General features: G+C 37.7%; 5 protein-coding genes across 6 annotated transcripts; 2 read left to right on the top strand and 3 right to left on the bottom strand.

Annotated features, from left to right (window-relative positions):
- Nucleotides 1–17,949: 17,949 nt before the first annotated feature.
- On the bottom strand, nt 17,950–21,188 carry atp5pd (ATP synthase peripheral stalk subunit d). Of its 2 annotated transcripts, none has more exons than XM_081384047.1 (6): nt 20,713–21,188; nt 20,002–20,132; nt 18,909–19,005; nt 18,751–18,822; nt 18,416–18,478; nt 17,950–18,250 (listed from the first exon to the last, which is right to left on the bottom strand). In XM_081384047.1, the coding sequence occupies exons 2-6, from the start codon at nt 20,121–20,123 to the stop codon at nt 18,119–18,121; spliced, it is 486 nt and encodes a 161-aa protein (XP_081240173.1). In that variant the 5' UTR covers nt 20,124–20,132; nt 20,713–21,188; the 3' UTR covers nt 17,950–18,118. The 2 variants fall into 2 exon arrangements, with proteins under 2 accessions (XP_081240173.1, XP_081240172.1); XM_081384046.1 differs by having other exon boundaries at nt 20,709–20,766.
- A 6,246-nt stretch (nt 21,189–27,434) lies between these two features.
- On the top strand, nt 27,435–35,497 carry slc16a5b (solute carrier family 16 member 5b). Its single transcript, XM_081384114.1, has 4 exons — nt 27,435–27,850; nt 32,107–32,250; nt 32,351–33,214; nt 35,010–35,497. Exons 1-4 carry the CDS (start codon nt 27,457–27,459, stop codon nt 35,261–35,263), a joined length of 1,656 nt encoding a protein of 551 aa, XP_081240240.1. The 5' UTR covers nt 27,435–27,456; the 3' UTR covers nt 35,264–35,497.
- A 5,008-nt stretch (nt 35,498–40,505) lies between these two features.
- ndel1b (nudE neurodevelopment protein 1-like 1b) lies at nt 40,506–56,536 on the bottom strand. The gene is made up of 9 exons (XM_081354879.1): nt 56,379–56,536; nt 50,146–50,240; nt 47,622–47,775; nt 44,638–44,786; nt 44,309–44,445; nt 43,217–43,390; nt 42,852–42,943; nt 42,586–42,728; nt 40,506–41,805 (listed from the first exon to the last, which is right to left on the bottom strand). The coding sequence occupies exons 2-9, from the start codon at nt 50,229–50,231 to the stop codon at nt 41,715–41,717; spliced, it is 1,026 nt and encodes a 341-aa protein (XP_081211005.1). The 5' UTR covers nt 50,232–50,240; nt 56,379–56,536; the 3' UTR covers nt 40,506–41,714.
- A 2,797-nt stretch (nt 56,537–59,333) lies between these two features.
- Nucleotides 59,334–59,939, top strand: LOC308691724 (RING finger protein 222; the record flags this gene model as incomplete). Its single annotated transcript, XM_081367251.1, has 1 exon — nt 59,334–59,939. One exon carries the CDS (start codon nt 59,334–59,336, stop codon nt 59,937–59,939), a length of 606 nt encoding a protein of 201 aa, XP_081223377.1.
- A 7,738-nt stretch (nt 59,940–67,677) lies between these two features.
- On the bottom strand, nt 67,678–128,321 carry arhgap44a (Rho GTPase activating protein 44a; the record flags this gene model as incomplete). The annotated part of the gene is made up of 22 exons (XM_081364900.1): nt 67,678–67,835; nt 70,893–71,270; nt 72,180–72,325; nt 75,497–76,009; nt 80,504–80,692; nt 83,249–83,266; nt 88,894–89,077; nt 89,171–89,262; nt 90,022–90,135; nt 90,916–90,996; nt 91,546–91,627; nt 92,018–92,129; nt 93,526–93,653; nt 93,803–93,884; nt 93,986–94,054; nt 94,852–94,969; nt 95,062–95,138; nt 95,503–95,614; nt 100,240–100,316; nt 100,409–100,528; nt 100,684–100,723; nt 128,269–128,321. The coding sequence occupies 22 exons, from the start codon at nt 128,319–128,321 to the stop codon at nt 67,678–67,680; spliced, it is 2,943 nt and encodes a 980-aa protein (XP_081221026.1).
- Nucleotides 128,322–144,179: the final 15,858 nt, after the last annotated feature.

Below are 144,179 nucleotides of genomic sequence, written 5' to 3'. Positions count from 1 at the left end.
TCGCGTTCCCAAAGAAACTTTGCATTACTTCGCAAAACTTTAGTATTACCTGAGAAACTTTGCATTACTTCGCAAAACTTTAGTATTACCCAAAAATCTTTGCAATCCCTCGCAAAACCTTCGCGTTCCCAAAGAAACTTTGCATTACTTCGCAAAACTTTAGTATTACCTGAGAAACTTTGTTCCCTCGCAAAACTTTAGCGTTCCCAAAGAAACTTTGCGTTCCCTCGCAAAACTTTAGTATTACCCTAAAATCTTTGCAATCCCTCGCAAAACCTTCGCGTTCCCAAAGAAACTTTGCATTACTTCGCAAAACTTTAGTATTACCTGAGAAACTTTGTTCCCTCGCAAAACTTTAGCGTTCCCAAAGAAACTTTGCGTTCCCTCGCAAAACTTTAGTATTACCCAAAAAACTTTGCAATCCCTCGCAAAACCTTCGCGTTCCCTAAGAAACTTTGCATTACTTCGCAAAACTTTAGTATTACCTGAGAAACTTTGCAATCCCTTGCAAAACCTTCGCGTTCCCAAAGAAACTTTGCATTACTTCGCAAAACTTTAGTATTACCTGAGAAACTTTGTGTTCCCTCGCAAAATTTTTGCATTCCCAAAGAAACTTTGCATTACTTCGCAAAACTTTAGTATTACCTGAGAAACTTTGTGTTCCCTCGCAAAACTTTAGCGTTCCCAAAGAAACTTTGCATTACTTCGCAAAACTTTAGTATTACCTGAGAAACTTTAGTATTACCCGAGAAACTTTGCGTTCCCTCGCAAAACTTTAGTGTTACCCGAGAAATTTTGCGAAACCATCGGTCATTTTCTAAAAAAAACCCAAAACATTTATATACTTTTTAACCACAATTGCTTGTCTCGCACTAGCTCTGTGATGCGCCACGCATTACGTAATCACTTTAAAAGGTCACGCGTCAAAGCGTCACGCAGTACTGTCCTCACATAGGTGGAAGTACAGACCTAGTGTTTACAAAGCGAACGTGTAAAGACAGTCAAACACCCTTTACAAAACACATAAATAAATTAAAGGTAAAACAACGATGTCGGACGATTTTGAAGTTGGAGGAGAAAACAAGATGGAGTTTTTCGCCCTACCCTACCTTTTCCACCTGACTTTTCCCACGTGATTACGTAATGTGTGAAGTCGTGGACCTGCAAGACGATAATTTGTGGTTAAAAAGTATATTCTTAATGACCAATTAGATACGTTTCACAAGATAAGACACTTATTCCTCGGCTGGGATCGTGTAGAGCCCTTTGCAGCGGCACTGAAACTGCAATTTGGACGTTCAACCCGTTGGTTCCCATTGAAGTCCACTATATGGAGAAAAATCCTGAAATGTTTTCCTCAGAAACCTTAATTTCATTTCGACTGAAGAAAGAAAGACATGAACATCTTGGATGACATAGGCGTGAGTAAATTATCAGGACATTTTTATTCTGAAGTGAACTACTCCTTTAAGTGCTAAAATGTTGGGTTAAAAAGTGAAATAGTTTGATGTGTGCAGTTTTCTATCCTGTGTTGATGTATTTCCTATTGAATCAGGAAATTTGGTCTGAAGTCTGAACATATTGTAGGATATCTGCCAATTGTTTGTTTTTTTGTCAGTGTTTAGTAGGACCATAGCATATAGACAAGCTCAGGCTAATCACAAAAAAAGTCACAAAATTCTTAGCTTAACTGCTTTGAAACTTTTACAGCATAATAAACCATCCACAGGCTTATCAGTTCACATCTGACATTCGCTCCAGGACGTCTGCCAATGCTGTTTTCATTGGGGATATTTCTGATCTGTAGACTCAAATGATAAGTTTATGAGTATGATAAATCAAACCGAATCTAAGTAAGATATGACAATATAATCATGTCACACTGGATTTACAACCTTCCCCTTCTGCCATTCACTTGCACCCGATCTTAGTGTGTGCTGAGCGTCTGTCACCTCACATGAATGAAGAGAGCCATATACGTGGGATCTGTAAGCAAACACACAGGGTATAGGGCCCTTGAGAACAGCCCTCTCAGCACCCCCAAAAGAAGTTGTGTCTAGATGAGAGAAGAGGAAGATGTTGGACAAACACACTACCAAAGGCAACTCTGTTTACTCTTCACCCTCCCCCAGACGCCATTTGCTAAAAGCTGGCAGTGCCATTTCAGTGGCCCCATGGCAACAGGAGAGAATATGTCACTGGGGTAAGTACTTTCTCATGATGTCATGAATTCATTATCTTGGCACAATGAAATACTGCATTGTCTGGTGCTCTGATAAGCCTACTAGCAGTGAGGGGTGTATTTATGATAACTTCGAATTATGATTCTTTATAGCAAGATAAATGTGTCAGTACATGAAATAATATTGTACAATGTTTTGTACATTTTGAATTTTTCTTCAGAACATCCAAGCATTATTATTATTATTAATTCACATTATTATTGAGCATCAAACCAGGACACATTGGGAGGAGGGTTTTTTTTTTTTTTTTTTTTTTTTTCACACACTCTTATATAGTAGTTATTAGAGTAGTTCTATAAAATGTAATCTATTATATCAATATTAGAGAAAATGTCTTAGTTGATGAATATCATATAGGCTGTTGCCATATCTTGTATATCATGTGTTCAACCTTCTTCCTGGACAACTGCCTCCTGATTTATTCAGTTTCCCACACATCTTGAACAGAATAAAATGCAAACAAAGTAATAAAAACAACCACACATAGTGTTGGTTTAACTTAAAATAGTAAGTAACCTGGTTGCCTTCAAATTTTTAGTTAATTGAAATGAACAATTTCACGCGGTATAGGAATTATCGTAAATTCGAGTTTCCTAGTTAAAAATTGGACATGAACGCCCTCTTAAGTCGTATTTACCCCTGGGAAGCTCGGGGATAATTTTGATACCCAAGTTCCCAAGTTGGGCGAGCCATACACTTTAAACATGGCGGAGGGGAGAAAGATTGCAGCTGTAACTGCTATTCTTTATTCATTTTTTCCACAACCGCTACATCTTGTCTGGTTAAGTAGTGCACATATATGAGTAATCATTTGAAGCGAATTGTATGTTTTATACACAGCTCAAATATCCTGTATTTGACCAAAATTCCAGAATCGTCAGCAGGATGTCTATAGATAGCGCGGTGAATGTTTATATGGTTGTCAATGAATGGAACACTAAATATCAGTTTGGCTTTTAAGGGTAAGAATTTCCCAATAAATAGGCAAGAATAGACCTGGTGTTCTCCATGATTCCTTTTCTTTTCCGACAACTAAGCACTTGAATGTGACGAGCTCGTAATCACAACTTCAGAAGTGGGAAGTAGGAAATTTCCGATAGCCCCTTGAAGGTAGTTTTACCTACTAGGTAACTTGCTCACTTGAGAAGCTGCTTGCGCTTAGAGAATGACAGTGAGCAGGACATTTATGAGAACAGGATGGATTGAGAGGCATTCAATAGCTAGAAGGACATTGAGGAGGACACTTCTTTTTTGTTTGTTTTTTTGTCAATGAAGTCCATGAAACCAGGACTGTTACATTTGTTAGTCCCAATTACTCTAGGAAGTTTGGCCACCAAGGTGTCATTTTGTAATGCATTCATAAAAGCTCTGTTCAGCTGAATTTTAACAATAATGTTGCTGTTCAACAGAAGCGCTATTAGTTAGTGCTTTTATTAAAGGAGGGCGAGTAAACAATAACAGAATTGTCATGTTAATTTAATCAAGTGCATTGGTGTCAGTTTATGCTTGAGATTCTCCCAGATCTTAAATCTGATGAGCGTACAGACACATTAGCATTTGTAGAGAAGCTATGTCTCCATTAATTCAGAAGTAGGCATCTCTCTTCCATACTTAAATATCAGCGTCTGAGTCTGAGTGCAAAGCTGGCTGTTTGTTCAGAGTAAAGAGAGTTTGTGGTGTTGCCGCTGCTCTAACGGAGTCCCTGGCAACCAGAGTGGCCCACCCTGACCCGGACCACTTCATAGAGGATGTGAGTGGACCTGAACTAACCCAGGATAAATTCAGTCATTAGAATGAGGGCAGACGGGGTCACAGCGGTGTCACACAGACAACAGCCATTGTGAGGTGACAATGTTGGTTTGGGCTCAGCAGGAAACAGCAGGCGGACGGGCTGTGATGATGGATGGGTCTCTCCGTGGCACAATGGACGAGGAGATTGATAGATGGGAACTGCAGACGGAGGGCCACACAGAGGCGGATGTGAGCTGTTTGCTTCAGGACAAAGTGAGAGTTAAGGAAAGGTGGGGGGTTGAAAAACATCGACAGAGACATTGATCCCATTCCACAGATGTGTGACGTGATTGTGATAGAACGGGTACATTCGTTTCGAAAAGATACGCATTTGTTTTAGTGCAGATATTGTGGGTTAAGGCCTTGCTTTACAGTGATTTTCCCATGGTTAATGGGGCAGTTATTCATGAGACAAAGCAAATAGACACTAAATAAAGAAAAAAAAGGTTGCTTTATGCCAAGTAGTTTTTAATTGTAAGTAGTTTTTTGTAGGCTATAATATAATAATTACTTTATTTTACAACAGATTTGAATGTGGCTCATTCAGTCATATGTTTTAGCTAGTTCTTGTTTGGATGTTCTAATACAGTGTTTCTCTTAACGCGGTTAACTCTGTCAGTCAGACACAAAGTGCATGAGACAAACGTGTTGTCGTTGTGACGTTGTGATGATTCAGAAACTGCCGTAAAAAAACTATACAGAAAAATCACGCCACCCGGATAGAGTGAATTTGATTGTGGTTGGATGAGAAATATAAACATATACCATTCCGACACCCTATTGGCGATCCATCGTGTACATCGTCTGCCTCTAAAGTTTGACTTTTTGGCGGTTTTGAATTTGATTGTACGGGTAAAAAAAGGGTTTGGGCGGGTGGACAAAATTTGGGCTGGTTTGGGGTCAGTTCGGCGGTTTTCAAACATCTACAACATTTTAAAGTCTACTTGGTCATCATGACATTACCAGAGCCCGTCTACGGAGAGCCTGCCCACTCCCTATTAAGTCCTATTGTACCGAATTTTGGTTGTAGTTCCACCAGAGGTCCACTGGGGGCGATCGCCCATGAGTGCAAAATGAATGGGAGTCTATGGGGCTAGACGGCTAAATTTGTCTCTTTCACCCGACTGCCGTTGAGAAATCTCAGATTTTATTGTAGGTTTTGCAAGTTCAACATGGGTTATAGGTCGAAAGTTGAATGAACAAGTACTTATGTCCTTTCAATTTCTTACAGGTTGAGTTGTTGTTGCCCATAACACGCTGAAGGACTGATTACGACCAGAGATACCGCTTGATGGCATCGTGGCATCCGAAGCGGGACCAGAAACAAATAAAACAAAACCTCGTCTAGCACGTGTGTTTACCTGTGTCAGCTGTGTTGTCGATGCCTCGAGAGAAAAGAAAGTGGAGAGCGCGAAAGCACCAGAGTGACTGAAGGATTGCCATAAAGCAGTATCTCTGGTCATACGATGTGTATGACGTCACTGACACTTTAAAAGACTTTTTAAAGCAAATAAGTGACTCTAAAAAAACTAACACCCAGCAATGTGTAATTTCTTTGCATCTCCTTTCGAATACAACATTCAAATTACTAGACAAAAAATGATATCCTGAGAAAAGTGGATTTTGAGGGGTATAGCGCCATAGACTTTCATTCATGCTGCACTCGTCCTGTGAGCGCCCTCATATGGAACCAGAGTGGAACTGCAACCAGTTCAGAAGCCGGAAGTTTACTGAAAGTGTACTCGCCTTATTAGACATTCTGTGACATTACTAAACACATCAGCTGACGTTGGTGTTGACGTCACCGACGAGCACGCCCTTTTAGCCAATCAGTGATCAGTGAATATGAAAGCGGTTTAACTCATGGGTTTACTCTGTCAGACACAAAGTGCCTGAGACAAACGTGTTGTCCTTGTGATGATTCAGTATCTGCCGTCAAATGAGATTTTTTTTTTCAGGCTGCTATGAGTCATTCATTATTCTCATTTTATTTGCATAACTTGTTAATATAAACAGTCTCTCACCTCAGAAAAATGAACTTTCCAGTCCTGTCAGACATGCTCGTAGCGCGCATGAATTATTTTATCTTAAAAAAATTAGTATGAATGGGGCTAGGAAGTGACAATGTTAGTGACATTCTTAAAATGTATGTCGCGTATGCTAAGTGCAGTGCGACCGAACTTGTGTGTATGTCAGTCATTTTTGAAAGATTTTGCATGCTTCCTAAAAAAATGTTCGCGGCTTAAAATGGCAAAAATGTGGGTCACATGGCCAAACCAGTTGAGAATCACTGTACTAAGTCTGAAATGTGTAGCAAATCCTTTTTCTTGGCAACTAGAAAAAAAATCAACAACAGTGTCATATACAGGAAACCAATCTTTCACTGTCTCATCTCTCTGCCGGGAAAGACTACAAATTACTACTGTTATTCATGTGCCAGTAGCCAACTGCTAACAGGTTCATTGGCCTCTGTGCAATCACTGAATCACCTGATGGAGTTATTCAGCAACAAAAGAGCTCTGTTTGCAGAAACTCTCCAGCCTGATGCAACCTTTGGAGAAATGAGGGAGGGAGGAATAAAATAAAGCTATGATATGTGCAAGATATTTGGATATTAGAGGAACATTAATTAGCCTACATATAAATGATGTATATATATATATATATATATATATATATATATATATATATATATATATATATATATATATATATATATAAAAAACATTACTCCATATTGTGTTATAAATGTATGTATTTAAAAACAAATTGATATATAATATATGAAATGGTAACAATAAACATTATTTAACAAACATACACTGTCGTTCAAAAGTTTGGGGTTGGTACGTTTTTTTAATTATTTTTTTAAAGAACTTATGCTCACCCAGGCAACATTTATTTGATCACAAAAACAGTAATATTGTAAAATATTATTACAGTTTAAAGTAACTGTTGTCTATGTTCATATATTGTCAAATATATTTTGTGATCAAAGCTGAATTTTCAGCATTATTACTCAAGTCCTCAGTGTCACATGATCCTATTTGATGATTAAAAAGCTCAAAAGAACAGCATTTATTTGAAAGAAATCAACAAATTTCTTTACAGTTACTTTTGATCAATTTCATGCGTCTTTGCTGAATAAAGGTATTAATTTACTGACCCCAAACTTTTGAACAATAGATAACTAGAATTATTGTATGTGAATAAATAATAATTACTCATTAGCATTTATTAAATTCCTGTGCAGTTAAAATAGGATCCAAAAATGGTTTAAACTTATGATGTCTTTGCAGTGGGACGAACCCTTTGTGCACCGGGACGAATTCATTATTCCTAACCGACATGTTGATCTGAACTCAAGAATAATATATTAAAAGAAAAAAATAGTGCTGATCTTAAAATGCTTCAAACTTTTACAAATATTTTCAAAAGGTTACACTTTATTTCGATGGTCCACTTTAGACATTCTAGTAACTATAAGTAAATTTGCAACTAGATGTCAACTAACTCCCATTAGAGTATTAGTAGATTGTAGAATGTAGGTTATGGTTCAAGTTAGCAGAACAAGTTGACATGTAGTTACTTATAGTTAGTAGGATGTCTAAAGTGGACTATCAAGATGAAGTGTTACTGTTAAAAAAAGGCAAGAGCAAAGCTCAAACCAACACCTATACCACAGTACATGAGTAATATCTGCTAAAAAAAAGTGTCAGGTCTGAGATGCGTCACACTGTGAAAACAGGAACTTACCAGCAGAAGCAACAAGACATGGACACGATAAGAACGTTATCATTTCACTATCTATGGCGCGGTCTGATGGCAACCCTATAGGGATGTATGTGTGTGTGTGTGTGTGTGTGTGTGTGTGTGTGTGTGTGTGTGTGACAGCTGAATCATCAGCTGTATAAAGAATGGCTGAGCAGAGGGAAAGTACATCTTAAACAACAGTCCCACACATATGCACACACACTGTCAGCAGTGCTTGCTGCACATATGCACAATCCTGGCATTTATATTCTTCAAGTGGGTGACATCTCTGGGGTTGTACTACAGGATCAGACCCCTTGACCCGGGAGAATGAGCTCAGGCAAGGAAAACGACCAAAGGGAGCAAACAATGACGACTTGCAGGTGTTTAAATACAGCAGGTGGAAGAGTAAACATATTAAGCAGTAAATTATGAGCACAGGGTAAACAACAGGGATAGGGCCGTAATCATAAAAATGAACCATGGAAAGGTTTGAACTCATTTGGATTGGGAGGGTTTTGTGTTTCGTGTGGATCGGGTGAAAAGATTTTGCAAGATTCTTCTTGGGAATAAAATGCAACCCTTTGTGAAAAGGAGGCCTACCACCCCAATAAGCATACTTCTAAAAAGAGTACTTATTATGATAATAATAGACTTTAAAAAGAATATACTTAAGTGCTAACTTAATGTAATGTTTTCAGACAGTTAATTGCATGTTATTTACAATTAAAGCTACACTATGTAACTTTCATTTGTTCAAAATACAACAATTCAGCATCTGTCCTTCTTTCAAAGTGTGTTTTTGTCTTGCCCTGATTCTCTATGGTAAGTGTTTATATTTTAGACCGGGCGGGAAGGATTTTTTTCCGGGAAATTGTGTACATACATCACTTGCTCATGTGTGTTTCGTTATGTCAATGTTGTAGTATAGCGCTGTGCTGAAATTTATTTTCAAGCAACTACCGTGTCTATTAATGGGTACAGTAACGTCTTCAGCTAGTCAGCCTGAGATCCTTTCCAGTTGGTTAAATAATATTTTATGAGCAGTAGGAGAAGCATATTCATTCGAGTACCCTAGTGTATCTTTAAATAAATAAAAATGTTTTATCATTTAAATGTATATTATATGCTTATAGTTGTACTTTTAGAGTGCTTTTTGACCCACTTAAAGCTGCAGTCCGTAAGTTTTTTGGGTTAAAAATGATCCAAAATAAATTTCTGAGCAAGTACATAATCAGCCAGTGTTCAAAACTATCTGCTTGCCTTAGCTCGATTCAAAACGGTAAGTTTGTAATAATGTTTTTAATTCCAGTGGTACTGGTGGATTTCCGCGGGAAATTCAAGCATGTCTTTGCGTCATTACGTCACATCTGTGCACATAAAGAAGGTGTCCCGGCTAGTAGGCTATGTTGAGTGTGAGGATGCTGGAGGTGGAGATTTATAGCCTTTTCTCACAGCACTTGATTTAAACGTATCAATTTGATGGCGAAAAACGATTCACCCGTTGTAAAATGCAAAAGACTTCGGAGTGGCTACAGAAAAAAAGAGACTGCAACCGGGCCAATGCGAAAACAAGGATAAATATCGGAAGGGCATTAAATGTAGTCACGCAATGCTGATGTTGTTAACATTAACAATTTGAGAACAAAGTATAATTTGCACGGTTTGACGTGATATGATAAGCGATCGTTAGATTTAATTAGCGTGATTTACTGCAATGCTTTTTTTCTCTTAGTTGGTCAGAACAAAACTGGATGTTACTTGTTCAGACGACATTTTCCAGTGAAAATTCTAATGTTGGTCATACTTCCAAAAAGTAGAGTCTGTGATTGCGAATGACAGTATCCACACCGGCGCGGTGACTGACAGCCGCACATTCTCCTCAAAACATTGGATTCATCCGCGCTGTGCCGTGCCGAGACACAACCCACGTAAAGTTGATCATTGAAGCGAATAATTGCAATTGCAGATTTCGAACAGAGATGGCGACAAAGAGGAAAAACTGCGGACTGCAGCTTTAAATATGACTGAAGTACATCTTTATGCAATTTCATAATTACATTTATTGTCTTTGAAATATAGTTAAAGTATACTGCCAAAAGTATTGACAAGCATGTCAAGTACTTTGCATGTGCTTTAAAAACGTTTTTTTTTTTTTTTTGACCATTATAAAGTGCACTTTATAAGAGCGTACTTAAGTGTGTTTATAAACATAGCCATAAAAGTGGACCTTTTATTTCATTAATATTATATAATCTGCAGGCACAGTTTAATATTTAATATGATAATATTTGAAGTGCACTACGAGAGCACATCAATTTTTTTGTTCAATGAAATGAGTGTACTAGCCTATATTTTAGTTGGATAATGTTTTTTATTTAATATTTTGTATTTTTAGGGGATTTTATGGTACTAAATTATATTTATGCTGTAGTCATAATTCCATTTATTCACTTTTTGAGCATAGACCTGAAAATGAAATTTCTAACTTAAACTGTCATAAGTCTTGAATGCCTTAGAGCACAGACTTAAGTTTGGCCTTTTTAAAGACCACACCTGGCCGATTATTGCTGAAGTGAAAAAAGTTTTAAAACGTGAACTTGAAAAAAGTTATAAAGTGTATATAATTTATAGTTATGAAAAATACACAAAAATAATATTTTTATGAAATATATATGTTTTCCAAAACACATATTAATCTAAAACTGTGAGAAAATCAAAGCCATGAATCAAAACAAGCTATGATCCAAATTTGAGGTTGATATCTCAAAAAGTGAGCTTTCAGTAAGATTATGCTTTCAGTAAGATTATGTTTGACTGCAGTACCAAACGTTTCCACTAGATGAAATTCGTCTCCCATTCATTTCCAATGAGGTCATTTTTGACCGCGAACGATACAAGTGTGACTTTTCTCAGGACCATTTAACCTTTTCGAATCATGTTTTTTTTTTGTGTTCACACAGCAAGTGCCAAACCCTTTACCAAGGGTCGTACTATTCCGATGAAAAAAATCTGTGAAAAAAAAAAAAAAAGTAAATTCTTCCAGTCAAAAATGAATGAACAGCTCCAGAGTGTTAAGTGCACTTACATCAATACATTTAGCAATAGCAATTTAACAATAGTAATAGTAAACAGTAAATATAATTCACTTCAATACAATTCCAAAAATGTACTGAATTTGTGTTTCTCACGGATTTAAAAGGCTTATGCTTCAGTTCAAATGAGTTTTGTAGAAAGTATAAATTGTGCCTACATTTGAATTTCATTGATGCTAATGTGAATTTATTTTTGTAGTGGATAGTAAATGAAAAGTAGCCCATAAGATGCGGCAAAACTTTTGACTATTATTGTATGTCCTGAAAATCTCCCTCAGGATTGCATGTAGCCACTGTTTCTGGGTTGTAATTACTGTTTTGAATGGTCTTCTCAGATAAAGAGTCATTTGTGAGCATATTTATGTCCGTGTTGTTGAGGGTCATGCTCTGCCACGCTGAACGCTGGGATATATCAGCAGACATTCCTCTCACTGACTGACTGAATGCCTGGCTGCTCAACAGTTGTTGCTGTTAGATGCCGTGAGCTCCCAGATTGATTATGGGTGGACTTAAACTGGAAAATGTGCTGATGAAAAATTCCTTCAACCTCTGCTATCTATAACATGTATATCTGCTCAGGAATGTCGAATGCCATGAATACCCCACTTACAAACATGGTGTAAGTAAAAGGAAATGTCCTATAGCTAGGCTTACTCCAAGAGGATTTCAGTCTAATAATATTAAGTAGTTCATATATATATTATATAATATTATTGAGTTGCTCCCCTAATATACTGTATATGGGTGTTTCTGCAACTATGGGTACTTTTACAGTAGTGACATTTTAGATAATGCTAACATTTGTCATCTGATGCTTCATAAATATAAACATAGTGTCATTACACACCTTGACATAAAAAAAATGAATGAATAATATGATTTAATGTAAAATTATGAAGCATTTGTATGTCCAAACACCATTTTTTTCTCATGTCTCACACCTGGTCTCAGTGTTGAGATATCAGCCCATTCTTTTAAAACATGACATTATTTCAAATGAATTAGTTTCATATAGGCCTACATATTACTTTACACCATGTTCAAGGTCCTTTTTTTGTTTACATGATTTTTTTCATCTAAACCTGTCCCACACTTTAGAGTCCTTACCGCAACACTGAAAAAGACTCTTAATATGACATTTGTTCAAAGCCAAACAAATCTAGTTTCTATGGAAACAGAAATTAGCATTTGAGCACATGTCTGAAAGATTGGTCCATCTCCATAGGTCACTCACAAGATTATTTAAAATTTATTTAAAACATTTATTTAAAACTTGTTTTAAATAGCAATAATATTTCACAATATTACTGTTTTTACTGTATTTTTTTAATCAAATAAATTCAGCCTTGGTGAGCAGAAGAGACGTTCAGAAAAATGTAAACATTAAAACACTAAACATAAAGTCTTGCCGACCCCCAACTTTTGAACGGTAGTATATCATATGCATGGTTCTTGATTTGCTTCATCTTCTTCTTTTTTTTTTTCGTTTTTTTTTTTCTTTTCTCCATAACATGAAAATAACATTCCCGGAATCTTGCAGGCAGATATTTAGTTTTTTGAGACAACCTAATTAAAACTTTAAGACCTAAAAAACCGTTTCCAATGGTTATTTTTCAGGGATTATTATTATTATAATTACTAATTTAATTTAATATTATATTCTATATTTTATATTTTATTGACACCATTATAGAGAACTGAACTGAGCTAGACGATGATATCACTGTTTTCTCCAGAGTGGCTATATATATATATATACATATATATATATATATATATATATATATATATATATATATACTGTATGTATACATATATATATATATATATATATATACTGTATGTATATATATATATATATATATATATATATATATATATAGTGCAATCCATAAGTGAATACACCCATGCTAAAGTTGACTAAAAAGAGGAATAAAAAATCATATTTTGGAAATTGAACTTAATGCCTTAATTTAAAAAATTAGGAAAAATCCAACCTTTAAGGACACCAATTTTCTTTGTGAATGAATAATGTATCGTAAATAAATAAATGTTCTTCCTTAAAATACAGGGTGCATAAGTCTGGACACCCCTATGTTAAATTCCCATAGAGGCAGGCAGATTTTTATTTTATAAGTATTTTTTTTTAGGATACTATGCATCCTGATAAAGTTCCCTTGGCCTCTGGAATTAAAATAGCCCCACATCATCACATAGCCTTCACCATACCTATAGATTGGCATGGTTTTATTTCAGTTAGCCTAATAGCTGGTTTGATTTGCATTGAGAAATGATCTTATGGAAAGTACTCCATGCCAATCTCTAGGTATGGTGAAGGATATGTGATGATGTGGGGCTATTTTAATTCCAGAGGCCAAGGGAACTTTATCAGGATTCATAGTATCCTAAAAAAAAATAAAAAAAAAATACTTAAAAATAAAAATCTGCCTGCCTCTATGGGAATTTAACATAGGGGTGTACTCACTTATGCACCCTGTATTTTAAGGAAGAACATTTATTTATTTACGATACATTATTCATTCACAAAGAAAATTGGTGTCCATATATATATATGAACTAAATTAAAAACTTTTTTACAGTAAAAATGAACCATCACTGAACTTCCTTAAGCTGGACTATGACACTATTTTCTTCTAGATCTGCTGTACAGCAGAAACAAACTTTGTTGCATTATTTTCCTGCCATCATTGTAAAGCTGCTTTGAAACAATCTATATTGTAAAAAGCAAATAAATAAATAATAAATAAAGGTGACTATTATTATATAAAAACAATACAGGTCATGCAAGTAGTAAAATTACATAGGCCTCTATACCTCAAGGCCTCTCGTAGCTTATTAGTTTACTAATTGCTAAGGTTGTTTTTTTCCCCCTTTTGAATACATTTACATGATTTTTGAATTCCTGAACTAGTGCCAGTCAAGCCAGAGGATTTTTTTTGCATCATTCTCAGGGTTTAACCCAGGATTACTTCACAGGTCACATCTGAGGTGGTGCGATTGAATAATAATTTCGATTTGGGCTCAAGCTCATTTTTATGTTCATGGATTTAGATTTCATGATCAACTCAACCAAGGTTCCAGAAACTGTGCAGACTTTACTTTTTCATAGGAAATTCTCAAATCTGTATTCACATCCAGCCAGTTTTAAATAAAGAGATATATAGATCCACTGCACCCTCTAGTGTTTGAGCGATCCGAAGACTCTGTAAACCGGCCTCTGATGGGTTATAGCCAAGGAAATGAAAAATGTTACACAAAGAGGCATTTTTAGTGGAATCTTCATATATTTATAATCTTAAGAATTACCACAGAAGAAAGTCTCACACACAGAGAGAACATATTTTATGCCTAAAAGGACATTTCTCAAATTTCCAAGCATGACAAATGAAGGTTTATGATGTGGCCTTGAGACGGCAACCATGACTAAAGCTAAGCATCACATAAAAGACACTCACTGTGCGGCTCCATTTTCAATTCATCATTTTTTATACAGTGGTGAACATTAATCAAAGATGTCTAAACAGTTCAGCTGACGCATGAAACTAAATCATTGAGTATTCGGTGGAATAAGATTGTCTTTAATTTAGTCCTCTTTTTACTTGAGTCTTAAAAGACTGAAGGCAAACATTGGCTTGACATTTGCATAAAGCATATTTTCAGTGACAGCAGTTCACCAGCTGTGTAATGTGATGCTCATCTAGTCAGGGCAAACTTTCTATAATGGTTTACAACTTGCATCAGCAAACTATTATAGAAAGTTTATTAATCCACATTTGAGTGATTCTGAGAACATAAAGTTGATGAAAAATGAAGAAAATCAAATTGGCTCTAAACATTCATATGCAAAATTATTCAACCCCCAAAAGTCTGTTTTATTCTTCATAGCCTCCAAACGCTGCCTATAAGTGCTTAGAAGCGTTCTACTGCAAACATGGCCCATTCCTCGCTTGGAAAAGCTTCCAGGTCACTGATAATCTTTGGTTTTCACATTACCATGCTTTCTTCATATTTCCACCAAATATTTTTAATGAGATGTAAATCTGAAGACTGTACAGGCCACTCAACAACGTTCTACGACTGATCCCTAAACCAAGCTTCAGTAGATTTGGATGTATACTTTGGGATGGCAGGAAAAGTCCATTGATCATCAAGCTTCAGTCTCTTTTGCCAAAATGGCTTGATCCTTCAAAGAATTCATGATGTCCTTCATACAGTCAAGATTTCCAGTTCCTGCAACAGCAAAGCTCCCCCATAACAAGACTGGACCACCTCCATGTTTGACCATGAAGATGGTGTTCTTCTGCTCATTAGCTTTGTCTTTTTTGCAACAGACATACCACAGTTTGGTCATTTCACTCCATAAAACATTCTTCCAGAACTCCACAGGTCTTTCCAAGTGAATTTGAGCATATTCAAGTCGGCCTTTTATGTTCTTCTTGGTCAAGAGTGGCATTCGGCAAGATGTCCCAACATGAACTCTGCTTGTTTTTTCCTTCTTTCATCAGGTCATCTTGCAAGTCTTTAGCAGTAAATTGAGGGTTTTTAAATAATAATAATAATAATAATAATAATAATCTTTTATTTGTATCCCCCTGAATGATATTGTGCTTTTTCTTCAAAACCCTCAATGGTTTTCTGGTACAACACAATTTAAACTTCTGAATAAGGCTGCCAGCTGTGTCTGTTAGTGTTTTGGAAATCTTCTTGTAGCCATAGACTTTTAATGTAATAAAACAATTGGTTCTCTATAGCTTTTATGAGAGCTCTTTTGACTTGGCCATATTTGCTACTCAACTTTAGCACATGCATGGAGTAAATGTATGTATGGTTAACAGCACAAGCTAATTCAGTTTTGTTAAAGATCCAGACATGTAGATTCAACGTGTACCAGATGCGGGCCGGATTTGGGCCGACACTATGGTGCTGTCTGGGGAGTTTCCAAAGGCTTAATTGTGTTTTAACACTATTTTGTACCATACCATAAAAATAAGTGACTTAAAAACAGCAGCGTTGAATAATTATGACATAGCAAAACATATAACAAAACAAAACAAAAATCCTATAACTCAAAACATTACATTAAATATTGACAGTATCACTTTTAATTTGCCACTAAACTGTGTTGCCACTAAAATCTTTTGTTTTGCATTTTGATCCAGTTTAATGAGTGGAGATGTAAAAAGTCGTGGTTGATATCAGTTCAGATTCATTGGAAGTTCATTCAAACGGAGGGAAATGTAAAGTCAAATCTAGAGATACTCTTTGTAATAATTATAAATTATGTAAATTATAAATATAAACATATAAAATAATAAGTATAAAGATTCTTAGATATTATATATCTTATACAGAATATAAATATTTGTATTATTTATATACTGTATAAGATATATCATATTCTTTAACATTATATGAGATGCTTTTCTTGTATAATACACCTGTTGGCAAATGTAGTAGGTGATCCAAATACTTCATCCATATCCATTCATAAGTAATATGGTGGTATGCTATTTTGAACATATAAGCCAGGGCTTCATGCTTTGCTTTGGAGCAGAGCACACATCGTGATCAGTTGAAAGACAGATAAAGTGCATTATTAATAAATGGCAATTTTTAAAGGACACCTTCTATGCATCTGTATTTCTGTCCACTATATTTTGGTCTGTAAGTATATACGCTTGTTTGCAATTCGATTCTGTTGTGTGTAACAATAATACAATGTACAGTATGGGAAAAAAGTGATGTCCAGTCTAGGGAAATTGACATCTTTATTCAATCTTAGCTTTATTCAAATATTATTTAAAATTTGTTAAAGAATTTGTAAGCTTATTTCATAGTTGTTCTTGGAGTCAATTTTTTTATTTGTGATAACGAAATAAAACATGACAAATTGAGCGGACATAGTTTTTGGCCAAGCTGTCATACAAAGAAATTATGAACACATGCAAAAACAAGAGAGAATCATTGAAACATTAATAATTGATTATTTTTTGGCTTCCTATACATTTTTTTCATAGTGTTTTCATTGTATTTTGCCTTTTTTTTTGCCAAATCAGTACCTTAATCAAGTTTAGTGTTTATGTTTTGTTTTTGTTTTCCTATACATTTTTTTCATGGTGTTTTCATTTGTTTTTGCCAAATAATTTTGTCAGATAAATACCTTAATCAAGTTTAGTGTTTTGTTCTTCCCTCATTTAAAATATAATAATAATAAAAAAAAAATTGTTTACTTATATTTCGATTATTTAATCAAACTTGTAGGGTCATTAAAAACAAATATCTCCTCCGGACATCACTTTTGGCCACTACTATACTGCAAATTTCTCTAGCTAAAACTGCAGCGATAAAGTCTTCAACACAGCAACAAACATCTTTCAGTCTGTGTTGTCCATTAGAATGCGATAGGCTAGTTTACATAAATATATATAAACAAACAAAATAAATAATATATATATATATATTTTTTTTTAAATGGCTGATCGTTTCGCTAGACAAGACCCTTATTTCTCGACTGGGATCGTGCAGAGCCCTTTGAAACTGCATTGATTTGGACTTCAACAATTTGGTTACCGTTGAAGTCCATTGTGTAGAGAAAAATCCTGAAATGTTTTCCTCAAAAAGCTTAATTTCTTTTCCAGTGAAGAAAGAAAGACATGAACATCTTGGATGGCATTGGGGTGAGTAAATAATCAGTAAATTTTCATTTTGAGGTGAACTAATCCTTTCATAGAACAAACCCTGACAACTGATAAAATAATGTATAGACACTTGATAATCTTATAGGATGATTAGATAATTGCATTTAAAAGATTTTACTTTCAATAAAAAAAATTGCAATCAATTTGTATAAGGTGTTTTTATGCATGTTTGGCCTGGTGTGTTTGTTGCATTTACACTGTTCTGACCACTAGCGGTCACCGTTGAGACGGGTGTCGACACGTCACATTCGCTTCAACTGTTTCTGCGTTCAACGAAGCCTCGATCTGCCCACCCCTACTATTAGCAATACAGTAGGATACTTCTGATCCAAAATACTGTGCAAAAAGTCATTATTTAAACAATTAATTTTTATTTTCATTCACAAATAAAACAGTTATGAGTTATTTCACGATTGGAATCACTTCTACAGCAGAAGCATTACTCAGACCAGACTATACAGAGCAACCTCAGACTCGTAAAGATTCATTACTGAAGCTCTGGGGTGTTGCTAATAAATTACAGGTCGGCGATAGGCTTGTATGGCCAGTACGGATATTTTTCCTTGTCCAGCTTGGTCTCCGGGAAGGTGTTGTTGAGATCCTCTATGGTCATCTGGTCGAAAGGAATCATGTTCCTGAACTTCTCAAGCTGCCAAGGACAAACAATCAGAGAGGGAAAATCATTTAAAACGCTTCATACTTGTGAATTTGATCAAATCACAATTATTTAATGCATGAGTATTATGGAAAATCTTTGGTTTTGTAATAAGTTCAACACTGAAAATGTGACAGTGATGGTGCAGGTTGAACTTACCCCTTTCTCGTACTCGCCGATACGAGCTTTAGATGCTTCCAAGTAAGCAGCTGCAGTTTTGTTCTGAATACATCAAGAGACGCAACATAAGGATATGTGAAAAAAAATATATAAATAATGCCCTGAATTTGGCCTGGTACAGTAAAACTCCCTGCATTTTCAGAATGACACCTTGACCTGCCATTACAATTAGCTAGTTTGATTCAAAACTCTGATCTCTTCAATCTTTAATTTGCATTAGGACTTAATGTTGACTGAAGCGCTGGCCCTCCAGGAGCGGCGTTTGATCGAAAACATCTCCTGGAGAGAAGAAAAACTGAAGTATGAAGACTCACAGAATCCTGCTCCTGGGAATCAATCTTCGCAGTCTGAGTGTCCACTGGCTCAGGGACCGTCAACGCAGAGAACTGGAGACAGAGAGACGGGTAGACAGAGAACATAAGACACGCTGCAGAAGAAGAGATGGGGTCAGAGAGAAATCACTGGATCTCACCTTCTTCTCAAACTCATCCACCATGCCGGCTTTGGCCACAGCTGTTCTGTAGTAACTCCAGTCAATGGGAGCCGGTTTCTCTGGCAAGGAAGCAAGTCTGCAAGTAAACATGGTTCAGCACAAATTATAATTGACTTGACGGATACAAACATTTCTATATCTAAAAACCTTGACAGACTTAATTTTTAAATATTTTTATTTTATAAAAAGCCTCTTATGCTCACCAAGGCTGCATTTATTTACAGTACAGTAAAAAAACAGTAATATTGTGAAGTATTATTTCCATTTAAAATAACTCTTTTCTATGTGAATATATTGTAAAATGTAATTTATTCCTCTGATGCAAAGCTACATTTTCAGCATCATTACTCCAGTCTTCAGTGTCACATGATCCTTCAGAAATCATACTAATTCTTATCAAATAATTTGTGCAGACAGATACATACATACTATTTAAAAAAGTTTTATATTTAACACAAGAAATTGACACAAAACATTTATATTTAATATAAATGTTATGTTGAACTTTTTTCCATCAAAGAATCCTGAAAAAAATGCATCATGATTTCCACAAAATGCACAAAGTTTTCAACATTGATAATCAGAAATGTTCATCAAATCATCATATTAGAGTGATTTCTGAAGGATCGTGTGACACTGAAGACTGGAGTAATGATACAGCTTTGATCACAGGAATAAATTACATTTTAAAATATATTCACATAGAAAGTTAGTTTAAATGGAAGTAATACTTCACAATAGTACTGTTTTTACAACACATGTATAAGCATATTAAGACAACCTGCTTTACATTTTTTAAACAAGAACCAGAGATACTGATTCATTATCAGGAGAAACAAGAATTGCTATTTATGCATCACAGCTTTAGCGAAGTTTAGCCAGCTTGTCCATTGACCTGCACCTGACCTATGGTGTTTTGCTCAAGGGCACGATGATGACGGCTTATGGATCACCCTGTGCTGGGTTCAAAACATAAATCCAGCATACCTTTAAAACCATTAGCTTCCATCACTCCTGTATAAACTACATGCTGGAGATTGCGCAGTTCATGTGCAGTGATGTAGAGACTCACTTTGCTGTGATGGAGTCACTGCGGGTCTTCAAGCTGTTGAACATGGCTCTCTGGTTCGGTGGGACCCTCTCCGCAAAAGCCAGCCAGTCAATGGCCTTTACAGCTGCACGTCGGCCTGCCATCTTATACTCCTGTCAAAACATTTTATGAAGTTATGGTTATTAAGAATAACAAAGATCTTTCGCATGTTAAGCTAAGAGGTTCCAGCTGCAAGTCAAGCAAATTGTACAGTCAGTCGGTCAAGTCTGACTTTAAGAAAACATATCATAATAGTGAAGCCAAGCACATAATAATGATTGTTTTCCACATACAATACATATAATATATTCAAAATGTAGCCTACATATTATCAGTCACAGAATACCAACATATAGGACACTAGCCAGATGGCTCTAATGTAGCACACTAAAACACTGTTTTCGCATTTAAACAGTATTTATAACTAAACTGTCACTGTTTTATATTTTGATTACAGAAATTAGGTTTATAAGAACACCTGAAATGTAACGTTAAAGCATTCACTAATACACACAAGTCGACAAGACAAGGTCAGCGTACGAATTATAAGATAAAGACAAAAATAACCACCACAAATCCGCGACATTTCTTATAAACATGAAAGATAAAGACTAGTATTCATGGTTTAATCGAGTAAAAACAATCGGGCGCTGTATTATTTAATAAATGACTGGATTTTCGACACATACTCACTGCTCAAGGATCAAGCCGCTGCAATGACAGAAGCGTGATGGCCGCCGGAGAGCGGAAGCGCGGTTAAGAAAGCAGCGCGCGTTACTGACACCCAGCGGACTGGAGGAAAGCTGCCTCAATATTGGACTTGCATGGAGGAAAGCTGACTCAATAGTGGACTTGCATGTCGACTCAATAGTAGACTTGCGGATCCACTCAATAGTAGACTTGCATGTCGACTCAATAGTAGACTTGCTGGTCCACTTAATAGTAGACTTGCATGTCGACTCAATAGTAGACTTGCGGATCCACTCATTAGTAGACTTGCATGTCGACTCAATAGTAGACTTGCGGGTCCACTCAATAGTAGACTTGCATGTCGACTCAATAGTGGACTTGCATGTCGACTCAATAGTGGACTTGCATGTCGACTCAATAGTAGACTTGCATGTCGACTCAATAGTAGGATCAAGCCGCTGCAATGACAGAAGCGTGATGGCCGCCGGAGAGCGGAAGCGCGGTTAAGAAAGCAGCGTGCGTTACTGACACCCAGCGGACTGGAGGAAAGCTGCAGCAGACTTGCGGGTCCACTCAATAGTAGACTTGCATGTCGACTCAATAGTAGACTTGCGGGTCCACTCAATAGTAGACTTGCATGTCGACTCAATAGTAGACTTGCGGGTCCACTCAATAGTAGACTTGCATGTCGACTCAATAGTAGACTTGCGGATCCACTCAATAGTAGACTTGCATGTCGACTCAATAGTAGACTTGCTGGTCCACTCAATAGTAGACTTGCATGTCGACTCAATAGTAGACTTGCGGGTCCACTCAATAGTAGACTTGCGGATCCACTCATTAGTAGACTTGCATGTCGACTCAATAGTAGACTTGCTGGTCCACTCAATAGTAGACTTGCATGTCGACTCAATAGTAGACTTGCGGGTCCACTCAATAGTAGACTTGCGGATCCACTCATTAGTAGACTTGCATGTCGACTCAATAGTAGACTTGCATGTCGACTCAATAGTGGACTTGCATGTCGACTCAATAGTAGACTTGCGGATCCACTCAATAGTAGACTTGCATGTCGACTCAATAGTAGACTTGCTGGTCCACTTAATAGTAGACTTGCATGTCGACTCAATAGTAGACTTGCGGGTCCACTCAATAGTAGACTTGCATGTCGACTCAATAGTAGACTTGCGGATCCACTCAATAGTAGACTTGCATGTCGACTCAATAGTAGACTTGCGGGTCCACTCAATAGTAGACTTGCATGTCGACTCAATAGTGGACTTGCATGTCGACTCAATAGTAGACTTGCGGATCCACTCATTAGTAGACTTGCATGTCGACTCAATAGTAGACTTGCATGTCGACTCAATAGTGGACTTGCATGTCGACTCAATAGTAGACTTGCGGATCCACTCAATAGTAGACTTGCATGTCGACTCAATAGTAGACTTGCTGGTCCACTTAATAGTAGACTTGCATGTCGACTCAATAGTAGACTTGCGGATCCACTCATTAGTAGACTTGCATGTCGACTCAATAGTAGACTTGCGGGTCCACTCAATAGTAGACTTGCATGTCGACTCAATAGTGGACTTGCATGTCGACTCAATAGTAGACTTGCGGATCCACTCATTAGTAGACTTGCATGTCGACTCAATAGTAGACTTGCTGGTCCACTCAATAGTAGACTTGCATGTCGACTCAATAGTAGACTTGCGGATCCACTCATTAGTAGACTTGCATGTCGACTCAATAGTAGACTTGCGGGTCCACTCAATAGCAGACTTGCATGTCGACTCAATAGTGGACTTGCATGTCGACTCAATAGTAGACTTGCGGATCCACTCATTAGTAGACTTGCATGTCGACTCAATAGTAGACTTGCTGGTCCACTCAATAGTAGACTTGCATGTCGACTCAATAGTAGACTTGCGGGTCCACTCAATAGCAGACTTGCATGTCGACTCAATAGTGGACTTGCATGTCGACTCAATAGTAGACTTGCGGATCCACTCATTAGTAGACTTGCATGTCGACTCAATAATAGACTTGCTGGTCCACTCAATAGTAGACTTGCATGTCGACTCAATAGTAGACTTGCGGATCCACTCATTAGTAGACTTGCATGTCGACTCAATAGTAGACTTGCATGTCGACTCAATAGTAGACTTGCGGATCCACTCTTTAGTAGACTTGCATGTCGACTCAATAGTAGACTTGCGGGTCCACTCAATAGTAGACTTGTCAGTTAGTCGCTTTCAGCTCACCTAAAAACAGAGGATTTCAATCCTTTAGAATAGATGCATCATGGACCCCATCCTAAAATTTAAGTTGGAATTTTTTTTAAGTTTATTAATTGTAATTTTAAAAATGTTCATTTTAAGTTTAAGTTAAAATGGAAGTTATAAATTTTTTTGGGTAAAGACCAAATGTATAGGCCCTACTGTTAGACCAAAAACTACTATTATAAAGGTGTAAAATAGACTATAGTATTAGGAGAATATTTAGTTTATGTTACATTATTACATTACATTATTCTACTCACTATATAACTATGTTGTACTGTAGATGTACTATTTATTTAGAAGTATTAATTATTTATTTACAATACTTAAATCATGTTTTTAAATAAATTATTTTATTACATTTATTTGTGTATGGTTTTTATTTATTTAGTCAGTTAGTTAGTCTAAAGGCCTGTTCACACCAGGAACGATAACTATAAAGATAACTATATTAGCGTCCACACATACAGTCTATGTCCACACACCAAAGGACGATATCGTTCTGTTTATTATAAGCACGTGCTTGTCTGTCACTTTAAATGCTCGAGCTTTTTACAACAGGATGGATTCTGATTGGCTGACAATGTTTTATCGTTCATCATCAGCTGGATAAAATCGCTCTAAAAGTGATTCCAACAATATCGTTTCTCTGTGCCGTTATCATTATAGTTGTGGTGTGGACTCTGCTATTCTTTTATATTTAGAATGCTTTATTTAACTATATATTTATCTTTATAGTTATCGTCCTTGGACCTTTAGTCAATCTTTTGTATTATTAATTTTTTAATAATAATAATAATAAAAAAAAAATAAAAAAAAATTATTGTAAAGTACTGCAAAGTTAGGTTTGCAGAAGTGCGAGCACGAGCAATAAGTTGGTGTCTGCAGTTCACTTAACGGCCACCGGTGTCGCTAAACAAGCGTTTCTGAATTCTACATAGAGCTCGCTTGATCAATTTCAGCCACCCTCAAGTTCAACAGCATCCATGCTCTTGTTATTTTCATTACCATGGTAAATTTACTATTTTCATTTAATTACCATGGTCAATTGTATGGTTATGCTAAAGGTCAACGAGGTACTCCATATGAAATAGCCAACATTTCCCCAAAATACAACACAACACAACACAACATAAAAATCTATAATTAGGCTAGCTGTTACAGTAGGCCTAATTGGATAATAGATGACCCTTACATAAAATAAGCATTCAAGTTAATTTTATTAAGCATACTTAAGTAAAGTTCAAGTATATTTTAAGTATACTTTATGTAGTAAGTATACTAATTTCAATGTGCTAAAAGTATACTTTTAAGTGTACTGTTTTACTTACTGGCCCACTTTTTTAATTTATAAAAGAATAATTTAAATATAGCCTACTTTAAGTGTAAAAGTACTACACTTCGAGTATTGTTTTTACTGCAACTATACTACAATAATAGGTAGGCTATACTGATAGTTTACTAGTCAAATACTTTTAGCACATTTTTAGTTAATGAAAGTACACTTTCTGTAGCTGTAGTAGTTTTATACTGTAAGTATACTTGTTGTTAGTATTCTTTAAGTCAACAACATCATTCTCATAATGTATTATTTATGTATTATTTTAGCACTCGTACACTACTACTATGTTCCCATTTAGATATAATTTTTTTATACTTAGGCCTACCTTTAACTACTTTAACTCCTTCCCTTTTAAAAACATTTAAACAAAAAATCTAAATTTAATGTTCAGCTGCCCCATGGCACGTTATCTTGACTGAAGGGTAGCTGCAAGTTAGCATTGTTTGCCATTGAGAAAGGACGCATGTGACCGAAACGTTTGCCTTTTTTTATCAGTAGCCTATAGCTAAGCACTTGACTTTATCTCGCTTTTTGACGTCTTTCGTCTTTTGTGGAGTATGGAGACTTTTTTGAAGTGCCTATGATATCTTGACTAACATGTTTCTAAGAAGTGAATGACACAAGTTTTCTAATAAGGCAAAGCCATTTTGACCTGTGACAGTCAAAATGTCTTAGCCTAAATGTCACCAGCTGTGACTGTTTCTGTGACTTGTTGACTCTGTGGCTTATTCCACGAAACAGACCCCTTTTCCGTTTATGTCATCCAGTATGGTCAGCCATAGCCTACTATTGAAATAGCTTTGTCAATCAATACATGTAACCCACTCATCAGCAAAACCAAAACTTGTTCTTCACACAATTCACAATTAAATAATAAAATAGGCTAGTGAAATGATAGATTGGATTAAAAGAATGAACTGACAAGGTGTAAGCCTACTTATATAGGCTACAACCTATCCCTAGTGGTTAGAAGGACTACATCAAGAAAAATATTTTATGAAAGACTTCATAATGGTCTTTGGCCATACGCACTGACGTGGCCGAAATTGGCGAGAACGTAATTTTATTACGTCAGAGTAAATAGCGTGGTAAAGGGGCAGTGACGAAGTAATCATGATGGAGTTGATAAAGTACTGTCACGAGCTCTCTCTAATCCCGTCTAGCGCGCGCAGGACTCACTCAGTGCGCGCCGCCGTTCACTCGCGCGGGTCACGCTCGGGCCAGAGGGCGCGCGACTGGTCAACAGCAGCACACGCGGAGGAGGACCACTTTACGTCCAGCACAGATGTAAACGTACTAAAGGTGCACCTCTACGTACCTCTACGTACTAAAGGTGAGAAAAAAACCTATCATGTATTCAGAAGGACATAATAATACCCTGCTGGCTGCTTTATTAGAGTTGATGGTGAGGGTGACTTCATGACGGATGAAAAGAGCAGGTGTGGTGTCTTTATCTCTTTATCTCATCTTTGTTTGCGTTATTTTTTTAGAATGGGTGGTTTAAAGGTGAGGTTTTCGATCATCTAGGAAATGTATCTCGTGTTTCAGGGAGTCAAGGCAGTTTTGTGTATGATTAAATGATTAGTAGGCTACTGTGCCAAATTTAAAAAAAAAAAAAATAACCTGCTGCGCGTGCAAGTTTTAGCTTGTCAAACCGATCTCATGCAGTGAACAAAATATGAAAAGTAGAGACGCATAAAAAAATTACTTTCGTAACAGGTGCGGATTACCGGTGCTGTTCAGGAGCTGATCTCGCGTTAAAGGCTATGCGCGTGATGCTGCCGGTGAAAGTAGACTTCTTAGCCTATGTGAACAGAATAATAAATAATATAAAACTCTTTTTCGAAGTGAGGAGAATTTGAGATTAACATTGACAGTCAGAATGAAATCTATAGGCTACTACAGAAGACTAAGACTATTTAAACGTTTTGACTAATGCACCATATGTTCAAACATGCAAATGAAAAGGGCAAAAATGCAGAAACCCTCAGATATATAGACACAGTGGTATAGACATAACCAATAACAAAATAAAATATAATATATAGGCTATATATATTAGGGCTGTCAAAAGATTAATCGCGATTAATCGCATCCAAAATACAAGTTTGTGTTTAAATAATATGTGTGTACTGTGTATAATTAAATTTGTATATATAAATACACACACATGCTTGTATATATTTAAGAAAAATGTGTAATTTATATATAAAAAAATTATATTTATATATAATATAAATTATATATAAATATATACAGTATATGTATGCAAATATTTCTTAAATATATACATGCATGTGTGTGTATTCATATATACAAAATAATTATACACAGTACACACACATATATTATGTAAACACAAACTTTTATTTTGGATGTGATTAATCACGATTAATCTTTTGACAGCCCTAATATATATATATATATATATATATATATTATAGCCTATACACAGCCATGATATAATGTAATTTATTATAATACAAATATAATATTAAAATATCATGTGAATAAAAAATGCAATATTGTAAAATTAATTTAATTAAAATAATGAAAAAAATATTCTAAATGTATATGCACACAATGTTATAGATATAATCCTAACCTTAATGGCAAATGAAATACTTATATTTACACAGCCATAATATAATATAATATAATATAATATAATATAATATAATATAATATAATATAATATAATATAATATAATATAATATAATATAATGAATATAAAACGTGCCTCAAACACTGTAACTGAAAATGATTAAAATAATGAAAAATATATTTATATTATTTTTTCCACTTTTTTTATTTTGCATAGTCACAGGAGAATTTGGCTTTCAGTGTTTGACACAAATATGAATCTAAAGAATAGTAAGTTACTCAGCACTCAGTCCCACAGAACAAACAGGGTTTTGTGGCAGAATGTGACGATTTCCATGGTGGAGATTTAAAACCAGAGAAGTTTACTGCATGCAAAACAAGTGCTTATAATCAACCCCTAGTAATATAAACAAGAAAAAGACTATTTAAGGAGATGTGTTTTTTAGATAGTATTGTAAAAAGGATGATAATTAGCTTATTGTCTAATCCCATAGGCACTTGAGTGAGGAGACACAATGACGGAGGGTGCAGAGATTCATCAGACCCTGCAGCCAAACAGGGCTGATGCTGCCAGGACGTCCTCTCTGCGGGCCGTAGAAACAGATTCCGGCCCGGCAGAGACGGCCAGCTGTGAGTCAGAGGAGCCGGACCACCAGGAAGAGGACTCCTCCACTGTTCCAGAGGTGCAGCATCATTCCTCTGCGGGGCCGGAGGACAGTGGCCATGTGGCGCCCGAGGGTGGCTGGGGCTGGGTGGTCGTCGCTGCAACCGTTCTGGTCTTAGCCATGACTCTGGCTTTCCCTTCGTGCATCGGGATATTTTACACAGACTTGCAGAACGACTTCCAAGCCAGCAACACTGAGACGTCATGGGTGCCAGCTATCATGATGGCAGTGCTGCATGCAGGCGGTAGGGAGGGTTCTCTCATACTAACCGATTCATGCATTTGATCCATTAGTTCATCCGCGCTTTGTGACGCAATCCTCACGACGCTCCCGCATTCACCCTCACCACAGGGTCAGATACAGTATCTGAAAAACACTTCTATCAAGTTACTGTACCAATCAGTTGTGCAACACTGATCTATTTCATAACATGAAACATAAACAGGCACAGAGTTAAGAGGTTGACAGCGGTGGTCTGTTCACTTCCAGTGCTCTTGAACTCTGGGATTGTACTCAAGTTCTTTGGCAATCTTAAAGGGTTAGTTCACCCAAAAAAATTTATTATCCCATAATTTACTCACCCTCAAGCCATCCCAGGTGTTTGATACTTTCTTTGTTTCAGAAAAAACACAATCAGAGTTATATTAAAAAAATATCCTGGCTTTTCCAAGCTTTATAATGGGAGTGAATAGTACCTTGTTTTTTGAAGCCCAAAAAACGCACATCCATCCATCATAGGGAGTTGAATAAAGGCCTTCTAAAGCGAAGCAATGGGTTTTTGTAAGAAAAATATCCATATTTATTAGCCTGGCTAATGTCAGACCTCTTCTCATTGAGACGTGGTCTCGGAACCATATGTTCATTTTCTCGTATTTGAGGCGTGGTTTATGAATGCCCAGAGCCGTTTATTGGGCGCTACGATCAAATGCGCTGCACGTAGCTCATAGCCAATCGTTTCAATTATACCAGATGACGTATGTAGAGCGACAGAAATTCGATGAGGTAGAAGACGAAATAAACTTGCGTTCTAAACTACTTAGAACACTATCTAAGGCCGCATCGAAAGGTAACTTCGCGTCTGATGCCATGTTGGATCCATAGATATAAACAAACTGCTTCGGTGTGTCGCATAGACGTCGTCATCGTCTTGCTGCTCCCTCCCCGTTCTGTGATTGGTTCCCTTTTTGAGGGGAAAATCTGGTCCATGATGTCCAGGCTGCCTAGCAGCGTGAATAAAATCGCGCTGCGCTCAAGGCGGCGTGGGGAAACCCAGGCTACATATTTATAACTTTATAAACAATATTCACTGGCTTCCGGTAACAGCCGTACGCGAGTCTAGTTCCGGCGGAAGAGTGACCTTTGACCCGACGCATGAAGTAGGATGTAAGCGTAGCGTAATCTTAGGTGAGAGTCGACGCCTCTCGTGGTTCAAACTATTAGGGCTGGGCAACAAACTCAAGCTCATCCGACATTTCAATGTAAATATTTTTAGACTTCTAATTCATGACCGGTGTTTTGTTTTGCTCTTTCCTCTGCGCTTCCGCGTTCATCAATACATCATCCGTCGGGAACTAGACTTGCTTACTGCCAGAAGCCAGTGATTATAGATTATAAAGTTATAAATATGGATATTTTTCTTACAAAAATGCATCACTTTGCTTCAGAAGGCCTTTATGAAGCCCCTGGAGTCGTATGGATTACTTTCATAATGGATGGATGTGCTTTTTTGGGCTTCAAAATCTCAGGTACCATTCACTCCCATTATAAAGCTAGGAAGAGCCAGGATATTTTTCAACTCCAATTGTGTTTGGCTGAAAGAAGAAAGTCATATACACCTAGGATGCCTAAATTAAGAGATAATTTTCCTTTTTGGGTGAACTAACCATTTAAGTGTGATTCTTAATCGTAAGGAGTATACATGCTCAGTCAGGACGCTGCATTAGAAACAAGTGTTATATCCATTCACTGGGAAATTTATCCAGTCATTGCGGTACAACTCAAAGAATAGCTGACGTGGAGAAAAGGATTTGGGGACTGTGGCATTTTTATTCAGCTTAATGCAGCTCAGTATTCGTTTCTAGGCAGCAGCAGTTCAAAGTACACTATGCAAATATTACTATCCATTAGCATGGGTTACATAACAGTAGTAGAATATACAAACGGTGTATATGCACAATAATTTTGTGAACTGTAGTGAACATATACAAATGTTGCTTGCTGAGTGTGCAGGGAGTTGTGAACACTGCATAGGGACAGTCAGCTCTGAGTCAGGCAGATTGCTATTATATTGCCGATCTGGCTCTGGTACAGCCAATATGCCATTGTTCTTCTGTGAGAAATGTTTATTTGTCTTTGTCCAAGTTAGCGCCAAAGACAATGTTAAGGTGATCCCTATTGGTTTATTTTCACACAGTGCCGTGACACCTAAAGCATTCATTTTAGCGGTGCAAATGTTCAATCTCCCTTGGGGTTTTAAAGAGCTTGAAGTAATTTGCACTATACTAACTGCTGTGCTCAGTGGGTGCAAAGTGTCACATCAAATCAAGTTTCTCGTTTAACAAACAAAAGGAAAAGGGGCATAAGTATGATATTGTGTGACACTCATTTTTCCTCTTGATATGATACCCACTTAGGTATAACTCAATCGATAAAATAGCTTTCTAAAAGTGTGATTTTTATTATCCCAGATTAATGTGCAAAGACAGCTCTAAGTTAGGCTTATAGCCTTGTTTCATGAAAATTAAACAATTTCAGGACATTGCTCTGTTTGTTTGAGGAAATTCGGAAATTCGGACAAATTTCTAAAGATGGCTGCGCGCTTGTTTCCCTCGTGCATAAGGTCTGTAAGTTCACTTGTAGTATGGTTGCAGTACAAATGTTTACTTCAGTTACAAAAAGTATACTCACTTTTATACACTATAAGCATAATTTAGTTTCAAGTAGCATTGAAATAAAGTAGTACACTTACAGTACAAGTATATTACTAGTACATTGATATTAGTATACTTAATAAAATTATCTAGAAGTATACTTATTTTCGTACGGCAATTAAGTGCACTTTTTCAAAAGGGACCAAAATGTGAATAGTGATGTAAGTTTAATAACAGTCGAGTCCATATAGAGCTGGTAAGTCCCGCCCCTTCCGCTAATCCCACTGGACCTCTAGGTTGAAAAATCGTCAATGCAAGTGAATGGGAGAAAATAATTATTTTCTGGTCCCGTTTGAATTGTGCCATGAATGTGAACATATGTTGTCTGTGAATTTTTTATATAACTTTTCGTGTAAAGAATGCTACAATTTAGCGGGTAGAAGTTTGATACGGTTAGACTTTGTGTGAGAACACTTTGTGGACTACAACTCTTCGCTGCTTTCGACGCGTTTGTAACGTCACCACCACTCGCACACGGACACTAGCTCACGGATCCCGCTAAACATGGCTGTGTCTTTGGTGCACTTCATCGCCTTCTTTCAGGGAGAGGACAAAATCGTTGAGGTTGGCGAAAACCACGGGTAAGTCAACTTTATGGGGTGACGTCACATAGGCGACATGTAGTCTTTCTCGTTATGTCTTTTCCACAACTGCTAGCCGAAGAATCATACCATATACTGTCAAACTCGTAACATGAAAAGTTATATAAAAAATTCACAGACAACATATGTTCACATTCATGGCACAATTCAAACGGGACCAGAAAATAATTATTTTCTCCCATTCACTTGCATTGACGATTTTTCAACCTAGAGGTCCACTTGGGGTTTTACGGATGGGCGGGACTTACCAGCTCAATAATACAATATTGTGAATTACAACAGGGCCACAATTTTCTGAAAAAATTGAACAAATTTAGTAAGCGAATACTTCATTCGTGGCCATTATATGCATCATTCCCCCCTCCTGCATGTCATGAAGTGACATGACGTAAGGGCAACGGTAATCCATACTCAGAATTTGTCCTTAGTAGTGAACACACACACACTGCAAACCATGGACACACACACCACACCGGGAGCAATGGGCAGCCATTTTTGCAGTGGCGCCCGGGGATTGATTGGGGGTTTGGTGCCTTGCTCAAGGGCACTTCAGTCACTTCCTGCTGGTATAGAGAATCGAACCCATGACCTTCGGGTTACAAGTCTGACTCTCTAACCATGTGCGGGTCTCCATATAAATCGCTGATCGTGTTCAGGAGGGCAGTACAATATTACTTAATTGAAATGGCAGCCTAATTCCATAATCAAATTTAAACATTTCTGTCAAAGCCTATCAAATACAATGAATGAACTTTAATTTGCATATATATAGTGTTTTAATACCAAATGTAAATAGCCAGTGGTTTGGGTGAAAAAAAAACACACACAATTGTTTGTCATCATCTGCATATGTGTGAGCGTGAGGACATTAAACAGGACCATCTGTAAGTCAATGCAGCTATTGTGCGCACACCGTGACCAACCATGTTCATTATTGTTCATATTACAATGCCATTGTCTCTCCGTAGGCCCCTTATGTAGTGTTCTCGTGGAACGCTACGGTTGCCGTGCAACTATAATCATCGGCGGGATCCTGAGCGGACTGGGAATGGCAGCCAGCTCATTTGCACAGACAATGGTAGAGCTGTATATCACTGCTGGCATTATCACAGGTGGGTACATATTACCTTCGCAGAAACAGTGGTGTGAAAATGATTCTTGCTCAGTAGGATGAACCACATGAAATGGACTGAATTATCATCTTTCCTTCAGGAATGGGATTCTCTTTGTCTTTCCAGCCATCGATCACCATGATGGGCCACTACTTTGTGCGTCGCAGGGCTTTCGCCAACGCTCTGTCTTCCACTGGCACTGCACTCGGGCTGAGCACCCTACCATTGCTGGCCAACTATCTGCTCTGCAGCTTCGGTTGGCGGGGCAGTTTTCTGGTGCTGGGAGGGGTTCTGCTGAACTGTTGCGTTTGTGGGGCCGTGATGCGCCCCCTTGGGGCCAAACCAAAGACAGAAGCCAGAACCGGACCTACGGACAATCACCACCTCAAAACCAATTGCCTTTCCGTTCATCAGGAAAGAGAGGGTCTGAAGGGCCGCCTACGGGCCACTCTCTCCACCGTCATGCCTTTCCTGCGCAGACACATGGCTTTTGACCTGCTGTGCAGTAACCCTTACTTCTGTGCCTATGCTCTTGGGGTGTCCTGGATGATGCTGGGCTTCGTGGTGCCCCTGGTTTACCTGGTTCCCTATGCCACCGCGTACGGTATGGAACAAGACCGGGCCGCTTTACTGATGGCCATCCTCGGATTGATCAACATCACTGTTCGGCCCGCGACGGCGCTGGTTTTCGGGTTGCCTCGTTTCCGAGGAAGCCATTGCTTTGCATATCTGTTTGCCACGGCGGTGCTGATCAACGGGTTGAGCAACTGCATCTGTGGGATAGGAACGAGTTTTTCAGTACTGTTGGCGTATGTTATAGTGTTTGGGTTTTCTATGAGCCTTGTTGGCTCCTTGTTGTTCACCGTACTTATGGACACGGTCGAGATGAGCCGCTTCCCATCCGCCCTGGGCCTCATCAGCATTATGGAGAGCATCATGCTACTGCTCGGCCCACCATTAGCAGGTGATGTAATGTTTCTACAGTTTATGTCTCTGACGTTCATTTGACGTAATACATTTATTAGTGGGTGAAAGCAGAATGCCTGCTTGTATTTGTCAAGGCCAACACATATTCACCCTCATGTTGTTTTAAACTCATGTGATTTTTTTTGGAAGTACTTACACTGAAAAAAATTTGGAGTAGGATTTACTTGAAAAAAGCTAGGCAACTTTTTTCACTCAGAAAATGCTAGTAAATTTACAAAGATTTGCCAAGTAAAAACCTAAACATATTTATCAGTAGCTTATTTACAGTAACTAGTAACCTAGTTGAGTGAAAGTAACAAAGAAAATAAGTAATTTTAACTTGGCTAGTAAAAGGTTGATTAATATCGATTTAGTTGAAAATTCCTTTGCATTACAATTCACTCAATCAATAATATTGAATTATACCAGTCATTTATAGTATGTGCTTGTGAAATGATGTGAAAAATGAACCTCATTAATTATTCAAGGTTAACCCCAGTATCAGAAAAGTTGAGTAATTTGTACTTAATTTTATTGAGTTGATATTTACGCTTTCATTTCTACTTGCTTGCATTAAGTACTGATATGGAATTTACTTAGTTTTTTTAATTCTTGCCTGAACTAACTTTTTCATGTAAATTACATTGTTTTTTTCAGTAGTATTTACTTCACCAAAAAATCTTTTTTTACAGTGTACACTTTACATGGTGCTCTTTTCCGTGAAACAATTACAATGAGTTTCAAGCTCCTAAAGGAACAACAACAAATAACATAAATGTAGTTCCTCTAGTGCACTATGTAGACTCCCAACTCATGCACTATATCAAAGACTATAGATAAACCAAGACGGTTCACTCGTATTGCTACGAATGGGAGAAACTGTAACGTGCAATATGGCGGAATAAGTCCCGCCTTCTAAATAAAAGAGCCAATCGCCAATTGATAAAGTCATTGCGTCACAGTAGCTGTTGTTAAAGCTGCAGGTCCCATAGCAAGCTTTTAGGACTTTTAATGCTACTTGAGCGTAAGAAACAACCTTTATGAAACAGCTCATGTTAAATAAAATGTTATTTAAATGCGAGTTTGTCAAGCAAATTTTGCCATTTCTTCATACATGTAGATAGGAGTTGGTCTTGCACAGGGTTTCTCAAACTCGGTCCTGGAGGGCCACTGTCCTGCACAGTTTAGCTCCAACCCTGATCAAACACACCTGAGCAAGCTAATCACTGTCTTCAGGATCACTAGAAACTTACATCTAGGTGTGTTTGATCAGGGTTGGAGCTAAACTGTGTAGGACAGTGGCCCTCCAGGACCGAGTTTGAGAAACCCTGGCCTTGCATGAGCAAAAAAGCTCCCTAGAGTTGGGTGACAGTCCCGAAATTAGGAGCTTTGTTCCTGCATCCTGCAAGAAGTAAGCAGTGTCCTGCATTTCGATTATGTCTGTATTATTTTTTCTTCCCTGAAATTACATCACAATAAGAATTATATTTAAAAAAAATCATCCTCATGTTGTTCCAAACCTGTATATGAGTTTCTTTTTTCTGTTGAACACAAAAGAAAATATTTTAAAGAAAGTCGGTAACCAGACAGTTGATGGTAGCCGTTGACTTCCAAAGTATTTTCTTTTGTGTTCAACAGAAAAAAACATTTTCCTTTGTGAAATGCACATGGAGAAAATGAATGGGAAAATACTTCTGGAGGAAAAAAAGGCCATTGAGAAATGGCCAGTTCACTCTATTTCAGGGATCAACTTAAAAGTAATTTATGTGGCTTATTATGATTTTTTTTTACAGGAATCCTGGTTGACGCCACTAGACAATACGCCTATGTGTTCTTTGCCTGCAGCATAACCGGGTCCACAGCTGGTCTCTTCATCATGCTGTCCTTCTACTGGCTGGACAGAAAGAAAGACAGAGCGGTTAAGAGCTCCTCCACTCATAAAGACACTAATACACTGAAGCCAAGCATTAAGATGACCATAGACTGTGATTATAGTCCAGTGCCTTTGCATAGTAAGAATGACAGAGACAGAGAGACTGATGTGTGATGTGTGCCAAGACACCACCTTGAGTGCACTTTACCACAGGCTATTCATTTTTACCTTAAGTCTTCTAGTATCTACCCATCCTCATATTATTGGACAATCAGCTGTATTTGCCATAGATTATGTACACAAGAGATAAAGCATATCATTTCCTGGACTGCTGTAAGGATCAGACCAGAATTGCAGGTCTAACTTTTCATAGTGCCATATGGAACTGTTATCACTTCAGATTATCTCAAAAAAAAAAATAAATAAAAAAAAAATTGAAAATACAATTTCTGTTATCACTCTAAACTACTTCAGGATTACTGACAAAGGCCAGTTGCAATTGACATTCATAATACTGTAATGTAGATTCTGAGGTTGTTCTGGGAACAAATGAATGTAGAAAACACAGAGAATGTGCAAGGCGGGGTCATGCAATGAGTGTTTTTTTATTATTATTATTTCTAGATGCCTTAAATGATAAATGTTAGATCTTATAAAATTTTTTTTTTTTAGTTTTGTATAGACGCTGCTTTTTAAAATCAGTAACTTATTTATATATTTGTATGTATTAAAGAAAATGTATGCATTTGTGTTGTCTCAGTTTTCCTTAACCAAGCGCTCTTTGTGCTTGCTCTTCTGTAGTCAGATCACGCTGTAGGGGAAAAGTGGCACATTCCTCCAGTTGTGCCATAGTTTGTTTTAGGGTGTTCACACTTTGGCAGGTCTGGTTTGAAACTAACTCTAGTGCGATTGCTTTCTTAGTGCGATTATTTGAAGGTGTAAACGCTGTCTGAACCCTGGTGTGCACCAAACAAGCAGACCAAGAACCACATTTCAGCTTCCGAATGAACTATAGAGTGTGGTTCATCTGAAATATGATAGCAACACGGACCAAAGGCATCTAAACTAACCAAAAACTGGATGTGATGTCTCAAGATGCGACCCTAAAAAAGGACAGATGCTCAAGAATAGGCTATATTCAAGTTATGTTGCTCATTACCGTTACGTCGAGCTCTCAGAGACGAGAGAAGGCCGGATCCAAGTGCAGAGAAGATTATGAAACAAAACAACCAACCAAATACAAGAAAATCCAGATAACCAGGGAGCAGAAATGAGAGACAACACAACATCCCACAAAATAAAAGACCTGACAAAGAACACAGGAAACACAAGGGCTTATAAAGGGAAACATTAACATTACAAGACACCGCTGAATGTAATCACATCATCATGAACATAGGCAAAGCACACTGGGAAATGAACTTCACAATGCAAAAGCACAGGAGTATCAATTACAGTTCTGTACAGGCTTTAGAACCGCATTCTTGCAGCAGTTCTTCATTTGTGTGTAACAGAGGAATTCCTGCCGCTGTTTTGACTCCTTTACATGTTTTATGAGCTCTTTGTAAGTTCTAGCTGGAAAAAATAAAAATAAAAATACCACCATATGCACTTAAACATCAAGCGTGCACTTAGCCCAGCACACAGCGTTGTTTTTGGATGTTCGTAGTTCGTTCGCGCAAAGTTCCGTCGCAATTTACGACGTCATAGCCTACTTTATATAATAGTGTTGTCAAAAATAATAGTTCGATATGTATTGATACTGAAATATCTGAAACGGTTCTAATGCTCCTTTTCTGCAGTATCAATACACCGATACCAGCTGCGCGTTCTCACTCTATATTTTCTCAGACGGCGAATTTACAGTTTGACACCCGCCTCCTGTCAGTCACAATAGTGCTTGCGCATAATTTTACTCATTCCCGCAGGTTTCGCACTCACACCACTGATCAGAATGTTGCGCTCTCATAAAGCCGCCTCTCAAACAGCTCACGAGACGTACCAAATTGACTACTATGGCGGCATAATAATGTCAATAATCGCGAGAGGGAATGAGATCCTCGCGAGGGTAAATGAGATCCGCGCGAGAGGAAATGAAATGCGGCTTTCGCGCGCGCGCACATTACTTTTGCGCGCAGAATTTCTCTGCTCGCGCGAGCAGGATTGTAACCCGCGAGGAGAAAACTGTGCTTTGAGCGCGCGCAGAATCCCATGTACATCTCATCCCATCATCCATCTCTGCTGCTCGCGGTTAATCTTTTTGGCAGTAGGTGGGCGGATCCAGTCAGCATCATTTCACTACACATGATTGGTTACAGTTCCTGTCCTCTGTAATTGGCTGTACCATTTCACTGTGTGCCAACCGCCAATAAAATCCCATGAAGAGAGATTAAAAATTATTAATTATCACATGTTACTAAAATATTTTGGTCATACAGAATAAAAATTCTATTCATTTTCCACTGAATTATGCGATCTGAAGAGCTCAGATAAACAACATGTTCCCCAAGCTCATGAAAAGTTGCCTTTGTAGAGATACATGGTTCTCAAAGGACAGTGATATTAAGAACAAGATCTTTTTCAATATGATGCATTGCTGTAGATTAAACTACCCAACAGTATGAGCTCAAACATCAAGAGCAGTAAAATGCAACATACACATCAATGCAGCAGTCTTCTTAAACCAGAATTATCAGATATAATAATAATAATAATAATTCATTACATTTATATAGCGCTTTTCTCGGCACTCAAAGCGCTTTACATAGAAGGGGGAATCTCCTCAACCACCAATGTGCAGCATCCACTTGGATGATGCGACGGCAGCCATATTGCGCCAGAACGCCCACCACACACCAGCTTACTGGTGGAGAGGAGACAGTGATGAAGCCAATCAGTATATGGGGATGATTAGGAGGCCATGATGGACAGAGGCCACTGGGCAAATTTGGCCAGGATGCCGGGGTTACACCCCTACTCTTTTTCGAAGGACATCCTGGGATTTTTAATGGCCACAGAGAGTCAGGACCTCGGTTTTACGTCTCATCCGAAGGACGGAATGGTTTAATGGTTTCACATTACACAACTTGACTAGTGACTGACAGGGAACATTTTACTGTACAAAGAGTTTTTACACATCTATTTCTACTTCATACTCAATACTTGCATTCATGTTTTTTAATTTTACAGTGTGATATTACTTTTACTTAAGTAAATTATCTGAATAGTTCTGCCAATGATTACAGCTCATGGAAATCAAAACTCTATATCTCAGAATATTAGAATAAAGAATGTATAGGCTAATACAGAAATATCAACAAGGGAAGAGCCTTTAATCTCTCTTCATGGGATTTTATTGGCGGTTGGCACACAGCGAAATGGTACAGCCAATCACAGAGGACAGGACCAAACCAATCATGTGTAGTGAAATGATGCCGACTGGATCCGCCCACCTACTGCCAAAAAGATTAACCGCGAGCAGCAGAGATGGATGATGGGATGAGATGTACATGGGATTCTGCGCGCGCTCAAAGCACAGTTTTCTCCTCGCGGGTTACAATCCTGCTCGCGCGAGCAGAGAAATTCTGCGCGCAAAAGTAATGTGCGCGCGCGGATCTCATTTCCTCTCGCCAGGATCTCATTCCCTCTCGCGATTATTGACATTATTATGCCGCCATAGTATGACGTAAATAGTTGAGAGAAAAGGCATGTTGTGTAACAGTATATTGGATCTGTGCATTAAAGCGTCATGTTGATAAAAGAAAAGACAGAAAAATCACACTGATAACTTTAATTGCAAGAATTAATCCTCATTTAATTTTTACAACGGAAACCATCCAGTGTTATTTTACATTTGATTACTCTCATAGTATTTCTTACCCGAATACTGGTCGACTCATCATGAAAAACTTAAAGCTGTGTTTGTTTCATTTGTCTCTTCATTCTATTGTATTTATTTGTGCTATCGTTTGCAATTTGTTTAATTTTTTAGTTCAATGATTCCAATAAAGCCTCCTTGTGCTGTGTGTAGCCTAAGTTATTACAACAAAATTAGCCTACCCAAATTATCAACAAAATAGTGAGATAAATTGTCTCTCACACATTTGTTTTGATAATTTTGATAAAAAAAAAAAAATAGATATTCAATACCACGGTGAAAACTGCCATATATATCGTATATATGGCAGTTTTCCCCGTGGTATCAAATACAGATATTTTTCAAGGGATCATATCAAAGTTGGAAATTCCGGTATCGTGACAATTAACACTAATATGTTCAGTGTTAAAAATGTCAGTATTCAAATCTGAGAGAACCGAAAAGACCAGATGTACGTGTAAGAGTTAACTATTTATCTATGATTGGCTGCTTGTGTAGGTTTTCGAACTTGAACTGAGGGTCAAATAAAGGATAGGGGTTTTCCAAAGCAGAGCAAATATCTCTGTGCAGATAATGTCTCTATGAACCACAAGAGGGCAGTCATGTTGTGACTTGTGCAAGATAAACTCTCTCAGGCCATACTGAATCATTCAAAAGCGAATCCCAACTAACCTTTAATACGTGCTTGTCTAATTTTTACATTAGAGGTGCAAAAGTTCTGATAGGATTAATCTTTGTTTTAATTTTTACTTCACAAAGCAGCTGTTTTAACAGTGGTGTGTAGGAGACTTATATATCCACTGTATAAAACTTCATCTCTTCAGATGAACACAAAGGGAATCAATCATGAAACACGAGCAGAATGAATTTGTGGAAACCATTTATAAAGCCTTTGTGACAAATTTTTAGATTCATGAAAGTGGATTCAACGAATTAATTTGCCCATTTTTGTAATCTTTGGTAAGATATTGAGATAAGGTTAAATTCACACATAAATCATTAGATTTTAAGCTATCTGGTCAAATGACCAGGTGGACAAAGACATAGTCCACTGCCGTTAAACCATGCGGCCATTTTAATTGAATAGATGAGATAACCTATGAATCTGAGTGCATCAGGGGTATCAAATTTAAGTTTTTTACAGTATAGGTTGTGTCCACCCTGTTACCTTTCCACCCTTTTCCAACAATTAGCTAATCTAAATAAAATATTGACATCCTTCCATGAGGTGTCCTTCCTTACAGAGCTCAAGAAATGGTTAAATGTCTGTCAGGAGGTCACTCTCTTAAAATGTCAACCCTGTTACCATGATTATACAGTAAACGAAAAGTGGATTTTTGTGAAGTATCTACATTAAATCCTATAGTAAGCGTCTTATAGTTTCAGCTTGGGTACTATAGGTCAAACTATAGATTAGTCAACCATTTCTGAAGGCAAAAGTACACCATATTGCATAACATTGATGACTTGATCACACTTGTACAACTTCATGAATTTCCCAGTTTACTGTATGATTATTAAAGAAACCTTAACTCAACACTCAATGTATCCCTTTATTTATTTGCGCATATTAGACAACCAATTTTACATTTTGATATATGCTTTTAAACCAATGCACAGTATGTAAAATTCAATCCTTGTGTCAAAACATGCCATAACGTTTCTGAAATAAATTAAACAGCAAATCAGCCCAATTTTAGTATCTACAGGCTTTACTGGGCAACGCTGCTATGTTTACAAATCTATATACATGAAATATAACGAGACAAAAGTGCGTGTGAAATCAAAAGACTCAAAGGGGTAAATAAACACTAACAAGTGCTCCTATACTTGAAGTTGAAGCTTTGCATAAATTAACTGAACTTAAACACTGTGACAAACAGAAGTTGGCTTCCGTTCCATGAGTGAAATAAATAAACAGTGAATATCAAACTCACCAGCAGATCCAGAGGCACATGGGATAGAAATGAGGTTCGTACAACCACCGACAAAGTTCTGTGACGACGGTCACATTGCACAGAGACTGAGTTACAGTCAAAGCAGTTTGTGTGTCAATACAGGGTGATGATGACCATGAGATCTTACACAGTAATCACTTTATAACCGTGGAAGTACAGAGTGGCAAATACAGAAACATCCATACATTTTGAAGCCCTAAAAGAGAGGTTGCATTAAGCAGACTGGTGTCCAGCCAGCTGGGCTAATAATTCATTAAAGGGGCTTTTAAAGGTAGGTGAAGTGGTGTTGTAACATGAAGGTTTTCTTGTATTCATTCTAGTTAAACACCTGCTGACCTCCACATTAAGACCCTTTACTGAACATGTAAATCAAGGCTGAGGGGACGTTCATATCTCACACATGCCCCAAACACTCATACAACACACAGTGAGGTTCATCTCAAAGAAAATCCCTTTTCATTCTTTTTAATCGTTTGTATATTTGCTAAACATCTTTTAAATTGTGCGGCTCACTAAAAACACTCACATTGAAGCTGCGGTCCGATTCGGACCCTTGTCGTTTTGCTGGCTTTAAGTGAGAACTCGTGAGAACAAGAGAACCACGCGGGACGCTCACAGGAACGCCCCCCCCCCCCCCCCCACGCCTGACATGTATCTGTCAAGACGCGCTCGAGGCACGTCATCTCAGTCTCTCTTACGCACACACTCACACATTCTCTCTCTCTCTCTCTCTCGAGTGTCCTCTCCATTTCCGCAATGTGTCCGAGCTTGTGTGGAGGTGGAACGTCTGTCACACGCTGAGAGGGAGCATGCCGGGAGGAGACACGGCTCGTGGGGAAGCCATGGCGGTCAGGGCACCAGGGTCCAGTCCATTTATAGTCCTGTGAACAACAGCCACGAGCAAAACATCAATAAACACAAAATACCATTATTTCACCAATAATATTTTCACTAACAGAGGGGGCTGTAAGCTACACGCTACTTTAGCCATGACACACTTAACCTGGACGTGATCAGAGGACACCATTATCGGTTTCATGGTAGTTTGTAGTATGCAAAATGGACATAAGGTTTTCTGGTTTCATGGTAGTAACTAAATTAATACTGTTTATATGTACTACATAACAGGGTTCCACACACACACACGGTGAAAGTATACCGCAAAATGAATAACAAAAAAACAAACAAAAATAAACTAAATTACACTTGCAACAACTACATTTGCAGAAAGCATATAAATAAAAAGCTAAATAATAACCCTAATTATAGAAAAGATCCATTTTCAAAAGCACAAACATAAAATAACATTTGTAGAGTTAAAAAAGCTAAATTACTGTATACAGTATATTTACGGTCTGTGAAAATGAAAACATTAAGTACAATTTAAAAAATATATTTTTAAATAAACATCATAATTATAAATTATTAGAATAATAAATGAAAACCAAAACAATTAAAAAGCAAAATTTACAAAAGCGTGTTGTCCCCATATTTGTAGTTCATATATAATAAGTGAGATTTCAATGATATTTGACCACTGAACTAGGAAATGTCCCTGGTTTACATTTCAGAAATCTGGTTACCTTAATTTAGACATTACTTGGAGAATAAGAACCAAAAAACAATACTACTACTATGACAACAGCAATACAAACACTTACGTCTTGTCAAAATACGTAGTGTGGAGTGAATGAGAGAACTTGGTTGCGTTGCTATTGAGGTTTCCATTTCCTGTGGCGTAACTTTTCCGTGCCGCCTGGTCCTTGGCAAAGTTCCTACAGGCAGCTAGTTTAGACTCAAGAGCCTGCACAAAAACAGACATCCCATGGTTTCCCATCAGTATTTGTATCTCATTTTATTTTGAATCTGTTTGGATACAGGTATCACACAAAAATCTTAGTAAGGATTGAAAGCATTCAGGAATTACCCCGACTTTCCGCAGGAGGTCACCAACGATGTTAAGGGCTGAGATGCGTGCGGATGGTGTGAGGGGAGAGTTTCCATAGCCATTGGTCAACCCTTTGGAAAAAAAACATAAAATAATCAGTCAGACTGTTAAAAGAGTTTGCTAAAATAACATGAATATCAATGGCTAATACAATGTTGATATCATTTACATATAAATTTTACAAATAAAAACAAAAAGAAAATGTTTCTATTTTACAGTATCCACTGAAAAGACTCAGTAGATTTTTTTGAATGGATGCAAAGGAAACCACCTCTACTGTTCATCGGCTAAGAAGTGAGAGTTATTGGTTGATACTAATAAACTCAATGACACAGAACACCAACCTTTGGAAGCAATGAAAGGGTGGTCCATGGTCTTATTCCCTACAGGTGTGGCCGGGAGGGACAGGGACGCTTGCACGGCAGAGTCCGTCTTATCAATGTCTAGGGTGGGAGAGCTGGGGGCCGACATCCTGACATCTGAAGTCCTCTCTCGTACAGCCAACTCTTGCCGCAAGTCTACGTGAACATGCACATGTTGCACTGATAAACCAGAACAAACTGAAATGGAATGTTTTGTTCAATTCTTCAACTTGATAGCATCTGCAAACATATTGATTAGCACAGAAAAACATGTTTGTTTGATAAGTCGGCATTACAAAAACCTGTCCGTGGAGATTTCGGTCTCGATTTCTGCCCAGAATACCTTGACTTCTATTGTAAGTTTACATGGTACACTTCTACAATACAATCCATTCCCAATTGACAAAATCAAGTCCTGTCCTACATGTTTCTTCCTCATTTGATAAATTGCAATTGGGAAGAAAACTTGGTCATAATTTCTGCTTAATCTCCTTGAAAAGCTGAGCAATGAGTTTGTGTCTGCTACATGCCTTTAATTGCAGTGCTGCAATGAGGCGTGTCCCGTAGCAGGGCTTGACATTAACACCCGCAAACCTGCCAAATGCGGGTGGATTTCAGCAGTGGCGTGTAACACAGTCACTCCTACTAGACACTTTGGCGGCTTGAATTTTGGGCTGGGAATATTGTGCGTATTGCACATAATTTTACTCATTCCCACTGATTTTGTGCTCAAAGTGCGCGCACAAAGCCGGCTCTCAGCACTAAATGGAGTTATTTTTCCGCTGCTCATTGCGCTTAAAGTCAAATACACACACAATAATGTCAAAATGCCGGTCTTAACGAGTATTCATGTAAACAGTCAGTTATGTTTTAAGTGAACGTAAACAGTAAAATGGATCCGTGCGTCAGGTCTTAAAGTGATAGCATCCAAACTATGAGATAATATTAAAAATATCTATATGGCAGTCATGTCAAAACTGTGGCCAGTGAAAATGCTGAGTGGCTAGTAACTTTGGAAAACCGAAAGCCACAGTGACTGGTGAGCAAAATGTCAAGCCCTGTAGTAAAGTTTACCTCTAGCTTCATCCTTCAGCCTCTGCACTGAGACCAGGAGTGACTCCTTCTCGTCCAGTTCGCTCTCCAGGAAGGCGTTCCGCTCTATCGCCTGGTTTAGCCTCTGTTCAAAGTCCTCCAGAGATGTGATGGTGGCCCTGCACAAATCCAGACCGTCATTGTAAATATATCTTTAGCACAACACTCGCTCCATGTAGTTTGGTCAGGGTTTGTTGGACATTAGTGACGTGTAAGCTAGTCTTGTCCCATTTCTAAACGGTCTATACAAAACTAGTCTAGCAAATCAGAGCAAAGATAGTTTAGAAAGACAAAACAATGTAGTCGTGTACCTCTTGGCTCTCTCCAGGTCGTCGTTGGCCTGCTCCAGCTCTCTGACATATTTGTGCAGCTGTTCCTTGATGCCACGCGTCTGGACCAGGTCGTCCTCCAGCATGGAGATCTGCTTATAGCTCTGGGCGTACTGCTGTTCCAGTTTATCCTGCAGTCAGGGACACAGGGGAGGCAAAGTCTGAGTCACCAACCCTCATAAACTATTTGAACTTTGACAATGCCTGGTGAGAAAACATATCAGCTATAAATACTAACAAAGAATTCCCCTTAAGACAGGACTACTTTTCCTTTCGTGTTCTTGTATCAAAAGGCAAAACCATATCAAGAGCACATGACACATCTAGACATTCCCGCCTTAAGTACAGAGAGCCCAATCCTATCCGAATCAGAGATGTTCTGGTTCAATAACTGCAGCTCAAACATTGATTTGGAAAATTGCTTATGACATTGGATTTATTTTTATATTGCAGTGGCAAAATGGTGAAAAGTCGGCCTCAGTTTCTTAAAGAGAAAACAATATTTGTTTTACTTGCTTTTGTCTTAATATTTGGTCAACTATCCCTTAAATGAGGAACAGGAAAAGGAGGAATGGCAGTGCACATGGCAACCTTCCCGACTTCTCCTGTAGGTAACCTACTTTATCCACCCCATTTCTTTTAGTCTAAATAAGCATATTGTTTTGGACCATGGTAAAATAATGAGTGTCCTATATTTTCAAAAATGAATGGACGCTTGCAAGGACAGTGGGGCAAAGGCTAGTTCTATGTTTTGGAGAATGTGATCAGTTAATGATCGTGCTTTCTGGGACAGCACAAGCAATCTGTTTAAATGTTATTTGGGTAAGTAGACCTTGCCCAAATATAAGCAAGCGGCATAAATCAAGTGTCTAGCTAAACTCAAGCCATTATCAGGATATTTCTGTCAGGGTCTTAGAGGGACAACTGTGCTATAAGTGAACTTTTCTGCTGAACCATTAGCCGTCTATTTTCTTCCTCTTCATCCGGACACCCAATTACAGCGCACTTGGGATTAACAGAGACCCTCGACAGCTCTCACACTGGGCTCTGCTGCATCACAGCACTGTGGGATGTTCTTGACTGAGCACATGGGCTACACTGCTGATCTTTTAGAGATAAAAGGTGCAGATTAAAGGGGTGTGGAGATATCTCCGTCATTAGGTGCTTTTTTATCCACAGAAGGGCCAAACTGTACACTTTTGTTGCATTTGATTTCCCCAAAGTCCACCTGCTACATACTCTTCATGCTCTCGAACACATCATTAGGTTACTAGTAACTAAATTTGTATTTATTTTTTGCAATTCACATTCTTCTCAGGCTAGGTTTACACTAATCTGGATACAATTGAAAACAGTGTTTTCATTTAAAAACGCTCTCCGTCCACACTAGCGCATCTCATTCATACTGAAACTTCTTACATCCATGTACTGTGCATGAGTAAAACATAATACGCTTCGACGTGTCATTTCTGTCAGGCGTTTATTTACTTTCTGCCTCTTTGATATGTCGCAGCAAATTGTTGTTGCTGTGGCTAAGAAAAAGTTGACATTAATCTTTAACAATGCTATTAAAATGGAGAGCAGCCAAAATAACTGTGGTACGACGTTGTCCACCTTCTTGCTTTAGGATGAATGATTCATATGACTAAAATTGTGTCATCGTCTTCAAAAGCCCCCATTTTCACAGTCCAATGTGAAAAGCGGCGTTTTCATATTTCAGGCGGAGAAAAAAAGATCCATTCTCCAACAAAACGTATTAGTGTGGACAATTGCTTACCGTATTGGAATAAAAATATAATTCTAATATATAACTGTATAACTGAAATACACAAATACTACCATTATGTACATAAAGTACTGGAATATTATAATGATTTCTGAAGGATCATGTGACACTGAAGACTGGAGTAATGATGCTGACAATTCAGCTTTGCATCAGAAATAAATTATATTTTAAAGTTCAAAACCTTTATTATAAATTGTAATATTTCACAATATTATTGTTTTTTTTTCTGTATTTTTGATCAAATAAATGCAGACTTGATGAACATAAGAGACTTCTTTCAGAAACATTGAAAAAAATATTTTTTTTTTATATACATTACAATTTAAATAATTTTTGGCAGTACTGTAATGAGAACTTAGCTGGTAAATGACAATTTATTAAATATATCACATTATATATTAATTTACCATAATAATTCAGACAATAAATGTAACAATGCAAAATATAAATAGTTTGGGGTTGGTAAGACAATGTTTTGGGGGGAAAAGTCTCTTATGCTCACCAAGGCTGCATTTATTTAATAAAAAAAAAAAAAAAAAAAAGTAATATTGTGAAATATTACAATTTAAAATATTTTTTGTAATATATGTTAAAATGTATTTTATTCCTGTGATCAAAACACCATTTCTGTCCTGTGATTTTCAGCACTATTACTTCAGTGTCACATGATCCTTCAGAAATCATTCTAATGATGATTTGATGCTCAAGAAACATTATCATAATGTTGAAAACAGTTTTGCTGCTTCATAATTTTGTGCAAATATTTTTCAGGATTCCTTGATGCAAAGACTGTTCAAAAATACAGCATTTATTTGAAACAGAAATCTTTTATAACATCATAAATGTGTCACTTTTGATCAATTTAATTCGTCCTTGCTGAATAAAAGCAATTTCTTAAAAGAACAAATCTTGATCCCAAACCTTTGAATGCTAGTGTACGTTTTAAAAATGTATCCCAAATAGGCTTCATTTTAAGGAAAATATAATTTACTATGTCCTTCTTTAAGCATGTACTGGAATGAAATATGCCCTAGACATGCTAGACAGGTTTTATGAGATTCTCTCCAATAATGTAATGATTTCTGAACAACCCAATTTCACAGCTTAGTTTCCACAAATGGCCTGGCTGGATTTTTTTGTGTCCTTTCAAAAGAGCGAGGAAATTCCTGCTCTTGTCTACCTTGAGTGTGTCCACCTCGCTCTTCAGCCGCTGGTTCTCGGACTGCAGGTCTCGGATACGGTGCTCAGCCTGACCCAGCTGAGCTTCCAGCTCGGCCTCCAGCTCCCGACTGCCTTCCTGAAACTCCTGCAGCTCCTCCTGAGCGTCATGACAACTGCAGATACGCAAACATATAAAACAATCACACGTCACCAGCCATCTGGAACAGTGGCGGCACATTCATCACATTAACTATGCAATGCAAATTGACACCCAGACTGCAACAAAGAGCTGACACGCTACAAGCATTTAGGCCTTGACAGCTGGTGCTAAATCAGATAATGAATTACAGTCACTCAGGACTGTGGCCATTCAGACTGGAGGTCCTAAAAGTGGTCCAAAAGCGACACCCAGTTAAATCCACGACACTGTGTAACCTAACATACATCACAAAGAAGAATTCAGCAGTTCCTGTTGTTTGATAGTGAGTCTGAGCATGTCATGGCCAGAAATGATGCGGTTGTTGAAAATATCTACTTCATGCATCTGCACTGCCAAATGTTCATTTTGAACTCTTGAAGGTCAGGGGTCAGGGGTCAGAGACTGGCTGGAGATGAATAGTGCGGTCTGGTGGCAGGAAATGAGCTAAGCAGAGTGAATGCAGGGTCCTGGTTGTTTTTAGACTGCGTTTCCGAAGCCATGTGGTGCTGTTTGACATGACACATCCCTTTAACCCTGGTCACTTCCCTCAGGCCTCCTTGTGTAATGTGAAGAGGGAACCTTAAATCTGTCACCTCCTCCCTCCTTCCCTGAAATACCAGACACGTGCGGCCTGCCTCCTCAGCACAAAACACTCACTCCACAACAGGAAGCTGCTCAAATGCACAGTCAGTCCATCTTGGAGGTATTACTCACTACTGTTCAAAAGTTTGAGGGTCAGTAAGTTTTTTTTCAAAAAATAAATTAATACTTTTTATCAGCATTGATACATTAAACTGATCAAAAGTGACGGTAAAGACATTTATAATGTTTCAAAAGATTTCTATTTTAAAATAAAAACAAAACGACCCCAAAGGCACATATAAACCAAGTTAATGTGAGTGGTGTTCTCTCACCAATCATGACGTCAGGGTGTTGTGGGCGGTTGGGTGTTTTGCTTGCGTCTTTTAAGGCTTGATGTTCTGTAAAGTGAGTTAAAAGGCAGACTCATTTGTGTGGCTATTTCCAGGAAAGCATGTTTTGCTCCTTCCTCAGCAGGAAATTCCTGGGATTTGAGAACTTCCTGTGCTCCACCAAGGCTCCGAGACAGTAAAACCACAGCCCAGGAGGAGCATGTGCACATGTTGAAACTGTGTAGGAGTTCAGAGCGAAACAGACAGAGACCACCAGCAGACTCACGGTCAGCATTAGAGCCAGCACCAACTGCCGGCCAGCTCAGTTTTAGATCAGAGACACTCTCCCTCCACTTTTGGTCAAGTCAAGAACACGTTCTGAGCTAAACAACACCTAAACAATACTTTTAAATCCTGCTTTTGCAGATATGTCTCAGTGAATGATTGATGTTGCATTTAAAGTTTATTGCCATACATGTGCTTTAGTATGCAAGTCAACACACCAAAATAAGTGCACTTTAAAACACAAAAAGATTATTAAAACAATTATTTAAGATCTACTACAAGGCAAAACTAAGTTTAAAAGAGTACTTAAACACTGAAAGAAAATTAAATATCTTCAAGTACATTTACGGCTAATTCAAACTGCACCAACATAGATCGACCAACGGCAACAGGTACATTCGTCAGGTTTTGTCGGATCAGTGCGTTTCCCCTGTTAGCGTTGTTTGGTGGCCGTTTTAGCCGAGTGAACGTTAAATCGGCATTTGTCGGGTTGTAGAATGATATATGAAACAAACTTAAGGGTTCAGAGGAGTAGTCTAAGATATGCAGGCAAATCACGTACTTGCATTGAGTGCATTTTGGGCCTGACACTACATATATGCATTTCCCACCACTATTGTTCTTGTGAGAACTAGCACATGCTATTTAATTGATCACATCAACCAATTTCTTCACTTCAAGCACTGTGAAAGGAAATCAAGCTTGACTATAACAGAACCGAGAGCTCAACATCATATTTCAAGCATTACATGTTTTACAAATGACATTGTGAGATGCCCAACACAATAACTGGAACTGTGGAGCATTTCCACAGTGTTTCAGTGCATCTCTTTTGTCAGGAGCAGTGAAAGGCTCAGTGTGTTGTGGCATCTTCTCTGTTTTTCCATGACAAAGTGCTATAGTCATATTTACAGCCATTCACCACCTGCAGGGCTTGTGATTGTAGGTATGACTATGAACACAGAGACAATCGTTACTGCCTCAGCCAGCCAAAGTTTAACTAAAATAATGTGGCTATAAAAAAAAAAATCCAGATTGCTTGTAAACAGTGGACTCCCCATGGCTTTTATGAGAAGGTAAACTGCACAGTTGTAAAAAAGCTCAGCTAGTTGCTATATTTAGGCTGGTAGTTAATGACTTTAGCTTACCTCTTCTTGTATTTGAGAGACAAGCATTTCCAGTAATCGATTTCCTCATCTTTTGAGGAGAATTTTGGCATCATCTCTGTGTCCATGGTAGAGACCTGTAGAAGCAAATGGGAATTAGAGCAGTCCTGAGAGACACACTGAGTCTGTTCATTTGCACCTCCAACTGCAGTTTTGTCCTGGTACAACCCCACAAACAGATCCCAAGGTGTGTGTCCTCATCTGACACAAGGCCAATACATTTTGTTTTGTTCACTAAGCGGTTTGTTTGCAAGCTCACAGTTTTTCAGGTTCAGCCTTTGACATTTTAGATTTTTACACCAGACTAATTTAATTTCAGTCCTATATCGAAAGAGAATTAAGGGATCGCTGAACCAAAAAATGAAAATTATGTCATTCACTCAACCTCATGTCGTTCCAAGCCTCAAAGTTTTGGTTGCAGGACGTTCAGTGGTGGGACAGAAATGTCTCAGTTTTGTTAACTGGTCATTGTTTGGTAAAAGCAAGGACATTCTGTCTAATGTCTCCTAAATAGTGAAAGTAATAGAGGTTTAGAATGAAATGGAGGTGGGAAAAACACAACATTTTCAGTTTGGCATGAAATAAGCCTTCATATAGATCACATGTGAAACCATTTACCACAGTAGGACAACAGAGCAGTCCATCCCTGCTTAAAAGCTTGCTCAGATTAAGATAAATGTTTACAGATATTGCCCTTTTTAAAACATTTAGCACACTTAGACGTTTATGTGCATCCATAAGTCATGTGTGACTAAAACAACGTCTCATTAACATTCTTCATCCTTGTCTTGTTTTGGCAAATCATTTGTTTAGCCAGCACAGATATCCAGTGTTTTTCAGAAACTTTGACTCAATTAATTCCTATCGTAGGTCATTAGTACGTAGGCTAATCGCTCATTAGATCTGACACGATGAACAGCAGTGAGCCGAAGACATCAGTTTCGCTCAGCACAGGGCCTCTAAACTAGTAGCAGATGGACCCGTTCTGCTACTAAAACAGTCCCAAATATTCCACACATCTCTGAATTCTCCGGATTCTCAGCAGTGTCACATGGTGCGACCCAGCGCTTTCCCATACCTTCTACATTCCTGTTGCAAATGACTAGGCATACAATTGGGCACATTTAAATAGTAAGTGAAACTATCGCACTCCCTCATTATTGTAAATATGTAAGTACAACAAGCAAACTAACATCAGGTTTCAAACTTCTGACTTAAGATTTCAATGATCATACTTGAAGTCGGCATGAAACAGAAGTTGTGATAGTCTTTTCTTGCCTATTCTTGTGACGTATATCCGAGTGAAACAGATTCTTGAACTAGAAAAAAAATTTAGTACAGGACTTGATTTTGTCCATCAGTAGCCTAATTGATTAGATGGTTGCGGTTTCCTATTGGTGGATGTGTGTGACATGTTGATCCCGCCCTCAGGCCAGTAAACACATCATCAGAGAAGAGATGAGATGTCGCAGCAAAAGGGAAGGGAAGTTATTTTGATTAAATATTATGGATTAATTGTTTATAATAATGCAATATTTAGAGATTGGACGATTTTAACGATAAAGATTAGGCTATTATGTTTGATTCATCAACCAATAGTTTTTAAAATGGACACTGATTGAAAACAAACATAACACATAAAATAGTACTGAACTTTTTAATATAAACAATATTAATAAATATTAATATATTAATTATAGCCTACCTTGATCATTTGTTAGTTGATCGTTAGTGCATTAAGTAATGTCAAGAGATACAACTTTAAAAAGTAAAAATTTATTAGTTTATGATGAAAATTAGTTAATTCATTAGCCTTAGTTAACCTCAACTTACAAATGGACACTTATTGTAAAGTGTTACAATCATATAAATCCAAACAGTCATGCTCAAAGATGGCCATCTTTAAATATCTACACAAAGGCCACAGCATCGAAGTGTATGGAAGCTTGTTTCCACCACAAAAAAAAAAAAGATAATTGCAACTTTTTATCTCACAATTGCGAGTCTACATCAGAATTGCGAGACAAAGTCGCAATTGCGTGTTATAAAGTCAGAATTCTGCAAAATCACGCAATTCTGACTTTATAACACGCAATTGCGACTTTATATCATGCAATTCTGACTTTATATCTCCCAATTGCGTATTATAAAGTCGCAATTGCGAGAAAAAAAGTCAGAATTCTGACTTTAGCCTATAAGACGCAATTGCGACTTTATTTCACGCAATTCTGACTTTATATCTCGAAATTCTGAGAAATAAAGTCAGAATTGCGAGATGTAAACTCGCAATTGTGAGATAAAAAGTCGCAATTATCTCTTAAAATGTTTTATTCTGTGGCGGAAACAAGCTTCCATAGAAGTGTCCCGCTCTGTGCTGAGGGCAGTTTCACGTGTCAAAACAAACACCACGAGGCGTCAGTGATAGTTTTTATTTCACCTCTAGAGGTCTCTCTCGCACTGTATAATGACAGCGCACCCTTCTCATTCGCTGCAGCAATGGATGCAACCAGGATAAACTATGGGTATGGATTTTTTCCGATAACCGGTTGTTCAAGCAATCGGTTATCGGTGCCGATTAATCGGCAAAATAATCAATCGGTCAACCTCTAGCAATATTCCACAACAAAAGAATTGTCCATTTTGATTTCATGGTGACTTAGGCTATAGTATTAATGTTTTTTCCAATCCATTTATGTCTGTTCCAGCCCTGGATGTCACAATTTTAAAATTACTTTCTTTAGTGATGGGGACGAGACCACCTATGCCGAGTCCGAGTCAAGACCGAGACTTTTTGAATGGTCGAGTCCGAGTCGAGACCGAGTACGTTGGTTTTCAAATTCAGTCGAGTCCGAGTCAAGACCGAGTCTTTGAGGAAGCAAGTCCGAGTCGAGACCGAGTCTTTAGGAGTCGAGACCAAGACCATAAAAACATGTCAGTTTTCATATTCATGATTTAATATCACCCCAGTTAATAATCAACAGTTAGGCCTACAGACTAAGCTAGATTGGGAATTGTTTAGAGGAGCAGTCTTAAAGGCCATGTTGCAGGTTAACAACCACTGTCGATTATCACTCATAATATGTATATCATTTTTAAAATGTCCCAAAAATGGCCTTAAAGCCTAGTTTTTTTACGTTTTTGGTATTAACGTTTTTTTTACGCAACTCGGTGATGACGTCACGTTGGGGAGAAGTGGAGGAAAGGTAGCCTCAGCCTAGTATTATGGTGCGTTCAAAGTCATCTCGTATAGATCGTATTTACGAGTTGAATGCCACCACAATGTCGTAAATACTTAATAATTAAATGCATGGTCCGAGGAGAATGAGTGGAGAGTTGGTGAAGTGTTCTGGTGAGTTGCTATCATTTAACAACGCAGCAATGAGCACTGGAGCTAGTCTACGAGCAGCAGTGCACAATAACGACACTTTTTTTTTCTTTTCATCTAGAAATAGAAGGCATCATGCTAGCTATATGGGTGTTTCTAAGCGTTTATCTCTTCCTCCGGTGAAAATGTTGTTGCAAACGTAGCCGCCGCATGTCTGTCGCTGTGTTTGGCAGGTGCTTGTCTTGGCGCCGGCGGTGCCGTCCCATGGAAACTGCGCTGGAAAGCTTGTGCTGTAGGGAAGTGAGTGTGTTTTGGTCGCTGGTCGAGGAGCTCACCTCGCACCAGATGTGACGTGCCTCACTCAGCATCCAGAGTTTTTACACCCAGCACAAACAGTAGTTCACCATTGTCAATCTACCTAACGTTATATATTTCTATATATTTATCTATCTAGCTGCTAGCTATCTATGCTATTGCTAACGTTATGCTATCTGGCTGTCTGCCTACCTCTCTATACTAGCCTATCTATCTATCTATTTATCTGTCTGTCTATCTATATCTATTTATTTATCTATAATCTGCGCTAACGTTATCTGAATACTCTCGTCTGCTACTCGTCTCTCTAGTCACTCTCAATGCGGGCCGCGGGCTTTGGTAAATTCTCTCCCCAACGTGACGTAATGGCATTGTGGGGGAAAGGAGAGTCGTTGCAAACCGCTCTACTTTTTCGTATTATATTCCGCTTTGTGATACCCAACGACATAAAATACAATGGATAACAGTTTAAATGTTTATTACCAACAAGTAAATAGCACAAATTCGATGAAAAAAAAAAACCTGCAACACGGCCTTTAACGTCTTAATATGGACTATGTTTTTACTATCATTAAAAAAATCCCTACCACATGCATCATCTTCTGCCTATTTTTCTAAACTGCTTCAACAATGCTGCTCTGTCATCAACATGTTAAGCCCACCCTGACTTTTTTAATCATAGTTAGGACATGCAGAGCAAATTAAATTTTTCTAGTGGTATGTATTCTAGTGGACTAGTGATGGGGACGAGACCGCCTATGCCGAGTCCGAGTCAAGACCGAGTCTTTGAAGGGTCGAGTCCGAGTCAAGACCGAGTCTTTGAAGGAACAAGTCCGAGTCGAGTCCGAGAAAGCAGAAATCGGTCTCGAGACCGGACTCGAGTACTACATCACTAACTTTCTTTGAGGTTATGTCTAACTTTACATTTAAAATGCTACACATCATTAACTTGAGAGTAGGTGGCTGTACAGAGTCAAATGATAAAAAAGGGCAAACTATAAATTGAATAAATATTTGACCTGTGAAAACAGTTTCATGCTGAACACAGTAGTGTTGTTGGGTATGTTCTTTAGAGACTCAACAAATGGTGCCATTTATTGGTTGGACTTGATATTAAACAACAGATTGAGCAGAAAAGTACAACTATTCATTTTAAAAATAATCAGAAATGTCCCTCTAATTTAATGAAACAGCATGCTAAAGAAATCACACCTGTCCTGTACAAAACAATCAATGTGTTTTTTTGTTTTTTTTAAACTAGCCTACGTAGCAGAATTTGGCTCCAATGGGATTCACTCTCCTGAAGGCAGTCGAAGCTGATGTCATTACAATTGTTGTCATTTGTAATGTCTTAAGCCGCCACGCAGAGTTCCTCACCCCTCCCAAACTGACTCCTGACAGCGAGGCCATCTGTCCGGCCACAGAGCGCCTGTCCCGCACCCCAGGACAGTGGGATGGTTCCTGTCTAATGCGATGCTTTCCGCAACCTACACTCTGTGCCAGTGACTTACACACAGTCAGACTAGAGGATAGGCCAGAAAAGGATGACATTATTCCCAAAATCACAATCCACCACACCATATCCTGCTGAGTAATGCACTATAAACATGTGCCATATCCTAAATGATTTGGGGATGAAATCTGTACTTCCATTGAGTTATCTGAACTGCTTTCAAGTAGCATCACTGTCAATATAGTCTACTTTTCTTTTCTTTTTTACCAATACTTAGTAGGCTATATCACTTTTTTTTTTTTTTGGTATGACAAGACTGAAATGACATTAGAAATCTAATCAAACCCAATGTCACAAACCTGTGAACACGAGCACAAACATTGCTGCATTTACATTAAAATGTACAATTAATATTTGTATAGATGTGCAAGACATAACTTTAATAGCCTATTTATCATGAATGTTATACTGCAAGACAAATGACAACAGATGAAAGAACCTTATCATATAATCTAAACAGTAAATAATCCAAACACAATGTTCATGTATTTCTAACAAATATCTGTGTGAAGATGTGCATGACTTGTCAAACAAATGCTAAATTTGTTTAGCTAAGGTTAAGACGTAAGACCAATGAGGTCATATTACCAAATCAGAAGACGACCAGGGGTCAACACTCAATATAAAACCAACAATGAGCCCGAAAATTAATATTAAACATTAGCAAAAATACGCACCGTTGATTCGTTGAGAATCGAAAACCGCACGTGAATCATTTCGGTTGATGTTTCTCCCGGCAGGCCAGCGGATTTGACCAACGTTTAAAAATAAAACCCAACACAGACTATTATATACCATTAAAATCATTACTATCACAACTCAATAAGCTGTGGTTTAAATTCCTCACGATATGAATCGTTAAAGGCGTTTTGACTGTACGCCAGAAGAAACCGGCACTTGAAAAAAAAACAATCATGTTTCAACAACTGTTGGTCTTCAGTGGCCAGAGAATGACAGCTTAAGATAACAGTCTGATTAAATTATAAAGCCTTTCATTTCATTAGCGCCCTTTGAGTGGGATTTGTTATCATAAATGAAAGCATAAAGGTCATGAAACCGTACCTTCTCATGTCCTATTCCTGAGGTCTGCGGACAGGATCGGCTTCGTCTCCCCTGAGCTCGAGCGTCGGCTGATACAAATGCCAACGCGACTCCTGATTTCCCTCTTCAACTTCCGGTAAGATGACGGCACCGCGTCTTTGCGTCATTCTAACGTCAGTGAAACGCTCGCAAGGCGCGTTCTTGTTTATGAGGTACAGACTGTACATTAAATAGTAGTAAAGGTCCTCTGAATCTGAAACTGACGCGATCAGCGCGTATGGGTGCTTTTAAAACGGGGAAAGATCAGAGAATCATGTTTCATTTTACCATTGACCAAATCTCTTCTGTAAATCACACCACACGATGGCGCGTTAGGTCTTCACGTAAAGTTCATGTCTGCCTGGAAATAATAATTGGCTAATAATAATAATACATGAAAACATATTTTTGTCATTTCATCTGAAGATCAACATTTGTGAGATTTAGTCAGACAAATCTAATTTTGTGTCTCTGGAAAAAATAATGATCCATGGCATTGTATTATCAAAGTTTTTTTGTGTGTCTGTTTGTAAATGAGGGATTTGTGGACACATCAATGTTTTTAGATTTGTGGAGTAAAAGTTGTTTTTATTTTGAAGTAAAAAGATCAAAAGTAGATCATTGGGGTAAGATGAGCCACCACAGAAGGCCCGAGTGGCATGTGGTTAATAGTGTTATCATTTTTAAATGTAATAATTATTGTAATTAATGGGGTTATTATTCTGTATTTCCATGAATTAGATGTACTTTTAAGACATCTTTGCTTTCATTAAAACCTATTGGTTAGTTGAGTGAAATCATTCCATTTTTCATAGTGTTGCTATAGCATATCTTCAATTAAAATATGAGCACTTAAATAATTAAATATTCATATGCCTGCATAAGTGATAGAGTAATTTTACCTTTCAGATAAATCTCTTTTAATGTGATTCTGTTTTGTGTTGTCAGTTATTAAATTATTCAACTAAATGGTCAAAATTTAATTTTAAATAGAATAGTTTATTTAGTATTTTACATTGATGACACTTTAAAACAAATACATACATATATTAATAAGAATTATAGTCAAGAATTAAGTCATTTTTTGGCTAACTTACCCCAGGACTGGGATAAGATGGCCTCTTTGAAAAAAAAAAGTACATTTTACAAACAAATGTCTCTATTTATTTCCTAAAACACATTGGCTGATGCACCATCATCCTGCACAAACTAAACATATCTAAATATGTTACAATTTAAAGGGATAGTTCACCCAAAAATTAAAATGCTGTCCTCATTTACTCTCCCTCAAGTTGTTCCAAACCTGTATGATTTCCTTTCTTCTGCTGAACACAAAAGAAGATATTTTAAAGAAGGTTGGTAATTAAACAGTTGCTGGTCCCCATTGACATCCATAGTATTTTATTTTTTTTTCTACTATGGAAGTCAATGGGGTCCATCAGTCATATGGTTACCGACTTTCTTCAAAATATCTTCTTTTGTGTTCAGCAGAAGAAAGGAAATCATACAGGTTTGGAACAACTTGAGGGTGAGTAAATGAGGACAGAATTTTCATTTTTGGGTGAGCTATCCCTTTAAAAGGGTGGTATAATGCCTTTTTCACAAGATGTACAATATGTCTCTGATGTCCCCAGATTGTGCATGTGAAGTTTTAGCTCAAAATAACCCACATATATTTTTATATAACATGTTAAAGTTGTCACTTTTATGTTCAAACCGAAGTCAGAAATATGGAGAGACTCAAGAAGAAGTGACAACATGTAGACAACATTTCTGAATGGTTAGTTGGTGAATTTACGTAGCTTATTTGTAGTTATTTTCTAGTCATTGATTAGCATATTCTGTCTTGATAATCTATAAATCGTGTTCAGGGGGCGGAGTTTATGTAAATTCTAGGGTTGGTGATGTCACTAACACGGGAGGAATGTCGTGTAGTCCTTACAAGCTGTTTAGTCCTTAAAAGGCAATTTCTTTAAAAGCAAATATCTCCCTTTGCTTTGACCTTTGAGCATTGCAACTTTGCAGATGTTGTTTATGCTCAAACAGCAACATTACACACTAACTAAAGTTAAAAAAGTGAAATCATATTCAACCACCCCTTTAAAAGTAAATGCACATTGTTCTTAAGGGGGGGGGGGGGGGGGATCTTCCTCCATGTTAAATAGGAGCAGTGTTTTTTTAATGAAATTATCTTAGTTTCCATTCAATTTAGTTGCAAACAGGCCTTGTGTTTTCGGCTATGCATTTATTTATCATTTTTCTTCATTTCTATAGACTTAAATGCTTCATACACTGTAAAAAAATATTTTCATGATTTGTCATAAGCACTTTTTATCTTTTGTCAAATCAATTTATAATTAATGTGCTTCAGATAACATAGTATTTTGAGTCTAAATCTCCATTGTATTAACTCAAAATTCAATGAACTCAAAATGTACCTAATTTTTTTAAGTTAAACCAACAATAATTGTTACAGTGATAAATAATAATAATAATAATAAATATTGTTATTAGGCAATTGAAAATATTACATAAAATAAGGGAATTATTTCATGTGTTTTTAAACTATTAATTTCTCTCTATAAATGTTTTCATATAATATTATCATCATCATTATTGTTGTTGTTGAAAATACTACATAAAATAACAAAAGTAGCCTATGTCTAAAAGGCACAAGTACTCGGCTGAAACAGCATAACTATGGACTATCTGGAACTATTTCCAGTTTCTTTAACAACAGATCTAGTTTTTCAACATTCTTCGAATGGCGATGTCTGTCGTCACGAGTGTCAGCATGTTATCTTATGGGAGTATCGGTTACCTGTGTCAGTGTGTGTGTGTGTGTGTGTTTCCGAAGGCTGACGCTGTTCACCTCGTCCAGCATCTCAAAGCCAGCCGAGGCAATCCAGCTAGAGTTATCGAAAGCGGAGAGTCATCATGGATGAGGAGGCTCAGGAAGACAGCGAGTGTCCGGTGTGTTACGAGAGTCTCACGGACAACGCCAGGACGCTCAGCTGCGGGCATCACTTCTGCCATGACTGCTTAGTGCGAACCCTGGTGAACACCATCCAGAACGGCTCCATTAGGCGGGATGCTATCATCTGTCCTGTTTGCAGACACCTGACATTCATCACAAAGCACCACAGATTAACATTTTCCCCGGCTGAGGGCATAAGGATCGGAAGGACACTGGAAGTGCCACCCGTCCCCGCTCCTGTGTTCCCAAGGAATTCTGTTCCCAGGTCTCACAGCGGAGGTCTCGGCTGTATCGGCAGGTGTCTAGGGAGGATTTCATGTAGACTATGTAGACGACGACTCGTCTGTCCTAAAGACGCTTCAGAGGTGTTCATCATAAGTGAGTTGGGTCGACCCATGACAGAAGGGGATGTTATTGACGTTGGGACAGCTTCAGGCTTACAGAGGGACTACGGCAGTAATGGACAGAGACTTTGCACCATCTCCTGTTGCCTTCTGATCTTAATGATCACTTTCACCTTATTGGCACTGGTGGCTGCCACACTTCCATGGGTTCTGCTGGCATAAAGACTCCAGAACTGCTGCCTCATGTACGATCAAACGCTTTAAGAATAGTATATTATTATTAAGCCACGCTTTCTGAAAAAGAGCTGCACTGACTGGTTTCACTCAGTCACAATGAATGTTTTATGAAGAACAGACGGTTATTGTGAGATCATTTCCGAGGCTTGTTCTGACATGTCTTGGAGGGAGGCATGCTGGAGAAGGTTTCATTACAAAAACAAAGTCATTGTATATAGTGTTACTTAATGGACAAACAAGTATTTTGTTCTGGATCTAAATCTACAAAGGTGATAAGAAAGTTCTTGAAACGCTTCCCCTGAGCTACTGAGGGGACGGGAGACGTTTAGACCTTGAGAAGCAAAGATGAGCTTGTCATTTGATCTTGGAGAAAGAAAGACTGTGGGATTCAGTTGCAGCTACCGTGGACACAGCAGGGTTGAGAATGGAGAAGAGGGAAGGGTGTGATGATGAGGCTTTATTTTGAGCTTTTCTCGACTGCTTGCAATGCCTGGAAGGAATGATACACACCCTGGCTTGTCCAGAAATTCTTGTAGCGCGGGTTAGCGCTTAGATCCAGCCATGACATGACTAATACCTCACATTCTGCACAAGTTATCAGTCACTTTTTGATTGGAGGGTGTTTGTGTCACGTACCTGTGCAGCAATGCACACTTGAGCCCTTAAAAATCTTCATGTGTACATGTTCGTACTGTAGGTGTGTCTTCTCCCAGAGGACTGATTTTATTGTTCAGAATTTTCTTTCATGGTTCAGGTGACGTAATGGATTTCTCAGTTTTAAGCATCAATTTGTTTAATGTTTCTCCTAAAAAACTTTTTCAGTTTTTTTTTTTTCATTCATCTCATTGGGAAAGTGTTTTAAGCACTAAATCAAACCAATCAGAGTTTAATCACAACATTACAAAAGTTTATTTGAAGCAAAAAAAAGTATTTGAAAGTCAAACAAAAAGACAAAGGTATACAAGACTTTGTACAGTAGTGGCCAAAAGCGATGTTTGTTTTTAATGACCCTACAAGTTCGATTAAAATGTGAGGAAAATATTTTATATTTTTAAATATGAGGGGAGAACAAAACACTAAACTTAAGGTATTTATCTGACAAAATTATTTGGCAAAACAAAAGGGGGTAAACTACAGCTACAGGTTTTATTTGACTTTGCAAAAACAAATGCATAGAAAAACAAAGAAGCTCATAGGAAAAAGCATACATTGAAACATAGTCAGTTATTAATATCTGACGGTTCTCTTTTGCATCTGTTCATAATTTCTTTGTATGACAGCATGGCCAAAAATTATATCCGCGCAATTTTGCATGTTTCATTGAGTTATCACAAACAAAACAATCGACTCCAAGCACAACTACGCAAAAAATCTTTAACAAAAATTTGAATAAAGGGTGAAGATGTCAATTTATTTCAAGGCCAGACATCACTTTTGACCACTTTACTGTACTTAACGATAAGTGAGGGAAAGAACTATATCCCATGAAGCACTGCGAATGACATAATCTAATTAAAACCGATGGAGAATTATAAAAGTATTCATTTAAAGTTGTTGATTATATCTAGAAACAAATAAGTTTATTGCAAAATATGCATAAATATTCAAATTTTTCAGTATTTTGAGAGCATAGGGAGATCTACTCGATTTACGTCATTCGCAGTGCTTCATGAGAGTGGGCGGAGCTAACGAGATGTTGTTTCGACTCTCTGATTGGTGTAATTTTCAGTACAGCATCATGGGTAATGTAGTTTTTCACCACAAATTCCACTGTTAAACAATTATTTTATGAAGAAACATTCTTAAAATATTAGATGAAATATTCATCTAAACATTATTAAGATGAAATAATGCATGCTGACGGCTGCAGCAGAAGCAAATCGTGTCGATTAACAACCTTGTCGCTCACAGTAAGGCTGTCTTTAAAGGTTTATAAGTTATCATTAAAAATTATTTTCTCTATGGAGAAAATTAATGTACTTCCGGAACCCGATTGTTGCACTATATAGTCAAACATTATAGAAATGTTTGAGTTCATATTGAGATAAACACCTGATTTGTCAAAGATACGCCAGTTTCAGACATCAAGCTTTTCAATTATTTCCCTTACAATCCTATAAAGGCATGCATGCCTTATATAATGTCAGGACATTGTTATTACAGCAGTTAACATCAATTCTTAAAACACACAAAAGCACTTACACCAGAAGTATTATTACAAATGTAGAGTTTAATATATATCTATGTATTTCTGACATTCTGATAAGGACTGCGGCAGGCTTCACAGTACAGACTGTGTTCTTCCACTGATATGCTAAGCTGAGGAGGGTGATTTACAGGCAGGTTTGTACATTAGTTCGGTAAGCAGAGCTGGAGAGGGCTGTACATTGTTGGAAAATGTGCACTGTTCAACCTTTAAAGTTCACACATCCCTGCTTCACCACTGACTCTCTTTATTATCTGGTATCATTTTAATGAACACACACACACGATTATCTAAAGGGAATAATTAAATGCATTCTCTGTTCTGTCACTCCAACTTGCTGGCTTTAACCGGATGATGTGAATGGGCAATATATCAACCAAAAAATGTTCAATACAGATGATATAAAATTTGTTGGTTCTTTGTCCATTCTGTTCTTTTTGAACATTTAATTGTATGCTGAAAATGTCACAGATAAATTAATAAATGCATGGATCTGTATACATTATTGTATCTCTGTTCATTTTAAAATGGTCTTTTGAAAAGTTATTCGAATCATACATTTCCTTGATTCAAGCAAGTAATGAGAGTCTGTTTGACCCTTTGCATGTTGATTTAACATATTTTGACTCGTATGATAATGCTTACAGTCCTCACTAAGAATTTAACACATCTTATAATTTAAACGTCTTTCTGCACTGATTTCCACCCACAATCAGTACATAAAATGCAAAGCATCTGGGTGAATTTCACAACAACATGTCCAGGTAAGGCCATTTCACTACAAAATCAAAAGACACTATTAAGATTTTTGTGTTACATCATTGCCATGATAAGTGCATTAGAAATTACTGCAATACAAATATTTTTGTTTTATTTAAATCTACATCAGTGAAGTACAAATCATACTACGATATAAATACAATTGAAATAATATAGCATTTTTCATATTATAGATATGTTTTTTTTTTCATTGCGGTAATGACATTTGGTTGTGAAATTGTGCTTAATTATCATGAAAATTATTTAATGTAATAATTTAAGCTACATTAAGCTTCATGTTCTTTACAGGAATACAATTTCTTGTTTGTTTTCTTCTAATTTTGGGTTGAACTATGACCTTGACAGTTTTATGACATTCACCTGTGCAGATTCTGTGTCAAATCATCAGTTAAAATTATTTGTGTACAGTTCATCAGCTGTGATTCTTTAAAAAGTTCCATGGCTATTACATCCATTCTGTTTTGAGTAAAAAAAAAAAAAAAAAAAAAAACAATCTGATGACAGACTACTTTAATTTACAGATCAGATTGAGGGTCCGTTTACATGACAAAGACGTACTAAAAACAGAAAAGTTTTTCGTTTGCGTTTTCTTTTTTTTTATGCGTACAGACAACAACGTTGCCAAAACGATCCCCATTCAAACGGATCTGCGACTAAAACCGCTGTATTATTCATGCCAGGCCAGTAGATGGCGATGCCACTTTGTAAAGAAATACGATGCGCCTATAGACTGAATGCGTAACAGGCATGCGAATGACGTTACCGTTTTCACAAATACTCGTTTTTGTAGTTACACAGAGACGATAGCAGTATTGCTTTCAAAAACTTCTCTTTTGAAACCCATTTTTTGAATTGGCGTGTAAATGAACAGCCAAAACGCATTTTTTAGTTTTTAGCCAAAAAAACGATGTTGTGTAAACGGCCCCTTAGATAACGTATAGCTGTGCCTTTTCACCTTAGAAAAGCGTGAAGTAACCGATGCAGTGTTGGAATGGGAATGAGAATGCATGTACATACTGTATAAACCCCCCCACCCCACCCCCCACGTATTCATTAACAACAACATTAGCATTCATTATGATTGCTAACAGAGAGAGATGAGCAAAAGTTTTCATGTTCATAAAGAAAATAAACCATGCTTCTATTGCAGCTGCAATAAGGGGCCTTTACGCTAGTGCACTTCCAAGTATAGGCTAAATCACATTCAGTCAGCACACTCAAACAGACACAACGGCCTCCTCACAGAACACCGCGGGAAACGGCACAGACAGAACCTCACGTACGCACGAAACTCGCCGTTAGCTTCAGGTTATAAATACTGAATGTGAGGGCATCATTGTGTAATCACTACAACTATTACTCAGTCACCAATAATCATTAGACTATATTTCATCAAGAACACACACTGAGGCATATCACAGATTTCAGCAAAAAAAACAAAAAAAAAAGTCCTTTTGTCCCTGACGAACACCAATGCTTATTCAAAGAGAAAAACAGAAGCCATGGCTATCCACCGTTGAAAGTAGAGTCCTTCGTATATCAACAGAGATTGCGTTGTGCCCATTCCTTCCACGGGACAGAAGTGAGCAAATGTTTCTTTGACCTTAATAAAGTCCTGCATTTTTTTTGTGTTTTTTTTTGTTGTAAAAGTTCAGACAAGAGAAATTGCAGCATCTGGTAGTCTCGTATAGCCTTGTTTACTGATGAAACTAATGGCCAGACTCGTGCCATCTCAGTGTGGCATCCGACTATGTGTCTGGGAAAAGCAATGAGACTCTGAAGGATTTAAGGGCCTGATATCTTTGAGATGACATTTCACAAAAAGGATCCCTGCCAAGTTATAAATCAGTATCTTTCCATTGATTTTATGGGGAGATACGCTATATAGTGGCCCTAAAAAGTATGTGGACACATTGTGGTTGTCAAACATTAGTGGATCATGTTGATACTGTAGTTCATGTGATGAACAACACCACTAGTTGATTAAAAGTAATTGGGGGGAAAAAATGGCTAGGTAGTTAGTTCTGAGAAAAGATCTAACATTTGTTTGTAGACATTTTAAGTGTCCAAAACATTTTAGGGCCAGTGTGTTTTTATTTATATAATCAGCCAGTTGCTGTGCAATACTAAGAATGAACAGATATACAATTAGTATAATCTGTCGAAGACTTAACATATTTTCTAACAATAAGTTGTTGATTTATGCTGTTGATTAAGGCTGTTATTGATAAAGTCGGTTTAGGGATAAAATCTCTCTCGGGAGCAAGTCTACCTAAACTTCTGCCAAGTCTGCATTCATATTTCTACATCTAGTTCATGGCTTACAAAAGTGCAAAAAACTCACTTGCTATGTGAACCTGACAAAAAGTGTTCAGGGACAAAATAATACTTAGAACATTATCTCTATACAAGATAAATATGGCATGTCACATTTATGAATATATAACTCATATTTGCCTTTACATTTGTCCTCTCGTTGACGCTTATCTACACATCTTTATATACAGTATTGGTATATACATAAAGGATAGTGTGGCACTGCATTTTAAGCACTTTGGAGGGCATTGGGATGCGGAAACACAACAGAAAATGCAAGGCAGTGGATTAGAACCGAACCAGTGGTTGATCTCAGTAGTGGCTGCCTAATGTCCTGATAATGAAGAAACACGTGTTCGCAGTGACCCATTTTAGCACAAGTACTGTTTCTGTTTTGTGGGAAAAGGGTGAGGAATCGATATTTCCAGGGTTCCCACACCTTCTGACCAAAGAATTTCCAAGAACAGTTGTTCTAGATTCCATGATAAGGATTTTGAAATTGACTTCACAAACAGGGAATAAATATAATGAGCATATACAGAAAAAAAAAAAAAAAAAAATCAGACTATAAAACAAAAAACAAAACAAAAACCATTTTTTAACAGGAATTTTAAAAATGTTATTCTTTTCCCATGACACAATTAACATTCCCTGATATTTTTCATGACTGTGGGAACCCTGGGTTTCCTACCTTGCTTTCAGACACTTTTTTATTTATTGAGTCTTTAAGAAAATACACTCTAATGCAGCAGTTGTCACTGTGTTGCTATTACTGTATTATGTGCAATTCTGGATAATGTTGTGGCGCAGATAAACACACAAAATATTAATTGAATTGACCCTCCGCTAAGCTCCTTACCTCAGTTTCTATTACTCACTCTGACAACCTTTACCGAATCCCCCACACTGAAAAGAAAGTTGCTACCTTAAATTTTAAGTACAATCAACTTGGATGTTTAAGTCATTTCAACTTAAATTACATTAAACTGACTCAAAAAAATTAATAATGAATAAGTTCAAAATTGCTTAACTTATTTTGAGTTAAAGCAATCTAAAAACATGTCATAAATTATTGATCATATAATTAATGTAATTTAAGTTGTAATTTAAATTAATGTAATTTAAGAAATGACTTAAACATCCAAGTTGATTGTACTTAAAAATTTAAGGCAGCAACTTTTTTCTTATACCGTGTGGGCATCTTTTTTCACTATTTGAAGAGCCCCAGCAACAAGAGTTTATTGTATTCTTTGATACATTTTTTTTGTAAAATTCCATTTAAAACTATCTTAACACATAGGACTTCCATAGATCTACATTTGCCCTGCATTCCATTGTGAAGGACTTATACCTACGCCCTAATCCCTTTGAAGGGTGTACCCTCCAAAGTGAGAGCTTCGAAGGAATGAAGGGTATAGTGACCAAAAAACCCCACATCTTTGCCGAGCCAATTAAAGATGTGCCGTAATCACACAATTGTGTGTGCTGCTTGCCTGTGCAAAGAACCATGGGAGCAAATGGCCCATTAGTTGTACTCTTCGAATCCTTCATTTCGAAGCGCCCTTTTGAAGTGGCCAGTTTTGAGCCACCCTTCAATATGGCGGCCATAATTGTTCTCACTTCGAACTGCCCTTCTGAGGCGGATTTATCCAGTTTGGAACGCAGCCTAGATATGAGCACTTGTCTGCTAATATAATAGGTGGAAATTTCGTTGCTAAGGCCAAAGAGTAGCAGTAGCATTTTAAGGCGAGGCTTAGCGAAAGGCCAATTGGATTGGATTGCTAAAGTAGTTTATAGTTTAGATTTGGAGAGAAAGAAAGAAAGAAAGAAAGAAAGAAAGAAAGAAAGAAAGAAAGAAAGAAAGAAAGAAAGAAAGAAAGAAAGAAAGAAAGAAAGAAAGAAAGAAAGAAAGAACTCAGCATTGCAAAATTACTTAAACATGCTATATGCCAAGTGACCCATAAAGAGCATGGCATCGACCCTGTAGGGAAAACAACGATGTCCCACTCTCATACTGTGAGGGTGGGTCTCAGTTCCAAGCTTTCAGCAAGATAAAGTTTATGAGGTTCCTTTAAAGTCTGCAGACTGCCCCCTGTGTGCATTGTATTGTAATTGCAGCTCTGATAAGGCAGAAATAATAATAAAAAATCCATCCCAATCAAACAAAACCAACAACACAACAACAAAACGAAACAGACAGAATCGTTCAGAGAGAAACAGGTAACGTAACACAAAACTCCAGGTTCCTCCAGTGGCAATCTGAACAAAATCCATTCTGTTGCTTTTTATGGCACCTGTTGTGTGGTTGGCGTCTTCTCTAGTCTAGTATCCGTGACTCAGGGTTTGGCCAAGATGGGGTTCCAGTTGGGCCTCAGCAGAAGATGGCAAGTTCTGGGCGAAGTTGCTTGATGGGCTCAGGGGTCATAGCGTGGTGCTTTGGCCCTCCTCCTCAGACACGGACTCCCCCTCCGGAGAGCTGACCGCAGCAAAGGAGCTCCGACATGGGCCCACCCTGAACTCGTCCAACAGGCTATCCAGATTGACATTGATGGAGGGAATATCCAAACTGAAGTAATCTGCTACAGAATCATGGGAAATGAGAGCAATGGCCACAAAAGTGAAGTGACAAGACATGTTTACAGTAAAACAGAGATAAACGATGGAAATGTCGATGATGAGGATGTTGAAAAACACAAGGAGAGAGAAAGCAAAAAGTAATTTCAGTTCCAAGGCCACTGTTAGAGGCGAAGTCAGCGAAGAGTGTTGAATGTGTGTTGCAGCAGGAGAGGGGCACATCAGACTGTTTCCTGGCATTCTACACAGGGATTCTTTCTGTTACATCGAGCCATTGGGAAGGAAGGTGAAATAGGTTTTGTTTCGTATATGAAGCCTGTAGTGCGTGCTCCTCCTGCTTCAATCTCTGCTATGCTCATAAAAATATAAAGTAATACATAATGCTTTTTGCAGTTTTTCAGAAAGTAAAAATAACTGAATTAGCAGTTCACCACAATCAGTGCTGGGGAATGTTACTTTAAAAAGTAAGGGCGGGATCACACAGAACGCATTTTTGCTGTTAAAAACGCGAGACGAGGGTCAGTGGAATGTAAAAAAGTGCAAGGTCTAGAGACGCTTTTTCTTTTTTAAATTTGAACTTCTTTAAGTTTGAGTGCCGCCTTTTTAGAATGCCGTATAATGCGTGAGATGCTGCAAAAGACATGACAGCAACGGTCGAACACGTCTGTCTAGAGCGTTTGCATTGAAAAACAATGAAAAAGCAGCACAGTGGAATGGCAAAACGAGTACTGTGTGAACGGCCCCTAACGTGCTACATTTACTATGCTCCTAAAAAGTAGCTAATCCAGTTACATTGTTACCTTTTACAGAAAGTAACATGATATTTTGTGTTATTTTGTCTCGCCGTCAAGAAGCCATCTGTAACTGTGGTTTCCTGCTTGGCTTGCAGATGTTTGCATAAATTCTGAGGTTTTTTTTGCTGTGAAAAAGTATTTATCCCCTGACATAATTTGCCTGCAACAACAAATATAGCATGAAACATGTCACACAATGACTGCATTAAATGTTTTTACACAGGAATTACAATAGCTGGAAACAATGCATAACACATTTGTCTCCATTTGTAACATGTTACAGATTATAAGGTGGCTTTACTATGCCTTTTATCCGCCAATGCACAGGATTTGGAGCCTTAATTTGACAGTGTAAAGATTAATTTATTTTCCAATTGTATCGGACAATAAGCCGAAAAGTAACTTGTTACATATTACCGGTATGTGCCATTATCTGTTACGTGTTTGAAAAAGTATCTTAGCGTAAATTAAAAAAGTAACATTACTTGCTACCTGACACAAAATATGATTACATAATGTGTTACCTGTAACGCACATTACCTGTAACACAGGTTACCTGTTACGCACGTTACTTGTAACGCGTTACCCCCAACACTGACCACAATGACTAAAATACTCCACACATAGACAACAAGATGGGAGCAAATTGAAGATGTGGTAACATTAAGAACGTTGTCAGTGGACTTTGTGGATTGGTGGACTGTATCTGATTGTGATGACCTCCCCTGTGTAAGCATGAGATGGACGCGGATGGCGTAGTCATGACTGTGCAAAGAACTGCCACCCTGTGATGGACTCGACTCAAAAAGAGTTTGGTTGGGTGTTTACCAATGTCCACCGATGCGGTGGTGAGGATATTAGGAGGGGGAATGGATCACGATGTGAGGTCAGGGCCAGAGACGTTGAAATGAACTTCAAAAGCGACGACGTTGGCAAATATGTGGTGTTGCTCAGGAAAGTAAGGCCATAAGCCATGCACAGACCAGTCTCACACCATGCACAGACTACACTGACAGAATGAAGAAGCCAGAAGCAGTCCCGCAACTTGGAGAGAATGACAGAGCTGGAGAAGGAAGTGTTACGGTATGAGACAGAGAGCAAGGCTGCGGTAGGCCCCAGATTCAGCCACAGCACCAGGCCAGATGGTGTGAGATGAGGCTATGGCACGGGCACAGCAGGTTCTGGCTTACCCTAAATGTCCCCCTCACACTCAGCCCACACTCAGTCCCTGGCCTCACACAGCTGCAAGGTGCACAACGATGACAGGGGATAAAAGAGTCATACATCAATCAGTGCTCAGGAGAATGACTGACAGACACGCCTCACATGATAGAACATACAATCAGTGCCATACAGCGGGCCACTAGAATGATACAAAGACCACAGAACCTTACTTTAGGGAAACAGTCGCACACTGAAGCTGAGAAAACAAGTAGGGCTCGTCCTGAAGGTGAAGTGTGTAATTTTTTCTTCTTCTAGGTTCTCTCAGACTTTCGCCATAAAGATTCGTGGATTCCTACTGAAATGATTGGATTTAGCTCACGAAAATTCACCAAACAGTTGACGCTTGCAAAATCTGCATGGGGGAAATCTTTCACCCTCACATGTAATTCTCGTTTTACGTGGATTCCTATTGAAGTGACTGGATTTCGCCCGCGAAAATTCACTTAACAACTCTAAATGTGACTGCACTTTCAGTGCGAAAGTTGAAGGTAAAGCTAGCCAATTAAATTGGAGTGGACGATTTTCGGCAAGTGCTTGCTAATTCTTTTGTACTGTGTACACTACTCTGAAGAGTTTAAACTAAGTGGAGTCTGACATGTCCATCAGCTTCTTGCTCAAGTAATAGCACGAGTTTGAGTTTGGCATTTAGTTTGTGGTGGGGCGGAAGGGTCGGTTTAAAACCTGAATGGAAACATTAATTATTTTTACACTTCTGTTGGTTGTGCAAAAAAAAATTACACACTTCACTTTCTAGTAAAATATATGCTACATCCCTGGGTTTTGAGTGAATTCCCTTTGTTTCCACTTTTTCAAAAGTTATAGAGCTAAAATATAATCATAGGAATTAAAAAAATAATTATCATAGTTTACATCTCAAAGGCAACTGAATCTATGGGTGCCCCATATTTAAGACAAACAAATCTTCACATTTCATAGGGGATCTGGCTCTTTAAAGTCCATCGCTTGCGTAGGACGGAGAGACAGACAGTTTGAGAGAGGGACGCTGGACTCCCACTCGTGATGTTGCCACTGAGGCATGTTTACCTGTGGACATGCTCTCTCCAGGGGACAATCCGTCAAGTAGACCCTGCTCCAGGGGCTGGGGGACCGTAGGAGGGACGGTGGGTGGCTGGGGAGGGGGTAGGCTGGGTCTCTGCCTGGGCTTTGGGGTGGGCCGGGACTTTGTGAGCGTACCAGTCAGAGAGGGCGGCGAGGACAACGTATGGGGTCCCCCTAATGGGGTCTGGCCAGGGGAAGAGGTGGGCGCGTGTCCAGTGGGACAGCCCAAACCGTACGGGGAAGGGGTACTTGGGGGAGTGGGGGACAGGCTAACCGGAGACGGCTGACCTGTGGATTGGTCTGACATCCCCCCCGACTGGCAGTAGGGAATCTTGGGCGGCACAGGGGCCAGTTTCTTAGACGCTGCAGGGAGAGAGATAAGACAAAGTCAGATGCATGCAAGTAGCTTTTACTCCACGACCCCGTTTAAACCTGGTGTTAACATCTGTTTTGGGTGAAGCGTGAATTATCTGCAATGCATCTTGAGAATTTGTTTAAATTGAATGACTCTAAAAAGTATTCATAACTTCAGTGAGCTCATTATTTCAGCCTTAAATTATTACAATTTAAATTAATACATTTTTAGCTAACTGTGATTTCTATATGTACATTTCTGAAATACATAACTTAGGCCGTTACCTCTGATAACAGATCACTCTAAATTGTAATGTGTAATTTTCTGTAAAGCTGCTTTGAAACGATGTGTATTGTGAAAAATGCTATACAAATAAATGTGAATTGAATGAAATTAAAAATTTAATGATGTAATTATAAAATAAAATGAACAGCATTTTCATTTTACCTTTAATGCACGTGTGTACACATCTTAATCATCATTTTCATATTTAAAAAAAAATATTTTATATTATAATTTATCAATACTTTATAGTTAGAAATATTTTTAAAATAATAAATAGATATCATTAAGTTTTGGGGGAGTTATTAAGTAAGGGAAATAACATCAAGAAATATCAAGAAAGTATCAAGAAATATTTTTGAAGACTTGAAAAGCAAAATTATATCACACAAAAAAATTCAAAATTAAGTGTTTATGCTTAAAACAAGTTATTTTTACTTAATATCTAAAGTAATCTTCCTTCTCAAGTTAATTAATCTTGACATTAAAAGGACAAATGTGACTAAATCAATGAAGACTTGTGTACACTGATCTGTCTGATCACCCAAGTCAGATGTTATACCAATTTTAAAGAGGATATTATCTCTACATGAAATTTTATAAAACCATTAAAGAGGAACCCCACTGGGACGAACCATTGCGTAAGGTGTGAGGACTGTGCTCGGCCGAGTGGGGAGACTGGCTGTTGCTCTGCTGACCGCTGACAGGGGGCACTGTTGCTCCTGCCGCCTGCCCAGCCTTGTGGCCAATCACAGGAGAGAGCTCCTTGCTCTTCAGAGTGCTGGAGAGAGAGACAAACATGACTGACTGCCATCAGTCTGCACACACCATATCATTAATGACAAGGACCCCTCATGTCCCCAATCATCAAAACTAAAGTGCTAAACAACATCCTGCCGGTTTTGATTGTGTCTGAAAAGACCTTGACAAAGCATTGGCATAATTGATCTGGGAATCGAACCCATGTTTCTGGCACCATGCTTAACCAGATGAGCTAAATATAGAAGCTTGTTTCTGCCACATAATAAAAAATAAAAATAAAAAATGCCACAATTCGGACTTTTTTTCTCACTATTGTGAGTTTATATCTCACAATTCGGATTTTATAACTCACAATCGTGAGTTTATATCACACAATTCTGACTTTATTTCTCGCAATTGCAAGGTTATAACTAGCGAATTGTGACTTTTTTATATAAACTTGCAATTGTGAGAAGTCAGAACTTTGAGATAAAAAGTCACACTTATCTTTTATATTTTTTCTTCTGTGGAAGAAACAAGCTTACATTGCTAAAAAAAAAAAAAAAAAAATGCAACAAAATATTTTTGTTGCTATACTGTAAATTCTCAGATAACATGAAGGAGATTTTAAAACATCCACAACTAAAATCTGCTTTCATGTGAGTGTGATGTTTTTTTTTTTTTTCTCCAAAGACATGTGAAGGTGGATCTACACCGGGTTTCTCATCCACATCAGCGGGAGGGGGATTGAGTGTCCTTGCCCAGCAAACACACACACACACACACACACACACACACACACACACACACACACACACACACACACACACACACACACACACACACACACACACACACACACACACGCAGCATGTATCTTTAATATGACTGAGCATGTGAAGCTTGTTTTTCACTCTGACAGCTCTATTCAGGCGCCTCTCTGCTAAACTCTAGGGAAGATGCATCTATATGCACACATGGACACAAGTCGTCCACATATATCTGTGCAGACATGCAGAGAACACCTCTGTGACCATGTTTTGAAATGAATCCATCACATCTATGACTCAATCTCTGCAGTTCCCTTTCCCTGCGACTTTTGAATGAAGGCTCACAAGGGTATATGGGGTGGGTACCATTGCAATACACAGTCAACATCATTGGTAAAATGGCTAATACTGTCCGTTTTGATGCTAAGCGCTCCTAATCAAGATCTTAGATTGATATTTATTGCATTGATGGAGTCTGCATGTGCAGAAAGCGATGGGAATTCCTCCAACCCTTCAAACAACTCGGGACACTGATGGTCCAAAAAAAGAGCATTCATATACACAATTCCCACCTCAATTAAATTTGTGGCCTACATTGCTGTGAAACGTTTGAATTCTAATTTGATTTGGTAAGTGTTGTTTCATTTTCCAGTGCGGTTGTCAAATTCAGACGGCTACTCAGTAGGGAAGACTTAAATCTTCCTCAAATGATCACATTTTAAGTGGCCATTTCAAGTGTCTATTGATTTGTTCCAAAAATCTGGTGAGTTATCGCAATGTAAAAACACATGTTGTCAAAACTGATTGATCATATAATGTTTTTTAAAGTGTGAACAAAACGTGTAAGAATTATAAACTTTTGTTGGTGCTTATTTTCTGCAACGATCCAAAAGCCAGATCCAGATATCACCATAATTATAAGCTAAAAACTCAAATGCCACACATAAATATTGGATTTTACTTCAATGGAACTTCTCAGTACGGAGTAAATGAGTTCATTGCAATTGATTTTGGGAAGTAGTCCTTACATTTCTATTTTCCAACGCTATCTTATAAGGCAGAATAGATCAGTTTCCCCTTGTTTGTAAGAGTGTTTGTGTTGCGAGAGCGCCAATGATGACTAAAAGAGCTTAGGTGGGCAGCGCATTAGGGTTTGGAACAGAGATGCTGGTGTTTACGTACTTGCACATCTAGTATGACTATCCCAGTGAGCAAACAGACCTCATGACTCAATCAATACATTCATAAGCATCCATGTCACCATGTGCTGCTCCATCCACGTACTTATTTCTAGCAGGGGAATTATAGTTCAATAAAACTGACACTAAAACTAAAACCAACCAACTGAAATAAAATAAAATAAAAAAGCTTAAACATTACTCATTTTAATTTAATAGGGTTAAGCTGAAGTTGTAAGTTATTATATATATATATATATATATATATATATATATATATATATTTAATATATAATTTTCAGTTATTTAGTTATTATTAGTGGTCAAATCAATTAATCGTGATTAATCGCAATAAATATATAATATGTGCGTGTGTGTAAATGTTTATATAAAAAAAATAAATAAAAAATTAACAATAATAATAAATAAATAAATATATAAATATATATATATATATATATATATATATATATATACACACACACACACACACACACACGTATGCATACACACCCATATATATAACTTTTATTTTAGATGCGATTCATCACGAATTATTGATTTGACAGCACTAATAATAACTAAATAACTAAAACTGAATTTGAAATCAATAAAAACTTTATAGATATACATTTAAAAAACAAACTGCTAAAGATGAAAAAAAAAACATCAAAATTACCAACATTTTTAAAACGACAACAGAAAATACAAAAACGAAAACCGATTAAAAACTACTAAAAATGACAAACAAAAAAATTAATGGAATCTAACTAAAATGAAAAAGGAAAATACAAAAATAAAAACTGATTCAAAATATTGATATAAAATATATAGACATATTTGAAGAACTACAAAAAATGACAACAAATTACTAAAACCATTAGTTAACCACAACCAAAATTAAAATGAGAATGCAAAATATAAAAACAGATTCAAAACATTAAAAAAAAACCATAATGGTATTTCAGTGCTACTACAATAGCACTGATTTCTATTTGAAGGATACACTTTCGCTAAAGGCCAGTGACATCATCGGTTGCTAGGCAACCTCAGGCTTCCCTGGACAATGACAATGTTACGGAATCTGTGTGATGAGGCTGAAAAAGCAATAACGTCACAAAGAAAGTAAAAAAAAAATAAAAAAAAAACGGGATGGAGCCAGTATGGAGTGATCTGAGGTGAGCGCTCAGACAGTGTGGGGAGCCCTGGTGGACGTCACAGTGTGTTGCGAAGGCAGGGTGGCCGCAGGCAGGTGGTATTTACCTAGTCAGCCTGGGGGGTCCTCTGTCGCGGGCACATGGACAGGCGGCCCACGGCGGGGGGGCGGAGGAGGGGAGGCTAGGGGGGTTTCCGAGAGACATGTCGTGGCGGGTCAGCACGAGAGGGGTTTTAATGTAGAGGGGCGAGGCATTGGCGTCAGGCGGAGCGGCATGCGGGGCGTCACACACTGGGCCGTGTTTGGGAAAGTGCAGGCAGCTAGGCTTGGGGTTGGAGTTGATATCGAGTGAGGAGGAGGAGGAGGAGGAAGAGGAAGAAGGAGGTTGCTGGGGCAGGGGCAGGGGCAAGGGTGGGCCGAAGCCGGTCCAGCGCAGGGGTGGAGGCGGGGAGCTGGGAGGCTGCGACTCGGGGCCGGGCGCCACGGGCCGAGCGCAGGGAGGGGGTTTGGGGTAGAAGTGGTGGGAGGACGAGGAAGGGTAAGGAGGGGGTGGCCGCTCCTCCACGTGGGACGCATAGACATGTGAGGAATCCGGCCGATTGGGCGACACGTCGTCTGAGCTGCAGATATTGGAAACAATAAAGAGCAAACACAGGAGAGAGAGCTCTGGTCAACTGCACACGGATGGATGTTGAGCTCCAGCTGTGGCTCACTGGCGTTATACAATACTGATCACACTCTCAGGATCCTTCAGTCCGCATGTTTGTCTCAAGCTGGTATGAGCATTTAGCCAGTTTAGCGCACGGCAATGAGCAACAGGTTTAGCAAACAGCAAGCGTAGCAACGAAAAACAGGCGCAAGGAAACGCTTCCATCTCCGTTGGGAGGAAAAGCACAGCAATGCATTAAAATGGAAAAACTGAAAATGACCTTGTGTCTGCGCACTGCACCAAGGGAAGGAACAAAAATCTCTGTTAAAACAACCAAACATCAGAGAGAGTTTGGTGAATATGCAATAATCTATCTAGAGCTGGCGCTTAAACCAAGGTCTCCAAATGCGATGAAAACCCAGAGCAGTTAAACACAGACACAAAAACCCTTTCATTGCCTGAAAGAGTGTCAGAGGAGGGGAGGTAAGCCAGTCAAATCATCAGCCATCGCAAACCCTAAATGCAATGACTGAACCATGGCGTGACCTTCACTTCATTAATGTATGATTTACATATGGGCTTATGGGTCGAGTTTTAGTGAAATTAAATGAATGGGAACAGCAAGAATGTCTTACATTCATGAGATAAACTGTTCCGAACTGTGACATTTTAACCTCACTAAATGATATATACGGTATATAGGCCTGTACACACTGCCAAATCCAGAAGTCCTCTAAATTATCGTTTTGGGTGTTAACAAGATACAGGAGTCACTCCTGAAATTGCAAATGAGAAACTGTAAAGATATTTTTAATGTCTTTTTGTAAGAGTTTATTGCAATTGATTTTGGGAAGTACTTACGTTTCCAAAACTATCATATAAGGCAGATTAAATCCCTTTTATTTTGTTTGGAAGAGTCTTTATGTTTCGAGAGAGCTTATGATGACTAAAATAGCTACCTAGGTCGGCATCATTAAAAAAAGCCTTTACTGTCACTTTTGATCAATTTAATACATTCTTGCTAAATAATAATAATTAAAAAATTATATTAACTCCACCCCCCCTCGCAAAAAAAAAAACACCTTACTGGTTTCACTTTATTTTGATGGTCCATTTAACACGTTCTGTTGACTATAAGTAATGTTGCACCTACATGTCTACTAACTCTCATTAGAGTGTAAGTAGACTGGTAGGGTTAGAATAAGTGGACATGTAGTTGCAGAGTTACTTATAGTCAGTAGAATGTCTGTTGGGGAGTATCAAAATAAAGTGTTACCCCCTTACTGACCCCAAACTTTTGAATGATAGTGTACCCGTTTCACTGACGTTTTCTTGACCCGCACCAGAAGAAGAGAGACTCGCATTTTGCATGGGCTTTTAAAGGAGAACTCCGGGCAATTTTAACATTGAGCTAATTTTTTTGTAAATTTGGAGAGCTGTCAATATAGAGAACAACGACAAAAATCGGTGTTGCCTACACCATGTTATCCTCTTTTTAAAATTTGCACCCTGTTGACTTCAGTGGGGCAAGTTTTAAACCAGCTTTTAGCCTCTTAACATCCTTGATGTGTCATTTCAAGGGCCCAGGTCATGTGAGTGATTCCTTCAGAGTGATCACGGGTGAATCTGACTGCAGTAGATGTGAAAGATATGTATAAAAATGATGTTATTTCAGCCAGCGCACATACCTGTGTTTACATCCTGTTTTCGGTCGAAGTCCATAGTAATCGATTGTCGAGTTCACGCGCGTGATCATAGGTAACTAAACCTATGCGTGTGAACTCGACAATCGATTACTATGGACTTCGACCGAAAACAGGAAGAAAATACAGGTATTCCAAATTTACAAAAAAATTAGCTCAATGTTAAAATTGACCGGAGTTCTCCTTTAAGGCAAGACACTACAGGTGAATAGGGTAAAATTTTTAACTAATAGATATCACGGTAGCACTTTATTTTACAGTCATGTTCCCCATGTGCATACTACGTACTTTTTATAGTAATTGCAATAACTGGGTAATAACTACGTACTAACCCGGAACCTACTCCTAAATCTAACCTTTACCCATGTAGTTACTAGAGGTCGACTAATCGACTTTTGCCGATTAATCGGCACCGATAGTTGATTGGTGGAAATATCGTTATCGGCAAAAATACATACCGATAGTTTTTCCTGTTTGCGTCCGTTGCTGGAGCGGCTGAGAAGCGCGCGCTGTCATTCATTACACAGTAAGAGAGAGCTGAGAAGGCTCTGCTGGCATCATGCAGTACAAGAGCGGCCTCTAGAGGTGTAATAAAAACTTTCTCTGATGCCTCGTGTTGTTTATTTCCACACGTGATTCTGCGTGCTGCACTGAGAGCACACGCTGCGTGGAGAGCGCTCAGATGCGCGTTTAAACCACCAACAGCTAAAAGGTATTTTTTCATATCATTATAAAGCGATTAATTTGTTGACTAAATGCTGCATTAGTAGAGAAAGAACAGCACAACAGTTTGTTTGTTTGCCTTCGAGGCTGAGAGGACGCTAACATTAGTACCAGTACCTCAAGTGGTTAAAACACTGACAAAAATAAACTAAGTCCGAACCGAATGTTTAATGTCACAATTGTTAACATCTATTTGCATTAGTTTATATCCAGCTAGTCACTTTTATGCATTTAATATGCAGAGAAGTTGCATATTTAAAGCTAGAGATGTAAGATAGCAAACTGATATGTTCATACAGCCGACAGAAACGTAAATCAGAAAAGCATTCGATTTCGGTTATTTTTTCCATCATCACTTTAATATGTATTTTGTTATTTTGATTAGATAATCATCAAGTGTTTATAAAATAGAAGCAAAAGTGTGAGACTATACATGTAATATTTATGTCATTTCAATGCTCTGGCGTTGTAGATATTTAAAGTTGGCCATCTTTAAGCATGACTGTTTGGATTTATATGAAATGATAACACTTACAATAAAATTCCATATGTAACATTAACTATGGTTAATAACTGCTGTATAAGGATTGTTCATTGTTTGTTTGTTAATTAACATGTACTAATACATTTTTAAATTAAGGTTTTTATTTGTTTACAATTTGTTAACCATCAAACTAACATGAATGATCAAGGTGCAATTTGTTTTTATCCAGTATCAATTTTAAAAACTATCGGTTCATTAATCGGTTATCGGCAAGTATGGCCCAACCTAGCTATCGTTATCGGTAAAATCCACTATCGGTCGACCTCTAGTAGTTACCTTATGTTGCCCAGTATTCTCTTAGGTAAGTACACTGTACACGTACTGTAAAATAAAGTGCAACCGATATCACCATGAATACCCTAGTTGATTAATCGCAGTACATGAAGACAATTGTTTTGTATTACACGTTTTCTGCTTAAATGTTATGCTTAAATATACAAAAGAAGCATTATCTAGTTAAATATGAAATTTGAAAAATATTCCAGAACAGAAATTGGAACACTGGATAAAGCCAGGTTTCATTTTGTGGACATATCTCCAATTTGTCCACAAAATTATGCTTTGTTTGTCCACACTATACACTGTAAAAAAAACACTATTGCACACTAAAAGGTCCACACTATTTCTCCATAAATTAGAAAATACTGTCAACAGGCAGGAAAAAAAATACACTTTCACCATGTTTTGAGGAATAAAATGTTACATAAATGAGGTGAATTATATATTAACAAACCCTTCTGTGAAAAAAAAAAACCTTACAATTATTGATAGTAATAAAACTTAGTAATAAAGATTTCTGACTTGATGCATGAGGGAAAAAAAGCATTTGAGAAAACAGCCTTTGTAGTGTAATCGAAATCTGCAGATGCAAATAGATACAGTGTGTTAAAAAAAAACTTAAATGTGTATTTTGGATGTTTTCTTTCCACTAACCTGAAAAGAAAACAAGTTATGCGAAGAGTCCAAAATCTCAAAATTGAGCAGTGCATTAGACAAAAACAAAAACCTAAATGTTTTTTGCCTGTTAGTGTCTTGCCTTAATAACTGTACATTACAAGAACTAGTTGTTGAGGTTGGTTCTGTACACACGGCACAGATTCAATGTAAATGTGATTAATTCAGTTGCAGAATGCGGATCTCACTCCGGAAAACAACTGAACTCAGTGTGTACAGAAAAAGATGGAGGACTGGCAACTGTATTCAACTGCAGTGTGTACGCGGCCATACTGACTGCACTACGTAAAGAAAAAATAAAGGACGTCTATTTATATAGACTCGGTGAGGCAAAAATAAAACGGTAAGTACAACGAGAAAAGCATGAAAAAGCAGAGGAAATGTCATTAATACACAAATGCAGGGAAAGCAAGAGAGTTAATCGCTGAATGGAAAACAATGATGTCACAAGTTAATTCTACTGTGAAATGCATACACAGTACATTGAGATGTCAATGGAAAACAGGTAGAGGATCACGTGTTGTTGTTTTTTTTTTTTTACCTGCCCCTGTCTCCAGGAGGGGGGGTGGGGATTGGAGATGTGGCCAGCTCACCGGGCTGTTCAGAGATCAGCGTGTCCGCAGGAGAGCCGGGCGGTTGTGCGCTGGGAGGCGTGGACGAGGATTTGCGGGACAGCGTCGAGGTACTTTTGCCCTTCACCCACGATGTGTCCATCACTCTGACACCCACACTGCCCACAGAAAGACCACAACTGAGTCAGTCGTAAACACAACATCTAGATGCACTGCACAGAAGCGGTAACCCTCCTAATCATTACATCAACTTGTGCGTTGTTACATACAAGCCAGCATGGGTCATTATCTTCGAGAGCAAAAACAGATGTGGTGAAGTACAAAGTATTTCTGGAACATACATTCAAAATATTGTAATTTATTGCAGATGCCAGATGTGATCAACCCTCAATTATGATCATGTATATTCTTATAAAAAGAAACATCGTTTGACATTTACTAATTGATGTCAAAACACTTTATAGTAACTTTTATAGTTAAAATTAACATTAATTATTGAAATTATTACAATATATAATGTAAAATACAGTTTTCATACTGTATTCACCATTGTTCAAAAGTTTCTGGTTGGTAAGATTATTTTAATGTTTTTGAAAGAATTTATTTGATAAAAAAAATGCAGTAAAAACAGTAATATTGTTAAATATTATTACAATAATTTCAATGTATTTTAAAATGTAATTAACAGTAATATTGTTAAATATTATTACAATAATTTCAATGTATTTTAAAATGTAATTTTCGTTGATATCAAAGCTGTATTTTCAGCATCATTACTACAGTCTTTAAATGATCCTTTAGAAATCATTCAAATATGATGATTTGATGCTCAAGAAACATTTATTATTATAATCAATGTTGCAGCTGTGATGCTTAGTTTATTTATTTTTTAGGAAACCATAATACTTTTTTTTCAGGATTGTTTAATGAATAGAAAGTTGAAATATTACCTATTGTAACATTATAAATGTCTTTACTTTTTTTGATCAGTTTAATGCATTCTTTAAAAAAATTACTGACCCCAAACATTTGTTGCCTTTGGCTTGCTCAGTTGGGGATACTTAAATTGATTAATCGATTCACCAGTGCTATTGATCTGCATTACCAAACGTGGATGTTTTACACCAGAAACAAACACTGATGTACTATTTTATTTAATACTGTGAAGCTGCTTTGATACAATCTGTATTGTGAAAAGCGCTATATAAATAAAGTTGACTTGACTTGACTTGACCCAAACATTTGCAATAATAACGTAAGGAACGTTAATTAAAGGGATAGTTCACCCCAAAAATGAAAATTCTGTCATCATTTACTCACCCTCAAGTTGTTCCAAACCTGTATGGGTTTATTTCTTCTTCTTTGTGTTCAGCAGAAGAAAGAAATTCATATGGGTTTGGAACAACTTGAGGGTGAGTAAATGATGACAGAATTTTCATTTTTGGTTGAACTATCCCTTTAAAGGCACACTATGCAAGATGTGTACTTTAATATAACAGCTTCGAAATTATTTCGATGGTAAACAAACTCATAGTAGGGCGAATCATCCCGATAGCAAAGCAGGGGAGGACGCCGCTGGCAAAACCAGCAATGCAGGTTTGAGAGGTGGCGCCCCGCCAAATCTCGCGACAATCACGACTTGCTTTACGGCACGACGTCACGTACATCAACAACAAATGAAGCAGCCTCTATGGAAGACACTAGCACGCATTTCAGACGTGAATCATGGCAGAGTCGATGAAGAAAACGAAGAAAGCGCGGTCGGAAGAGTGCAGAGACGGCTCTGCGCGAGTGGTATCTACGACAGTAACGTTAAATACAAGTACTCCACAGAGACTCTAGGGGTCGCTGTTTGAGAAGAACGGAAACTGCATAGTGTGCCTTTAAGTTATAAAAAAATGGATCCCACTTTATGTCTTTAACTATGTACTTACAGTATGTAAAAAAAAAAATATTTAGGTACAATGTTGTATTGTAAAACACTTTTGCTGCTATTGAGGTAGGATACGGGTAAAGAGACATACTGATACAGAATATCTGTGGAAGTGATACTAGCATCTGATTTCGCAAATAGTTGATTTCTGAATACAAAAAATGTCAACACGTAATGCACTTGCTCTGCCACTAGTTTTGGATGAAGAGATGTGCTTGTTGTTGTCGTTTGTTATCGTTGTTCAAGCAGAATGTGGCGGTTGGTCGGTGTGGTATTAGTCCCGCCCCTCCTCCACTGTGATTGGGCGGCCGGGAAAAAAGTGACAGTGTAGTGATGTGCACTGCGTTTTACCCAAACTTAAACATTCTTCAACTCTCGGTGACTGGTAAAAAAATGCAGAAGCGATTAGCGCTCAGGGTGAAATAGAGATGCTTCATCTCGCTGCTGTCTTTTTTTAAATATGCAGTGCTCCCGTTGAAAACAATTGGGAAAATACACTAACCCCAAGAAACAAAGAAAAAAACACTTTGATGGACACGGCCTAAGGGAAGGGACAACAGTGATGTAATTACAGAAATCAACTACACCTGTAATTACATGCAGGTATTTTTAAGATATAAGTACAATGTAAAAGCATATATGCACAGAATATGTCCATTGTATCAAGTGATTTATTTAAATGTAAGTACATTGTAGTTAAAACACAATATAAATTGGGACCAAAGGTGTTACCAAAAACAAAGAAAGCTCACAGGATTACAGAAAATGTGGTGGACAGTACCTTTGAATTTTCCTAATGCTGCATTAAGTGAAGATAAAACAATGATTTTAGAGGAAACGCAGTGTGTTTACATGTCTATAACAAGGAAATGACATGGAGACAGGGAATGACAGCTGAACGATGAACCATGTAGAGTGCAGTGGGGGACATGTGTAGTTTGACAGTGTTTGGTGGATCAGGGCGGTCCAGAGGTGAGAACACGTCAGTCTAAATGAGCAGCTGGCACTGTTTCCTGCTGCGACACCATTAAGCCTCATTTACTGTAATTGCCTTTACCCTGGGAGCTGTGGACATAAACAATTAGACACATATCCTCTGCTTTAACAAAACAAATCAGTCCTAAAATACGCTTGATCCGCGTCATTAACTGTTATGTAATCTATACATCATTCTGTAAAATATACAGTATATCTCTCCTCTCCCACTGTTTTCATCTCGATTACTTATAAAGTTTCCATCAATGAACTGTGCCTATGTGGCTTGAATTGTGAATAATAATTACATCAACTGATTTGCTGAATAGTTGACCTTGGAAAGTCAGGGTAACACATAAGCACTTTTCAGGTGGGATTAAAAGGACAGTTCACACAAAAATTAAATTTTTGTCATCAGTTACTCACCATCATGTTGTTCAACTTTAAAACACTCTGAAGATAATTTTAATAAAACCTGAGAGATTTCGGTTGCTCCGTTGAAAGTCCATTCCACCAAAAATGTACATAAAACATGGTAAAAAAAATCTAATTGAGCAGATGAAAGATTAAATTTGGGCTTTTATTCACAATTAAACGGAAAACGGAAAAGATTCTGCTTTGCAACCACCCATAAAGCTTCTCCGGCACCAGAACCGTCGCTGATATTGCCTTCATTGAAAAACTTTGCGATATTTGTACTTTAGTTTATATTGAGTATTTGTAGCAGTACTAAAAATGACAGAAAAACAAATTGTAATCATAAATTTACTTCTATTTTTATAACAAAGTCTGCCTCCTGGGACATTGATTTATGACTTTCAGCCAGAACAGACCACGGAGAAGTCTTCTGTCAGACTGTAAGTATTTTAAAGTGCTTATACTTTAGGTCAGATTCAACTTACTTACCTAAGGTGTCAAATTACACACTGTAAAACAATATATATACATACAGTACAGGTCAAGTATGTTTTGTTATATTTTTGAAAGAAGTTTCTAATGCTTATCAAGGCTGCGTTTATTTGATCAAAAATACAGAAAAAAAAAAACAGTAATATTGTGAAATATTATTACAACTTAAAATAATAGTTTTCTATTTGAATATACTTTAAAAAATAATCTATTCCTGTGATGCAAAGCTGAATTTTCAGCATCATCATCCAGTCTTCAGTGTCACATGTGACATCCAGTCTATCACATGATCCTTTAGAAATCATTTTATATCTAATATTCTGCTTTATTATGAGTGTTGGAAACAGTTCTGCTGCCTAATATATTTGATGAATAAAAGGATAAAAAGAACTGCATTTATGCAAAATAAAATATTTTCTAATAATATAAATCTTCTTTACTATCACTTTTTATCAATTTAACACATCCTTGCTGAATAAAAGTATTGATTTATTTCAAAAAAAGAAAGAAACAAAATTACTGACCAGTAGTGTATATTGTTGTTACAAAAGATTTCTATTTTTAAAAAAAATGCCTATTTTTTTTTTTTTTTTTTACTTTTTATTCATCAAAGTATCCTAAAAAAGTATCACAGGTTATGAAAAAATATTAAGCAGCAGAACTGTTTCCAACTTTGATAATGAATCATCATATTAGAATGATTTCTAAATGATCATGTGATGGACTGGAGTAATGATCCTGAAAATTCAGCTTTGCATCACAGAAATAAATGATAATTTAAAGTATAATAAATTGAAAACCAATTATTTTAAATTGTAATAATATATCACAATATTAAATTTTTTTCTGTATTTTTGATCAAATAAATGCAGGCTTGATGAGTAAGAAGAAACTTCTTTCAAAAACATTAAAAATAGTAATGTTTCCAAACTTTTGACCTGTACTGTATATATATATATATATATATACTGTACAGGTCAAAAGTTTGGAAACATTACTATTTTGTATAAACATTATGAATATATATATATATATATATATATATATATATATATATATATATATATATATATATATTAGGGTGCATCAAATTTGAATGGGAAATTTTAATTTCAAAATATCAATTTGGCTGGCATTGCATTTTGTTCCAATTAACATAAAAATGACTTTTGCAAAGTTTTGAGGAATTCCATTGAGATTTAGGGGTGCCACCTAACACATGAACTTTGGCGAAATTTCAAAAAATGTGCAATTTTTAGTCTAATTGCCAAAAGGTTGACCTGGAAATGTTGAGTACAGTGAACTTTTATACAGTAACATGTTCTATAGGGTTATCAAAGTAAAAGTTGTTTGTTTGAACCCTTTGGGCAACTTGGGCATTTCTCAGAATTCAACTTTCAAGATTCTCCATTCATTTTTCCTATAGACAAAATGAATGGAGGTCAATGGGACATGTTCACGTGGCATTACCCTGTTAATTTACTGTAACAATTACAATGCTACTCTCAATACACATGAGACATCTACAGTGGGGAGAACAAGTATTTGATACACTTCAGATTTATCAGGTTTTCCCACTTACAAAGCATGTAGAAGTCTGTAATTTTTATCATAGGTACTCTTCAACTGTGAGTGATGGAATCTAAAACAGAAATCCAGAAAATCACATTGTATGATTTTTAAGTAATTAATTTGCATTTTATTGCATGACATAAGTATTTGATACATCAGAAAAGCAGAACTTTGGTACAGAAACCTTTGTTTGCAATTACAGAGATCATACGTTTCCTGTAGTTCTTGACCAGGTTTGCACACACTGCAGGAATTTTGTCCCACTCCTCCATACAGACCTTCTCCAGATCCTTCAGGTATCGGGGCTGTCGTTGGGCAATACAGACTTTCAGCTCCCTCCAAACATTTTGTATTGGGTTCAGGTCTGGAGGCTGGCTTGGCCACTCCAGGACCTTGAGATGCTTCCTACGGAGCCACTCCTTAGTTGCCCTGGCTGTGTGTTTCGGCCAATCTTCAATGCTCTTACTGAGGGAAGGAGGTTGTTGACCAAGATATCGCGATACATGGCCCCATCCATCCTCCCCTCAATACGGTGCAGTCGTCCTGTCCCCTTTGCAGAAAAGCATCCCCAAAGAATGATGTTTCCACCTCCATGCTTCACGGTTGGGATGGTGTTCTTGGGGTTGTACTCATCCTTCTTCTTCCTCCAAACACAGCGAGTGGAGTTTAGACCAAAAAGCTCTATTTCTCTCTCATCAGACCACATGACCTTCTCCCATTCCTCCTCTGGATCATCCAGATGGTCATTGACAAACTTCAGATGGGCCTGAACATGCGCTGGCTTGAGCAGGGGGACCTTGTGTGCGCTGCAGGATTTTAATCCATGACGGCGTAGTGTGTTACTAATGGTTTTCTTTGAGACTGTGGTCCCAGCTCTCTTCAGGTCATTGACCAGGTCCTGCCGTGTAGTTCTGGGCTGATCCCTCACCTTCCTCATGATCATTGATGCCCCACGAGGTGAGATCTTGCATGGTGCCCCAGACCGAGGGAGATTGACCGTCACCTAGAACTTATTCCATTTTCTAATAATTGCGCCCAGCCTAGCATCCCAGCCTTGTGCAGGTCTACAATTTTATCCCTGATGTCCTTACACAGCTCTCTGGTCTTGGCCATTGTGGAGAGGTTGGAGTCTGTTTGATTGAGTGTGTGGATGGGTGTCTTTTATACAGGTTCTGAATTTTTGTTTTAGATTCCTTCTCTCACAGTTGAAGTGTACCTATGATAAAAATTACAGACCTCTACATGCTTTGTAAGTGGGAAAACCTGCATAATCGCCAGTGTATCAAATACATGTTCTCCCCACTGTATACTCCGAATATGTCATTGTCCACTCTAGAATACTGTTGATGTTAAGCTTAATAGTTTAGCTAACATCGATAGCTAACTGTGGTTAGCAAACTGTTGCTAGCTAACGTTAGCTAGATGTAATGAGCACCAAATACCTATAAATATGACTTAAATGACTTATGATAAATAAGTATACAAAGACAAAATTACAGATAATTATGTTATAATACATACCCAACACAGAAAGATCACCTCAAACAGAAAGATAATCTCAGTTTTCTTGAGCTGTAGTATTGTTTACCTCAGATCTCCATTGTGACCATTGAGCACTGTTAAGCACTTTATCCAACAAAAACAGATGTGCGGTGGCACCCCTAAATCATCATGTACTGGAAAAATATTTTGCATGTGTTGTTTCTACATATATTGGAACATTTTTAGCACCCAGCCATATCAAAATTCAAGAATTGTGTTTTTTGATGCACCCTAATATATATATATATATATATATATATATATATATATATATATATATATATATATATATATATATATATATATATACATACATAATGTTTTGACACATCTCTGCAGTTAATATTATTGCCATCAATGTTTGCCAAATGTTTGCCAGAACCCAGTATTTTTCTGTAAGGGGGTCTGGATTAGGGCTCTGACTAACAGAAGTCTGGATATCCTCCTCCGTATGCGGTATTTTTCCACCTGCTGGAGCATTGCAGGTGGCATGAGTCAGAGCCTGGCACATCTGCCACGTGTCTGTCGATAGAGGCAGAAATCCAGCCCCCTCAGTGAATGATAAGGGAGCTGCGGCCCTCCTTCAACACTCCATCCACGTAACCATAGAGACCATGGCAGCCCATCAGCCCGAGACCAGCTCTGTTCGAGGGAGGTTGAAGGAGTCGCTGAGATGTTCCCGGAGTTCAACTCCAATTGAGAACAAATGACACAGAAAGGTTACTGGATAACGACATGACTGACGTCCCAGTCTAAGTGAATTACTCGCTGAACACATTAGCTATCTGCCGCTGTCTCATCCGCCACTTCTAATTGGTTTAAGCGGCACTATCTAACCCTGTCGGTAATGGGCAGTTAGTGCAATGATAATAATGCAGTGTTTAATTAAAAGGGATAGTTCACACTCACAGGAAAGAATCTAAATCCATTCTCAAAACCATGTCACTTTCTTTTTTTAAAGGAACATTAAAAGGAAAATCCTGGCCACTCTTCTCTATATAATTAAGGTGAATCTGGATGAGGTCAAGCTCTAAAATTATTTAAAAGACACCCTAAATGGTACAAATAACTCAGAGATGAGTTTGTGTGGAGCAGCATTTGCATAGTGCCGTGCTTCACTCTGAAACACGCAGTGCATTTATTGAATTAAATCAGCCATATTGCGATTTCGGTTTCATTTTGATTCACTGTCCAGCCCTACTAGCCAAGATATTCTTCAAAAATTCACCTTTTGCTTCATGAAAGAAAAAAAAAGTCATACAGATTTGCACTGACATGAGGGTGAGTAAATGATGACAGAATCTTCATTTTTGGGTGAACTGTCCCTTGAAGAAGTAAGGCTGGTATGAGAAGGTAATGGAAGCGTGTGGGAGGGGAAATGAAAAATGTAGAGATGGAGGAGGCAGACAAGAGCGCAGAACAACCTACCCATCCTTCTTGTAGAATTCAAGCATCATGTTGTCAGTAGCAACACTGAGTGGGCGTCGGCTCTGCTCGTGCTGCTGCTTGCGATCTGATTGGTCCATATCGGGCGAGGGCATGGAGCTGTAGTTGGAGTTGTGATTGGTGTGTACCGGGCTGCCATAGCTGCCTGTCAGGTTGAACTCAATATCTAAGAATAGCAAAGACAAATTAGTCCAAATCTCACAGGAGAACACGCTCGTGGTTATGTGCGAATATGCTTTCACAACTCTTTCCATCTAACCTCCAGGGAAGAACCAGTCAGCATGCTGGATGATCGGCTCAATGATGCCAACGATTTGCAGGGACACGGTGGTCATCATTTCCGTCATGTTTCTGTGAAGAACAATGACCCATTTGATCTACACATTTCATAATATAAAACTACTAGATCCATTAAAGAAATAGTTTACCCAAAAAATGTCATTCATTCATGTCGATCCAAACCTATATGACTTTTTTTTCTTTTGTGGAACACAAAGGGTTACATTTTGAACAATCTTCATGTAGTTCTTCTCTATAAAAAAAACAATTCATGGTGACTACATCTGTACAGCTCCAAAAAAAAAAAAAAACTTGAATGTCACTCTGTTCTACACAGAAAACTTTAACATGACTTCAGATATGGCGCACAAGCCATATGAACTACTTTAATGGTGTGTATTGATGTCGTTCTTGAAGCTTGATAGACGTGGTCACTATGAATGGTTGTTGTATTGATTCTTCAGTCGTTCTGCGTTGTCATTTTAAAATAATGAATGTACTATTGAAGTATTTATTAATATTTTGAGCTAGCTTTTAATTTGACATTTTTAGTTTTCGCGGGGTGGGATGTCTGGAAACTGCTATATTACACACTAAATGTAAGGTAATATTGAAAAAAAAAGCATAATTGGGCACTTTAAAGAAAATTTTTAATAGTTTTAGTTAACAATAACAACACTATGCTCCACATAAGAAAAGTAACAAAGTCATAAGTCATATGTATGCACTGTAAGCAATAACAGAATTTTCATTTGTCACTGAATTGCTTTGTGAATTTGCTGCTATCCACATAAATGAGAGAAGTAAGCCAAACATAGGACATGCACTCACCCTTCTGAATGTGTCCACAGAAGGTTGGGTCCAAGAACTATTGCAATGTTACCTGGTGTCATTTTATTAGCGTCTTGATACTCTGTGAGTTTGGCTAAGAATTTGATTAGATATCTGTTTAGAAAAGAGGGGAGAAACAGTTTCAGTTTAAATCTCAGTTTGACAAAAGGTTTTAGCCCTGGCATTCACTCATACATTTGCTATTCCTGTCGCTGTATATTATCAATATTTCAGTAGGTCTGACTCAAGCCAGGTGCAGTCAAACAGCAATGACCCACAGCCTATATCTGGAAGCCTTGTCATGTGGGTTAGAAGTAAAGACGTGCCAAATATTCACAGGATTTGACAGTGGCATTGTAAAGAAAATTATGAAAATGAAATTTACTCCTTGATGATAATGATATAATATTCATTATTGTGGCTCTTAGCTTAGCTGTCTTTAGCCACGTCATTTAGGGATAAATGAAAGGCTGAATTTGTCCTAGCTAGAAGACAGCATCTATAGTCAAGTCAAGTCAAGTCAACTTTATTTATATAGCGCTTTTCACAATACAGATTGTATCAAAGCAGCTTCACAGTATTAAATAAAATAATACATCAGTGTTTGTTTCTAGTGTAAAACATCCACGTTTGGTAATGCTCATCAATAGATGCACATTAAACAGCTTAGACTAAATTACATTTCCAAACTCAAAAATATTCTCAGCAGGGCTAATGAATTCTGAATATGCAGAAAAACACACACTTCCTGATAGTGAATAAATGGCCACATCGCTCATGATATGCCAGAGATTTGACACTCCTCTCTGCTAATGAGCTGTTGCATTCATGACTCGTTTAAAGACAAAGACCTTGTCAGAAATAACAAATAATAAGTAAATAAGCACCACAAACCTGAAGTTGTTCAAATTGTCTGGTGATAGTTTCTCACAGGTACCCAACAGGGCTTGAAGCCTTTTGTCCATATCTTGAATACTAGAGAATGGCCATAAGGAGAGATGCATTTAAGGTACAGAATAAGGATAAACTGCTGTGTGTTCATGCATGGAACTGAACTTGATCTCTTCTGCTATTAACCTACACTGAAACATATTTATATTGAGTTGATTTTACAGGCAGCTTTTCCACGGTATGAGTAAACTGTAAGTGTGATGTTAAGTTCACTAAAAGAAAACGTACAAGTATGCTTTAACATACAAGTATGTTTTTTTTTTTTTTTTCAAGTATGCTGTATAAAATTTATGAAGTTGGCAGTTTTCTTGGTAGGAAGTCTTCTTCTGTAAAACTTACATGTGTACTATACTAATACATTGGTATTAATATAATTTCTACATAAAATATACTTGATCTTTACTTACTAAGTATATTTTGTGTTAGGATTTGCTCAACTGACAACTCACATTTGATACCACCAGGTAGGCAGCTCAATGTTTTTGAAACAGACCTTATGTCTCACATCAATATAAAAATGGCAAATGGTGCTGGGAAATGGCATGTGTGTTGGTGTAAACAGTCAATACTCACTTTGAGGCTTGAATCCATTCATCATAGAGTTCAAAGGACATTAGAGGTTCGGGAAGTTCACGAAGATAAGACTTCAACGCCCCTGAGGGAAGCAGATGAGGAAGGGAATTGGTCAGTGGAGAGAAGGAGAGAGTGAAAGAGGAAGAGACATGGAGAAAGAGGGAAACTTAGCACTTGTGATAGGATGTGTGTGTAGGTGTGCCTTTCCCTGCTTAAAATACTAAAGGGAAGCCTGACAAATGAGCTGTCAAAAGCCACAACCAGCATGTAGCGACTGTCATCTGTGCCCCCCCTACCTGGCAGCTACTAGGTCACGCTTCAGGCCCGCTGTAATGAGATCAAATTAACCTGAGACAGAATTTAATGTGAACTGCCGTGGGGTCTGAGCCTTTGTAGCTGCGATCGACTAAAAGGACACTGCGGGTAGATCAGTGAACAATAGGAAGCTGATAGGAAATAAGCAGATGCTCACCTGCGATAGCATGTGGGTCGGCTGAGTACTCCTGCACATCAAGAACCCCGCAGTCCAGTGACGCCTTAAGTTTCTTCAGCTTGGAGGCCGAGGGAGCCACCCGAAATAAACCCTGAAGTGACAGGAAGAGTTCTCAACCAGGAGGCCAGGGCCCACTAGAGGGCCTTGACAATTCATTCATTTAGTAATCTTGAGGCGCCAAAATGGCAAAAAGCATTTGAATTGAATTAATTATATATATATATATATATATATATATATATATATATATATATATATATAATTTTTTAATTCTTTCCCTAAATGAACATGCTAAATAAACAAAAATTAAATGTATTTCTTATATGTTATAAATATCTCAATAACTGTTGTTGTATAGTTCTTAATTACTGAGATCACAAAAAAAATGAATTTTGGTTTATTTTGTATATTAATACACCCAGTTTCTGTTAAAGAAGGTTTGAAAACAAGCAGCTTTGTCATGATTACAGCAGAAATACAGGAAATAGCCTATATTGGGTCCCTTCAAACATTGTGTTGCACAGTGGGGGACTTTTGAGTAAAAAAAGTTGAGAACCACTTGAATAGTCCACTCAATGTCGGCTACACAATGGAAGACTTTGAAGAAACACATAGGCTAAAATGCTAATTGGGACACCATACAGCAGTGTTGTCCAATTCTGCTCCTGGAGAGCCAATGTCCTGTAGAGTTTTGCTCCAACCTGCCCAAACACACTTGCCTGAATGTTTCTAGTGGCAAAATCGCATACTGAGTAGGTAGTACATATGAATTTATTTCACGAAAAGTGCTTTAAAAAGTGCGTTCTTTATATTATGAATGATATTCGGATGTACTATATCAGCCATGTTGTTACTGTCATGTGACATACAGCGTCAGTCGCGTCTTCATAAATCGTCTCCCGTATATCCATTGCATGCGTACTCTGGAAGTAGTAGGTCTCCAGGTACTTTTTGCCTTGTTTTTTTTTTTACACTATGTATTCAGACATACTCTTTGCCGTACTATTTTTGCATACTTTAAAGTAGAGAAGTATTACATTTTGGACGCAGCATAATAATCCTGAAAACCTAGATTAGCTGGTTCAGGTGTGTTTAACTGTGCAGAACCCTCCAGGAGCAAATTTGACTTCCATAGTATTTTTTTTTTTTTCTACTATGGAAGTCGATGGTTATGTCAACTGTCTGGTTACCAACAATCTTTAATATACCTTCTTTTGTCTTCAACAGAAGAAAGAAACTCATACAAGTTTGGAACAACTTGAGGGTGAGTAGGTAATGACAAAATTTTCATTTCTGGGTGAACTATCCCTTTAATCATGGTGTAATATTTAGTGAATATTTAGGGTTATCTACAGTATAATGTCTCTGATTGGCATCTGTGAAATGCCGTTGATTACCACAGACAATAGTTATGACTCGTCCCTCAGTTTGTTAGACAAACTGTGTATACATAAGGCACGTCGTGTTATTTCTCAGCAGTCTCGCACCTCTTCCTCCATGCCACATTCTAGCAGCATGGTGACGCACGCCTCGATAGGAAATGCAATCTCCCTGCCACTGATGGCTAGATGTTCCTCTAAGGCCTTTCCATATGAAGGCTTCTCTATCCAGGCCTCTGGAACACATCATGATAGACGTTAAAATGCATCATTTTCAATCTGTTAAAAGCTACAGAAACAAGTTTACTAACAGATCCACACACGCATTTGAAAGACACCACTTAAACAAACTTGTACGTTCAGACACTGAAGTGGAGAGTCTTACCCTGCTGAGCTTTGATCTGTGGCAGCACACTCTGCAGAATCTCCAAAGACTTCTTGTGGTACTCTGCCTGAACCTCTATGAGCTACAGCAAGACCAATAAGAGGACATACGCATGTTGTAAGCATTCCCAAGGTATTCCCACCAAAAGTACACACTTCACCTTTAGTGTCCAGAGGTACTTGCCGTTTGAAAGTAGTTTGCATAGTCTATTTCTTTGGCCACAAAGTTGTACATGTCCGCTGATAACTGGTCCTACAGAGAGGGAAACAGGTACATCATCATGAATATCTGAAATTTCTCATTTCTAATAAAACAAGCAAAACATTTTGAGATGGAGGCTACTAAGTAAGAGTATGTAAGCTTTGCTTTGCTTTTAGTGAATTGTTTCATTAAAGGCCCCCTGAAATCAAAATTGAAGTTTTTTAGCTTTTAGTATGAATATGTTAGCCTTAAGGTTATGAATAAGCTGGTGTGTTCCAAAACAATGACAAAATTCGCATTTAGGAGATATAAGCATTCAAAACTTACAGTCTTTCATTTCCGCTAAAAAGGATCACAAATTTTTATGACATCACCACGGACTTCAGCTTCTAATCACATCTTCTGTCCAATCAAATGCTCTCTACAATTTAAAGCTCCGCCCCCAATGCTATAAATAGCACCTGGCCAAAGCGATCGTTGACACCTCACAGAGCAGTATGGGTTGGAGATGTGTGTTTGGTTGCTCAAACGCTCGAGTTCTATTCTGTTTTCCAACTGTACGTTCGTTAAGAATGAAATGGCTAGAATTTATTCACACCTCTACTATTGAATCCAACGTATCATCAGCGCTCGGATTCGCTTCCATGGTGCTGTCAAGTACGACTTAAAGTCTGTGAGGTAAACTAAACGCTATTGGCTATTTGAAAAGTGGGAGGGGCCACTCAGTATGTCCCGCCTTAGCTTCCTGTTTCAGTGGAAATTATGTCAACGCATCATACAAAGCTGCGCGTTCCAAGGCACTTCAGTGGGCCTTTAAATGCAGAAGAAAGAGTGAGAGAAATCGTCACCCTGCAGATCTCCATCCGATTGGCCGTCTCCTCCATTTCCTCTCTCAGGGCATCAGACTTGGCTCCGCCCTGCTGCACATTACTAGGGTGACTTGAAGACTTGGATGACTGTTGCCACCTAAAGCCCAGGAGGACAAATAACACCATCAGAGCACAATGTGGATAATGCTGAAGAATCAAATCTCAGGAATTAACCATAATAGTTCATACCGTGTCCTTGCAGAATCCATGTCCAGGACAAGTTTGGCTAAATGTTTTCGCTGTTTCTGAATGTTCGGAATTTCCACCTTAACATAAAACCATGCACATTTGAGAAATAAAAACACGACCTTCATGCACGATAAACTGAAAGCATCTAGGTTGTAATGCATTTTGTAAGGCCTTTACATGATCAACATAAAAACTTTGCTGAAAAACCTGTTGTAAACTAAATGTAGTGCATGCCTTCTGTTATCTGACAGACATAGTCACATGTCTTTTTGCTGTCAAATCTGATTTTTATAAACTAAACATAAGAATAACTTTTATATTGTTAGCAATATTTCAACATGAACACTTTGACTGTATTGCATTGCATTGCATGATTGTGGAAAAAGTACACAAGATGTGGATTTCAGCATAACATTGCAAGAGGAAAAAAACCATGCTCACCTCAGCCAGCACATACAGAGGCTCCACAACATCTCTTTCAATCTGTAACTCAAAGACGAGCAGCTCTTGAGCCAACTTCTCCTCCGTTTCGCCACAAAGATTCAGCATCTTACTGCAGAAAGACCACCAGACAGTCAAACTAGTCAACGAAATCAGGAACCCATCCTGGTTCATTCACAAACATGAGTGAATAATCATGAAAGCTCTCAAGAAGTTGGATGTGAGCATGACATGCTAGCCATATCTTTTGATGTTGATGTCAAACGGTGTGTGCACAATCAGACACTGTGGTACTTTGGTGCTGTTTCATCTGTCCCTTCTTATAAACTATCCAAATGCAAACCAATACAAGTTGCATGACAAGAGACATTTAGAAACCAAACTCTCAAACTATGAAGACAAACCAAAGGCTTGTCATGTTAACATGATCCCATGATCCCATACTCTGCAGGTATGTGCTAAAACTACACCACCTGGCTGCAAAAAACATCTTTCTTCTTTTTGACTGGGTTTACTGGCAGGTTGCAAAACAACTTAAAGAGATGCATGCTGCCACCTATTGTGCTGGAGTGTGGTTAATATTGAGTCTAATAAGGGTACATTTACACAACAACGATATGCATAGTTTTTCCTTTGAGTTTTCCACGTAAAGATGACACCATTGTCAAAACAATCCCCATTCACACGGATTCACGAAAAGACTAAAAACATTGTATTCCGCTGCCAGGCCATTAGATGGCGAAGAAACACTATAGACTGAACACGTAATACGCATGTGCTTGACATCATCGTCTTCAAAGATTCGTGTTTTTTTTTTTTTTTTTTTTTTACACAGAGACCGTTTTCAAAAACTTGCATTATAAACTTGCACTATACTCTTACTGTCAAAAGATCAAGGACACATTTATTTCTCAAGTCATTGCCCCTTATAACTATATTATTACACTGAAAACTAAAAATATAAAAAATCTCATTCAAATAATAGGAAATACAATGATAAATACAAAATACTAAAATATCACTGAGTGTGATGCATAGTTTTCCTGTCATTTATTTAAAGCTATGATTAATTGCTTTAGTTCTGCTTTGAGCAATTTGGGTTGCCCAATCAAAGTCATTGATTAGCCATTTAATTTCGATATCAATCTGTATTACAATACAAATAGGCCTAGTATTTTTGTTAAAATATACAATCTGTCTGAAATGAGTTAAGGCTGAGGAGTGATATCACTGAATCTGAACATTTCACAACTTTTTTTTTTTTTTGGCTTCATGTGTTGCTACCATTTTTTAGTCCCATCTGTCAATTTCCCACATTTTCCATTTTCCCTTTTTTTTTAACTCAAGGACATAAAATACTGAACCTGTTCATCTAATATCTGCACTTCAAAAAGTGATTTTCTTACTCAGTATTTTTGTCTTGGTTTCCAGTACAAATATCTGACCTTCTCTAAAACAAGAAACATGCAAAATGACATAAATCTTGTTTTCTGAAAGTCAAGAAAAATAATCTGACTGTAGGATAAGAAAAATAAACTTGTTTTCCCTTTGAATTGCGTTTTTTTTTTTACCGGCAGATATTTCTCTCGTTAAAATTTTGGTTACTTTGTCATTTTGCTTCTTGTTAGATAACAAGTCTTGTTTCTGAATAATTTATTGAAATTAAATGTATACTTTCTGGGATTACTGAGGGGGAGGGTGGGCTGGTGGTCATGTCAGTAAAAAAAAAAAAAAAAAATGAAAATGAAAATCAGTAAAATAGTCTTTGTGTCTTTTGTTGGAAGAAATTTTGCTTTTCAATTAAGTTTCTTGATTTAAGAATGTTTAGATATTTGCACTGGAAACAAGACAAAAATACTAGAGCCCGACCGATATGGATTTTTGGGCGCCGATACCGATACCGATAAAAAAAAAGCCAGATACCGATATATCGGCCGATATTATTTATGTGTATATTATAATACAGTAGCAATATTATTTATGTGTATTATAGTACAGTAAGTTTGGACACACTTTACAATTGGTGTGTACAAACTTTTGATGGGTACTAGAGCCCGACTGATAAAGGATTTTGAAGGCTGATACCGGTACAAATATTTGTTGGTTTTAAAATCCGATATTCCGATATATCGGACGATATTTTTTATTTTTTTTTCAGAAACGCGCAACAAAACATTAACAAATTTCCCTAACATTAGTTATTTGTAGTTATTTATGAGTTTTAACTAAAATAATATGATAATGCATTTTAAAAAGAAACTTGTTTCTTGTATTGTCACAACAGAACAGAGGAACATCAAAATATATTAAAGTTCTGATAAATAAAATGTATAAAAATACAAACTTAAGATTTTTTTTAAGACTAAACGTTTAGTCCTTTGAACAAAAACAACAATTTCACATTCATATTGACAACAAATTCAAATTGTCATAATTTACTCTCTCAAGTTGTTTTTTTCTTCTGTTGAAAATAAGTTATTTGGATGAATGTGGGTAACCAAACAGTTGATGTACCCCAGTGACTTCCATAGTATATTTTTCTCCTTTGGAAGTCAATGGGAACCAGCTACTGTTCCACATTCTTAAAACTATTAATATTAGAAAAATATTAGAAGGAAATTAATACAGTTGGAACAACATTAGAGTGCCTGTAAATAATGAGATCATTTTTATTATTGGGTGAACTATCCCTTTAAGGACAAGCGGCAATGTGTTTACAATTAGTGATGGGCAATCCGGCTCTTTTTCGTGAGCCGGCTCGTTTGACTCGGCTCACTGAAAAGAGCCGGCTCTTTTGACTCACAAACGGCTCTTTAAAAATATATGTTTTAACTCGCTGAAAGTCCACCGCACAACTGTGCAACGTGAATATTCACATTTGTAATTGTCCATAACAACCCAAAAACTTGTCTGCTTGCCTTGCACATCTAATTAATGGGCAAAGTTATAATTGACTATTCTTCTTACCTTTTTTTATTTTATTTTATGGATGTTATTGAGCTTGTAGAAGTTTAGCTCTTGTGTTCTTCTAAACATCTTGCGGTGCAATTGCCCGATGTAATTTCTGAGTCATATCAGACCATAAACTATCTCTCTTTTAAATGCCTATTCCACGAGTGGTATAGGCTACGATTGGCTGTTTTAAAATATAATTAATATCGAAACAAAAAAACAAAAACAAAATAGGGTTAGGCAGTCACATCTACGAGACGTTTAGCCCTCCTCCAATAGTAGGCTACTCACAGCTGGGCTCATAGCTTGCAGGTTTGGGCATTTTTTTTCATTTGACTGGTTCAACGGCCACCCTCCCGAATTTAATTAAAATATTATTTTTCGTCACGTCTTCCGCCCGATCCGCGGTTTATCCGCATCTCGAGTGTGTGTGTGAGTTGGCTCGGCCCTCCCTCATGCATTTTAATTGGTTGACATCGCGTGTATGATTGACAGGTACAGAATGTGACGCTGATCAGACAGTCGAAACAAATGTGTGTGCGCCTTTAGGCCTATATAATTATTTTTCTGTTGGTCTTTGAATTAGTCAATTATTTTAAAAACAATTAAAATCATTTGTTATTTCATTATTAGCCTACATAATGATTTAATTTCTATAGACTATATTTTTAAAAATAGAGTCGGCTCTTCAGATATGCGAGCCGGCTCCCGTCGTTCACCTACAAGAGCCGGCTCTTAGATCCGGCTCATTCGCGAACGACCCATCACTATTTACAATTGCTACTGTCTGTTTAAGAGCTGAGCATGCCACGTCTAATGTACACGCATTTGACAAGCGGACAACCGACTTTGTTTATGTAAGTCTTGTGTGTATTTAACAGTATTAGCACAATAATACTCGAAAGATAACTTAGTCCAGTATCCAGGCGCTGGTAGAAAGGCTTTTAGTGCATGTGAGCTTCACATGTACGCGCTGAGAAACGCACACGTTAGAACAGCGCATCAGCATTTAAAATTAAATGTTTAACCGACAAAGCATTAAAGCACATGCACATTATGAACTTTTGTGAACTGCAGTGTTAACATTCAATGTGAATATAGCCTACGTCGCGTTGTTCCGCTTCACTCTCGGCTTATTTAACCGCAGCAAAACTGGACATGAGTCACGAATTTTGTCATCCTTATTTGAGTTAAGAGAACTGATAGGGATGTTCTTTTAATTGTTATTCAAGCAATGTATGTCTCGTGAGTCGTTACCAACTCACCATGAACACACTTCACCGCTGATCTCACTCGCGGTTCTCTCTGCCCGACTCGGGCTGGATCAGCAGGTTGCTGAATGTGTGGCGCGTTATACACGAGTGTTGCCAACAGGGACGGTGTAGAGTGCCCTCTGGTGGACAAACTATACAACGCCAACCCTCATGACATGGTTGAAGGGTGTTTCGTCCGTTTTTATTTTATTTTTGAAATCTTAATTTATCGGCCGTTATAAATGCCGATACCGATAGTTTTGAAAATGCCTAATATCGGCCGATAATATCGGCCTGCCGATATATCGGTCGGGCTCTAAAAAATACTGAGCAAGAAAATCACTTTTTAGCAAAGTGGATTTCAAAGCATATTCTCCATTGATGCCCATTCAGTGCAACATGATCCTCCTGGATACATTAATCCTAATCTGGCATACTATACACAATGGACAGAATGTGAATAAGGATTCAGCCCAAGAGAAACAGTTTGTCGAAATACAAAGGCAAGTACTTAATGTATGCGAGCTCTCACCCAAAAAGAGAGTCGTCTCCTAACACAGCTGCTCCCTCCACCATACATTGAGCAAGTGTCGTCAGGGGCAACTTTTTCTGTTTAGGGAAAAATCACAATCAAGTTGTTATGAGAGTAAACTATTGCAGTGCAGAAAACAGAAGTAACTGAGGTGTAAGACCTGACTTACCGCGGGCGATTTGACTGATCTCTTGTCTAAATCGGTGCCTTGTTGTCCCTGCAGACAGGCAGTCAGCTTCTTATGTGTGCTATGAGAGACCTGCTTTACCAGGTCTAAACGCTTCTCCACCTGAATGCGAAATATGAAACATACAAACAGGGTAGTGTAGATAAGAGTATAGACGACATTACAACAGTGTAGATTAGAGCAGCAGATAGGTAATGCCGTGGGTGTGTGCGGTTGTGTTCACACTGATCTCAGTAACGTTACAGATTTATTCTCACCTGTAGCAGGTCTTCACTCAATACCTCTGTTTTTTCAGCCCTGTAATATTATAGAAAACAGACATTTAGGTGTTGCACGAGCAAGAGGTTGAATAATTTAGCTATGGGAGCACCTCGGAATGACTATAATTGCCTTCTGTAAGTATTTATTAAAGCTGCAGTCCGTAACTTTTAGCGCGTTAGCGGTTAATAAACAAAACTGCATGAGTCTTGTGGAAGAAGAGAACATTGTAGCCGGAGCTACTTTTCTCTGTTTGTTTCTATGACGAGTCACGCAGATACTGTGCTACTCCGCAGTTGTACGACCCATACCAGTCTAAAATAGTCCCAATTTAAACATTTGTTATAGGTTTAGCCTACCGCAGTGATTCAGGATAACTAAGACAAAAACACGGTTTGGAAAATGGATTCATGATGTACTCACTAATTATATGTTGTAAATTTTGAACACACAAAAAGTTACTGACTGCTGCTTTAGGACACAATTATGCAGAAACACATGCTAAACATATGATTATGAATGCAACCTCAAAAAATGTGATAATGACTTTGAGTTGTATTGTAAGTAAAAAAAAAAAAAGTTTTTTTTAATAAACTGCTGAAAAAATGCTCTCTGTATACAATATAAAACATCTAATCCACAATGAAACTTGTACCATTAGAATTTATTATTGAAAGAAACTCTAAGCACCAACAACTAAGACACGATTACGACTGGTTCTGCCCTTATTACCATTCTGTCATTTGACACCAGACCAATATCTTGCATTGAATAGGCTATGCTGTAATATCATAAGAACAACAAATCAACATTCCCTAGATACTATGACTGGCAATTCAAGCTGAGGAGATAAACTTTTCAGAAATTAGTGGATGGTCAACTCCGCCCCCAACCCCCTCCAGGTTACATACATTCACGTGCCATGAAAACACTTTCATGATCCCCTATGAATGCAGCGTATTGAACTCTAGCCATTATACATTCATAATGAATCACAGCAAGTCTGAAGCCACAGCGAGGATGCAGAGCAGGTTATCTTTCTGCTGAGCCTCAGATAAGCAGCATGACCCATATGGCGCTCACATACATACAGAAGAGCAGGTTGCCATGGCAGCAAATGCCGGTGAATGAAAATAGACACAACACATATCCTTCCCATCCTCGACGACAGTGATTTGTTAGTGTAAAAGAGGGTCTTGATGTACTGAGAGGAGCATTTTATATCTAAGGTAAAGACAGCAGCATGTGTTTAAAGCGCCCCTATTCCGAATATTACCTTTCATTCAGTGTGTAATATAGTTATCTATGAATGTAAAAGGTGTGCAAAGTTTGCATGACAAATAAAGCTATTGTCTCCTAAAAGACAGAAACGATTCTGAACAGCTGATATGAGTCCTCAGTAATTCCAGTTTCACTTCAAGTTATACCTACAATGTAAAAAGAAATTGCATTATGCCAGCCTATGGTCTTCACTAATCTGCCCAGGAACAATGTCTATTTTGACCATCAAACACTGTTGTTGCTTAGGCCTGGAAGAGTTTGTTTTGTGTTGTCAACATGTCGAGAATACACAGTTTTCAGCACTGCGAAAGCAAATCCTTTTTGCGTGCACTTCAAAAGGATGAGGACTCACATACGGAAAAACTGACGCCATTGGGGGATCCGGCACTCAAATTCAGATATGGTAATAGGCATTTTGTTTCCGACGTGTGCTGTTAACGGTAGACCAATCACAACAGACTGGGCCATCTAAATAATCAGAGCAGAGTAGACCAATCACAACATACTGGGACATATGACCAATCACAACAGACTGGACCAACTGACTAATCAGAGCAGAGTAGACCAATCACAACAGACTGGGTCATCTGACCAATCAGAGAAGAGTAGACAAATCACAACAGACTGAGCCATCCCAATCAGAGCAGAGTAGACCAATCACAACAGACTGGGCCATCTCACCAATCAGAGCAGAGCAGACAAATCACAACAGACTGAGTCATCTGACCAATCAGAGCAGAGTAAACCAATCACAACAGGCTGGGCCATCTGACCAATCAGAGCAGAGTAGACCAATCACAACAGACTGGGCCATCTCACCAATCAGAGCAGAGTAGACCAATCACAACAGACTGGGCCATCTGACCAATCAGAGCAGAGTAGACCAATCACAACAGACTGGGCCGTATCACCAATCAGGGCAAAGTAGACCAATCACAACAGACTGGGCCATCTCACCAATCAGAGCAGAGTAGACCAATCACAACAGACTGGGCCATCTGACCAATCAGAGCAGAGTAGACCAATCACAACAGACTGGGCCATCTTACCAATCAGGGCAAAGTAGACCAATCACAACAGACTGGGACATCTGACCAATCAGAGCAGAGCAGACAAATCACAACCGACTGGGTCATCTGACCAATTAGAGCAGAGTTAGCCATCTAACCAATCAGAGCAAAGTAGACTAATCACAACAGACTGGGCTATCTGACCATTTAGGCAAGGCATGTGAACACGACAATCAGGCTCGGATCCGCACCAAAACAATTGCAATTGCTCTCAATTGAAAATACTGTCCCGATAAAGCCTTGATTCCTGCTCTAGCTGCATTATAACATTCGTATAGTGTTTGCATGTGTCTTGACACTGTTAACCTCTAGAAAGTGCTGGGAGATTTGCTGCAGTATTAACACGAATGTAGTATACAGTATAATATAACAGCGAAAACGCCCACATTCATATAGTGTTTGCATGTGTCTCGACAATTACAAATAAAGCCACAAAAAGCTCATGGAGCGAACCTGTCAATCATCTTGATGGATGACGCAGAGGAAACGCTGATCAATAAGAGGACAGTTGTACTCGCATGTGACTTGCGTGAACATATTTTGGTGCGCTTTGAAAGGTTGCCTTGTGAAAGCGAACCGAACCAAGAGGAAAATACAACATTGTAACAAATTAAGTCCCTGTTTAGGTGTCAAAACACCCTGAATCTTCGAAATTAATCGTTTTCAGACGCTCTGAGAAATGAGATGATGTGCAATGTATAGCCTATTATGAGAAAATTAAGGTGTTTTTATTTTATTTTAGATGCATGTAAATCTATTGAAGGAGACCTCCAAAACAAAATTAGGAACCTTTAAAATATCATAGTGGCACTTTAAAAGAAAGAGGTGATTTTAGAACAGTGTTGCAATTTTCAAGAATTTACAAGGTTGGAAAATGCAATACAAATGCAATGAAAAAAGCAAACAAATCACTGTTATAATTGGCATACAAGTACATATCCTTCACAAACCGCAAGAACGCTTGGACAAGTGTATCTCTGAACGACCTTTCATAATCTTGTAATATTCCTACCTGAAAATGCACATTTAAGGTAATGATACACAGGGCAACTTTTTGAGCAATGTTGCTGGGCAATCTTGCCAAGCGATTGTTGCTTGGGCACTTTCCCATTGAAAATGGGCAATCAATTTCTATCTGGATTATTTAGATCAGTCGTGGGCCCTGTGTCTCATCTGGTTGCCCATTGACAGCAACATTGCCCAGCAACATTGCTCAAAAAGTTGCCCTGTGTATCATCACCTTTAGAGGTCTGCAGTTCTAAAACCTTCCTGCAGAGCTACAAGGGTAAAACTTATTACTTACAGTATGTTCACCACAGCCTGACAATAAATAATAAATTACACTAAAGGAAACACTATTGCTACACATTGAACACCATTTGGAGTAGTTTGGGATCTGCTGTGTGAATTATTTAACCCCCTGAATTATGTTCAGAACCCTAATTGAAAAATTTTAAGATTTATATGTCAATTATTTTCCAGACTGCAAAATTAGCAGTGAACATGGTCAGCTTGGGCATGCTGGAACATTAAAATAAATACAAATATTTGAATTAAATTATTTTAATTAATAAATATATAATTACAATTACTTAATATTTTATTTGAATAATTATTAAAATGTAATAAATTTGTAATTATTTAATCATTACATTTTTTATTCAATTATATTTTAATTTATTAGATAACTACACTCCTGTTTTATGAAGGTTTAAGGCATATTTAATCCTATACCTTCAAATTTGAGCTTTTTTCTCTCTCTTTTTTTCGATTCTTCGACTCATACACGACTTTTCAAAATCTGAAGCCCTTTATTTTAGCCCCTATTTTAGCAGCAATTAATAATTAAAATATTACATCCTCCTAAACAACATTTGTCAATTTCGAGGGATTTTTGCCCTTAACATCAGAATGCTGGTTTTCCTTCTGTTGGTGACTCATCACTCAGTCTGTCTGTTCTCTTTGAAGACGACATGAAACAGACCCTATTGACTTTCCATATAAATGTCCCTAGTCTTATTGTGCATGATTCATCAGTGCACACTATTACAAAGAAAAAAAAAATTGTTTGTTTTCATAATCTTTCACAAAATTGTCGAACTTTCTCTGCAACGACTCTTCTAATTCAGTCTGTTTTAAAATAGCCAATACTCACACCTGCGAGCAAACATACTACCGGTATATTAATGAGCCAAGATGCTACACCGCATGCCAATCATAAATAGCCTGCAGTTATTTAAATTATTATAATTCCTTATGTGTCTTTTAACAATTCAGTTTTGAATTTGAACATGCTTTTGGGCAGAAGTATCCTCCTTTTTCAGGTCTATTGATAAAAAAAAAAAAGATGCTTCAAGCTGAACTGCTCTCCTACTCTGCAAATTTCCCAAGGCAAAGAAAAAACAAACAAGCGGCCTGGCAGAGGAGAACAGATGATGCATGTGAATGGCCTAGTGCTCAGAGAGAGCCAGCCTGCTGGGGCCGGGCCAGAGCTGAGGCACTGACCGGGGAGATTGTCCCACGCACATCCACTCGGCCTGTCATGAGGTTTACAAAAGCTCTCCTCCACTCTCTCTTCAAAATGACTCGCGGGCAGCAGCAGAACTCTCAGATGCAGCAATTAGTTTGCAAACACCTTGCAGAGATGTTTCTTTTTTTAATGAAGGTTGCAATGCACTGCATTGATATTTCCCATTTTCGCCGTTATTGTTCTAGTGGGGTGGACATATAGTTATCAACCTTGGTGTGAACAGGCCTTTAATCCAAATTTGGTCCTGTAAAAAAATGATCGTGATTTTAACAGTAAAAGACTGTAAAAATTTTATGGTGAAAAACTGTTAATTGGTTAACAGAACGTTTCCATAATATATACGGTTAATAACTGTGATAGATCTACCGTACATTTAATGTAATTCTACAGTAAAATACTGTTACATTTTTGGAAGTTTTTGGAAGTCATTGTATTATTTATACTGAAAACCCGTAAATTGACATTCCCACAATTCCCTGCGTGACACTTCACATTTGATGTATTTTTGTTAACTGCGTTTCTTCATAGTGTTTCTTAGTTTTCTCTAATCAGTTATGCACATTAGGGGTTTATGTTACATTTAATGTTGTTTAATTAATGTTTATTGCATTTTAAAAATGTCATGTGTGTTACCATGGTGGTGTTTAGTGTTTGTGTGAATGACACTGTGCTCGTATTTGTTTTCTAGGTTTGTGGAAAAGCTGCTTGTGATGAGTTTTGAATTATCGTGTGACACATCACCTCTGTGATTGATGGTTGTCAGTGTATTACAATGGTACAAAACAGATATTAGTACTTCAATACTTGGTAAATTAACATTATATCATATTATTAAAGGTGAACTAAGTAACTTTTTTACCTTAACCGAACAGTTTCGGAGTCATTGGAATAGTTATGTGACTTTTTTCGGGTTGAATGGTGGTCTTCTCGCACCCCCCAAAGCGCCTGTGAGCCGAAAAACCACCCTTGCAACTTTGGGCCGACGGGAAGTATCGCGTCAGGAATATCGCGTGATATCAGGTCTCGCGATGTAACAAATTGCTTTACGGCAAAAAATCTGCTAAAATTCTGTTATTATTGCGCTCCCTCACGCTGTTCGAACCCGAATGAAGAAGACGTTTTAAAGAATGTCCCATGTGCTTTGATGTCGTTGATCTATAGCCTCTGGTATCTGAGAGTCGCCAACGAGTTTTTCGACAGTGTTGTCAAATATCTATTCTGAAGCTGTAGGGGGAGCTCTATAGAGAAACCTGCGAGCAAAAAGCGAGAATACAGCAAAGAAATTTCCGAGACTGCATAGCCCTGCTTTCAATAAAAAATTTTTTTACAGTAAATTTAAGTTAAGTCTATAAATCCTAAAATGCTGCTACTGTATTTTTTACAGTAAATTTCTGGTAACCACAGCTGCCGTTTTTTTTTTACTGTAAATTTACCAGAATTTGTTTTACAGTGTAAATAGCGACAAGGGATTATATTTTAAAAATATATTTTTTCTATTTCTTGCGACGTCACGGTTGGAACAACAACATCCAAAGTATGGCAATGATAATCTCAGGTACTTATTATGTGCTTTATTTTATATTAAAAGAATTTAATGTGAGTTTCAATGTCGTCTTGCATTAAATTTATAGCCATACTGGGAGAGACAATGGATAATTCACCTCAGATCATGAAAATAAACGGAAAAGGAAACTCGTTGTGAACAAGCAATTGCGTCCTATGACAAAGATTGTTTCAGTCACTCAGTTTGTATTTTTAATAATGTTAAAATGGTGTAATATTTGTGAATTTGGCTATACATGTCACGTGTTGGTGCTGCAAGAATCACATGGCTCAGGAAATAACAAAAAAATAAAATCCACATTCCACTTCGCGTCGGGCAGTTCTTTGCCTCCACGTTGTGCATTAAAATTGTTTAATGCACAGCTAGCCATGGATTATATATAATATATAGGGCAGGGGTACAGACAAGTCCTCAAACTCACATCAATGCATGACCATCCTTCTAATTCCTGGAAAACTGAGTGAATGAAATCACTGCCATTCAGGTCTATATGAGCACGGTCTACTCCCAGCCAAAGATTTCCAAACTCAGCCTGTCCCGTGGCTTCCTGTGTGAGCGGGGTGGTGCCTGACACCAAGGGGACCGCAGGAACAATGTGTGCACGGAGCGCCCTGATCACAGACCTCCGAACAGTCAAGACAGCAGCCACACAGGCTCAGCCTTTCTCCTTCCCACTTCCTGTCCCGTCTGCAAAACCTCTTCCTGCTATTGTGACTCGAGCAGAGCCACGCCGCTGTTGGGCCTATCCGCATAATAGCCATTCTACTGCTTTTATTTAAAGACAGAATGAGACTTTATCACTGCAGAGAAGAATAGTGCTGCTATCAGGGCTCTTATCTGATGCCAACAGCCCTGTGGTGGAGGGATTGTTTTTGCCATCTGTTCCTTGGCTCCACTTCTTCCTCCATCTTATTTCAAGCACTTTGTCAGGCCTACAACAGTTTGAAGACTGTTCGGCACTTTCGAAGAATAGGGTACAAAACAGGGCTCAGTAAAAGGAGGAGGTCAGTAAAAGGAGTTCCTCTTAATATTAAGTCATTAAAGTCCCCCTGTAGTCAATATTTGATCACCAAAATGACATAATATTTAAACTTTTTTTTTTCTTTTAAAAAATTCTTCATGCCTTAGCTTGAATGTATCACCCTGTCACCTTTGCCTCGTTTAATATACGTGGTTCTATGAATATGCAAATTAGCCCCGCCTCCATTCACTCACATCAGCTCAGAGATCCACTCGTGACGATCACACGTTGACCTGATTGGTTACAAGGTAGTTTTTGACGTCAGAAACACCAGCGATTTCAAACCGCGTTTTTGAGACTGCAGAAAATACTTGAGACTGGTTCACTGCAGAAAATAGTAAGCAATGGTGTTGACTTATTAATTTGCACATGGTTTGTCTTAAAGCATATTAAAAACACCGCAGACATATATACAACATTAAAAGCTTGATTTTCACCCTTTAAGGATGTTCTACATAAATACAGAGAAAATAAGAAAGTAATATTAAAAGACTGTGAGCAAAAGATACTTTTATTTGCCTGGACCAAAATAGCAAATATGGAAATTAACAGGTGCACAACGCAAAAAATTCTGTTTACTTGCATTCGGCAACATTTTTTTTCATCTTCATCCTGATATATCCTCTGCAGATCTACATGCAACATGATGCAGAAAGCAGAGCATCTGTCATCCTACATGTGTGCAAACAGCCCTCGAGGAAAGGTTCCTACACACTGCAGAACTCTCTACTGGAGCCTTTGACGGAAAAGAAATGTGTTCTCCATTGACGGCCATTTAAAATTAGAAAAACACTTTTAAATCTAGTTTTTAAGTATCTTATTTTAGGATAAAAGCAGGAGTGATGACAGTTGAAGGAGAGATGACTAGGCCTGGGACAGTTCGTTTCGTAGTTTATTTCACCAGCCACTTTATTATGTACACCTTGCTAGTACAAGGTTGGACCCTTTGCCTTCAGAACTGCCTTAATTATTCATGGCATAGATTCAACAATGTGCTGGAAATATTCCTCAGAGGTTTTGGTCCATATTGACATGATATCATCACACAGTTGCTGCAGATTTATCGTCTGCTCATCCATGATGCGAATCTCCCATTCCTTCACATCCCAAAGCTGCTCTATTGGACTGAGATCTGGAGACTGTGGAGGCCATTGAGTTTAGTTAACTCACTGTCATGTTCAAGAAACCAAGAGATTATTTGAGCTTTGTGACATGGAGAGTTATCCTGCTGGAAGTGGCCATCAGAAGATGGTTCACTGTGGTCATAAAGGGATGGAGATGATCAGCAACAATACTCAGGTAGGCTGTGGCGTTTAAATGATTCTCAATTGGTACTAAGGGGCCCAAAGTGTGCCAAGAAAATACCCCACCCCACTACACCACCAGCAGCCTGACCCTTGATTCAAGACAGGACGGATCCACGCTTTCATGTTGATTACGCCAAATTCTGATCCTACCATCTGAATGTCTCTGCAGAAATCCAGATTCATCAGACCAGGCAACATTTTTCCAATCTTCCATTGTCTGATTTTGTTGAGCCTCGGTTTCCAGTTCTCATCTGACAGGAGTGGTGTGTGTCTTCTGCTTCTGTAGCTCATCTGCTTCAAGGTTCGACATGTTGATCCTTCAGAGATGCTCTCCTGCAGACCTCAGTTGTAACAAGTGGTTATTTGAGTTACTGTTGCCTTTCATCCAGCTCGAATCAGTCTGACCATTCTCCTCTGACCTCTGGCATCAACAAGGCATTGCCAATGTTGAAAAGAGTTGTGCTGCTTAATATTTTTGTGTATTTTTTATGTATACCGTAGGCTACATATTGTCACATGCCACGGTGTAACCAGAAACGGGCATTAAGAAAGTAAATAGGTCATTCATATTGACTTTTGAATTTGAATTTGTTCATATGACAGAGTTTCACTTTCACAAACACTCACATTTTTCCTTTGCATTTGGAAACCAGTGCTGTTTAGGCTGCGAGAGACAGTCCAGCAGGAAGACACATCCATCCAGTTGAAGCCTTCATTGGTTGACTACACTGCTTCAGAGAGCCATTTGAGCCCGACAGGTAGTCGGACAGAAGACGAGCCTCAGAGAGCGGGCGAGATGACAGGAGCATATGTTTAAGCGGACACTTCAGTGACTCCCACAGCCCCGGTGCCACTCAGGCCAGAGGGCATTGTTCTCAGAAGTAAGATCAAAGCCAGGGCTCTGTATCAGTATGGATCTTTAAAGAGACGAGCTCCTCTACGCTGTTTGTTTACAGAGGGAGGAGTTTCCTCCTGGGATTTCTGACATGCATTTGAACTGCCTATCACGTCAAGTGCCGAAAGCCAACTGCACAGTTGCATTTTGGGCAGACGGGATATAAACCCAAACACTGTGGTCTTACTGACCTCAAACATAGACAGGATGTGGAAGGAAGGACGTAGTTTGTATGTGCGACTATTTGTGACTTTTAAATACTGTATGAAGTGGCCTACATCAACTTTATAAGAAGTGGATAGAGAGAGGGGTCTGTGCTAAGTAATCGTGTGGGAAGAAACCCATTTAGAAGTCATGCAAAAGCAGTTTGACACTGACATCTGTCACCATCTTTCTGTACTTACTTATCATGCACTGACAGAATTAAGATGCCTGAATCTAAAGCCTTAAAGGTACACTTAATTTACTCTCCCATATAATTTCAAACTATGATTAATGTTTGTTTTTCTATAGAATACAAAAAAAAGAAGAAGAAAAAAAAGATTGTACATAATTCAGAATTATGTACAGAAAAGTCATTTCTAATGTTACAAAGGTTTTCTATATCAAATATATGCTGGTCTTTTGAACTTTCTATTCATCAAATAATCCTGAAATGACATGTATCACAGTTTCCACAAAAATATTAGGCACAACTGTTTTCAACATTGATAATAATAATAAATGTTTCTTGAGCAGCAAATCATCATATTAGAATGATTTCTGAAGGATCATGTGACATGGAAGACTGAAGTAATGATGCTGAGAATTCAGCTTTGATCACATGAATAAATTACATTTTACAATATATGAACATAGAAAATTGTTATGCAAAATTATAATAATATTTCGCAATATTCCTGTATTTTGATCAAATTAATGCAGCCTAAGTAAGCATAAGAGACTTCTTTCAAAAAACCTCACTGACTTTGAACGGTAGTGTGTAATGATTAATAATGACACAATTTTCCCTTTTTTTCTTTTCACTATTCTTATAACAAAAGCCTTCTAAGTAAACTGAATCAGTAGCTACATAATTTTTTTTTTTTTGGTTGTTTGCTCTATTATATATATATATATTTGTGTGTGTGTGTGTGTGTGTGTGTGTGTGTGTGTGTGTGTGTGTGTGTGTGTGTGTGTGTGTGTGTATGTACATATTATATAAACACAAACTTTGTTAGATGCGATTAATCGTTAATCGTTATATATTATATATATATATATATTAGAACTAGTTGGTAACAATGGAACTTGCGACAATAGCTGGCTAACAATGCTTTTGGAAAACACATCCCTGAAAGGTTTAAACTAGTAAATATACACAGGCTAATAATGAATTACAAAGTAAAAAAGTCACCCATTCAGACATCATTACTCTCGGTCATATCACAACCCCTCAGCTAAAAGATACACCTCAGTGCATGCGACCATCGTTGTAATTTACAGAGAATTCATTGACTTACGGTCAGAAAAGATGATGGCTATTAGTAATAACAGCCAAAAAAAAAAACATTTAATCTGAAGATGTTCAACAAAGAGACTTCAATGTGATTTGATTGTAATAAATAGAATGAAAAGGCATATTATTTATATACAGTATGTGTTTGGTCACAGCCTGCACTATAATTCTAATTTGTTATAGTGTTAGACATTGAAGGTAAGAAACGGTATTCACAGGATTCAAAGCAAAGAGAAAATGACCCTTTAAAATAAACCACTTTTTTGCTGATGTACCTTTAAGGCTTCAAAGCAAATTAGCTCTATTATGATTGGCTAATCTCTGCTTACTGACAGTCACACTGTTGTTCATCATGCCAGGCCAAGATGCTGAATAGGCTACTGAATAGGCACTGATATGTGAACGTGGGCGGTCATACTGTATGTTCACATGCTCATGGTTGTCAAGGCAATACTCTCCCGGGTTTTGTGGCTTATTTTCCATAAAAGATCTGTGAGGACGGAGCTTTGCATTTTGAATGTCAGAGGACGTCTACACACTACATCAAACTGTTATATTTCAAAAGAGCAAAGAAAATCCTATTTTCCATGAGATGTCCTCTTTAACAAGCGCCTCAAAGCTCCTGGTTTTAACCCCAGAGGCGATTTTTGGATTTTAGCCTTAAGACGGTTCAGCCCCATAACAGAATATGAGATGATGTGGGATTCTTAGAGGACACACTTGTGAATCGTCCATATTCGACCAGGCTGACTTTTTACCTTCCAGCACAGCCATGAAAAATGGTGCAGAGGAAACTGGCAGCTCAAACTCTTCCTCCTCCTCCTCCTCCTCACTCTGCACCTAAGATGAGTATATCTGATCTAGAGAGAGTAATACACTCCTCTCCCACTGTGCCGCCCACTCTCCCTCTCACACAAGAGATGCTACATTTTAATAACTGGGAAACGGAGAGAAAGAGAGAGCGAGCAGGAGGAGGCCTGGAGCGTTGGCGGTGAACTGCATTTTCTTCATGCGAGACCTGCTTTTAGAGTCTCTCTGTACAGAGTATATTTATGAAAATTTCTGCCTCAAAATGCAGCGAGACACATAAGCGCTACCCTGAGATGATAAGAACGAAAGCCGGGGAATGACAAGAGGCGAGTAAAACAGAGAAACCCACTTACTGAGGGACGTGCAGTGAACTAGGTCACCACTCTGTTAAATATGCAAGAATAACTGCAAGGAACACACACATTCTGAAACATCATTCATTCAGGGAGTGTAAAATCTGATTTATAAAAATAGCTAAACCTTCCTTTCCCTGCAGCACATTACATATGCCCAGATGTCTGACCTGAAGGTACACCATCAAATGCAAAACCCATCAAATGATGTGCAAATGTTTTTGCTCAGATGATACTCTTTCAAAGCTGAGGAGATTTAATGGAGTTCTCAGTTGTGTTTTAAAAGGGGTCCTATTATGCTTTTTTACATTTTCAACTTTCTTTAATGTGTAATGCTGCTGTTTGAGCATGAAAAAGGTCTGCAAAATTCGAAAGAGTCACTCGAAAGAGAGTTATTCTGTATATCAGTGCGCACTGTTTCTAAACTCCCTGAAACTCCCTGAAAACTATGTTTTCTTCCGGGAACGAGCACGTCACAATTTCCCTCATTTAAATAATTTATGCCCAAGGCATAAGCAAAATAAAGGGGCGGGTCCTGGTTGAGTTAGTTAGTAGTGTTGAAACACACGGTTATGGTAAGGGGCGTGTCACACGACCAATCACAACACACTGATCCAGCTGACCAATCAGAGCACATTGTGCTATTCAGAAGGAGGCGCTTCGTAGAGACAGGAACTAAACAGAGTGTTACTGACAGACTGGGAAGAGAGGTGCTGCAACAATGGAGAATATGGGAAAAAGAATGTGTTTTTGATCATTCAAGCATGAAAACATATTCGAGTAGACAACAAAAACAAAATCAAGACTTAAAGGGCCTAACAGGTCAAATTCAAAATGTCCTTAAGCTTTTGACATATAAGAGGACATCATACTATAAGAATATCCTGTAAGTTGTTAGTCCAAAAACAGCTTTTATTCAAACCAAGCCCAAAGAACGACTCGTTTTGGAATGTGCCTATTTATAACGTCATAGATATTTGAAAGACCTGCCTCTGCAACTCATCATTCATCATTGCAACTTTGATGTAATATAGTGGCGTGTTAGTGAGATGACGAGGAGAGAACAGTGATACAGGATCACTGGACTAAAAATAACATCACCTTCCAAAGGATCCTAATGCAATGTGGTTATTTATTTTTAACAATGTCAAAGTCAACAATATATGTTGAGCATTATTTATTTGTATTCGGTACATTTCACTGTGGATTCTTTGGTAGATCAGTCGCAATTCGGCACAGGCTTTGCAAACAGACTTTTACGATATGCACTTGACAGTATGCAACAACATGTAATTAACTGTGTTCATTCTAATGCCTGATCTGTGACCAGTGATTTCTGATATGTAATGATTCATGTACAGTCATATGTTCTTTGTCTATTTGTCAGAAAATCAAACCAGTGACTAAACGGTCAACTTCACATTGTTTCTCTTAGTAGGATGAAAATAATATGTTATTTAAACTGTGATTAAATTATATATAGAAAGCAATCTAAGAATGCTCCCTTTTCAATCGATGGAGCTGTCAATCAAACAGCGCAAGTTTTTCAGTGACTGAGTTCTGGACGCTCGCCAAAACTCCCGTTATAATCAACGAATCTCTTATTTACATTGTGTTTGCACTGTTAGTTATGATGAAAGCATTTGTTAGTGGGTAGAAATCGAGTTCCAATGACGAGATCACTGCATTCATGCTCAACATGTCTGTGACCACATGCTACATGCTCATCACGACAACCTTTCATGCCACGATCCAAATATTATGCTATAGACCTAAATACTAATGCTACAATCAACACTTTTCACAATAAATTAACCTTGAGAGCTGAAATAGTAAAAAAGCTTTCAAGGGAGTTCCACGTGTAATACTTGGGTATTTCAAAGATGTCAACCAATCACAGCAGTGGGCGTTTCCACTGAAGTCACAGCAGACACGCCCCTTCAAACAGAGCGTTCAAATCAGAGGCTAAAATCAGGGTAGGAAAAAATGCCTTTTATTTCTAAATTATGAACATTTTTGATGTAATCAAACTAACATTATAAGTGCACCCCAGAATGCATTATAAAATAATAAAATAATGCAGTTCATGACCCCTTTAAGTATCACCTTTATCTAAGACTATCCTCCTACAACTCTTTAGGACACATATGAGATAATTGCTGACAAAGTAAATACAGAGATACAGAGCTATATATTAGGGTAGCATAGCATTTAAATGTAGAAGAATCTGATAAACAATATTGAATATACTGAAATCATATTGTATCTTGAAAAATTGTAGCACCATTTGAGATTGAACAAGATGAGAACACAAATGAGAACTTTGTTTACCCTCACTGGTATATCCAAGAAACCATATAGCGATATAAGTCGCAATGAACGTAGCATCAGATCTTTTCTTACCTATTGTAAGATACATCCTAGTGAAACGGATTAAAGGAAAGAAAATGAAAGTAGTGCAGAGACTTGTTTCTATCCACCATTTGTTGATTGGATGGAGGCAGATTGAATGAGAGCAGTTTATTGTAAGAAAGGGGCAGGGTTTAAATTGAACTAAATGATTGGAGAAGTCCAGCATACGTCAGTAGAGAGAAGACTGACATTTTAATGGAAGGATCGAGTTATGGCACTTTTATTAAAAATTACGAGGTCATTTTTAATGAAACATGCATGGATGACTAAATAATATTATATATATTATATAATAAATAAATAAATATTTTTTTTTCTAAGGCATGTTTATAAAAGCTTCTTAAATGTCCTAATTAAACTAAGGCTGAATCCTAGCTTAATCTAAACCCTATCTGTGAAACCAGGCCTAAAGTTTGGTTATAAAGCTATGCTGCATATTCCACAAATTACCTTCCCTAAAAATAATATGCAACCATTTAATTACAGTATATCTCTGTAGGGTACATTTGGGCTCTGCTTTGTCTTTTCACCTTCCTGCAATAACAGGATGTAATTATCAATATCAAGTAGGCAGCATGCTGTAGATGAACAGGCTTTGAAAACCGAGATGCATGGTTACTAGGCAACCAAATGTGAGATTCCTATATCATTAACAGCCAAAACAAAGTTCTGAAAGAAAAAAAAAAAAAAAAAAAAAAAAAAATGGACAGTGACCGTGAGATGAATACAGATCTAGAGAGGGAATTTAGCTTGAGGAACAAACAAAATGGAGCACTGAAACAGGCATATAAGATCAGCTAGATCTGTAGCGTTCATCAATCCAGGAGGAAACAGACTAATTTATTGTCAAATTATACATATGGTAAACCTTCAGGTATGATGAAAAAAGAATAAGTAAATATTATAGAGACATATAGAGCTATTAAAATAGGTGTGGATATATAATGAATAACTAAATGTGGAAGAATCTGATTAGGAATATTTGAGTTCATACTGAAATAGTACCTTTGAGCACAATTTGATTTCAGTTATTTTTTCATTTTAGTTTAATTAAAGTAATTTAGGTTATATGTATATATATATATATATATATATATATATATATATCTCTCTCTCTCTCTCTCTCTCTCTCTCTATATATATATATATATATATATATTTCTATTCAGCTTCTATTTCAGTTTTAGTATTTAAAGTAGTACTTACAGTACTTCAGTTTAACTTATTTTCAGTAAGTTGCAAAGGCAAAATTTCTTTTTTGCTTTTTTTAAGTTTCTAGGTGCTTTCACGCCATATCATTATTACCATAATTATGAGATTACGGTTTGTAAAAAGCATTCACGTCCTAGTACAACTAATAATTACAATTTGTAAACTGGTAATTTTCTGAGAGTTCTGGCCATCTGTACCACCTGACCACTGCAGATTCATATTGGCATTTATAGTGTTGACACAAAAATGCATAATTCGGAGTGAAAGGACGTGAACAGCTCCTAGTAGAACGTGACGTGTTGTCATCTTGTAATTATGGTAATTACAGTATTTAATTAAAGTTTTTCATCTTTATTTAAATTAACAAAAACAATTTGAAATAGCTTTAATTAACAATCACAATACTGACCCTAATGTCTCAAGTTCTGATAAAGAATTAAAAAAAGATGAAAGTAGCTGAAAGGGTCAACCTATGATTCCGATATTTTATTTCATAGAATGATAGTGCTGGTAAAAGGCTTCAGGTGTAGTTGTAGTTGGCCAAATGCAGTTTTGTGACTTCACCTGCTAGCACTTGGTTAAATGTTTGTAATTGTAAGTTGATTAAATCTTTTTGTATTGCCAGCACCAATCAGTCAGCAGCTGTACGGTTCAATCATTTTCAATTTCAGTAACTGTGTAATGTTCTGAAACAGCTAAACTGACGGCCGCTCCAACTCAGCAATCTATCTTTTATTGGAAACTCCTGCAAAGACCAGCAAAAAGAACAGCTTTCAAGCTTTTACATCTATGAGAAGGCAATACCTCGACTTTGCAGTGAGAAGTTTCTTTCTTTTTGCTTCTCTTGGTTCCTTCTACTGCTCATTGAGAAACATGGCCATGTTTTATGCATATAACTTGAATAATTTAAAAAGGCATTTTAAAAAACCATTCAATGTCACTTCGGGGAGCCAAGTTGTTACCAAATTCTTGTGCATGTTCAGATTATCCAAAGAAATTGTGCACAGAACATGTCGTGCTTTAAGTTTTAAAAAGCTATTTTTTTTTTGTTCCTCTAAATTTCTTGCGATGCAAAACAAATATGCGACTTGAGGCATGCAAACAACACTAAGGTTTATAAATGAGGTCTGGAACCTTCTGAACAATTTCATCACCAACAACAAAAAAAGCCCCCCAGAGTGGCCTGCATGATCCTGAAGCCATCGAGAACAGTTAGCTACCGGAGGGCGGCAATTTAGCAGTTATCTAAATCATATGCTCGGTAAGAGCTCCAAATGGGCGAATAAGAAATGGATGAGTCAGTCAAATAATGAGCGCTGCTTAATGCAGGTAAGGAAAGTCCTGCAGAGTCTTGAGCAGTAATGACATCTCCCTGATTCAACCAAACGTCCAATCACGCAAGAAATCCTGACAGAGAAAGCCTTGTTAGGCCTCAAGAACTGAATGATCCCCAGATAGCATATATCAGGGCCTAATCTGGGCCAGCTATGGCACATATACTGTAGCTCAGTTCTGGCAGCAGCAAAGGTCATATGGGTTGTATCTGCCCAACACACATCAAGCCGGTTTTAGTGGGAGTTGTGGCTTGCTGTGTGTGGCCCAGATGTGGCCCATGTGACCTTTGCCGCTGCCAGAACTGAGCCATACGTGCCATAGTTGGCCCAGATGAGGCCCGGATATGTATGCTATTGCCAGCCACAGTCAGGTTGAGGCATCGCCGTCATTCCATGTGGTATGTGGGCCAGAAGAATGTGGGAGATGTGGGCCACAACTGGGCCAGATGTCATTTGCTATCTGGGTCTCACCGAACAGCTCATCTCCCAAGAAAAAATGAATCAAGTTCAAAATGTTCAAAGTAGATGCACAAAGTTGATTCTTGTGCACAGTCATGAAACCAAGAGAAGTGCTACAGATTTTCATGACAACAGCAAAGTTTGATTCATAAGAAAAGAATTCGGAGAAAAGATTCTCCCGTATTTTACCTTGCTATCCCGCTATCATCCCGTTAAAATATTTTCCTGTATTTCTCCCGTATTTTTTGTAATTTTTCTATAAAAAAATTAACCGTTGTTATGGTCATGCTCCATTGTTTGAGCGTCAGGAACGCATCTTTACGTTTAAAAGCGGCACTGATCAATCTTAAACTGGCAAATCAAAGTTGGTTTGACATTCCAGATCAAATCTGGATCTTCTACCTGGAGCTTTAGGAACAACATCTTGTTGTTGTAGCTGTCAAATCCAAACAGAGAACCTTCGATCATGTGAATCACTTGTTATATTGCATGCTTAATTGCAAAGCTTTGCCCACCTATGCTGTTGATGATACACTGAATCTTTTGTATTCCGTGAACGGGGTAAAGACTTCAATCTCAGATTATAATAACATAAAAATATGGTTTCATAAACTATGTCTAGCTGAAATTGGGCTAAAAGTCTGAATTGACCCACGCTGGCTCAATGGTAAAAAATGCCTGTGGCAACATTTCTGCAAAATAACATTACGTTGCTTCTAAGCGACACTTTCAAGTCCAGTGAGTTGTGCTAAAAGCTTGTTTAATTTTATCAGCAACAGATGCATGAGAATCTGCCAACGTTGTTGTTTCGCTGCAGTTTGAAATTAAATGTATGGTGAGTGGTGCTAAAAGGTTAATGCTCTATATATGGCGTTTGGAAATAACAAACCACCCACATTAAACTGTACCCTAAACATAACCGATAGAGTTAACAAAAGGAAACATGAGATAAAATGCATTTGTTAAAGCAACCATGCCATTCAGGTCTTTTTATAGTGCTTCATGGGACTCGTATCCAACCGAGCAAGTTTACTATTTCAGAAAAGCCATCCATATGGAGCTGGTTATGTCATGCAAACATCAATATGTTTTAGTTTACAAATCATCCACTATGGTAAAAAGCGTTGTACAAGGAACCGCATGAAATGATAATAACTGATAATCTGCCCCTCATAATTTGTAGAAAAGGAATAACATTTGTTGGTGTTTTACTGCCACTAGTGTTCATTTCATCTGGAAACTACATCTTTAGAGTTCTGTTAGGATAGGAAATAAGATAGAAACAACAACAACTGTATGCTAAAATGTAACATACATCTTAATTCTGCGGGCAAACCAGAGGTTGGAAACAGGAGTAATCAAATTATATTATAATATTGACAAATAAGACACAAAAATGCATAAAAATACATTTATACTATAAAGTTGGCTTGATATTTTAGGAAGAGGGTCTCTCACATTGGTGATCATCATATTTAGGGGCATCAAAAAGTCTGAAAACCCCTGTACAAGAGCAATAGGGCGACTGAACAGTCAACAGTCCCTGCTCAGTAACCCTAGTCAATCTGGGTTCGATTTGCGACTGCAAATGCTTGCTTGTGGTCAGAGGGACGTCATGAGAAGCCTGTGTGCCAACTCAGCGGTAATGTATTCCGGCTTGAGAGTGTGTGCTTTCTGAGCCAGGCAGAGGGGCGAGACAGATTGACAGAGACAATGAGTGCAAAAGAGGACTGTCCATTCCAAACAGTGGATTCGTTTGGGTAATTGGACCGTGCATTAGAGAGGGGCCGCCTGCCCTTAATTGCTACAGACATCTATTACTGCGCAGCAACGTGTATTATTTCAAAAGGCCTGGGCTTTGGAACAAGAGCAGTGAGTGAGAGAGAGAAAAAAAGGGGGAAGAGTGTCTGTTGGTGGCTACAAGGACTTGACGCTAGAGGTCTCAGCTAATATGTTCTGTTCCGGAATGTTCTGGAATCCGTGGAAAGAATCTTGATGTGCTGTATTTATCAATTACACTTCAAAGTTGCTTTATGATTTCAACACAACATTCATCCAGAAGGTTCATTTGGAGCAAGTTCAATTTAAAGGGGACATATCATGAAAATCTGACTTTTTCTGTGTTTAAGTGGTGTAATCGGGTCCCCGGTGCATCAACCAACCCAGAAAACGTGAAAAGTGACAACCCAGTAACTTTGTTTTGGTAAGCCTTTCTCTGAAAGCATGTTAAAAAAGAAGCCGATTAGATTTCTACGTCAGAAGGGGATCTTATTATAATATTACCGCCCATTAATCTGCAGGTTTCCACCCAAGGCGCCACCATTTGGTTTTCGCAAGCGACAAAATAGTGTAACTAGTTCTAACGCAAAAATTTGTGAAAGTAGTCGCTGCACAGACGAGCACACAACACTCTTTGACGTCACAGCTATTAAAAGTCTGTCTTATAAGACCTCAGGGAACTGTGTCAACTTGTGTAAATGTTAAACATGAATCAATGTAACTCCACAACAACTACATACATGTATCCACTAACCATTCAGTCCAGGTTCAGTCTAAAAGTTACAACCTCTTCCTGAGTCTCTCTGTAAGGGTGCACTCCGCTACTGGTTATTTCTGAGATTTTGGATGAGTGAGATTACTCACGTGTTTTGTTATTCCTGGTGTATCCGAAGCTCGTGTAAAGAATCGGCCCTCTTCTGAATGGGGGCGCGGAGCAGCATTTAAAGGGACACACACAAAAACGGCGCGTTTTTGATCACACCCAAAAAGGGGCAAATTTGACAAGCTATAATAAGTTATCTGGGGGGTATTTTGAGCTGAAATTTCACAGACACATTCTGGGGACATCATAGATTTATATTACCTCTTGTGAAAAGGGGCATAATATGCCACCTTTAAAGGTCTCAAACCCCTTATTGACTTACTTCCAGGCCACCTTAAAAAAGAGAGTGGTCACTATTGTACTCGAAAAACTCATATCGGTCATCTACTCTCTCTCTCTCTGTGTGTGAACCCACTGCAGAGACTGACTGCCACTAACCAGTGAACACACACCAGCAGCACTGGCATGAGTTTAGTCTCATTGCTGCTGACACTGCACACCTGCACGGCCCCAGAGACACTGGGGGAGAGAAGAGAAGGAAGGAGAACTTCCTTATAGAAGCGTATCCCATCTAATTTAAAACTAGGCCACTGCAGATACATAGACGAATGGTCGCCATGATGTCTGAAAAAAGAAACTGTCCCTCTGACTTACATCAAATATAGGCTGGGCTAATGATAGAGCTACAGTAGCGGGGCTAAAGGCTCAGCTTCTGTCCCAGGCTGGCACACACTGACCCTGCCTGTTTTAGGAGAAGTTTAGAACTGGCGAAACTTTAAAGCATTTTCTAGTAGGCTATCCTTTAAAGGGAGGCATCACATTGTTTACAAGGCAAAGAATGATAATGTCAGAGAAACAATAGGCTACATAAACTAAACCACTGGACCACAGGGATGTGCGATATATTGGAGACTATATAGACCATAGTCTGGCTTTAGTTTTAAATTAAATTAAATTAAATTAAATTAAATTAAATTAAATTAAATTAAATTAAATTAAATTAAATTAAATTAAATTAAATTAAATTAAATTATGATACACTTTTTCTACTGATTATGATTTTAGTGGTAAAGTTATATCTGAATTAATATTATAATAATAATTAGATAAAAGGTTTTAAATCAAGTACATTTGGAGCATTAATCATATTAAGCTACAGTGGAAAGTGTGCAGGTTCCTTGTAGCTACAATGAAAAAGACAAAAAAGTCCCAGTTTTAATCTGATCATTTTCAGTATGCTACAGGAGAGCCCTGTTTGATTGCCTGGTTTAAACTATAGGTCGATTGATATGGATTTTCGAAGATATCACCGATAGTGTTCGCAATTATTAGAAAATGATCATTATATTATTAGAATTATTGCAATTATTAGAATTGTTGCACAAATACAATAAACAAATATTATTAGAATTATTGCAATTATTAGAATTGTTGCACAAATACAATAAACAAATGAAGATGGAGAATGGGAGCTCCTGTGTATCTACAGTCTCAGCACTGTCAAAATAAAAGTCCCACTTATGACACTTACCAGCAAAAGAGAAAAAACATATCAGCTGATGCCGTTATTTAAAAAAACAATGCGATATTGAAATATTGGAGATATATATTGTTTGACCACTAGTTTAAAGTGCCTAGTTTAAAGTTTTTAAATACCTTCCATGTAGTGAGTAATATAGCTGTTATGTAAAAGATGAGCACTAGCAGGGTTGTTCCTAATGGAGTGAAAGATTATGACAATTATAGAGGCCCCACAAAATCCAGCAGTTATACTATACACAGGCTCTTGTTCTGTAAGTAATTATAATATTTGTATTAGTTGAATGTCTGAGATTTGAATGAAAACCACAAAAACATGCAATTTGGTAAAATAAGTTTGTCAAATATCTGCTCCTCTCCCCTCCCTAAAAATGGTTTAGTCTAGACCAATCACAACAGACTGGGCCATCTGAGCAATCAGAGCAGAGTAGACCAATCACAACAGACTGGGCCATCTGAGCAATCAGAGCAGAGTAGACCAATCACAACAGACTGGGCCATCTGAGCAGAGCAGACCAATCATAATCTCTGAATCTTGTTGGCGTACAAGCATTTTTGGGCTGTTTGAACCGCTTATACAATCTCTTTAGTGCAAGTCCAGAGCGGAGGGCAATCCTTAAAAGACTGCTCCCTTCAACGCTTGTCCGAGACCAGGTGGGATGCACGCATAACTGCAGTTAAACCTTTTGCAAACCACTTGCCATCAATTATAGAAGCTCTGGACACCATCCCTGCTAAGTGCAGTTTAACCAATGAAGCCAGGTCAGAGGCCAGTGGTCTAAAACTTCATGTCCACTTCATGACTTCGAAAAAGATCAGATTCGCCAAGCTTGCCAGTTATAAGTGAGCAAATATGTGTGTATTTTGCCTTTGCTGATGTTCAGTAAAAACCTTTATTTGCATTTAATGTTATCTGTTTTGTTATTTTGTGAGAAATCCCTGTTAGGTTACATTCGGGCCTCCAAGCTCATATCTTCTAGTATATGATATGGGCGGAGGGTGGTTGGGGCCGACATTAATATCTTTTCACGCACATTATATATTTACAAACTTTTATGTTAGATGCGATTAATCGCGATAAATTGATTTGACAGCACTAATTGTAATACTATAATAATCGCGATAATTCACATCTAACAAAAGTTTGTGAGTGTGTGTGTATATATATATATACACACATTATATATTTACAAACTTTCATATTAGATGTGATTAATCGCGATTAATTGATTTGACAGCACTAATTGTAATACTATAATAATCGTGATTAATCTCATCTTACATAAACGTTTGTGTATATATATGTGTAAATATACATTATATATTTACAAACTTTTATATTAGATGAGATTAATCATGATTAAAGGTGAACTAAGTAACTTTTTTACCTTAACTGAACAGCTTCGGAGTCATTGGAATGGTTATATTACTTATTTCGGGTTGAATGGTGGTCGTTTCGCACCCCCCTGGTGCCCGTGAGCGGAAAATTCGCACTTGCAACTTTGAGACGGCGGGCCGCCGGCAGCCGCGGCAGGAAGTATCGCGTGATATCAGGTCTCGCGATGTAAACAATTGCTTTACGGCCAAAAGAAATCTGCTCAAATACTGTCATTATTGCGCTCCCTCACGCTGTCCGAACCCGAATGAAGAAGACGTTTTAAAGAATGTCCCATCTGCTTTGATGTCGTTGATCTAATAGCCTCTGGTGTCTGAGAATCACCAAAGAGTTTTTACAACAGTGTTGTCAAATATCTATTCCGAAGCTGTGGGGGGAGCTCTAGAGAGAAACCTGCGAGCAAAAAGCGAGAATACAGCGAAGAAATCCCGAAGCTACTGAGTGCTGCTTTAATCGATATGACATCACTAATTATATATACACCACTCACTAATTATTGCTCTCTAGGGTAGAATAGATAGATCATATAGGAGTTTGGTATATATATATATACACACACACACACACACATATATATATATATATATATATATATATATATATATATGTGTGTGTGTGTGTGTGTGTATATAGTACATACATACAAGTATTCCCCTGCAACATGTGGGCACTCACTGTTGTGTGGGCACGTTTGTAACGCGGGGCCATTAATCAACATACACACTGTTCAACATCTCTCTGCTGACGGCGAAAAACACACACAGCTCCATAAGCACTTCCGACGTACTGTTCCCAGTAAAACCAAGCTGGCAATCTGAAGGAAGAGGGAGGCTGCCATACTTCCCGAGAGAGAAAACACTAGAGGCATGGTGCACGACCCCACCAAAAACCCCCACAAACACTCACTGCCACAAAAACATGAATGAGAAGACTATAAATATAGTTTCAATGAGAACACAGAGAAGGTTCACAAATACTGGCCCTTGAGCTAGACAAACATAAATACACACACAGAGCAGCGGGTAGTCGTTTTCATTCAGAGAGGGCAAGAGGAAATGTGATTTACAAATGATGACAAATTAAAACAGTAGGGAGGGTGGGTGACACAGCTATAAAAGCATCTGGACAAATGTCAAATACATAAAGGGATGCGAATTATTGCAGGATGACAGCATCACAGTACAGTGTGATAAATTTGTTGCTCTGGCTTCAAGCATGACTCGTCCAAACAGAATTTGATCTGAATTACAATAATTCTGTTTAAAAGTTTCAGATCGGTAAGATTAGTTTAATGTTTTGAAAGACGTTTCTTGTTCACCAAGGCTGATTTTACTTGATTAAAAAAAGAGAAAAAACAGTAATATTGTGAAATATGATTACTTATTTAAATAACTGTTTTTGGTTACACTTTATTTTAAGGTGACGTAGTTATATTGTACTTACTCAAATAAGTACTGAGTAATATTAATTAACTACATATACTTATAGAGTTACAGTTAGGGTTCATTTTAGGATTAGTTACTTGTAATGCATAATTTACTGTTATTACTATAGTAAATACATGAAGTAATGTAACTACGTCACATTAAAATAAAGTGTTACCCTGTTTTCTATTTGAATAATGTTCCTGTGATGTTAAAGCTGAATTTTCAGCATCATTACTAATTTGCAGCTCAAAAGACTTGATAAAATATTGTGGAAAAAATATTAATACAATATTTTTTTCAGGATTATTTAACTTTTGATTAATGTAATGTGTCCTTATTAAATTAAAAGATTAAAATTATCATCATTCATTTAATAAAAAAATAATAACAAAAAAATACTTAGCCTAAACTTTTAAACTGTACTGTTTATAATCTGTTTAATGTTGGTTTCACTTTTTAACTCAAGTGTTAAATAATGGGAGACATATCATTCATAAGTTAATAAATAATTGTTATTTTAAGTTTACCTTCATCAAATTCCGAATAAAAACAGAAATACATCAAAATGGCTCAAATGCTTCAAATATCCCGTGCCATGCACATAAAACATTTGAGAATAAAGCAGCGTTTCCATCCCATGTGTTTTTAAGTGAACAAAATAGACAAAAATGGAAGCCGCTGCAATCGGGGAAGCCATTGTGGCTCTTTATTGCTACATCATATACGAGAGATGAAATGCAATAAACACTGACATGTTATCTGTTATTTGGATGCTGTTGTTGTTTGTGAATGCAATCGTGTGAGACGCTTCTGGGAGGGAAATAAACCAAATCTTTCTGATGGCAGACTCTGGCTCAGGCATCTCAGAAGGATCAAACCAACATTTGAGATGCTGCGATGCGATTGGTCCACTGGTTAGTCCAGTTATCCAATCACATCCATTGTTGAGGCTAAATCAAAAAAAGGATTTATTCCATAAATGTGTTTTTCTCGCATGTCTTCTTATTGGATAAAAAATGGATCCGTAAAATTGAAGTACATTTTTTTTATGTGCATTTTTTTTTTTATTTATGCTCATTTTAGCGTCTCTTTCCATGCGCATAAAAAAGTGAGCGTTGCATGATAAAATAAAGGGAGATCTGAATGCACGTCAGCGGAGCGAAGACAGTCATCACAGGAAGAATAAGATATAACATTATGATTAAAATTTTAGCACTTTTTTATCACATAAAAATATATAAACCATTCGCAATGAGATCAGTAACACAGATGAATAAAATAAAGTCTAATTTGATCTCATGCTGACTTTAATTTGTTTAAGTAGCAAGCAAAAGTAAAATGGTGTTGATAATGGCTAACATATGTCAGTGACGTACCAAAAGACATCGGACATCTCTTACACTGCATTACCTCTGTAAGACTGTCAAGGTCACGAACACAGTTTCTAAGTGTCACTCTCAGCTGATATGGGGAGATGCGACTCTGTACTCCTGACAGGAACATGCAAATCTATTTTCCAAAGCAAACATCAATCCAACATGCCCTTTCCGGCCCTGGAACATATTATTAATGAGTCAGGACACTGTGTTGTTCAGGAAACATGTTGTTTCTCATTACCGCACGGCTATACAGACAGAATGCCACCGTGGGCCGCTGCCACAGTTCCCTGGACATTACCAAGGAAAGGTAGGGAATACTAATGCAGAGCTTACGCACAAATACACACACACACACACACACACACATACACAATCAGATGCCCTGAGCAAAGCTGGAAATGGTTTTGGGGAGCTGGGCTTGCCATTTTCCACTGGCCTGCTGATGCCAGCCAGAGGCGGTAAAAGAGAACCGACCCTACTAGCCCACCCACTGAGAACGCATCTGAAATGATGACCCACAACATCACGCTGGCATAACCACCCAGCAAGGAGCTGCCTGATAGCGATGCACACCTTCTGGCCCCATGCAACGCCTTGTGCACGACAAGCCCTCCTTATCAGGTGAGAAGAGAGGGGCGAGCGAAAGGTCAAGCGTCGCACACCCACTCCAGCGTAAACAGGATAAACGTGGCAACCACATCAACCTTTCCAAAACAAACTTCTTTTTTGCAATCCGCAATGCATACTGCATTATAAGTTCTGTGTGCGGGGAAATTCAAAGCTATGCATTCTGAAGCAACGATGACCTTCTCCATCACTGACAGATCTTGCTGATGTACTGCACCCAACTCCTCCTTTTTTTCTTCTTTTTTTCTCTCCCTCTCTTTAAGAGATCAGTGTGCAATGAAAACATTGCGCCTTTCACATTTTCCCACTCATCCGCATCCATCCACTGCATCAGCTGGCACTGGAGACATGTCATTCTCCTCATTCAAATCAACGTGTGCTGATACAGCAGTGCTACATAAAGCTGCGTTTGATGGAAATGCATCCGGGAGGCTCGTGCATGAGGGGGGTGTTGTGTCAGTGCCATGGGGAACCTCCGAGAAGCATTTTTTTTTTTTTTGCTGGAAGAACTGCCTCTGCAGTGAACCCGTTACGCACAAGGCACGGATGCACAACCTTTAATTAGCTATGCCTTTATAATAACGCATGGGTATGATAATGAATAAAGCTATTTTCAGATGCATTGCGCAATCAAGATGACGCTATTAGCAGTAGTGATGGCTCAGACCAGCATTTGGGTGTTTAAATATGCATTTAGCTTTATATTAAGAAACAGTGAAAGTTTGAATGGGAAAATATAGCCTATGTGAATAGGAAGCTACTGCAGCTAAGGATGGTTCCCCATTCTTTTCTGTAAATAAATGATAATGATAGAAAAAAAACTTCCGTCACGCAGTAAAATGATCGTATTTAAGATCATAGCTCTCACCTGCCAACAGTCTGGTTGGCGAGCTGTCGCATCCGATTGAATTGCTTCTTCATTTTTGTATCTTTTTTTTTCTGCGTTAAAACCTCGAGCGCAAAACAATCCGCATTTCTCTCAAAATAAAGAGACGTAATCCGGTGCGAACATCCCCGTTATTCCCATCACACGCCCTCATGGCAAACCGAAAGAGGGTGGAAATGTCCTAAGATGCGTGTTTCAGTGCATGTTTGCGCTGCTGCTCGGCTGAGATGCTGCTGGGCGATTCTCGCATCGGCGAACTGACAGCAGCGGAACGACGCGAGCGCGGTGCAGCATGGGAAATGTAGTCTTATTACACACGATCCATGTGCGGAGCGTTTGTTTTTTTATTTATTTATTTTTATGCTGGACAGTATGCAGTGGAGCTAATAGCGTTTAGTCTGTACTGCAGTGCAATTCATTGGTAGCATAAATAATGCTTGTAGTCAATAATACACTGTGTAAACAATGCTTGGATTCAAAAGGGTCTTACAATATAGGTTATTGTAGCCTATATGATACAGCTTTCATAGGCTAGCTTACTTAAACGCCAGGTAAAGAGGCAAGTCATGTTTTTAAATTGGAGCAGCAATGTTTTTAACCGTGGTTTGTGAAATTCTGCTTCAGAGCAGGTTTCGCATCGCTTTTGTCGCGGTTAACTCTAAATACAGTGTATCCTAGCAACAGACAACCAGGTTCTTACCTCATTAAATATTCATGAAGTTTGTAGGCCTAGTAGCAGCAACTTTCCCGTTGTGTTTAAAGTCTCCATGTCTGAGGAAAATGTCGGACAATGAGTGCACATCAGCACATAATATTTATTTTAAAAAACACATTTTATAAACACAAATCTAGAACACAGTAAAAAAATTGCTGCCTTAAAAATTAAGTACAGTAGGCTACAATCAACTTGGATGTTTAAGTCTTTACAACTTAACTTTACATTAAACTAACTTAAAAATGAACTGAACCTTGAAACATATATGAAAAAAGCTTAAAATTGCTTAACTTATTTTGTTGAGTTAAAGCAATGTAAAAACATAGGCCTATGTTGTCATAACTAGGCTTATTGATCACATAATGTTTTACAGTGAATAGTTAAAATTATTACCATTATTTATTTGTTTGTTTGTTTGCTTAAGCAGATTCTGACCTTTTTCAGATTAAAGGCACACAATATCATACATTTATGGTATAATACTACACAGTGTTGCGATATTAAGCATAATCTGTTCAAAAATCTTGGATGTAAACACACCTATTCAACGCATTAAGTGGAGTGATGAAGATAGCTACCCTTTTTTCTCCTCTTTTTAGCTGTTTGTATCAGATATGGTTGGCTACAATTTTGCAGAAGAACAAGAATTAAAACAGGTCGCTGGATTTGTCCAGTCAGTGCTGTTGACCTTAAATATGCAAATAAGGTCGTTAATGCTGTAACCCGGGATTAAATAGCCTATGATGAGCGGGGAAAAACATGTAGACCTTACAGATAACCCAGGGTATCAAAATGCTGTAAAAAATCCATAGCCTATCTAAAGAACCAGCGGAAGAAAGAAAGAAAAATATACACTTTACAAAATATGAACACTCGATATTAGTTTTGCTTTGTGTTATTTCCACTGGGAGCTGAACAAATACTAGATATGGTTTTGAGAATGTTATTAATTTCCACTGGGACCTGAGCATGAGCGGAACTCCGGGGCTTTATGAAGATAACAGTGCCATCGTGTGGCTGCATTCGTGTAGTTTGACTTGCATGATAAGGGTTTTCCACAGACCCACAGTCCTGACAGCCAGAAACTGCATTATTTACAGTGGAAATCATGTAGCGGGGCATGTAGCCTATTCATGCAACCATGCCAAGTTTATACTCTCATTATTAAAAAAAAATTATTAAAGATAAATCCAAAGATGCTTTACAGAGCATGAGAAAACAATTAAACTGTTCAAATGAAGATGGGGAGGACGAGAAATCAAACTTGTTAGATGTAGGCCTACATATAAGAGAATTCTGAGCCAAATAGTTTTAAAATAGAGAGGCGTTGAAATGGTGATGACAGGCTACCACATGGTCTCATTTTGACAAAAGGCTAAGATGATTGTGATTCACACATCTAACACAACAGAAATGTATTTTATTATTTGACAGATGCTTTTAATCCAGTTCTATGCACCTACAGTCGTGAAGCAGCATGAGGTTAAAGAAATGAAATGGTTTGACAACTTAATTTCCTGTGGTGACATGCTGGAAACAGAATGTTGGTGCTGTACACATCCTATTTCTGAAATAGCTTTTAATAATATAAAAAACGCCACTTTTGCTGGTTGATTACAGGAAAGAAGATCTATAAAACCTGGTGAAATCTATCCGTTAGCATTCCCATTAATAACAGTTGCTTTGCCTCTCATCACTGCACTGTTTTCCATTCTAATCTGTCCTTTTTACTATTGACACTTGTATGTGTAACTGATTCAAATGCAGATTTGCTCACAGGAATCATCGGGGTCCAAGCAACAATGACTCTTGTGGACAATAAGATGTTGCGGTTGAAATGTGTCTTTTCAAATACAGTGCATGCATAATTAATGTGCAAGTCAATATTCTGATAATAGTTTTATTCCCCAAGCACATGTTTACAGTTCCAAACCACATCAATCTTACTAACTACTATTCATTTTGTATATAAAAAATTATAAGTGATATATAATTGTTAACGAGGGCTGGAAGTGAAAAAACAAACAAACCATGCCTTATATACAGATGTGCATTATGCTGTACAGCGAAATGCTCATATGATCAGCAGGGCCAAAAAAAAAAAAAGGTCGAGAAGAAAAGACGCAAGTTAACTGCAAAAGACTTCAAGAATTAAGGTGAAGAATTAGATGTGAAACCATGTGTGAAACCATGAGGAACCCTTTAGTCTCCAGTACGTTTGTCAGGTTCTCAGAGACTTTGCTATGGTAAAGAATCCTGAAATATGACCTCCACTTAATAAGACAAGCTGAAGTGTTTTAAATATGAACAATGATTTTTAAAAAGGTTTTATGGGTAGATGGGTTGAGAGTGCAATTTATAGTATTGCATTAGAATTACATCATTCTCATGGGCATTTAATCATTTTTTTACTTTTCAGAGTTAAATCTCTTATTTGTCCCATTTTTCCTCTAACAGAAAAACCTGCTTAATAATAATACACATCTGAATATACAGCATTTTTCTCTTGCAGCTCTCATTAAAATGATCACCATTGTCACACTCTCACACCACATGGACTCTTGTTTTCAATCAGTTCCTTCTTCCTTAGTTAGCTTGTTGTCATGGACACTCATTATTTCAGATGTGCACCTATCAATCATCTCATTATCCTCTCACTATGTAAGTTCAGTTTGCGTCTTTGTCTGGTCTCGTCTGTTCATAGTTGTGTCTGGATGTACCTTGTTGGAGTTACCTGTTGGAAATTAAAGCCTGTTACCTTCTTTATCATATTTGTGTGTTTAGTCTCTCCCACACAACACGTAACAATTGAGCGGTCCAGATTTTCTGAAGAGACTTGATTGCTTTATATATTGAACAGATTGAATTTAGGCTTTTATTCACATTCAAACATTGATTAGTGAACATAAACATAAGCTTAACAGAACCTGCTTGACACGTGGGGAACAAACCTTATTGTTTCTTGCAAAATCTCAAACGTGCTGCGTAACACACGAGAATGAACCTCATTGGTTCTTGTAGAAGCTCAAATAGGCTTCTGTGCCACCTGAAATTTTCTTCTAGAATGATCATTTGTATCAAGCTCGTATATCTAAGTTCAGTAATTTCACTTAAATGACAATGAAAATTACCTATTAATTGTCATTTAAGTGAAATTACTGAACATAAATATACAAGCTTGATAAAAATGATCATTCTAGAAGAAAATTTCAGATGGCACTCAGAGGCTTTTGCATCTGAACTCTTCATTCATATATATATATATTTTTATTTTATTTATTTTTTTAAAGCACAATTTTCCCTGATAATTAGGCTTTAGCCTAAACAGGTTACAGAAACACACACTGGTGTCAAATGGTACTGACATCTCTATGTTGAAGAAGGTTCATGAACATTTGTCATGGAATTTGTCAACTACAAATAGAACAATCAAAGATTTTCAAAGAAATGGACTCAAACTACAAAACTAACTCACCCCTGCATCACCCCTCCCCTACAAACGGGCGGTTGTGCAGTCCATTAGTAGTTAATGGGGCAACAGGTGGGCAGTGCACTGAGGCCTAAGGGTTCAGAGGCGTCACTGAGTAAGTGATACTGAAAAATAGCCACTCGCTGCTCCTACCACAGGGGCCCCATTAATCTGGATGGCTGGAAACCGAGAGGACATCCTATGAGCCTTGATCTCGACCCTCTGACCCCAACACTGTCATTCGTTTTTATTAGTCTGGAGTCAAATGTTAATCGCATCTAAGCAATGACGAATCTTTTAGTGCTGCCAGACCTGTGCAGGAACCATGAACGGGAAAACAAGCAGTTTTGGACGCTCTCCTGACTATCTTAAATCAATGTGAAAGGGGGTCCCATGCATGTACATTCCCCCCAAAAGACCCCTGCCTCTGTATTTCCACCCAAAGCCCACTTCATCATGCATTTGCCATTCTGAGAAGAGACAGGAATGTAAGAGGGGAAGAGGTCAAAGTGGAAAATGGATACTGCAGATATGATGAAAAACGTAAAGCTCACGAAAACAGCGCAAATATAATTTCATTTCTGATAGTGTGTTTACCATATGATTTACAAAAAATCACATGGAAAATAAGCTACTAACCTTAAAATCAGGCTATTGTTGTGCCTTCAATACACTTTGCTCTCTGGTGACTGGTGATTGTCTGAAGGCAGAGCTGTTACTGAGCTAATAAAGCTGTTTCCTCAAAGTTCACAACCTTTGGTACCACTGACCTTCGCTGTTGATAGTACCATGCTTTCCATTCAAACTTGTATGTGGGATATTCCTGCCTGATATTGCAGACTCCCGACTACAAAGATCTTCCTGATGTTAATACAGATGATGATATAAAGAAAAAACCTGGCAGCACTACCATTAGCTTTGCAGGAGTGAGACTGTCAACAAATAAGTATCGCAACTCAAACTGCTATTTCTTCTTCAAGTGATTAATACAGAAGGTGTTTTTCATACCTGTGCTTGCAAACATTACAATAGGCTCCATTGTCGAAATCTTATTGAATCACTTATTGATTTTATTTGATTAAAAATAAATGTTTAGCATTACCTGTTAACAACATTTACGATCTTGTGAAAGAGAAGTACACTTTGGCATATATATATATATATATATATATATATATATATATATATATATATATATATATATATATATATATATATATATATATATATATATATATACAGTATATATGTATATATATATATATATATATATATATATATATATATTTTTTTTTTTTTTAAATAGGTTCCTCTTTACAGAAATAAATAATATACTTATTTATTATATACAATCTGAATGTAATGTTTTCAGGCAATTAATTGTATGTTTATTTGAATTCATTGAAAATTAATCTTATAAATATTTAGATTTTTTTTTTTTTTTTGAAAGTAGGAATTAAAGGTAGGCTACACTATGTATTTTTTTTATTTTTTTCATTTACAACATTTTCATCACCAATCCTTCTTCCAAAGTGTGTTTTTGTCTTACCCTGATTCACTATGGTACGCCTATTATAAGTGTGTATATTTTAGACCGAGCCGGATGATTTTTGCAGGAAATTGCGTATTTATGTCACTCACCCGTGTGTCTTGTCATATAGATAAAATAGAGAAAACTTGCTCTGGCTCCTTTGACGTGTGTATGTGAGAGTGGCAGAGGTTAGTTGTCACAATGAGCAAGAAAGTTTGACATTAATCACACTAAATTTAAAACCTCCGGTGAATCTTCCGCAAAATGCAGTTTTGTTTTTTAACAGCTGCCAAAAGTTACATAGTGTACCTTTAATTATGTAATGTCACAATTCTATTGTTTTAGAAATATAAAGTTTACTGCCAAATGTACTGACTAGCATTTACATATACTAAACTATACTTTAATGTAATTTTTGTAAACTTCTGTCAGGTATTTAAATATATTTGTAATAAGTAGCAAAATGTTTCATTCGAATTATATTAACTTTAAATGTAATATTGATTAACACAGTTCAAATCATGCTTCAGTGCTTTACTATGTTAGCCAACCCACAAAAATAAATGTACTTCTTAGCATGACAAAATATTTTAAAATACATACATGATGTAAAATGTACTTTAAAATAAAACTTATCATTTGACATTATTACAATGTTCTTAAGAGTGTGACATTATATGACAAAAGAAAAGTGTGCTCTCTTTAAGTACACTTAATTGGCCTTTTTTAAATTAATATTATATTATCTGCAAATACAGTTTTTAAAAAAATTGAAGTACACAACAAGTGCACATTCAAAACAAGCACACTTATTTTTCACAAGGGGAAAGTAACGCAGCATAATGCTTAAATTGAATGTCTTTAATCCCGGTGCTTAAGCCATGAATCACCTCCTCACTGTGTGATGTAGCTTTTTGTGATGCAAATGTTGTTATCTGATATCCTTTTCATTCTGTTAGCACTGATTAAGAACAAAGCTAACTGAGGCTAACGGGCACAGTTGTTGTTAAAGGTATCAAGTCCAGGTTGTGACCTGTAGCAGGACCCTCCCACTATCTGCAGGGGAAGTTCATACAGAACATATGTGATCAGCCAAGGCCACAACTTCTTCACAAAGAGTGTCATTTTACCATCTATTGAGAAGAAGTTTTGTTTGAAGCTGTGTCTCTTACCACCAATAAAGAACTTCATTAACAGTGTGTGTTGCTTCATAGACTGACTTCTAAAGCATCTAATGTTAGAGGCCAAGAGCACTGTTATTACCAACCTGTCTGTGCATGGCACATGCCTTTAAACAAGAGTACTGGGATTAAGATGCTCCTCCAGACTGGGGCAGTACAGAGACCAGACTGTGAGTTCGATCTTTAAAGGGTCCTGGAGTCATGGATATCCCTTGCACCCTGGCTAATGAAAACGCTGTGAAATTAGAAGCATTTGCAAGTCTAAACTGGAAAGGTTGTTTCTAGGTGGATAGGGTGACAGAAAATGATGGTTATCTCCACAGCTTTGAGACGCTAAATGCAGGGAAGGTCGATGGACCTGATAAGCCAGTGAGAAGATTGACCTCCTCATTACTCTTGGCGTCACACCAGACATATATTTATCGCCTTTTTCTGCTTGCAATGAGCACACAATATATGTAAAATTAAGTAACAAAAATGCCTCATCTGACAAGTAAGACCTAAATAGATTGGAAACCATGTGAATGCTTCTCAGTGCACAGCTGGCAAGTTTAATCAAGCTTAACAAAAAGGTAAATACTGTAGCTCTTAAGGCCACACAGTAGGTCACCAAAATGAACATTCTGAACATTTACTCACCTTCATGTTGTTCAAAACTCGTAATACTTTTTTTTCAATAAACACAAAAATAATTTTGCAGAATGTCTCAGCCATTGTTTTGTGATGAACATTTAAGGGTTACACTTTATTTTCGATGGTGCACTTTAGACATTCTACTTATAATTTTGCAACTACATGTCAACTAACTCTCATTTTTTCATCAATTTCTTTCCTGAGATTTATAGTTTTCCTGAAACTACATTCTGTATAGCTTTAAAACAGTAAGCATTGATTGCATTTTGAAATGAGTGATGCCAATGAATAATACTAAATGTACTCTTGAACCTATCCCAACATTTGTAATGGGTATCTTAAGGGGTATCTGTCATCAATTATTCCCCACATTTTGAATATTATGACCATCTCCCTTACTACTGGTATAGTTACATTTCAGCAAGCGTTTTGAACCATTTTAATCTGGGTTTAGAAAGGGACAGAGAGACTGCCTTGGTCCGAGTAATAAATGACCTGCTTGTCTCCGCTGACTCTGGAGCCTCCACTATCTTAGTGTTTTTAGTTCTGTGTGCAGATTTGACAAAGTGTGCCACTCCATTCTGCTCAATATGCTTGAGAGTTGGCTTGGTATCTCTGGTACTGTGATTAGTTTAAATCCGACCTTACTGTACGTTTACAGTTTGTTGTCTTGGGAAACAACAAAACTGACACTGGACAGGTCTGTCATGGTGTTCCTCAGGGCTCTGTCTTGGGTCCTATACTGTTTTTATATGTTTTTATATGATTTATATGCTTCCTCTTGGGCAAATCATTAGGAAATATGGCTTAGGGTATCACTTCTATTCAATGCTGATAATACCCAAATTTACATCAGCTCCAAATTCGATATTACCGTCACCTCTACAAATGATATTTTATTAATAAAGTTCGGGAGGAACACATTCAGATAATCTTTCCAATCAGTGCAAGAGGAGGCTTATATATAGAGCTGACATACCTCACTTCCACAACATTTTTTCCAGCATCCCTCCTCCACCCCAACTCCGCACTTTCGATTATTCCTATCCCAGCCAGGGATGGGTGGAGTGCTTTGGGTTCGGGCCAAATTCCAAACTCGAAGCCCTCTCCTCGGAAAGCACACCAAATATGTATAGTTTATACTATATCTGATTATACTGTATGTAAATGTGAACTCATGATTTCTCTCAGAGTGTGTGCAGGAAATAAAAATGGTTTTTGGTTTGGTAAATTGTTCCAAACCAGAGGTTATTATTTTTGGCACACCAGCAGCTATACATAAAGGTAGCAAATGTATTATGGATGATGGTGTCGTTCTCCTCTAATTTGTTACTTTCGGGATTGATTAATGTAATACACTATTTGTTGGTCTAGCAGCTAAATCTATTAAATGTCTGCAGTACATCCAGAATTCAGCAGCATGTATTCTCACCTATCCTCCGTCACGTCAGCATCACAGGGTGCTTTAGCCTATAATCTGCATTGGCTTCCTGTTCAGCTGCATATTGATTTTAAATCTCTCACTCTAACATTCAAAGCTGTACATAGAACCGCCCCTTCTTATACATGTGACTTAGTTACCCCATACACACCTTCTCGTTCTCATTGTTCTGCTGATTCTTTTACTCGTCAGCAGCCTCTATGTAGATTAAAATCCAAAGGGGAAGAGAGGTTTTTGTGTCGCTGCACCCCTGTTATGGAATTAACTTCCTCTTACTGTTAGAAATTCTCCCAGATTAGCCATCCTTTTAAAATTGCTTACATAGATTAATATTATTAGTATTTTATTGTATTGATTTGTTGTATTGAAATAATTAGGGTTTTTTATTATTGTTTCTTTGTACTGAAATTTTGTGTTTTATTTGCTACTGTTTGTAGGGCTTTGGGTACTAGATAAGCACATTATAAATAATGTATTATTATGATAATCATTCTCCTTCTACTTGCTGTGACACCTCTACTCTAATGATGAGTTTACTGGCTTTGAGGGCGGGGCAACCCGTCACTCACATGAGATCCACCAATAGAAAACCACAACCATCCAATAAATTCCTGATGGCCAAAATCAAGTCCCACTTTATCTTTTCTCTTGTTCAAGAAGCCGTTTCACTCTGATATACATCACAATAGGGAAGAGAATATTCCATAAACTTTTCAAGCCGAATTTGAATGAAAGAAAGGTAATCATATGGTTTTATGGGAAAGTAACAAAATGTTAAATTTATTGGGTGAACTTTATCTTTAAAGGTCAGATCAGGAGCTTCTACATTACATTTTATGTCTCAAAATATTATACCACAAAACTGCCTGCAGTCAAATGAATCACCAAACTGGAATTCTCAGACTAACAGTGCTATTATCATTACATCTATATTTATCTATTTCAGATGTTTGACACTGTTGTCATTCAGACCTCCAGAGAAGCAATCTTAAACAGTGTGGGACTGCCAAAGTCAGTCTGTAGGTCACAGGTACTATCCTCAGGCAAGGCCCACACATGCAGCACAACATCTTAAATTAGCAGTGTCTAAAACACACCTGAAGAGGAATGACCAAAGGTGTGCAGCAGTGAGTGTGTGTGCGGTTTGTGCAGTGTAAGTGTAAAACAGTGGGGCAGCTGTTCAGGAAAAAACATTACCATCGTGTTGACACAGAGGAGAGCGAACGAAAGCCTAAGTAAAGCCCTCTCTTTGTTTTTTTAATGACAACATGAACTGAGGCTATTCATTAAACTACATAAGACAGTTTGAGAGCAGATTGCTCACAGTACCAGTGATGGGTGCCAGATAACTGCTCTGCTTTTGGTTTGACAGATTAAAGAGGTGTTCAGATCATGCTTGATTGGATGAATGAAAGATGGATGAAGTGGTTTTCCTGTGTATGTGGATCTAATTTTAAAGGTAGTTCACCCCCAAAAATTATTGTTTGCTTACCCTCACTGAAACCTATATGATTTTTTTTTTCTTGAATGGAAGAAAAAACATGATTTTTGGTAACACTTTTAAATAATGGTCTGTAGTTAACAAGTAGCTATGCAGGAAGTAATAGGTAGTACTGCATTAACACCGAACTTAATACTGTTAACTAATATGGAAGCAATATTAACTAAGCAGTAAGTAATAGCTAATTTAGTACAAATGTAGTTCCTTGGTAGGTATTTGATTATTACTATATATCCTCATTGAGAACTACTTGTGAACTAAGAAAGAATAACCAATTAATTACTAATCACAAAAGTAACATGTCTAAAAAGTGAACAATTGTGGGGGGGTTTTACTCACATGGTCATAACATTTCAGAAGCTTGTGCCTCAAATGGGTTCTTTGTGGAAACCAGTTTATGAATATTATATCCCCCCAAATACATTAGCTACAGGTTGAGATTGTGACTACTACTCTTGCCAAAGGATGTATGTATGTTCTCTGTTTATTTCAAACTTAAACATATAATAATACTAATAATGATCATTGGTTATCAATTAGGAAGTGATGCTGACACTCATGATTGGATTAGTTCACTATTATGAGCTCTATTGAGTGTCAGTTCAATATGTCTCAGACTCCAAAGACCTACCTTTATGTTACAGAAGCCGCCTGAGGAGGACTTCTCTTTAGGATATGAATATAAACATTGATGTTCTCTTGTCAAAAACAATTTGCATCCTTAATGAAGAAACTGCTTGCATGTATGTTGCAATAAGTGCAAAACCACATCTTCCAGATTACAGTGTTTGTTAGAATATTAGTGCCTCACAGGAATTTTTGTCTGTACAGTATGTGTCAAATATAAAATTAAATAACTTGTATTACTTGTGAAAAACATGTTAACTCCTCACTAATTACTCAAGCGTTACCTTGTCATCCCGCAGGAACTTCTAGTGATGTGGCCCATTATTTTAAAGTGTTTTAAAGTAAATTACTTTCTTAGTTCACAAGTAGTTCTCAATGAGGATATATTTCTTTAGTAATAATCAAATACCTACCAAGGTATTACCTTTGTTACCTTTGTAACTAAATTAGATATTACTTACTGCTTAGTTAATATTGCTTCCACACAAGTTAATAGTATTAATTTCGGTGTTAATGCAGTACTACCTATTACTTCCTATTACTTACATGTTAACTACGGACCATTATTCTGAAGTGTTACTGATTTTTTTTATTAAGCATTGCCGGGCCATATTTTTCATGACAGTAAAGATGGATAGATGCTGCCTGTGAAGACATTTTTAAAACAAGTTTTACACTGCTCTTTTTCATAGAGTGAAGGCATACACTGATCAGTGGCTGTCAAGCTCCAAAAAAGACAGAAGTCAGTCAAAATATTCAAAACAACTTTTGTGATTTTCTGTTGTCTTCTCAATCTTATGACATTGTGTGAGAACAGATTGAATTTTAATGCAGGATTTAATACAATTTCATACACGATATCAGCTAAATTTTTGAACGGTCTGTTTTACGTAGAGTGTCGTGGTGATTCGTAAATGATAATGGGCATCAAGATCCAAGAATCGATTGTTTTATCTCGTATGGTGTGTCATAGTGAGCAGCAACACAGTGTCTGGCACAGTGTCTGGTCGCTTCACACCGTCCCAAAAGAAAAACTAGCATATTTAATTTTTTTTTTACTGTCCTCCTTTTTTGGAGGAGGTTTTGTCTCCTAATTTTTGGGTTCTGTCACATCTGTGACGTTAACCAGTAGGAGCACAAAAGCTCTTCTGTACACAACTTTCAAACATGGCAAAATGAAAAAGATATTGGTATTGGTTTCTAGTTGAAGATTCATTTTTCTAAATTTTTTGGGGGTGCTTTTCTGAAGACAAGACAGCCAGTAGCTACAAAACACGCCACTTCGGTTGCCATTGTTTGTTTGCGCTCGTTTCCAGAAGTCAGTCGTTAGTTCTACCTTCTCGATGACATTACACATATCGTTAAAGATGGCAAGTGATAATTGGTCGGGAAGCAATGCGTAGTAGAGTTGTGGTCCTTGAGGCTGGACTAGAGTAGACTTTTGTGGACATGGACCCGTCACAGAGTCGGATGTATTTTTACTTGGACTTGACTCTGACTCAAGCATTTGGGACTCAATAAATGTTCCTGAGTCCAGGTATTCAGTGAAAGATGCTAGGGACAGTCGATGGAATTGTCACTGGCCAGATCGGGCCGGTACTGCATTGTCATAAAAGTCAATCATTTGCATGTGTCTTTAAGTCTTGCCTGTTTATACAATCAGTTCGATACTTGCAAGCTTCCTATTTAGCACCTAAACTTTGGAATAATCTTCCTAGCATTGTTTGAGAAGCAGACACACTCTGTCAGTTTAAATCTAGACTAAAAACACATCTCTTTAACTTGGCATGCACATAGAACATTATAAATTTATATTATTCAAATCAGTTCAATGATTGTAAGGCTGCATAAACAGATAATCCGAAAGTGTGTATCTATACCACAAATTTTATTTCTCGTGCCATTTGTACACCAAAAATAGTTTTCGCATGCATATGATACGCAGTTTTCGCGTGCATTTCATACGCACTTCATGGCGTGTAATACGCACACACTCCACACCCCTAATCCTACCCAAGGGGTTTACAGTGCGTAGCATATGCATGCAAATGGTGCGATAAATAAAATTTGTGGTATATACGCACTTTCATGAGATCATGTTGTAAAAGGCCCTGCTGTTAGGGCCAAAGGCACAATAATTAACATAGTAATAAACAGCTGGTTGACTTTTCCAGTTGTTGACATGACATGGTTAGATTCAGATGGTAAATATCAAATATAATGTTGGCTGTCCACCTTAGAGATAATCACCATATTTATAATGAAACCATTATTTAAAGATAATGATATTATAATAGTCACCTTTATTAATATAACACTATTGACAATACAGTTTGTTTCAATCATTGTTGTTTACAGTGATAGTAGGAAAATAATGCAAAAAAAGTTTGTGTCGGCTGTACAGCAGATCTAGAAGAAAATAGCATCATAATCCAGCTTAAGTAAGTTCATTAAGTAAGCTTAAGTAAAAAGGTTATTTATCTATGTCATCGTCCAGCTCAGTTCAGTTCTGTATTATGGTGTCAATGCAGTCAGATCAACAATATAGTCGAATATTAAGTGTACCCAACTAAGCAAGCCAAAAGCAGAGGTGACAGTGGCAAGGAACCAAAACTCAATCAGTTGACAGTCACAGAATGTAGAAAAAATGTTTCTGTTTGCCTCTTGGCCGTTGGTTCTTCTCTGGCCAACGAACAAACAGAGTATATGATTCAGGCAGCATTACAGGTCAGAAGTCGGATTGGATTGGATTGGAACATTCAGAATATGTATCCAGTTCCATCTGGTTGAAGATCGGATTCGTCACGCCTGTATGGAGACGGGTTTGTTGAGGATCAGTGCTGATGGCTGTCGTGTTGATGAGGCCTTCACAGGGTAAAGTCTAGTTGACAAAATCTCTGCTGACACTTCAGGGATGCGTTGTGATCATGTCCGGCTGATTACAGTAAACCTCGGGATAAACAGAGACACTAGCATTAGCATAGATGCCATTATTCTTATGATTTAACGAGGAGGTGTTATAGGAAATGTTCCCGGTTCTGGCTGACCTAGTTTATGAAGCCTAACAATCATTTAACTGATTTTAATAATATACATTTATAATGTTCTATGTGTATGCCAGGTTAAAGAGATGTGATTTTTTTTGTCTAGATTTAAACTGACAGAGTGGGTTTGCTTCTCAAACAATGCTATTCCAAATAATAAAACATCATATTTAATTGTTACTACTGTAAATTATGATGGGATCTCATTCAATGCTTTCAGAATCTTTTTAAATAATTTTGTTTCTGTATTTTTTAAATTTACATATTTTAATGATAGTAAATTTATTGAACAAAAATGAATTAAGCGCAGTGCTTCTGGGTTGTAGCCTACGTAGGCTCACTATTGGCCGACGCTGGTCATGTGTGTGATGTGTGTGATGTACAACAACGAAGCGCTGCGCTGTTACAGTATGTGAACTCACCAGTGCATGGCCCACATAGAAGAAAATGAATAGTTGAATAAAGTCGTTATTTTTGTTGTTGTTTTTGCGCACAAAAAGTATTCTTGTTGCTTGATAAACTTATGGTTGAGCCACTGTGGTCACTTGGACTATTTTAAACATTGTCTTCACTAACTTTCTGGGACGGCAAGTTTCAATAAGCCTATGGAGGAGTGAGCCAGCTCTCAGATTTCATCAAAAATATCTTAATTTGTGTTCCGGAGATGAACGAAAGTCTGAATTGGAACAACATGAGGGTGAGTAATTACTGACAGAATTTTCATTTTTGGGTGAACTTTAACATCGGTATTTTGATTTGTGAAGACATTAACAGTACAGTTTTAATCAGTTCACCCTTCTCTGAGTCTCTAACATCAGTATTTTGATTTGTGAAGACTTTAACAGTACATTTTTGGCTAGTTAACCCTTCACTGAGTCCTTAACTTAACCATTCTGATTTGTGAAGTGTTTCACACATGCAGTTTGGGTCAGTTAACCCTTCCCTGAGCGCCGAACTTCACTGGTGTGATTTGTGAAGGGTTTCACAGTACAATGACAGGTACTATCCTCAGGCAAGGCCCACACATGCAGCACAACATCTTAAATTAGCAGTGTCTAAAACACACCTCAACACACACCTGAAGAGGAATGACCAAAGGTGTGCAGCCGTGAGTGTGTGTGCGGTTTGTGCAGTGTAAGTGTAAAACAGTGGGGCAGCTGTTCAGGAAAAAGCATTACCATCGTGTTGACAGAGGAGAGCGAACGAAAACCTAAGCCTTCAGTTTGTCTTTTTAATGGCAACATTAACTGAGGCTATTCATTAAACTACATTCGAGAGCAGATTGCTCACAGTACCAGTGATGGGTGCCAGATAACTGCTCTGCTTTTGGTTTGACAGATTAAAGAGGTGTTCAGATCATGCTTGATTGGATGAATGAAAGATGGATGAAGTGGTTTTCCTGTGTATGTGGATCTCATTTTAAAGGTAGTTCACCCAAAATACCTCACTGAAACCCATATAATTATTTTTCCTTGCATGGAGGACAAAACATAATTTTTTTTTAGCATTTCTGGGCCATTATTTTCATGACAGTAAAGATGGATAGATGTGAAGACATTTTGAGCAACACTGCTCTTTTTCATACAGTAAAAGCATACTTAAAAGTCAGACAAATGTATTCAAAACAACTTTTGTGATTTTCTGTTGTCTTCTCTAATCTTATGACTTTGTGTGAGAACAGATTGAAATTTAATGCAGGGTTTAATACAATTTCATATCAGCCAGATTTTGGAATGATCCATTTGATGTAG

Source organism: Scardinius erythrophthalmus (genome assembly GCF_964197995.2).
Source record: "Scardinius erythrophthalmus genome assembly, chromosome: 1".
Lineage (NCBI taxonomy): Eukaryota > Metazoa > Chordata > Actinopteri > Cypriniformes > Leuciscidae > Scardinius > Scardinius erythrophthalmus.
The sequence above is the reverse complement of the archived record's forward strand: the minus strand, read 5'-3'. Positions and strand labels throughout refer to the sequence as shown.

Coding starts and splice junctions, on each gene's coding strand:
- atp5pd (XM_081384047.1), bottom strand. CDS start 20,123: ATGGCAGGCCGACGTGCAGCTGTAAAGGCCATTGACTGGCTGGCTTTT. Junction 19,006..20,001: donor AGTGACTCCATCACAGCAAA/GTGAGTCTCTAC, acceptor GTTTACTTGCAG/ACTTGCTTCCTTGCCAGAGA. Junction 18,479..18,750: donor ATTCCCAGGAGCAGGATTCT/GTGAGTCTTCAT, acceptor TGATGTATTCAG/AACAAAACTGCAGCTGCTTA.
- slc16a5b (XM_081384114.1), top strand. CDS start 27,457: ATGACGGAGGGTGCAGAGATTCATCAGACCCTGCAGCCAAACAGGGCT. Junction 32,251..32,350: donor CACTGCTGGCATTATCACAG/GTGGGTACATAT, acceptor TCTTTCCTTCAG/GAATGGGATTCTCTTTGTCT. Junction 33,215..35,009: donor GCTCGGCCCACCATTAGCAG/GTGATGTAATGT, acceptor TTTTTTTTACAG/GAATCCTGGTTGACGCCACT.
- ndel1b (XM_081354879.1), bottom strand. CDS start 50,231: ATGGACACAGAGATGATGCCAAAATTCTCCTCAAAAGATGAGGAAATC. Junction 44,787..47,621: donor GCGAGGTGGACACACTCAAG/GTAGACAAGAGC, acceptor CCCTGACTGCAG/GATAAACTGGAACAGCAGTA. Junction 43,391..44,308: donor GCTGAAGGATGAAGCTAGAG/GTAAACTTTACT, acceptor ATGTTCACGTAG/ACTTGCGGCAAGAGTTGGCT.